The sequence below is a fragment of the Thermobia domestica genome, chromosome 4, assembly GCF_964235325.1.
Source record: "Thermobia domestica chromosome 4, izTheDome1.hap1.1, whole genome shotgun sequence".
NCBI classification, from domain to species: Eukaryota; Metazoa; Arthropoda; class Insecta; order Zygentoma; family Lepismatidae; genus Thermobia; species Thermobia domestica.
Genome location: NC_137457.1, coordinates 234378756 through 234522934, shown reverse-complemented (window position 1 = coordinate 234522934; position 144179 = coordinate 234378756). Strand labels below are relative to the sequence as shown.

The 144179-nt window shown below is 36.7% G+C and overlaps 1 protein-coding gene across 1 annotated transcript; it reads left to right on the top strand.

Moving 5' to 3' along the window:
* The first annotated feature begins 43067 nt into the window (after window positions 1-43067).
* Window positions 43068-118313, top strand: Adi1 (acireductone dioxygenase 1). Its single transcript, XM_081755588.1, has 5 exons — window positions 43068-43280; window positions 55731-55892; window positions 82186-82305; window positions 104878-105057; window positions 116092-118313. The coding sequence occupies exons 2-5, from the start codon at window positions 55770-55772 to the stop codon at window positions 116212-116214; spliced, it is 546 nt and encodes a 181-aa protein (XP_081611714.1). The 5' UTR covers window positions 43068-43280; window positions 55731-55769; the 3' UTR covers window positions 116215-118313.
* Window positions 118314-144179: the final 25866 nt, after the last annotated feature.

Here is a 144179-nt window from a genome sequence, read left to right as displayed (position 1 = left end):
TGACAAATGTATTCCCTTCGTCTTTCAAATAAATTTTATGAAGTGTGGAAACCTCCAGGACAAACAAGGATTTTTGCCCCTCCCGTCATAGAATTTTACGGTGTTTCAGGCTATTAATACCAGTGTTGCCAGATTGGGCTACAAGTACCGGATTGGGCGATGTTTTAAGTGCCCTCGCTACTAAAATTTCGAATTGGGCGACACGCTACTTTATGGGCTACTTGTAATTATCTGTGAGCTATAAATATTCAAAATACTCTACTTTTTTTCATGTATAAAATTAAGGTTGTTTCATCTTATCATTGATGAATAAACCGATTTTTTTTTTTATTTGTGAAACATTATGTTTGTGTATTAATGGTTGTAAGTCAATGGATAATCGAATAGAATCTCATTTCCTGGGATTAGTTCCTGACACAGTTACTACTACAGACTGCATGATGCTGTTTAACTTATTTTGTCTGGCATTGATACGAGTATAAATATTCAACAATGCTTTGGTATTGAAACTGATGTATCTAATCTGAGTGGTAATAATAATTATCTTTACCTACAAATGAAAAACTATAACCCAAACATAATATTTATAAAGTGCATCTGCCATTCTCTTCATTTATCTTGTTCACACGCGTCACAGGAATTATCTGGAAATTTAGATTATTTGCTCAGAGAAACATATAACTGGTTTCACAGATCTGCTCTGCATAGTGATTTAGGGGCGGATTCAGGGGGAGCGATCGCCCTCCTAGAAGAGGAAACTTTCTTATTTTATATATATAAATAAAGGGATACGGACAAAATCTCGCGGCCGAAACATCGCCACCCAAACTCTCACCGGCCAAAACCTCGCATGGCGAAAACCTCGCCGCCCAAAATCTCGCGTGGCCAAAACCTCGCCACCCAAAACATCGCGTGGCCAAAACCTCGCCGCCAAAACCTCGTGGGTCCTGATATCAAGCCAACGCTCAAGAATTATCCAAACTTCAACACTCCCTTACGAGGAGCATTTTGCAACATACCTTCTTATGGTACAAGGAGAAGATTTGTACCAAAACCTAAACGTTCTATGCTTAGTAGTTTTATAGATCTGGAGAACGGCAAAATTCATTCAAGGCCTTCCATTCCATTCCTCCTTAGGGCATGCATTTCGCAAAATATTGTCTTATCTGTAGCTTGTGTCCTTGTTCAGCAAGAAGATTTATACAAAATGTCAAGTTTCAAAACCTAATAAGTTGTGTAAATCTGGCGATAGAACATTCTACATTGAAGAAATCGTCGTGAAGAGGTTTTATTCTCACCACATTTCTTCCCAGGCGACACTACGTCTCGCTTAATTTAGACCAGGCGAGATTCTGTGTCGCGAGATCATTACAATGAGGCGAGATTTTGGGTATGGCGATATTTTGGGGCGCGAGGTTTTGGAAGACGAGGTTTTGGCAAGGCGAGGTTTTGGCCCGGCGAGATTTTGGCCCGCGAGGTTTTGGGTGGCGAGGTTTTGGCCCGCGACGTTTTGGGCGGCGAGGTTTTGGCCAGACGGGGTTTTGGCCTGGCGAGATTTTGTCCCGCGAGGTTATGGGCAGCGAGGTTTTTGGCCAGGCGAGGTTTCGGCCCGGCGAGATTTTGGGCCGCGAGGTTTTGGGAGGCGAGGTTTTGGCCAGGCGAGGTTTTGGTCCGCGAGGTTGTCGCCACGAGGTTCTGGCCGCGAGGTTTTGTACCCAAACCATAAATAAAACCCATCCCAAAGTTTGGAGTTCTTAAAAGTAACAGTATGACAACCCACCGCCCCCCCTTCCCCCCTAGAAGTCGGTTATGGATCCGCCTCTGTAGCGATTCCCATATGGAGTTGACAAATGATGGCAAGGAACAAGGATGGCAAGTATTCTCCAATATACGGAGATTTTACTGAAGATTCGTAACATTTCTCCTAAAATCTGTTTGTCTCACGCACGATCACCTTTTTTTCCGCTCTACCATTAGAATTATTATTAAAGAGATCTCAGTAGATGGAAATTCAGTAGCGTTGTCTGTTGACGATGGACTGGGGATGTTTCTTTTTCCTAATGACACACTGACAAATGGAGCAGATTTCTGATGCAAACCAATAACCACCCAGACAGCACAATGCACGTACAGTATCCGTATAGTACATGTACAATTGCACGAATGCAACTTGTGGATCATCTGTATAAATGTACGCCTGTACATGTGATGCACATATACATGGCAGGTTCTATTCAACATCTTCACGTGCACAGAACATGTGCAATGCACACGTACACGTCCTGCACAAGGGATTTACACCTACCGCGCAAGTGATTTACAAGTAGCACGTATTCGATTTACATGTAGTTCACAGGTGATTTACATGAAGGACAGCGGTGATTTACACGTAGCACACAGGTGATTTACATGTAGCACACAGGTGATTTACACGCAGTAACCAGGTGATTTACATGTAGGACAGAGATGATTTACACGTTAACACACAGGTGATTTACACGCAGTACCCAGGTGATTTACATGTAGGACAGAGATGATTTACACGTAACATACAGGTGATTTACATGCAGTACCCAGATGATTTACACGTAACACACAGGTGATTTACATGTAGGACAGAGGGGATTTACACGCAGTACCCAGATGATTTACATGTAGTACAGAGGTGATGTAAAAGCAAATTCGAGATGCAACGAAAAAAGGAGTTTATATAAGGTAAACGCACTGGATTTCGACAGGTTAAGGACCTTTTTCAAAATCAATTGCCTATTGTGGCCATAATATTGGTCGGTGTTGGCCCATTTTTTTCCTTGGAATGTACAGTCTCTACTAATACTAAAAGTCACTTCAAGGCTCAAATGCTAATGTTAAATTTTTTTATGAAACTGGAACTCGCCAATGGAACCCGAATTCGACACACTTCACCTGGTTTCGACAGTTGCGGTACCTGAATTCGACACCTTCAATTATATCCATGTAAAACATAAGTCTGCATTATTAGTAATAGTAATCTCTTCTCAGCTTCAAATATTGATTTATTATTATGCAGAAATTATCAGACGGGCAAAAGAACACAACTTAAATTTTCTGAACTGAGTAGTTACTTCGATGATCCTCAATTCGACATGCTGGAACCTGATTTCGACATTCCATGTCGAACTGATGTTACAACTATCGGAGAATTATGCAACGAATAGCTTTATGAAAGACTTTGAACATAATTGTACGTTTAGATATTCAGTTAAAATTATATTTGCACTACTGAGCATGAATTCGACAACCTTGTCGAAATCCGGTTCACGTTACAAATAAAGGCTCGTGTTTTCGACAACCCCCCGTTCATGCTACATCACAATCTTTGTCCTCACAGAAGAAAACAAAACGCTCTGATTGAAACTCCTTTACAACATTAAAATACCACTATTTGCTTGAAGCAAACCTAACTTTAATAAAAGTCTTACGACAATAACCTGCCGTCTTATGATTTTCTTAAGATTATGTTTTTTTTCTCGAAGAGTGTATCACACACACAACAATGTCCTTCTTTTCTCCATACATATGACTCATTTGCTGTAACCGTGCTTTTGACACGAGAAAAGACACTCCCATAATGTTGCCACTTCTATTCACGATCGCAGGGATGACATCTTACTCTTATTTCACAACATTTAAGCACAGGTATGTCGAATTCGGGTGCCTGCCGAATTCAGGCGCGTTTACCTTATTTGATGTCTTACGCAGTAACACCATCTATAACTGCAAAGTTTTTTTTTTTTTTTTTTTTTTTTTTTTTGCTAGCCGACTACGACTAGCACCCGTCCAAAGGGTACCGCCCTTTATATCGGGAAGTGGGTTACAGGGAATAACTAGGAGTGGAGAACGATGGGTGGGTTTCTAGAGTTTTATGCAACTTTATTAAACCTTATATTTTACATATCAAATTATAACTTGGTAGCAGTTATTTATTCATTCATCATAGGAGTGGGGAAATAATTACATTGGGGAGAGTTGTGGACATTATGGCCATTAACCATAATCATTATTGCGGTGGGATGATAAGGATGATGGTGAGGTGCACTAGACATCACAACATCGGGTTGTGTTAGTAAGACAGATGCAGGTTATCTTCTGATTCGGGGGCAGCTCCGAATCTGATGAAGACAGTTGGAAGCCCTGGTAGAACAGTAGGACTACTGTGCAAATGATGGAATGATGCATGGTGGGGCTGTATCGGTGATGAAATCATTGACGAGGATGAGATCAGGGCTATCGGGGGGGAGAGAGTAGCGGTAGAGTGTAAAAAGTAGTGAGAGGGGAGAGTGACGGAGTGGAGTTTGGGGTCTGATGAGAGCGCACTGATGCATTGTATCGAAAAGCAGAGGGTGGTGAGAGTGATATCGTTGTGAGATGTAGCGAAGACGTAATGTTTCTAGGTGGTAAAGGATGTGCGGAAAAGGTGTTTGATTGTAAAGGTCTCTGGTGGGACTGGGAAGGCGAATGCGAAAAGCAAGACGAAGAGCATGTCTTTCCAAGATTTGCAATCGAGCATAAAATGATGGGGCGGCCGATATCCAGGCAAGAAAACCATATGTGAGGACGGGGCGTAAGAACATTTTATATGTAGTAAGGAGTGTGTGGGCAGTGAGTCCCCAGGTGGTACCGGTTAGGCGGCGTAGGAGGTTAATTCGATTATAGGCTTTCTTACAGATGGTCTTCAGATGAGGTGACCATTTAAGATGCCGGTCGAAGGTGATGCCGAGATAGGTCACTGTATTCTGTGGTTGCAAGGGAACATGATCGACATGAACGTGAAAATTTGCTGGATTGCGGTACACTTTAGTTCGTTTGCCAGGCGGAAGGAAAATGATGGTTTGTGTTTTATCGGCATTGAGTTTGAGGCGCCAGTATCTGCACCAAGAAAGAAAACTATCGATAGCTGTTTGTAAAGTACGGTTAATCTGATGAATGGTTGGGGCAACAGCAAGAAACGCCGTATCGTCAGCATATTGATAGAGATTGATGTTGGGAGGAAGATTGGGAAAATCAGCCACATAAAGTAGATAAAGGAGTGGAGAGAGTGATGAACCTTGAGGGACGCCGGAGTGAAGAAAAATGGGATGCGATAAGTGGTTGTTGATGGAAACATAGCTAAGGCGACCAGTGAGAAAATGAAAAATAAAACGGATATAGCAGAGAGGAAGATCAAAGGAAAACAGTTTATAGAGAAGACCAAGATGCCAAACTTTGTCAAAGGCTTTTTCTAAATCAAATAGAACTAAACAGGACGGTTGATTGGAGTTAAACTGATTTGTAATGTGAGTGGTTAGGCGAAGGAGTTGGTCATTAATACTGAATTGGGGACGGAAGCCTGCTTGGTGAAGTGGGATGAGATTACGTACGGAAAGATGGAGGTGAAGACGGGAGACGAGGATACGTTCAAGTAGTTTACTGAAAACGAGTGTAAGCTGTATTGGGCGATAGGAAGAGACTGCATGAGGTGGTTTGTTAGGTTTCAAGAACATTAACGTGGTAGAGGTTTTCCAGGGTGTTGGTAGGAATCCAGTACGCAGTATAAACGTGTAGATAGTAGCCAGAAGGTAAAAGAGGACATAAGGTGCTTCTTTAATATGGCGATAGGATATGCGGTCGGAACCGGGTGCAGAGTTTCGCTTGCCACGGAGACTATGGTGAATATCTTCGACGGTAATAGGTGATGTAAGGGCAGAATCTGGAGGGAGAGTGTGGGTGGAATGGGGTTGGAGTGCAGGAGAAGAAAGCTGTAACATGTCTGTAGGATGACGACGCAAGGTAGGATCAGGAGGGAGAGGAGTAAAGATGTCTTGGAGATAAGAGGCGAAAGCGTTGGCTTTGCTAAGATCGTCTGGGAGTGGCTGATCGTGGTCAAGAAGTGGATAGGAAGTACAAGAGCTTTTGCCTGTTAGTCGGTGAAATCGCTTCCAGAATTTGGAAGGATGAGATGTGGTACTAAGTTGGTTACAGGATTTAATCCACTGACGGCGTTTATATGCTACAAGGTAGTTATGCACTATCCGTTGATATTGGCGATGAAGGCGGAGTGATTCGAGGTTGCCAGTACGAGTGAAATCTCGAAAATGTTGGCGAGAGCGATGAATGAGATGAAGATACTGTGGGGGAAGAGGTGGACGAAAGGAATGAAGAGTGCTCTGAGGAATATACTGTGCAGAAGCAGTATGAATGGCGCCAGTTATAGAATCAAGAGAGTGATACATTTCGTCTTCTGTTGTAGGAGGGGCGATACAATCTAACTGTGTTTGTAGAGAAGTGCGATAGGCAGACCAGTTAGCTTTGTCAAAGCGAGGTACACTGCGAATGAATGGTGCTGGAGTAGGAGTGCGTTGCGGAGTAGGTGTCAGAGTGAGAAGAATTGGGACGTGGTCACTGCCTAGGGGATCTAACACTGCAAGTGTATGCCGGGTTAGTAAATTGGAGGACGTTATGACGATATCGGGTGTTGTGCCACTTTCAGGGCGTGTGGGTTGTGGTAGATCGTGAAAGAAACCTGTAGTATGGGTAGTGAGGTAAGTTCGAAAATGTTCCTGTTGACGGGCAGTACGACTGTGAAAATTAATATCAGCTAAAATGACATAAGTATGAAAATGATCAGAGATATATTGAAAGAAAGGATATGGTATGGGGTGACCAGGTCGAACATAAATTGTAGCAACGGTGATGTTAAGAGTTTTGAAATACAACGTAGTGATGAGATGTTCGGGAAGAGGAGCCAGAGAAGTAGAATGCTGACGATATGGAATTGATGGTGAAAAGCCGATGGCAACACCTCCGCATGCTCGACGAGCGGGTGCGGTATTATCGTGGCGAAGAAGAGTGAAACGTGAGATGTGCGGGTGTAAGCGAGGCGTAAGATGGGTTTCATTTAGTAAAAAACAATGAATATTTTCCTCTATCAGAAGTTGCTGGAATAGGATTTTATGTTGCATGAGTGATCGAATGTTGAGAAACAGGAAATGAAGTGCCATGACGAGAAGAGAGAAAAGGAAGATAGAGAAAGTTAGACTTCCGTCTGGAGTTTGTCCGAGTGAAAGTAAACTGTTTGTCCTGAGTATGTGGCGTTGAAATTAATGTGGAGAATATCCTTAGCAGCCTGTTGAACTTGGTGCAATATATGATGGCGGAGAAGTGGATGGATGTTCTGCAAAGTAACAGTGATAAATGATAAGAACTGCGTAATCGTGATAGGCTGACAAGCGTCTGTAGGTGGTGGGAGAGTTTGGGTAGCGTGTGGGCGTAATGGAACAGTTAATTCAGGTTTGAAACTGCAAAGACATCACCTTTAAAGTATATAACAAGTAACTAATAATTGTCAGTGAGAATTTAGGTTTGGAGTTTATTATTTGCAACGAGCAAAGCTTTAGGTAGTATCTTTGACATGTTTGCCAAGTAACAAATAACGCAACATATTCTGCTGTAATCGGTCACGACAATAATTTTGTAAACCTATGAACTGCCTGACTGTAGTTACATCAGTACAATGCTGCCACCTGTTTATCTTGTATCCTAGCTCAGTGGAAGTTATGGAGTTTCTACAATCATTCAGCTGTTATTCGTCGAAAAGTCTCTATAACATCGCCTGGAGGAAAAACGACACCTACTAAAAATGGAGGTTACTTTCTATTGATAAGAATGAGAGTAAAAGAATGAAAGTAAAAGTATACCCGTGCACGGTATTATGGACGTCTCATACACACGTGCAGTAGCCGTGCAAATACCCATGTGCACACAACGGCTTAAGCACCGGTAATTTAAATGTGCTTCATCCACGCAAATGCACATGTGCACATGCACGGCTCAAGCATGGGTTATGTACATGCGCTTCATCCACGCAAAAGCACATGTATACATAACGGCTACCGCACGGGTTATATAAATGTGTGCTTCATCCATGCAAATGCACATGTGCACATAACGGCTTAAGCACGGGTTACGTACGTGCGCTGCATCCATGCAAATGCACATGCGTATATAACGGCTTAAGCACGGGTTATATAAATGTGTGCTTCATCCATGCAAATGCACATGTGCACATAACGGCTTAAGCACGGGTTACGTACGTGCGCTACATCCATGCAAATGCACATGCGTATATAACGGCTACCGCACGGGTTATATAAATATGTGCTGCATCCATGCAAATGCATATGTGCACATAACGGCTTAAGCACGGGTTACGTACGTGCGCTGTATCCATGCAAATGCACATGTGTACATAACGGCTTAAGCACGGGTTATATAAATGTGTGCTTCATCCATGCAAATGCACATGTGCACATAACGGCTTAAGTACGGGTTCTGCACGTGCGCTGTATCCACGCAAATGCACATGTGTACATAACGGCTTAAGCACGGGTTACATACGTGCGCTGCATCCACACAAATGCAGATGTGTATATAACGACTACAGCACGGGTTATATAAATGTGTACTTCATCCATGCAAATGCACATGTGCACATAGCGGCTTTAAGCACGGGTTCTGTACTTGTGCTTCATCCACGCAAATGCACATGTGTATGTAACGGCTTAGGCACGGGTTAGGTAAATGTGTACTTTATCCATACAAATGCACATGTTCACATGCACGACTTAGTCACTGGTTATGTACGTGTGCATAACACACGGGTTATGTATGTGTGCTTCATCCACGCAAATTCACGTGTACGGCTTATGCACGGGTTATGTATGTGTTCATCATCCACACAAATGCACATGTTCAAATGTACGGCTTATGCATGGATAGTGCACATGTGTCGTACACGTACGTGTTGTCTGGGCATTAAGAACTCTGCTGGTGGTTTCGTTGTGAAACAATTGCCTCAATTTGCACTGATTATGTACAGCTTGCCAATTAGCAATGCAGCAGCTGAAAGAGTGTTTTCGAGAGTAACTGTAACGAAAACAAAACTCCGAGACAGAATGGGGCTATAACTTCTTTCTTCGATTCTACTAGTTAAAATGATGTGTGAAGATTGAAATATATATATATATGTGCTGTTATAACTTCACACCATCACAAAAATACTCAGATTTAATTCGTCAATCTATTACAAAGAACCAGCCAAAAACGAAGATGAGGAGACTACATTGTTTTCTTCTAGACAATTTTAAGTAGATAGTAAGTGATAAAAAATGTGTACTTATTATATTATTAATTAGTCTTACGTTATATACAATATTGTTGGGTTAGACAAAAAATGAATATAAATTAAGCTTATTACTTAGCACTCATCAGTATGTGATTTTTATTCCGAGTGACCTGATTGTGTATTCAATAAATTTATATTTTTTACTTATTGATCAAGAAATGTTCAATGCAAATATGACTGTAATGTAGTGAAAAATAGATATCGGTGATAATTAACATTAAATTTTATGCTTACTCTACATAAATTATACATATCTTATCCCAACCTAACCTAACCATAAAGTCAACCTACCCTATGTTGTCTAACCAGACGTAATCATACAAAATGTGATCTAACCTAACCTAAATAAAAGTAAAATGTATATAAATTTACGTTAATTAACTTTATAATTGAAAGCAAAAGCTGAGGTCGCTACATCCCTAAGTTCAAAACTAATGAGTCGCTCCTTTAAAAAAAAATCCCTCGTTTCGACAAGAGAGAGAAAACACCGTATGCCCTCCCCCCCCCATGTATATAAAATTAGTAAAAGTACAAAGCTGCAATGTAATTTATTTTTATGTTCGGGCTACAAGTATCTAGTTCAAATTCGCTACTTTTGAAGCGCAACTACGCTTCTTTTCAGTCTTCCCATTCGTTTCAGTCTTTGGCAACACTGATAATCACTACCGATTTACAATACATCAGGAAGTTCGACAGTGGTCGTTACGGCGAGTGCCTCGTGTGTTGTGGTACTCTATAAGAAAGAGAGTGGAGTTGAATTTCCTATAGACCTACACTACACTTAGAGTGGGATGGGGGACACTGAACAATCTCATGGTAATTTACCTAGTAAGCAAACGGTTCGTAACAAATGGAAGAGACATTACATGGAATCGAAAACCCAATATGTTGTTCAACACTCGGTGCAAACACTGCGTAATATCCGGTACAGAATGGGTGCTATATGATACTGCACTGTTTGCTAGCCATCTGAATCACCGGTATGCAGAAGTCTATTTGCAGTGACACATACACATGTTGGAAAACTGGACACGGAATTGGCGCATCAAGATAAATCCCAACAGGACCACCCTGGTGGACTTTACAAAAGACAGGAAGCAGAGACCCATCCACCTCTCCCTACAAGGAACCAACCTCCCGCTCAGTCCCCAAGGAAAGTACCTCGGAGTCATCCTCGACAAGAAACTTTCCTTCATCCCCCACGTCTCCACGACAGCGAAGAAGGCGACACGAACGCTTCCGAGCCCTCCTTACGCTCTTCCTGAGCCCCGAAATCACCCATGAAACCAAGCTTCACGTCTACAAGATGTGCGTCAGATCGGTACTGCTGTACGTCCACCAAGTCTGGGACCACGTACCACACACACATCTCCGCTAGCTGCATGTGGTTCAGAACAAAACTGCGAGAGCAATCACATGACACTCATGGGACACCAGGGTGGCTCAACTTCATGAAGATCTCAACTTGGCGACGCTGAATGAGGTCAGACAACAACAATCAGGTTTCTTCTGGCGCCAGGTCAGAAGTTCTGCATACCCACACATTGAGACAATCGCCACCAAAGAACCAAAAAGACATTTGTACAGGATGCCTCGCCCCTGAACACCACAGATGACCAGCACGGAGCCAGCGACAGTTGCGGCCCCGAAGAACAGTTAGGCCACTCAAAACAAGCCACGCCGCAACAAACATGGAAGGCAAGGACTCAAGCCCGTCACTTCACCATTCAACAACAGCCACGACAATGACTGACTGATAGAAATAAACATGTGTGTTCTGTTCAAAGTCACCCACGACCGAGAGGTGACTCTGAACAACGGAGGGGTGACACTGAACATTAAAAAAACACTAAATATATGCAGAAATACTAAATGTATATATTTTAGGAAATAATAATATGCATGTTTGATTTCTACAATAAGAGCAAAGGAAGAGATTTACTACCCTGAAAACAAAATCAATGATATATCTACTGTATGTTAATAGCTCCTTGGGAAACGTATACCCTGTAGAGCTAAGCAGTGCTGGCATATGCTCATGCACTGGTTCTGCATCGTCCACAGAAAAAAGTACATTGTCACCAGCGCCGACACAGACTACGTGGTACCAACGCCTGCACCTTGAACATTGGATCCAATCACCCATTGCAGATGAGCCCGGAGCGTAGTAATTTCGTCTACAAAAATCACAGTCTTCTGAGGAGTTTTGTTGTGGAGGCCTCGGTGGAGACATCTGTGCTGTCCGTCGAACCAACATCTTCCTCCCTTTGCCTCGAACATTTGCTGCAGAACTACTTCGCTTGTTTTGGCGTTGTTTGCTTAGTAACTCGTTGATGTGTGACGGTGATGTTAACAGTGTAGCCCGTTGCGCCCTTGAGATGTTCTTCTCTGGCGTCATTGTTTGTGGTACGGAAACAATTTTTTGGAAAGACATGGGACTTGACGTCAGTTTCGTTTGTGCAGTGTCTTCGCAGGAAGGGGTTGCCTCCCAAATTGGACGGGCGCTACCTTCTTGTGTAGAATCGGTGGCATCTGTTCTATTCAAGTTGTCCGTTGTGGAAGGGGAGCACGATGTTGCTATGTATGGCGAAGAAGGTTCACACAAATGATCAGGAATTATATCGGGATTAAGGGGAACAATGCCACAGACCTGAAATCCCTTAACGGCGTTGTCAACCGTAGCAGCTTTTCCCCATGCCTCTTGGAAAACACGTCCAAAGCTGAGTCTGGTTAGTTTCCTTCCAACGTGACAACGCATCCATTTGTTGGTACCGGATATGTAATAAGCCTTTTAAAGCTTTAAAACCGCACCGGTCCAAGGGTTGTAAGCGATGGGTGCAGTGGGCAGGCAGACAGAGGAGTTCAATATCATGTGCTTCGCAAAACATTAGAACATCTATACTTTTCGTATGGCTATAGTGGCCATCCAAAAGCAACAAACATTTTCCAGGGACTCTGTAGCGCTGAATGTGATGCAGCCAACGTAAGAATACATCTTCTTTCACATATCCACTGTCGCTCATATCAACAACAGAAGCTCGAGGAAGATCGTTGTTCAGATCATTACGCTGCATTTTACCATAGAGCAGCAAGTACGGAGGAATGAAAGCGCCTGCAGCATTACAACACGAAATTAACGAAACATTTTTTCCTTTCTCGGCGGATGTCACACACACTGCATTTGAACTATCTTTTTCTGCCACAACACGCTGTGGTTTATTGTTGAGAGGAAAGCCAGTCTCGTCTACGTTGTAGATGTGATCCGGAGAGTTGACCAAGCATTGTCTTCTACGACTTGACGCAGGAGATTAAAATATTCTGTGACAGCTTCCTTGTTGAAACCTTTTGCTCTTGCCATAGATAGCTGTTGCGAGGTTCGTAACGATAAATCAGGGTGTCGTTTGAGAAATAATCGAAGCCAATCTTTCCCCGCCGATCGCGTCTCCCTGTTGAAAGGATGTTTCAGTGCTTTCTCTTCAGCGTAATCAAATGCGGCTTTTCTTACATTTTGCGGTGTTAAGGGGAAACCTTTTCATGCCACCTTGGGCAACAAGTTTGCCATTTCGTCTTCTTCTCCTTGTGATCTCCTACTGACAGATTTCAACCGCAAGTGTAACTTTCCGTTGGGTATCCCATATATCACGGCAGCCTGGCAGAGGAACAGTTTTTTTTCTTTTTAATTTCTTCTAAGGCTTGCCCCATTGTTTGCTCATTCCATCGTTTGTATTTTTTGCTATTCTCTACTCTCTTGTAGTCTCATGGGCATCTGTAATGAAACATGAAACCCTGATAAGGCACTGTATTCAAATTGTGCAGTAAGAACAACACAACAGCAATACAAATGTGTTCAGTGTCACCCCTTCAAATCTGTTCAGAATCGCCCCACAACGCAAGTTGTCAGTTAAGTGTTCGTAATTTTGCACAGATGAAAGCACCAGTCAGCATGGAGCAGTCAGGCATGACTAAATCCCGCCAAACTTTCATGGATCAACAACGTAGTTCTGTGTTGTCTCTGGTAAAAATTTCACACTATATACACAAGGTCTCAAACTACAGTATGGCTATTTTATTACTTGGTACTTATATTTATGTTTGTCTCTTTCCCTTTCCTCTCCAAAAGAAACGTAAGTTCCTCGCGTCGTACGAATAATTAGCTCACCACACAAACGTCTTCCACCACTTTCTACAAATCTCAAGGTGGCGTTCTACGAGAACAAATTACAAACGTTAATGTGTTCAGAGTCGCCATCCGTTCAGAGTCCCCCCACCCCACTATACATTTTCTTTTACATTTACACGTACAGCCAGCCACAAAAGTAATTCCCCCTCTAAACGCTCTAAGTCCATTATTTGGGTTGCGGTTGTGAGAACGCCTAGACAGATGCAACCCAACTTACACGTAACTTTTCTCGGCACTGACAGCAGTTGATAGCACTGAGTCAAGTCTTTATGCAAGTAAAATTGTGAGTAGGTGACGCACGAAATATTTCTCCATTCTTAGATCAATCTCTCTGGTTCAGAGCGTCTTGTCCATTGAACATCATATGTTAATATCACTATTGTTGTGTATGTAATGTATTTTTTCATTATATACTGTATAATCAAAGAAATAAAAACACTAATCACATATACACAAACTGGTATATGTGATCATGGCATATGAATCAGAAAATGCTTGAAAGTAGCTAAAAATATCAAACCTAGAACAACTACTAGAAATAACTTTGTGAATGATTGCCTCCATTGAGAGACCTTCTCCAATTCTCCTCATTCCAACACCTTCTTTCTGGAGGAGAGAAGATCTTGCTTATCACATTGAGTAGCTATGCATTGAAATTGAAATTGAAACAAGAAAACTTGAAAAAACTTCTGCCTGGCAGGGACTGGAACCCGGGTCCACCAAATAGAATGTCAATGCCCTAACCACTCACCTACCACGCCATTCAATCTTCCACCCAAACTAATACCTACTTAAATCGTTTCATGGTAAAATATAAACAAGATACTCAAATATGACAAAAACAAACAAATATAAACAAAATTTAAATAAAAACATAAATAAGGAAATGTAAGCAACTTGTGTGAGTGTCCTAATGACTTACTCGAGATTTCCTTGTTTAACTCAAAAACAAGTTATATAGACGTTTCTCAATGAGGGAAATATCACGAAACGTTCTTCAAGTTGAGGCTACGCCATTGGCAGAGCTATAACTTGTGGGGACAGGGGGCAACTGCCCCCAGAGAAGCTCCCCGCCGTTCAAGGGGGCCCATTATGAGACAAAATTTTCTTACTCTATATACGATAAAAACATGAAATTAGAAATGAAGCATCAAATAGGGTCGCTACATTACATAAACAAAACAACACACAAAAGGTAAATAGAACAAAAATGAGTCTTGGAACCATTTCAGTAAAACATGTATACTATTAGGGGCTCTAGAAATAATATTTATTGGTATGACTTTGAGATTTATCAATATTGCCCCTTAATAATTTTGTCATGTATGGAAAAATGAAATGAAATCAAATCTTTGAGTTTTACGTCCCACGGTTATGCCGGTAAGTCTAAAGGAGACGGTGATGATGAGTAATGAATAAAATGGTGGAATGAAGAAAGTGGGAGGAAACGGGAGAACCTCTAGGAAACACACGCACACGGTGTTTGTCCACCGCAAAGTTCACTTGGCAGGACTGGGATTGAACCCGGGACCCCAAGCACCAGAGGTGAACTTCTACCACTGAGCCACCGCGGCCCTTATTTGTCATGTATGGAATTGGCCCAGGGAGTAACTAACGGAACCGCAGACCTTGCCTTGAGGGAGGGCCCACAGGCTCCGGGAGGCCCATACAGATTAAGAGAAAGTTGAAAAGAGGGACCTTAGAATCAGAAGAACAACTTTTTCTAGGGGGCCCAAATAAGCTTATTAATGCTTGCACCCCCTGAGAAAAAATCTAAGTTACGGCGCTGGTCATTGGTTGCCAGGATTGACCCGATTTACATTACATTTCGTCTTTTACATAACTTCTAATTTCCAAAGAAGAAAAGACGACAGAAATTATTTTCACATTCTTTAAATCCCATCAACATGTGTAGAAATAGACAGTTCTATGTTTATGTTCCATAACTACTTGTTTATTTTCTTATGTTCATATCAGAAATTTGTGGCAAATTGAGGCCACATGATCATGAGGCTGCTGATCATGATGCACAACCCACTAGGAGTTCGAATTCCTCTGAAGAGCAAGGTCGGAATTTTAACTGTCCTCAGTATTTCTGTGTTCGTCTTCCTGTAGTGTTTGGAATACGTCGAAAGCACATGGGGTGTCACTGGCGAACAATACTCCGGTTGGGGTGATTTGTTTAACCGTGCGTTACCCGCGCCAGAAAAATTACACTAATGCCCGCAGACGGACTTAGAGACCGTGTTTTCTTTTTATTGCTGAAATTAGGTTATAGTGAAAAACAAACGTTGAAAGGACCCCGCACTTTTCTTATGGAAAGTGGCTTTCGGCTAATGTTGTTGAAACTTCGCTGGTTGATAGTTCTTAACATGTGGATCAAAAGTCTCAATGGGCACAAAGACCGAAATCCATTCCTTCCCCCCGAAAAACCGCCTCCAAGTAGCTGGGGGGATTGAACTGATTTCAGCATGTAAACTAATTTGTTGTTTTAATCAACTCAACAAGGACCCCAAACAACCACATGTTAGACTATCAAACTACCCCACTTGACACCGCCCTTTTTCCCCCACATATCCCCCCCGCGAATTACCTTACGGATGTTCCATATTACTGTAGTTTATAGTTGCGCGTATCTGTTGAAATACCTACAGTTTTGGTCTCACCGACGATATAATGGGTTTCACGTATCGCTGATTACGAATCTGAGGTGAGAGTTCTAGAATTCAAGATGGAGGATCAATATTGCGGATCAAAAACACGAAACTCCTGAATGTAGCCACAAATAGCTGTTTACTAGGGTATTTTGGGTCGTTGGTTACGAATCTGAGGTCAAAATTCTTGAATTCAAGATTACAGATCCAATATGGTGGATAAAAACGTCGAAGCCACAAATCGTAGTAGACTAGAGTGTTTTTAGATCGCTGTTTAAGTACGCAACATTCCATGATACTTCAGCCACCATGTAGAATTATTCTGCACCCTTGTCCTTTACCAAAACCCTCCACAGATATCTTAATGCTGAACGGTGTTAAAATAATTCATCAATTATCTGTTCATTATTTTCATCATTTCGGTTTGCAGCATCTAATGTGGTACTTAGCAATGAGTCATCGGGATATCTAATATTCTGTAAATGTCGTGCATGGCCTAAATACCACAAGACACTTGCAACGTGCGCACATGTACCTAATGTACGAGCACCGCTTTGACATATACAGTAGTAACCTTGAATAACATTTTGATCATAATCCTGGTCATCGTCATCATTGGCTACATATGCTATGAAAACTTGATGCTTAGTTGCATTGCGGAACCTTGAGTAGAGACGTATGTTCAGGAATCCCGGTTCAGTTACGTTTTCGTCAAGCTGGAATTGCTCATCCTTATCTCGTATTAGTTTATCTTGGACGTAAGAGGATGAGAGATCTACTTGATATGTGCCTACAGTCAAATCTCGTAAGTAGTTTAAGTTAAGTACAGAGAAATCAATTAGGCTTTGATCATTCAGCGGTACCCATTGACCGTTACTTCTAATAAGATTATCTACCTCCACTCTTGCTTTAACAACGTTCGGCATGATTGACCTATTTCCCATTTCTCTAGCTAATTCAATGGTTGCATCTTGCATGAATTTAACGGGATGGTATCTGTTCAAAATAGCTCCAGCTATGCGATAGAAACTATTCAGTTTCTTTGCATGTTGCAGATTCAATCTTTGTTCTAGAAACTTAAAAACAGATCTTAGATGCCCGTTTCTTGCCTCGACTATCCATCGACTTTTAGTAACTAGTCGAGAAGTATTCGCAACTTCTGTTGATAGTTGTCTTTCACGTGGTAGTAGGAGTGCGGGCATTCTATGATCAATTCCTAAATATTCCAGTAAAGGAATTGCATCGCGGTATCCTCTGTCTACTAACACAATGACCAGGATTATGATCAAAATGTTATTGAAGGTTACTACTGTACATGTCAAAGCGGTGCTCGTACATTATTCGGTTTTTCACGAAGCTTTGCAGCCCTTGTAAACAATGCAGACGACAGTGTGTAAATTGTTGCCAACTAACAGACTAAAAAGTTTATAGAAAACCTCGAGCTAACAAGTTAAGAAACAAACCGAAGAGCGGGAGATTGAAAATGAAATGGCATGGACTTCTGATATATTACCAGGATGCATTTTCTTTTTCCTGAATCTTTGAAGTAGCATATAAATATAGACACAGAACACTAGGAAGCATGGCTACCCGCAGTGGGGAAGGGGAGAAGGGGATGTTGCCTCCCTTTGTTTTAAAAGGTTTTTGGAAGTGCATGTCAAGACATACTAATTTGCTTACTTAAATGTTATAACACTTAATATATTCATATTAAATACTATAGTATCTGGTATTATAGATTATTTACTTTAGTTAAAAAGCATACGCGCGTAAATAACTGTTGTTTTACTTGATGTATTATGTGCCCTCGTGTATCAAAATATTGTGTATTCGCGACTGAGTTTGTGTGTCGGTCTTTTGTCCTCCCCTGGAATCGGTATTTTACCCCCTTGAAAAAGTCCTGCGGATGTCCATGCCTGGAAGCCGGGTTGAACAACCTCTTAAATTTTCCCTGTAACTGCAAATCATGGCTAATCGTGGTTGACGATAAATCCTCGTCCTTTGATATCAGGGAGTTCGCATTAATGGTTCAAAGTATTCAATTTATCACTACTAAATTTTATTTAGCCTGCCCATAGCGTCAAGGGATAACATGGAAAATTAGAATCAGAGCTATTGGATCTTACTATGTTCTCTAGTCTCTGTTGTCTTGCTATGTTTATTAGCTTGACTAGCAGATCTACTAAAACATATGCTCTTTACTCCTGTCCATTTCAAGACTGTTTCGGATCACTACGTAACTCTCAAGTAGAGGCAAGAGAACATGTGGATCAAATAATTGTTCATTTAAAAAAAAGCGAAAGAGTTTATTTATTGAATATATTACAATTTTAGTATCCCTTGAAGATTTTTTCAGATATTTTGTTACTCCTGAGAACGGACAATCATTCTTGCGACTCTTAAATGTTCATTTAAACCTTACCGTACCAAGCCTAACTCGTCAACGTTGTTTACAAAGCTGGGGTCTTCTGGCGACCCCAAGTATTATTTTAATTTCTCAACATACTATTGCAACTCAAATTATTATTATTATTTTTATGTCTAAAAGCTTACCTAATTTAAATGAGCATTGTTGACATCAAATATTATGTTTACTTTAACAATATTCAGTTTTTCGTACAATTTTATACTTGTGTGTTCGTAACTCTGAAATACAAGTTTAACAATGGAGCTTTTACATTTTCAAGTATGTTTTTATTTTTTGTATTTATTTAACGAGCGCATCGTTGATCTAATTATGTAATAGATAGTATATCCCAAACGGATGCAGGACACACATAAAAATCGAGAATAAATTGATTCTTATAGTTGCAGTAGTATCACCAAATATCACTCTCTGGGGTCCCTAGAGGGTATGTTAAGGGTTAAACCCGATCGTTTCTTTTAATCGATATGCGAATTATAACCAGGGGTAAAAGTGTGGGGGAACGCGGAAGAACGCCATCCCCGACCTCGGAAAAATATGTACGGCGTCCCCCAGTTCCTAAAAAATTAAAATGGGCAAGGATAGGCGGGGGGACGGCGTGACGTCATGCCGCTTGCTACCGTCCCCCTACCTTTTCAGATCCACTTTTACCCCTAATTATAACATACAGAATTAACATCAGACGTTACGCTACTTCGAATCGGTGAAATAGCTTTTATCTTTCTTTCTTACTTATCTTTAAAATAATAGGCCTACAACTTTTTATATCCAATTATCCGAAGTATAATGCATTTAATATATTAAATAGACATTTAGTACAAGGGCTCAATTTTTCTTTTGGGTAACATAATGGACATTTGCAGCCCAGTTAACTGAAACTGACTAAACAGTCTGACTACGATTAAAAAAAAAAAAAAAAAAAAAAACGAAATATAATCAGAAGTGAGCAACACTGACAATGAGCCAAATGGCCATTATTCTTCCATAAGAAAATAGTCCCCAAGAAATTCCACTTGTTCGACCTAGGTAGCAATTATTGTATTTTTAAATCACATTAAGAACATTTTAGTTTCATAACATAAGAACATAAAAGCACATCCCTACATGTGGATTGATATCTTACACAAAAATATTAAATTTAACAAGAAAACAGCCGCAACCACTGACAAATACGCAGAGCGCGCGCTATAGTTGATGATGGTCATGCAGGCAGGAAGGTTACCAGTGAAGGATTACATGCACGTGCAGAAGCAGAAATATTGCGGGAAACAGACGAAGCATTTTCTCCTGCACCAATCACTGAATACTCGTGCGCGGAGTGATACAAATTGAGTTACGCGGTTTGTTTTTGAAAGGTGCAAAGGTACGTGAAAAAGCGAGTAGGTACATGTGCGCACGCTGCAAGTGTCTTGTGGTATTTAGGCCATGCACGACATTTACAGAATATTAGATATCCCGATGACTCATTGCTAAGTACCACATTAGATGCTGCAAACCGAAATGATGAAAATAATGAACAGATAATTGATGAATTATTTTAACACCGTTCAGCATTAAGATATCTGTGGAGGGTTTTGGTAAAGGACAAGGGTGCAGAATAATTCTACATGGTGGCTGAAGTATCAAGGAATGTTGCGTACTTAAACAGCGATCTAAAAACACTCTAATCTACTACGATTTGTGGCTTCGACGTTTTTATCCACCATATTGGATCTGCAATCTTGAATTCAAGAATTTTGATCGCAGATTCGTAACCAACGACCCAAAATACCCTAGTAAACAGCTATTTGTGGCTACATTCAGGAGTTTCGTGTTTTTGTTCCGCCATATTGATCCTCCATCTTGAATTCTAGAACTCTCACCTCAGATTCGTAATCAGCGATACGTGAAACCCATTATATCGTCGGTGAGACCAAAACTGTAGGTATTTCAACAGATACGCGCAACTATAAACTACAGTAATATGGAACATCCGTAAGGTAATTCGCGGGGGGGATATGTGGGGGAAAAAGGGCGGTGTCAAGTGGGGTAGTTTGATAGTCTAACATGTGGTTGTTTGGGGTCCTTGTTGAGTTGATTAAAACAACAAATTAGTTTACATGCTGAAATCAGTTCAATCCCCCCAGCTACTTGGAGGCGGTTTTTGGGGGGGAAGGAGTGGATTTCGGTCTTTGTGCCCATTGAGACTTTTGATCCACATGTTAAGAACTATCAACCAGCGAAGTTTCAACAACATTAGCCGAAAGCCACTTTCCATAAGAAAAGTGCGGGGTCCTTTATGGCAAACTTTAATATTACATACAATAGCAAGTATGCTAGAGATAATTATATGTTTTACATAATTATATGCCTGCAATAATAGGTGTACTTAATAATATCTACTAAAAACTTGTAAGTAAATATCTAACTTAATTTTTTTTTTTTCTACTGGAAATAACTTATCCAAAAACATTGCTTTTGGTTCCGTACGCTCTCCACAAATGTATTTCTTGTTTCTGACACTTGTAAATCTATTTTTTCTGCTCTGATTCCACGAACAAAACGAATATTTTCCAACATTACCTTCGACAGTTGCAGGTTGCTGATGACAGTGGCGGCTAATGTTAGTGTTGCAGCGTTGTGCAACGACCAAAGTATTTCAAGAAAAATATTATCAATAGTAGTAAAGAACAGAAAAAAATACTTTTTAATACTTGCATATATACACTTTAAATAACATATTTTTTTACTTCTGTAACTGTCCGTTCCGTTAATCCGTTTTAAAAAGCGAAAAATAATCCGTCACAGAGTCTCTAATTTACATTGTGTTGCAGCGAGCATGCAACGACCAGATTCCTTCAGCGCGGCAATTGGAGCAAATGTTAAGTCTCCTTTCCCCTATCTCAGAAGTTAAAGGGACTGGTCGTTGCAGTGCTTCTGCAACACAGCACGGTTTCCAGTGAACGAGAAGGGTTTTCACGCTAAATAAGATTTCTGAATTTTCTTTCACTAGCAATTAACAAATGGAATTTGTTTTTATGCATTCATATTCTTAAATTACGGAACGATACTGAAGCAAATCAATATAATGATAATTAAAAAAAAGTGGTTGCAAAATTACAAAATAAGAAAGAAAATATCTAGTAGAGGAGAAAACAAATGAAAATAAACCCGCATTTACAAGTTAATTCTTACAAGGAACCCTAGGTATCTATCAGAGCCCGATTTTCACGAAACTTTGTATATACATGGAGTACATCGGAAAACTCTCACAGCCAAAAGTGTAGCTGCAGAGTCCAAGACGTTGGGACACTAGGGCCCGAGAAAGATTAAAAGTGGGAGCTCAGTACATTAAGGACATGGTGAGAAAATGCAGTTTTTCTTTAAAACTAACTATTGTAGCGACACGAAATGAGCATACATGGATACGAGATGGTCAATATGATATGTTAAAAGTTATAAAAAGAATATCCGCCATCTTGAAAGAGGTCATGTTGAAACTGGTGTGATTGGTGTAAATGAGAAGAGGGTCATCTGATGCATTAATTTTAACGTAAATAGCCAAAAAAAAAATGTTGGTGAAGTCTGTTGTTGGATTACAATATTCTTGTGCTTCTGGCCTGTTGGTTAAGTCTGTTGTGGTATTACATTATTCCTGTGCTTTAGGTACAAGATGAGCAAAGTGTATCTTATGACACTCAAGCAGATGCAGATTATGGAGCGCTATAAGTGGGATCAGTGGAACTAGAAAACCGATAGAAATATAATTTTAGCACTACATCATTTATGTCACAGTCACCATGTAATTGGTGTGGATGTGGTGATATGACGGGTTCAATCTTCATAATAATGTCATGATTGACATTAACTTGTAACTTTTTATTAGACTTGACTTAATTCGAACAGAAATCAGAACGTCATATCAGTCCACCTAAAGCGCTCCACACCCTGCATCTGCTCGAGTGTCATGAGATACACTTTGCTTATCTTGTACCTATACCAGAAGCACAGGAATAATGTAATATCACAACAGACTTCACCAACAGGTTTTTGTGACTATTTACGTTAAAATTAATGCATTGGATGACCCTCTTCTCATTTACACCAATCACACCAGTTTCAACATGGCCTCTTTCAAGATGGCGGATATTCTTTTTATAACTTTTAACAGATCATATTGACCATCTTGTATCCATGTATGCTCATTTCGTGTCGCTATAATGATTAGTTTTAAAGAAAAACGTGCATTTTCTCACCATGTCATTAATGTACTGACGTTCCACTTTTGATCTTTCTCGGGCCTTAGTGTCCCAACATATTGGACTCTGCAGCTACAATTTTGGCTGTGCGAGTTTCCCGAGGTACTCTCTCTATATACAAAGTTTCGTGAAAATCGGGCTCTGATAGATACCTAGGGTTCCTTGTTAGCTTATATTTATAATGAAGGCTTCTTCTACAGTAATTTGTGAATCAAATATTAATAAGTCTGTATGTAAAATCGCTCTCCTCCCCCCTGTGGATAGTATTTTAGTATAAACATATTTCTTTTATAAAATAAGTATATTTTATACTCTTGATAATTTCCACATAAAACTGTATGATGGGGAACGCCACATTGAATTTGGGACTAGTAGGCAATGCTCAGGGGCGTAGCCACGAGGGGGGTCCACCGGGTCCGGACCTCCCAAAAATTTCGAAACTTGACCAACATTTGTAGACTTTCTTAAGAACTATACTTGTTTAACAGAGAAACGATTGATGTATGCTAAATATTTTATTTTACGCCTCATCATGTAGGTCTACTCTTCTTTTCTTATAAAAATAACCGTTCTATCATTTTTTCTAAAAATATATGTGACAGTAAGTAAGAATTACTTATCGTCTTTTCGGGTGCAGTATAAGACAGGTTCCATATTATGTAGACGTATTGTACCTCCCTCAAATACTTTGGACCCCTCCCAGTTAACATTTCTGGGTGTAGAACTGGCAGTGCTGTTTGTTTTGATGTTCTTTGATTTTTTTGGCTTCTGCTACATGCTGATCCTTCATCTGGCGGGTTTCGAGGTTTCCTTTCCAGAACATATGACATTGATAAGCATTGTTTCACCTCATGTGGAAGTATATTGTGTTCATCGTGCATTGCGTAACAAGCAAGACGGATGATTTGGAATGTAGTTTTTTCTTTTACGCACATGTGTGTGTGTATTGATGTATGAATATGTGACATTCGGAATTCATATACCAGTACCTATTTTGTATCAGCTGGTTTGGTTTTTAATTATTAGGTTTAATTTTATTGTGTGTGCTTTAATTCTGTAAATAAACTACAAATTCTGAATGAATTGTATACCATGACTTCTGTAAATAACTTACAAAAAAACATTGACCAGCTTTCAACTGAGGAAAAATTTGCAATTAAGGCTTAGACAAAACAAGCAAAGGGCAATTCAGGAGAGTTTTCGAAAAAAAAAATCAAGTTTAAATTTACAGGATATCTTATGCAGTAGTGTTGTTTGCACCAGATACATTTCCTCAATTTATTTTAAATTTTCCTGGATAAACTGTGAATAAAGTGTGTTCAATGTAGATTTTTTATAACACTAATCTCTGCTACAAACTCTCTTCAGTCAACGCTGAAGAGGAATTCGGATCACTGTCAAGGACTGAGTTTGCTAGAATGAATCGTTCGCAATAATCTAGAAAAAATATTTAGTAAATCTACAAAGCTTTGAAATTAATATTAACAGTACCTATGGCGTCAGCAAAAGGCGAAAAGTTTTTTTCCACATGAGAAAGAATTGACACTTTCAAGGAATTGAATGTCCCAAGAAAGGTTATCACCATTGGTTATGCTTTCCATTGAAAAAGACCTGACACTAAGAATACCAGAGTTCAACCAGCATGCATTAGACAGATTTGCTCCAATCAAAAAGAGAAGAATGAATTTACTAATTAATAAAGGTGATTAATCGGATAAAATGTTCTGCACTTTTTATTTTTTAAAAACAGAATTTTATTTAATTTAACATGTCACATAGCATTTGCATCTAAAGTTATGCTGATTAGTCAATGAGTCAACTTTATATCTTCTGTCTCTTATCGTTCGTACTGCAACACCCGAAACCACAATCCACCCCGCCGCCACTGGCTGATGATCTGGAACTCCAGCGGTTCTTCGAATCCTCATTTGCAGTTCACGAGGAGGGTTGTTTTCGCTGTTCTGGGATGGGACAACACTACTGGCTGGGAGGTAGAAACGGAGGCTATATGGACTGATCGCACGTGTTACCAACTTATAGCGGTGTAATAAAAAGCTACGCCGGGAACGTGAGACCATGCCCGAGTAACACAGGGTTAAAAGAAATTGTGAAAGCAGAAAAATTCCCATTGCAGCTACCTGGGTTCAAATCCCGTCGTAGCAATTATTAATTTTTCTGAATGGGAAGATAATGTTTATGTAATTGGTGTTGTAATTATGTTATTCCTTGATTATTACTATTATTATTATTATTATTATTATTATTATTATTATTATTATTATTATTATTATTATTATTATTATTATTATTAACACAGAAGGAAAGAAAAGTATCATATACGAAGGTATTCATAGGAACAGAAAAGGTATAGAGTATGTCAGATATTTCTTAGGTTTACACATGAACAAAATAATATTATTACGTTTACGGATTTACAGATAGAATTATCATTTTATGACAAGAAATGGAATATAAAGATTTATTAGCTGATAACAGTAATGAATTTTGTTTCGCCATTCTTCTAAGTAGAAAGGTAATGTGAGATCTTAAATAGGATCATTCTCGTGACTAGCGATCCATATTGTTAAGCTCGATTATTATTAGCAATTTGTGCACAGCTACGAACAATTTCCTTGGAACTCATTTTTAGCCCATACTGCAGCAGTAAGGACGTGTTTAGCCCTTATGTATTCATCAATTCTTGTCCAAACACGTTATTTGCCAAACAGTTACGAAGGTTGATACAGATGACGTAATTTTGTGTTATTGGCGTTTCACCTGTAAAGGAAGTTGTCTCAACTCTTAGACCCAGAGAAATTGAATATTTTTCATTTAGTATACATCAGAAGTATCACTTTTGTAGATTGTAAAAATTTACTAAATTGCCACACCTGGAATCGAACTCGCAGCCCTAACATTACGAAACTAACGCTTAAGCCACTATTCTAAGACATCACTGTTCTGGGAGGAGGAAAAAATGGAGCTATAGTGAATTTAGTAATTACATACTTTTACGATTCCAGTGTAATAATGCTAAAACTTCCTGATTTCAGTCATGATAAAATAGTAAAGTATTATGCAGAAAGAATAGTCCAGAGAATTTTAAATTGACAACTCATATGTACGGAGGCACTACCATATGCTCTCGCCTCGGGCCCTGATTTTTCACGGCACGGCATTGGGCACATTCTTATATTGAATGGAATCTGGTGTTTCAGGGCACTGGATTATTTTTTTAAGTTAATTAATTTAACGAACCTTCCTCAGTACTTTGTTTGCTACTTTTACGCATTTTACTCACTTTTACAGTTTTTCCACTAACTTTTTAAGAAGAGGGACAAAAAACAGAAACATTGAGGAAACTAAAAATCACAAACACTATTCACGCGTTCTTCCCTTGCCTGAAATAAAGCAATAAAATATGGAGAATATGCAATTTTTGGTCTTCCATTTTCTGTGATGTCAAATCTGTAAAACCAAACCAAACAAAGAGCAATACAACTTCACATCGGTCAACATCTTAGCTATTCATGGCATAACTATCGCATGATTCGAATAACTCCAGTATATCCACGAATCATCATTTGTCATATTTTATCGAAATACGTCATGACTTTTCTGACAACCTGATACTTTAAATGTTGTTAATACGCAAAGTTCATTGATCTCAGCACTTATTCACTTACTCTTTTATAGTGATCACAACCTTTAGGGTACTTCCCGTAGATATAGAAAGGTGAAATGCAATATCTAGGCTTAGTGTAGCGTGCAAGTAAACAAATAAAATGCAGCAGGATGACATTTTCCTCCGCCAAGTCCCCTTCAATGATTATTATTATTATCATTATTATTGCTTTTACTATGGATCCGTATAGTAAAACTGCAAGCTTATTTTAATGTAAAAAGTGTAATGAAAATTTTAAAAATCCTTGGGCAAAGTTTAAACTCACGCCAAAAAATAATTCTCATTACTATAACATCGTCCTAGAACACTCGGCCACAAGAGCCGACAGCAGTTGGCCTTAATTTCCGTTATATGTAGGTCATGACTCTTGATGTCCTATTGTATCGGCCAATAAGATCAGAGGATATCTGAAATTCTTGGAATCTCCCGCACACCAAGGTCTGCGGGGTCGTTAGTTACTCCTCTGGGCCCGTTCCATACACGACAAATTAATTAAGGGTACCATATTGACTAACCTGACAATAATATATGAATATATATTATTTCTAGTGCCCCTAATAGTAGACATTTATTTACTTAAATGGGACCATGACTTATTATTGTTTTATTTACCTTTAGTGTGCTGTTCGGTTTATGTAATGTAGGGACCCTGTTTGATGCTTCACTTATAATTTCATTTTCGTATCGTATATGGAGTAAGACAATTTTGTCTTAAAATGGGAACCCCTTGAACGGCGGGGAGCTTCCCTACGGGTGGGGGGCAGTGGCCCCCTGCCTCAACAAGTTACGGATCGTCGTAGCGGCAATCATTTTTTCTTAATTGGAGCGTATTGTTTACGCAATTGATTTTGTAATTCTGTTATTTATTATTATTATTATTATTATTATTATTATTATTATTATTATTATTATTATTATTATTATTATTATTATTATTATTATTATTATTATTGAAAAGTAGAGACTTGGCTACATAATTTATATTTTATGAATTTTCTGATTGGATTTCAAGTCTTTTTGTTGAATACAGAATCAACACACTCCATTGAAGGGGACTTGGCGGAGGGAAATGTCATCCTGCTGCATTTTATTTGTTTACTTGCACGCTACACTAAGCCTGGATACTGCATTTCACCTTTCTATATCTACGGGAAGTACTCTAAAGGTTGTGATGATCATAAGAGAGTAAGTGAATAAGTGCTGAGATCAATGAACTTTGCGCATTAACAACATTTAAAGTATCAGGTTGTCGGAAAAGTCATGAGTATTTCGATAAAATATGACAAATGATGATTTGTGGATAAACTAGAGTTATTCGGATCATGCAATAGTTTGTCATGAATAGTTAAAATGTTGAGCGATTTGTGTAGTATTATTGCTCTTTGTTTGGCTTCGTTTTGCAGATTTGATCAGAGATGACGTGGATCAATGAAAACAACCCAACACCCACAGCGACCCACTCTGATTCATGATCCACCACCCACCACGACCCACTCCAACAATGGATTTAACCACATAGAAAGACCAAAAATTGCATGTTCACCACATTTTTATTGTTTTACTTCAGACAAGGGAAGAACGCGCGAATAATGTTTGTGATTTTTACTGTCCTCAGTGTTCCTGTGCTTTTGTCCCTCTTCTTAAAGAGTCAGTGGAAAAACTGTAAAAGTGAGTAAATCGCGTAAGAATAGGGAACAAAGTACTGAGGAGGGTTCGTTAAATTAATTAACTTAAAAGATAATCCAGTGCCCTGAATCACCAGATTCCATTCAATATAAGTATCTGCCAAATGCCGTGCCGTGAAAAATCAGGGCCCGAGGCGAGAGCATATGGTAGTGCCTCCGTACATATGAGTTGTCAATTTAAAATTCTCTGGACTATTCTTTCTGCATAATACTTTACTATTTTATCATGACTGAAATCAGAAAGTTTTAGCATTATTACACTGGAATCGTAAAAATGTGTAATTACTGAATTCACTACAGCTCGATTTTTTCCTTCTCCCAGAAAAGTGATGTCTTAGAATAGTGGCTTAAGCGTTAGTTTCGTAATGTTGGGGCTGCGAGTTCGATTCTGGGTGTGGCAATTCAGTAAATTTTTACAATCTACAAAACCGATATTTCTGATGTATACTAACGTGAAAAATATTCAATTTCTCTGGGTCTAAGAGTTGAGACAACCTCCTTTACAGGTGAAACGCCAATAACACAAAATTACGTCATCTGTATCAACCTTCGTAACTGTCTGGCAAGTAACGTGTTTGGACAAGAATTGATGAATACATAAGGGCTAAACACGTCCTTACTGCTGCAGTATGGGCTAAAAATGAGTTCCAAGGAAATTGTTCGTAGCTGTGCACAAATTGCTAATAATAATCGAGCATAACAATATGGATCGCTAGTCACGAGAATGATCCTATTTAAGATCTCACATCACCTTTCTACTTAGAAGAATGGCGAAACAAAATTCATTACTGTTATCAGCTAATAAATCTTTATATTCCATTTCTTGTCATAAAATGATAATTTTATCTTTAAATCCGTAAACGTAATAATATTATTTTGTTCGTGTGTAAACCTAAGAAATATCTGACATACTCTATACCTTTTCTGTTCCTATGAATACCTTCGTATATGATACTTTTCTTTCCTTCTGTGTTAATATTAATAATAATAATAATAATAATAATAATAATAATAATAATAATAATAATAATAATAATAATAATAGTAATAATCAAGGAATAACATAATTACAACACCAATTACATAAACATATCTTCCATTCAGAAAAATTACTAATTACCACGACAGGATTTGAACCCAAGTAGCTGTAATGAGAGTTTCCTGCTTTCACAATTTTTTTTCAAGAAATCACCCCAACCGGAGTATTGTTCGCCACTGGCACCTCATGTGCTTTCGACGTATTCCAAACACTACAGGAACAAGAACACAGAAATACTGAGGACAATTAAAATTCCGACCTTGCTCTTCAGAGGAATTCCGAACCCTAGTGGATTACGCCTCATGATCAGCAGCCTCGTGATCATGTGGTCTCAATTTGCCACAAACTCCTCATATGAATATAAGAAAATAAAGGAACATAAACATAGAACTGTTTATTTCTACACGTGTTGATACAACTTAGAGAAAATGAAAATAATTTCCGTCGTCTTTTCTTCTTTGGAAATTAGAAGTTATATTGAAGACTAAATGTAATGTAAATCGGGACCATCCATGTAACTGATGACCAGCGCCGCAACTTAGATTTTTTTTCTGGGGCGCCTTTGGGGTGGGAGACCCAGGTTCAATTCCCGGCGGGAGCTCATGTGGTTAGGCTTCCACGTTAATCAGTAGGTCCACGTCTCATATAGCCTGGCTGCTGAACTGGATGTTAAACTTAAAATCAACTTAATTCTTTTCTGGGGGGCAAGCATTAATAACCTTATTTGGGCTCCTAGAAAAAATTGATTTCTAATTATTGGGCTCCTCTCTCCAACTTTCTCTTAATTTAATGGGCCCACCGCAGCCTGTGGGCCCTCCCGCATGGCAAGGTCTGCGGTTCCATTAGTTACTCCCTGGGCCCATTCCATACATGGAAAAATTATTAAGGGGACAATATTGATAAATCTCAAAGCCATACGAATAAAAATTACTCAAATGGGTCGACGACTCATTTTTGTTCTATTTACCTATTGTGTGCTGTTTTGTTTATTTAATGTATCGACCCTATTTATGCTTCATTTGTAATTCCATGTTCCTATCGTATATGGAGTAAGAAAATTTTGTCTCATAATGGGCCCCCTCGAACGGCGGGGAGCTTCTCTGGGGGCAGTTGCCCCTCCCCCACAATTTACGGCTCTGCTAATGGCGTAGGCTTAACTTGAAGAACATTTCGTAGTTCTTTCTTCATTGAGCAACGTGTATATAACTTGTTCTTGAGTTAAACAAGGAAATCTCGAGTAAGTCACTAAGACACTCACACAAGTTGCTTATATTTTCTTATTTATATTTTTATTTAAATGTTGTTTATTTTTGTTTGTTTTTGTAATTTGAGTATTTTGTTTATATTTTTCCATGAAACGATTTTAACTAGTTATTAGTTTTGGTGTAAGGTTAAGCGTGAGGTAGGTGAGGTATTGAACATCTGTTCGGTAGACCCGGGTTCGAGTCCCGGCGAGGCTGAAACTTTTTCAAGTGGTCCTGTTTCAATTTCAATTTCAATGCATAATCAGTGTGATAAGCAAGATCTTCTCTTCCCTAGAAAGAAAAAGATGCTGAAATGAGGAGAATTGGAGAAGGTCTCTCAATGGAGGCAATCATTTACAAAGTTATTTCCAGTAGTTGTTCTAAATTTGATATTTTCAGCTAATTTGGAGCATTTTCTGATTCATATGTGATCAGTGTTTTTAGTTTTTGAATATACAGTATATAATGAAAAAAATACATTACATGCACAGCAATATTGAGATTAACATATGATGTTCATTGAACAACACGCTCTGAACCAGAGAGATTGATCTGAGAATGGAGAAATGTTTCGTGCACCACCTACTCACAATTTTACTTGCATAAAGACTTGACTCAGTGCTACCAACTGCTGTCAGTGCCGAGAAAAGTTACGTGTAAGTATGTTGGAGGGACGCAGACAAGGTTGGACAACGACAAGCCTGGACACTTAATTTTGGTCGCTTCCGACAAGGTTGGACAACGACAAGGTTGGACGACGACAAGCTTGGACAACGACAAGCTTGGACACTTCTCAATTTATCCTCTTGCGCCAGACTCGAACGAATTCCTGAGGTGTCCAAGCTTGTCGTGGTCGATCCCGACAAGCCTGGACACATCTAATTTTGGGTCGCTGGCGACAAGGTTGGCCAACGACAAGCCTGGACACATTCCTGAGGTGTCCAGGCTTGTCGGGATCGATTTTGGATCGCTGACGACAAAGTTGGCCAACGACAAGCCTGGACACATTCCAATGGGCCGATTTGGTGCATTCAAAGCACGTAGCAATAAGTTTGCTTAGCGCTGATAGAGCAGCATTGCGTGAATTTCCACCAGAAAAGTTTCGTTCCGTTTCCAGGTTCGGGAGGTGATAAATACCCCGGAAAGTAGCACCGCAGGCTCCATAAAGTTGCTTTGTTCTTTTTTACCAAAAATATTTCAATCCAAATATAAATTTTGTGAAAGTGAATATATTTGTGTGTGTGTATAAAAAGGTACAAGTTCGCGGGTATTGAGCTATTGATGTTTTCTTAATGTTTGTTAAAAGTAATAACCATATAGAATGCGGTTTGAATACAATTTCAGCATTAAAAATTACTTTCATAAAGTTAAAAAAAGGTATACACTTTTTATATATTTTTTTTTTTTTGCATAGTAATTTATTTTATTTGAATGCTAAAAATCCTTATGTACATACATTGTAAAATGTTTTGAGTATTTTTAAATAGGAAACTAAAACTGATGCAATAAACACAGAACATAGAACAGTATTATAATTTACAATCGTGAAAACGACAATTAATCTTATATCCATATATTATAAATTGTTAATCACAAATAAAGCGATTTTTGCCTAGTTATTTTACATTTAAAATTTAACAATCAAATATACTCATTATTTGATGAGGAATGTAGCCTTTTCTGTAACAGAAAATATTCTGTCCAAAATTGCTAACTTTCGAAGTGAATGCCACAAGGAGTTTGGTGAGAGGAGATTGATTACAAAAGGAAAATTTCGTCCAAAGCTTTTCCCGGAGGGAGAGTTCCTAGTATCGCGGCTACGTTCCCTCTTTGCACAGCCATACTTATTCTTTGAATAAGATAGGATGAGGCTCGGGTGTCTTCTGTGTTAATAGTTATGCGGTGTCCAACTTCCTTAATGAAGTTTAGACCTTCCTGACCCCAGGACCCACAAGTTTCAATGGCTATGGTGACGAAGTGATATTTGTCCAAGAGGTTGTTATATTTTCGTCTCTTTTCATATTCTCTGCGAGTTGCAATCGTCCCAGCTTTTGTGGAAGATGAAGGAAGATTAGAGGGGGCTAGGGTATCAGTACAAGTGAAATCCCATATTAAAGCCTTCCCTCGTTTCCAAGGCACCAAAGACATTCCGTCAGGTCTCTTGCCATCAGAGCGACTACACCCTATTGGCTCTCTCACGGAAGGCGTTCCAGAGGAGATGAGGGCTCTCATAATGAGATCGTTAACAGTGGAGTGTCGAGAGTATCTGCCAGCACTGTGAACACATGATAGGCCATGTATACCTTTCTTATCCACTAAACTTCCGCAAGCAGGGCACTGGTGTTGTTCACAGACATCTGCTCCCAAACGTAACGCACAAGCGACTCGAAAACTTTCGTCGGGAAGATGCAGCCCTAGGGATGAAGATGGGATAGCTTGTTACCAGGCACCTGCTTCAGGGGAAGAAGTAGCAAGAAGACGTGCCTTATCTTCAGGATTGGTGGAGGAGTGAAGAATAGAAGATAATCTGGAGTCTATAAGAGGAGCGTCCCATGAAGTTTGAAAACTTCTCTTATCAAAATCAGGTAGATCGAGTCCGCCGCACGATATCCACTGGGAGATACAATCATTTATCTCAGCTTCTGAATCCTGATGAATATCCTGGCGAAGAAGAGAAGTGATCAAAGGCATAGAGCTATACATGGATGAAAGGAAAGATGGAGTAGCCAAGTCAAGGGCTCGACGAATTCCTAGACCTCCGTGATCCACAGGGAGAGATGCTTGTAGCCATGAGTTATCTGTGAGAGAGCAGTTTAGAAGAGATTCTAGGCCATGTCGGATGGATTCATCATATTGTTCCAAAAGATCTGTCTCATGCCAGGATGGAGAACTACGAAGGAAATATAACAATCTAGGAATGGCTAATGAGGCCCGTAGGAGATAAAAAGCTGAGTGGGTAGATATCTTAGATAGGCGAGTGAAGAAGAGATCTAATTTAGATATCTTGTCCAATAACAAAATGCGTCGAGTATCAGTGTGTAGCGCAGCACCTAAAAGGGAGGCTCTGTCGGATGATATAAGTTGAATTCCAGGTGCAACTTCGTTGAAAAGGTAGTAAAGGGTGTTAGCCTGTTGGTTTGAGACTCCTAGGAAACCGACTTCACATTTGCAGAAATTGAGCTGTAATCCAATGTCACGAGATTGAGTACGAATCTTTGACAAAGCTTCGAGGACATCTTCTTTGTCTCCAGCTATAGTCCCATCGTCGAGGTACCAAATGTTTAACTCCGTATTGATATTTCTGACAATAGAGGGTTTTTTATATACAGGGTTTTTATGTACATTTAATTTGACAAATCAAAATATCTTTGGAACATTGTGAGTTGCGTGGAAAGTTTTGTTTCGATTTGTCAGTTTTCATTTTTTGATCACCCCCTTTTCATTTTCTGGCTACACCGTATCCGATTTCATGCATCTCCGGAAACAAAGATCGTAATCCCCAATATATTTTTTGTTCATTTGCTGTGACAGTTTCGTTTTGATTCGTCAGTGTTCAATTTTAGATCACCCCCGTTTTTGTATTCTTGCGATTTTATTTCTTATCCGATTTTACCCCGCTCCCTTCGAAACAATAGGCCGTAATCCCCAAATATGTTTGCTCATTTCCTGTGAAATGTTTGTTTTGATTCGTCAGTTTTAACTTTTTTAGATCCCCCTTTTCCATTTTCTGCCTACATCCTTGTCCTACCCCCCCCCCCCCCACATATTTACACCTGCGAAGTAACAGGTTGTAATATCCGAAATATGATTGGTCATTTCCTGTGGAAATTTCGTTTTGATTCGTCCGTTTTCATTTTTAAATAACCCTCTTTTCTACTTTCTGGCTACACTCTTATCCGATTTTACCCCCTCCCCTTCCTCCGAATCAATAGCTCATAATTGCTTATTTATTAAGCTCTTGTAACAGAGAGGAGTTCATCAAATTCGTTTTTAATTGTGGTTTTCTTCGTTTTTCTATATTTTCGCACTATTAAGAGGGAATTTCACCCCCTTCCCCAGGTCCGATTTTGTTTTCCAACGAACTCGACCTGTCATTTGAACCAATAAATACACTGTGAAACGAACAGTAGACCTCGTGATAAACCTGCGAAAGTTTCATTCGTATTCGTCAATTCTCACTATTAGATAACCCCCTTTTCTAATTTTCTAGCTACACCCTTGTCCGATTTACCCCCCCCCCTTCTGAAGAAATAGCTCCAGATCCCCGAAGTATATTTGCTGATTTATAAAGCTCTTGCAACAGAAAATAGACCATTAAATTCGTTTTTTTTTATTTTTTTTTATTTTCTGTGTTTTTCTACATTTTTGCACTTTTAAGGGGGTTCCACTCCCTCCCCTTGGTTCGATTTTGTTCCCCAACGAATAATCTGTAACTTGAACCAATAAACAATCTGTGAAAGTTTCATTTGAATCGGTTCACGCGTTCGACTTTTATCGTGCGTCATACACACAGACAGACAGACAACACAAATGCCAAACTTTCGACTAGAAGACCTTCGCAAGCTCGGTCAAAAATTGTCAACAGTAATATGTCTAAAAATAGTTGCAGGAGAATTGTGACAGTGAGTGTTAGCAGTTTCAGGGTTAGTGTGAAAATTGTTAAGGCAACCGTGAGTATTTGGAAGATAAACATGAACCAGTATGTCGGCAACTATGAACCCTAGGTCCGCAATTATGAACGAAAAGTTGGCAACTATGAGCGTTTTGACGGCAACTGTGAGCCCTGTGTCGGCAATTATGAGCGCTTTGACGGCACGTGTGAGCCCTATGTTAGCAATTATGAACGAATAGTCGGCAACTATGAGCGCTTTAACGGCATGTGTAACCATTCTGACGGCTTGTGTGAGGATTCTGACGGCAACTGCGAGCCTTTTGACAGCAACCAATAAGTCTTCCACTATGAACCGTATGTCCGCAATTATGAACAAAAAGTCGGCAACTATGAGCATCGTGACAGCGAGTGTGAACACTTTGAAAGCACGTGTGAACATTCTGAAGGCAACTGTAAGTACTTTGAAGATATACATTAGTTATTATGTTTTCAACTATGAGCGTTTTGACGGCAAGTGTGAGCCCTATGTCCGCAATTTTGAATGTATAGTCGGCAACTATGAGCACTTTAGCGGTAAGTGTAAGCATTCTGACGGCTTGTGTGAGGAATGTGATGGCAACTGTGAGCCTTTTGACAGCAACCATGAACCATTTTGTCTTACACTATCAGTAGCGTTGCCCTTGTACATTGGTAACTCCATCTACTCTTTGTACATTTGATAAAAACCCACCTCTGGGTTTAAACCCGGGTAAAACCCAAAAGGTAAAAACCCGAATTTTTTCCCATCACTAGTCACAACCAGTGGTGAAAAAAAAAACATTTTATTTTTTTGGCTTCAAATCCAAAGTCTTAAACCGGGTTTAAACTCAGAGGTGGGATTTTATTAAATGTACACTCGTCAAATAAATAAATAAATAAATAAATTTATATATAGTTGTGTTCGTCATATCCTTCAATACTGGACAACGAACCATCACTTGTAGTTATTTGGTGGGTGAATACGAAAGGTTTCGAAGAACCTTGGCATTAATCCACTAAGCAACCAGATGTTCGTTTTCTAAATTAAATGATCTGACAACTACAACTGTTTATTCACTTGTACGGGTGTACAAGGGCAGTTAGTGTTTCCAGTGTTATTTTTATACCACCGTGACATTCATAAAAATCGTAAGAAGTACCACAGACATGATTATTCAATTACAATATCATATATCAATACTGAAAAATAAAAACCCGGTTTAAAATTTAAAAAAAAAAACTAGGATTAAAACCCAAAAATACCTAGGGTTCAAACCTATTCAAGCCATCAGGCTTTGGGGCCGCTACGTTTCGACGACACCGTTTCGGCGCCAGCTCAGTTCGGCGAAAATTTTATGTACAAGTGCACACATCCCATTTGATTAACATCAGCGCCGAGCTGAAACGGTGGCGCCGAACTGAGCGGGTCTGTCAGGCTTTAACGCAGCACCTAATCACAATTAACCACACATGCATTTAATACAAAAGAGAACGCTAAGACTGCGGCTATTCGCCGTGAAAAGAAATCGCAGAAACTTTAAACGTGTTCACCTCTAATGTTTGTGATTGTCTTACGTGTTGAACTTTTTGGAGTTCCAATTCAAAATAGAATCAATTTCCAACTAACGTATTCATTGATATTTCGCGTCTGAAATGTAGAATGGCGATGGTTTTCTACATGCTTTCAATTTATGCTTTAAATCATGTTCACTTTCACACGCGATCACCTAAGAAAATGCAATGTTACGCATTTGATTTGCAAGATATCTTGATCAAAAGTTGTTAGTACATTCTCCTATCCTTCGACAATAAGGATATAAAACTAAACTAAGATCACTTTGGCGGTTTTTTATACAATTTTTGTCCGTGCGCATCTCAGAACATTTAGTTCCTAGACCTGGGCTTAGTAGGCCTATTGGGAAATCTGGGCCTGCAGGAACAGATAATGAAATCTAATTGGAAACTTTCGAAATGTGGGCATAGAGAGAAAGGTAAATTATCAGACAAAATATATAATGAAGGAGAGCAGAAGAAATTAAGTGCTGTAACAGCAATATTAAAAAGATGGAATTAAAGAGAAGTAGAATGGGTGAGACTACGCACTAACTGGAGAATGCGATAGGCCAGAGGGAGCGAGAAAGAAGCTTAGTATTAATGCAGATTCTTCAGATCAAATCTGTAACACTTGTACGAAAAGCAAGTATCAGCATTTAGCTGGCCGTCTGTCTCATTTTCCTTGGATTAGAGTCATAAAACTATCCACTCTTTCATACACTGATGTCAAGCAAGAGAGTTCCACAGAATTTTCTCTACCATTCAAGACTACATCTGTATAGCTCAAACGATTGATTCAATTCTAACATTGCAGTTTGGAAACCCACACTTTCTTGTAACATTGTTCTCCATCGAGATAGCGTCCATAGAAAAACACACTGTGCGATATTGGAATATTCTTTGTTTATATTTCAAAATTGCTCATGTTCTCATAGTCCGAAAATAACATCCAGATTAGCACAAATACTTGTTGTCCCAGCCTAATGCTGCTATGACACTGTTAGTTTCCTTTATTGTAGTTACTGGTTTAAATAAAATATAGTGATGCACCTCTGAAAATATCCTAAATATGGTCTATACCCTCCTCAAAATATTCTAAATATGGCCTATACCCTCCTCAAACAAATCCTGGGTACGGCCCTCTTTAAGACGAACCCTATTCTCAGCTTTTGAACATCCTACTAAGAGGCACGCAAACAAAAATGCTCTACATGGTCATAAATCATGATTTTTTAGATATTCTTGTTCTATCAGATAGTCTTCCAGAAACCAGATATACTTAATTTGCTTACGATTGCTCACCAAATGATCTCCCCAAATAACTCACTTTCATAATTGTTCATCAAAAAAGTCCAAATTTTTTGCGAAGTGTAGGCCTACTCACGCTAATAATTGATTCAAAGCGTTTTCACGAAAAGAATTTCGTAACACTAGGCATTTAACCTGTTCAAAGAAAGCATTTAACCTGATCGATGTTTAAGAACGCACCCTAGAGTCAGCGGTGCATGAAAACGTGGCTTTCACGGCAGACTCGCACGGTCCGTACTTACCATGAATTTTTGGTGGAAATATTGCAATGATTGCTAGATACTGTTTGTAATTTTTTAAGAAAAACGAAAATTTTGTAAATAATAATAATCTCTTTTAATAAAGGATAAATAAATTTAAAATAATTCGAAAATCCTCTAGTAGAGGGCAGTAGCTGACTGGCGAGAATAAGCCAATAGCGATATAGATGCGAGCCATGCAACTCTATATTGAAGGGCATGTATGTATGAACTGGAAACGTCCTAACTGGTAGAATTTGTTGGAACAGACATTTCAAATTGGGTCGTTGACGACAAGCCTGGAGACATTACTCAAGTGTCCAGGTTTGTCGCGGTCGATCCCGACAAGCCTGGACACATCTCCTTTTGAGTCGCTGACGACAAGGTTGGCCAACGACAAGCCTGGACACATTCCTGAAGGTGTCCAGGCTTGTTGGGATCGACCCCGAGATGCTTTGACATATCTCATTTTGGGTCACTGACGACAAGGTTGGCCAACGACAAGCTTGGACACAAAAAGTGTCCAGGCTTGTCGTCGTCCAACCTCGTCGTCGTCCAACCTTGGCGCGGTCCCATGTTGGATCTGTCTAGGCGTTCTCACAACTGCAGTGACCCCAAGTAATAAAATTAGAGCGTTTTGGGGGGAATTACTTTTGTGCCTGGCTGTACATACATCCCCCTCTTTTTTATACTCTTTCTTCTTTTTTCAATTTACACTTCGCACTTTTCTCTAACTTTTTCCCCTATTCAAGTTGGCTTTCACCCTCTTTCACTGTCTGAACTTCTTTCCCGATTTTGACCTCTTCCTGACTTTGACCTTTTTTCCGTTTGTGTCCTTTCTTCCCCATTGTGTCCTGTATTTTCTTCAATTTTGTTCCAAAATCACAAATTCTCCGTGTGAGGTACACATAAGGCAATTTTTAATTGTAGCACACATGACTTTAATGATGGTACACCTACCTATTTGACCGATAATCGTCTGAAGACACGACAAAACAATACATCACCTGTTCAGAACAGAGAGTTCGACAGTGGCTGTGCCAGTGATGCCAGTTGGCGGGAAATTTCCCGTAAAACGGGAAATTCTGAGCTCTGCCGGGAATGCGGGAATTTTTCTTTAAAATAAGCTGAAAACGGGAAATTCTGACATCCTCAACTTTTCTGGTATGTTTTATCATTAATTCATTTTTCTTCTTTTGCTCTTCTCTCTCTCACACATGAACAATTCCTTCACTGACTTATCTCAATGTTGACCAACTAACCAGGTATATAGCCAGCACAAACGACTAGTAAAGACAAAATGAAACAAAAAGGGTCTGGTACTATGGACTCCTGCTGCGAACTGACCGTGAGTAAATACCTGATCTTTTCGCCGTGCTACCCTTCCCCTCGCACACGTGAGATTGGTTTATTGTTTCCAAAACAAATGGGGTACAGTTGTCTGGTGTGTGTTTCTGTGTTTTGGCACGCACACAGGCGTCACTGCTATGTTTGGATAATGAAAGGAAATACCAAACCCATCTGATACATATGATCGGAAAATGCGAACAGAGGGAGACAAAAATTGTAGCAGACTAAGTTTCCCGCGTGGGGCCATTGTAAAGGGTAAATCTTTTGATAATGTCATGTAGATACTCTTAGACCATTCCAACCTGTCCTTATCACTTTTCAGCAGGAGCATATGTAGGATGTCTCAAATGATGAGTAAACTCCTTAAGAACATCAACTGATATCAATAAACAAGAAAGAAAACAATACTTCACACTGTTATTATTTGTTGTAAGCCTACATCTTTGTGAAGTTGTTTTCCATAGAAGCATAGCCCTATTTTCGAAATAGTTCCTTCGTGTCACAGAAGAGTCTAATTTAATCTTGTTTCGTGCTAGGAGAAGAGAGATAAATGGGGAATTTGTTTCGCGGTAATTTTTTATTTTTTAAAGATGAGCGAGAGTAAGAAGCGAGATAAAACTAAGAGATCTAACAAGGAGTGGCTTTCGGATCCACAATTTAACAGGGATTACAGTATGTGTCGTGAATCGATACCATAGCTAGGTATAAGACCTGTAACGTCGAGCTCTTTTGTAGTAAAAGTGAGCTTCAGTATAGAGACCTGCACGGGGCGAATTTTTCGGCCCGAGCCCAATCCAGCCCGAACGTACCTAGGCCCGGCCCAGCCCGGGCCCGGAAAGTTTTGGAGATTTTCGGCCCGAGCCCGGCCCGGCCCGATAAGTTTTTAAAATTCTTGGCCCAAGCCCGGCCCGGGACCGATAAATTTTAAAAGTTTTTGGCCCGACCCCGGCCCGATAATTTTTTTTAAAAATTAGCTCGAACCCCAATCTTTCTCAAAATTTAGTACTAAATTTGACCTAACCCTCAGAAACATTTTCTAAACTCTGGTTCACAACCTGACGCTTGCCTCCCGAATGGTACCATTGCCTCCTAGAACTTTGCCTGTTATCGAGAGAACAAAAACTCCATTCCCTGTAACAAAAATCTAACTTAATTGATTTTTAGCATAAAGTGAAGATGGCAATATTGTTTAGCGACAGGCAAAACCTTCCCACCCCTTCTTGTTGTATTTTGAGTTTAGTGAAGGTCAAGGTCAGAGCTTAATTTACCGCATAATGCCTGCAATCCTCTATAGTGAAAGTGGAGCCGCTAAGCAACACAAACTGTAAATAGCTATTGCATTCTTTGTAACATTTTTCACGGACACACTTCTTCAACGTTTGGCATTATTCCAATTATCATTTAACGAAAGTCTATAGTTATTAAAGAATTGCAATTGATCGGCCCCAGCCCGGCCCGACCTGAAGAGAAATCAGTGTCGGCCAGCCCAAGCCCGGCCCGGCCCAAAGAAATAACAGGGTCGACCCGCCCAAGCCCGGCCCGGCCCAAAGAAATAGCAGAGTCGGCCCGCGGGCCGGGCCGGGCTTCGGGCGTCGGGCTGGGCCCGGCCCGTGCAAGTCTCTACTTCAGTATCACACAAAAAACTTTAACTATCTAGTTAATGCAATGCAATAGCAAAATATCTTGTCTATTGCTACAGTTTTTTTTTTTCTTAGCAAGGAACAAGTAATGTGCAGCAACACAAAAACCTTGTTAAGACCAAAAAAGTGTATTGTGTTTCTTTGCCGAACACAACATTCCTTTCCAAACCATAAAGAAAAACACGATGTTCGTTAAAAAAAAAAAGTTCACAGTGTTCTTGATTTAAAAAAATATATATATATATATATTGTGCCAGCATCTTTGTGATATTATCATGCATAACCGTAAATAGTGGCTTCTACGTTACGAGAATGAGTTCAACTGTACGTTATAGGCCCTCTAAAGTGATAATTTTCCAAATTATTTATCACTAGGTATTATAAATTGTATCTATTTTAGTTGGCGGGAAATTTTGCGTCTAATCGGGAAATTTCAAGGCTTCGGACGGGAAATTCGCTGTTACAAAACTGGCATCACTGGGCTGTGCTAGTGAGTGCCTCGTGGCTGATCATGCTCCGTGAGGAAGGAGATTAAGTGGGCCCTGTGATACACCTATACTACACTTACACTTTCTGTTCCATTTACACGTAGCCAAGGGGTGGGTCCGGACCCCCCCTTCGAGACCATATAAGAAAAAGATTAAGAAAGGATGAAACAAAAAGAAACGAGAAAAAGAAGAATCAGATTAAAAGTATAAAACTACAGCAAACGTTTGGTTACTCTTTCTGATGTGGAACTTTGTGTGTAGGAAACGGAAGGGGTTCAATCTAAAAATTGATATTATTTGAACTGACCGTTCCGAATTCCATTTAGCCCCATGCTAATTCTATGAACTACAAATGACAATCGATAAACCTGTTCTATCAGGTAGATTCTCAGGTAGAACTTAAGAAATGCCAACAATCACCAGAACCTGGCAACATAAATTCCAGTTACACTTTAAAGTAATTTTCAATTTCGCGGCAACACTAATCCATTTTATAGGATGTGTTTACCGCCGAAAGAGATCTCGTTGCTATCTTTGACGACATTAATCGAAGATAAGAAAAAGAAGAAGGAAGAAGACAACAAGAACCGAGTTACCTAGGAAGACTGTATTTTTCAATATTATTTTACTTCAGATTTCTTTATAGTTTGTTATTAAAAGATTAATATATCCTCATTTTATTGTCCTAACAAAGTAATATGTGTGTGTTTCCAGTAAAATAGTTTAGATTGATTGAGCCCCTGGTGTGTAAGCACAGTGTTTCAAGTAACGACCCCCCTCCCCTCATTACGAAATCCTGGCTAAACAAACCAATATATGTTGCCAGTAAAATAGTTTAGAATTATCGAACCCCTGGTGTGATAACCACAGTATTTCATGTCACGGACCCCCCTATTACGAAATCCTGTCTACGTGCCTGCACGTACATACATTCCCTTCTTTTTTACACTTTTTCTATTTTCATTATATACTTCCCACTTTCCTCTACTTTTTTGCCCTGTTCACCTTCGTTTTTCGCCCTCTTTCCCTGTCTGAACTCCCTTCCCGATCTTGACTTTTTTCTGATTTTGACTCTTTTCCCGACTTGTGTCTTTTTCCCAATTGTTTCCTGTATTTTATTCTATTTTGCTTTTGAATCATAAGTCCTCTGTTTTGGGGCGTTTACACTTGGTCGATTTAGTCGCACGACTAAATCGACTCGCTGCATTTGCCACTAAATCGAAGCAACTAGGCCGAATCAGATCGATGGATGTGTTCAATTATTTCAACCACAGAAAATAGAACGTCTTTCAGTTCAGTTGCCAGTCGATTAGTCGCCTTCGATCAACAAGCGATTAAGTTGAAGTCCGGATTACACGGTCGATTAAGTTGAAAGTGACGTCAATTCAACTGAATCGAACGCAAATCGACTAAGTGTAAACGCCCCATTTGAGATACACATTTGACCATTTTGCCTTAGTAGCACATATGACTAGCGAGCCGGTGCACCTACCTATTTGACCGATAATGGTCTACGACAAGACAAGATCAGCTGTTCAGCACATGAACACTGAAATTATAACCAATGAAAAACTAATTCTCAAAAACACTGTAGCATAGTTGATAAGTGATAATGTAGTTGCTATCAAACAGACTGAAGTGCAAAGAATTCTAATAGTTAGAATCTAGTGCAGCTTACCAAGGGAGCAAAAAATAAATAAATACGAGAGTATATAAAGGGTAAGGAAATTTATTGGTGGCAGTTTTTAAACACGTCTTTCATAGTGTAGAATTACAAGTACAGTAAATTTATTGTTTTTAGGGTATGAATACATTCTGTAAGATGTGATCGAAGCAAAACCTCTGTTTCCGATGGTGATCAACCATATGGCAGCATTTTATATTCGTTCAAAGAGAACTTTCTGGAAGCATGTTGATTTAATCGTCATCACAGAAGTATTTGCGGTTAATGAAAGGTCACTTGACGGGAATTAGTAGCCTTACGATTTTCTCATATATTTGAAACTTACATCTCATACAATGACCAAAATATGAAATTCAATTGGGATAGTTTTGGAACTGGTGTGCCAAAATCAAGTAAAAATCACCATGTTTAATGAAGAAATGAGTTGATGTTACGAAGGGGGCAGTTACCAAGTACTAGCCTAACCTAACCTACCGTAGCCAATAGAAAATATAGGAAGAAAGTACGAATTTTAAGCAAAGAATTCTGGTCCCCCAAATCCAAATATCCTAACCTGACCTAAACCATCCAAAGATACAGAATATGGCAAGAACACGAAATTTAATCAAAATATTCTCGTCCCCCAAATCTAAAAATATGCCAATTCAATGGAAGCGCGTATAAATTTCCGTCTTTGATTAGAAACTTTGTTGTCATTTTCATGAGGTGCCAGCACAAAGACAATTGTACAAAGATAAAGTAATGTATTTCTGTTGACGCATTTGCATTTGTGGGGCCTATATTCCGGGTGTAGGACATAAGCTCACCGGCAGTCTTATATAACAGGGGCGGACAAAAGCTCACCGATAGCAAAATTAAGCTCCCTTGAGGACTTGTAATAATAGTCAAAGGCAGTGACAATAAGTAATTGTTTTATTCTTAATAAATAAAATAATAAAGAAATGAATTTTTGATGAGTATTGGTCTGCAAGTACAATGACAGCCTTAAGACTTGAACTCTGCAACATTCACAATATTTTATTCTGATGTCTGATAACTCATATATGACATTAGTTACATAGGCAGTGACAATAAGCAATGAATCTGAACCGGTTCCCGCAATTATAATTAGTTCCCAAGAACGAAAGACATAAAACAACGTGCCCTGCGGGGCTCTAACCCGCCTTCACTCGCTGACGCTCGCTTGGCAATAATATGTATTGACAGTATACTGCCTTGCCCAAAGTAAAGAGTTATTTTCACGGAATATTGAAATTTAGGCTTTGGCTACTTCGTAAGCGGAAAATGGAACTACTACCTTAAATGACTTATCAGGTATTAAAAAACAATAATAATAATAATAAGGACATTGGAAAGTTGCGTTGTATTAAAGGTGGGCAGACCTTGAGGAACTTGTAACAAAATACCCTGGACATTAAAATCTATCCTTTGACTACAATTACAAATAGGCATAATAACTCAGTAGAAAGTAGAGCTACTAATGTTGTATAGCAGTTATCAGATATTAGAATAAAATAGGAATGTTGGAAGTTTAATGTGTTAAGCATGGGCAATAGTAGGCCGAATTTTCGTCCTGGAAATTCATCAGCGCATTAAAATAATTTCATGATTAGGCATGAATACTTACATAATAGAATTTGCTTACTAACAGGATTCGTGATTCTGGTTTGTGACTTTTTTAAAAAAAATATATATATATATTATTACGAATTCATCATTAGGCCTTGCTTCTCACAAGTAAACCTTACGTTTGGGTGAATCGAGTTGCTGACTGAGACACATATGAGAAAGTAGTACTAAATGTGGTCAGTATTTCAGTGAAGTTTTAGGTGCGAAGCTCCAGGGGTTTAGGAGATACAGCTACCAGAACATCACATGGAAGTACAGAATAGTCTTCATACAGTTGGAGGTAAAAGCTCTGTAAGGCCCCTTGTAACGACAAAAGATGAATAACAAATATATGGGTACATATTAGGACTAGGAGGAAGTCATATAGTAAGGGTATACCTAACGGCGGCCATCTTGAAATCCGCCATTTTGAATTAAGGTTAAGTTTTTAAAATAGGAATAGGGTTATGTGATACATGATTTAAGGCGCAAATTTAATCAGAAGAACAATGGTGACGTTAATTTTGATTTACGCGCAATTGGTAAAAAGTTACAGGGAAATTAAATATTGTTGCTTCATATGTATTAGTCCTTTACCGCACCTTGTAAATTTTGTGTTAATGATAATAATTAAATAAAAAGCAGATGGATAAATATTAGGTCTATGGTAAGAGTTACCTTGATGACGGCCATGTTCAAATCCGCCATTTTGAATCAGACAAAAATTTTAAACAAAATGCATAACCTTATTAATAGCAAATTTTACCATAACTCCAACGGTATAACCATTGTTGCTTTATCATTAACCAGCACAAAATTAAATGGATCGCTCCTTACGACTACTGCTTTGACGGAATTGTTAACGACAAATGTGTCAAGTGTAACTCGATTGCCTTTGTCAGGTGTGCTCACTGTGAGCAGAGCATTTGTGCAAGTCATGCACTCTTTTCTGAACTACATATTGATTGTACTAATTGAGGACTTTTCTGGAAGAAAGACCCAAGTTCAATTATGACTCAATTCCACTTTGGTCGTTTTTCCTTAAATTAGCAAATTGTTTATGCGATAACAAGTCCTGGTTAATGATAAAGCAAAAATGGTTATACCGTTGGATTTATGGTAAAATTTGCTATTAATAAGGTGTCACTGTTATGCGTTTTGTTTAAAACTTTTGTCTGATTCAAAATGGCGGATTTGAACATGGCCGTCATCAAGGCAACTCTTACCATAGACCTAATATTTATCCACCTGCTTTTTATTTAATTATTATCATTAACACAAAATTTACAAGGTACGGTAAAGGACTAATACATATGAAGCAACAATATTTAATTTCCCTGTAACTTTTTACCAATTGCGCGTAAATCAAAATTAACGTCACCATTGTTCTTCTGATTAAATTTGCGCCTTAAATCATGTATCACATAACCCTATTCCTATTTTAAAAACTTAACCTTAATTCAAAATGGCGAATTTCAAGATGGCCGCCGTTAGGTATACCCTTACTATATGACTTCCTCCTAGTCCTAATATGTACCCATATATTTGTTATTCATCTTTTGTCGTTACAAGGGGCCTTACAGAGCTTTTACCTCCAACTGTATGAAGACTATTCTGTACTTCCATGTGATGTTCTGGTAGCTGTATCTCCTAAACCCCTGGAGCTTCGCACTTAAAACTTCACTGAAATACTGACCACATTTAGTACTACTTTCTCATATGTGTCTCAGTCAGCAACTCGATTCACCCAAACGTAAGGTTTACTTGTCAGTGCTGTCGTCGTGTTTGCAGACCAACACTGAGAGAAATATCTTTCTTATTTACTAAGGCTTTTTGGGTTCATAAGTAATTGTTTTGTTCTTAATAAATAAAATAATAAAGAAATGAATTTGTGATGAGTATTGGTCTGCAAGTACAATGACAGCCTTAAGACTTGAACTCTGCAACATTCACAATATTTTATTCTGATGTCTGATAACTCATATATGACATTAGTTACTTTCTATTGACATTAGTTACTTTCTCTTACTTTCTATTAGTTACATAGCCTACTTTCTATTGAGAAGGTAGGCCTACTAGTAGTCAAAGCACGGTTTTAAATATCTGGAGCATTTTGATCTAGATTTTAATACCTCTTCATACCTATCATACGTTTTTCTAAAGGAAAACGAAATATATCTGAGTTACTTTCAGCCATAGTGAAAAAAGAACATAACAAGGAGATACCCTTTCACCAAAATTTCGTTTACCGATATATCTGTGATGCAAGATTTCCAGCACTGAAAGTTTCAGCAAAGGGGAGGGGGTTGGATTGTTTTCTTCAGTAAAGAAAGTAGTATTTTTTGTTTGTCCAAATGTTTTCAATTTATATTTTAATATTCAAAATTTACTTCATATTAATATTCAAAGTCTGGTTTTCATTTTTGTCATATTTTCCATTGCTTTTTTTATTTTATTTAGGTTTATTTTCCTTTGCAATTAAATTAGTTAACGTATAAATGTATTAAGTTATCATTATTGTATTCTTTATTGCATTAATTATCTTATAATACAATTATATTATTAGCGGTGAGCTTATGTCCGGGGGGCTTTTGTCGGCTTTTGCATTAATAAAGGTGAGCTCATGTCCGGTGAGTTTATGTCCGCGACTCATATTCCGCAGACGGTCCCGGGTTCGATCCCAGCCCCCGCCAAGTGAACTTTGTGGTGGACAAACACCGTGCTCGTGGGTTTTCTCGGGGTTCTCCCGTTTCCTCCCACTTTCTTCATTCCACCATTTCACTCATCTCTCATCATCACCGTCTCCTTTAGCCTAACCGGCATAACCGTGGGACGTAAAACTTAAGGATTTCATTTCATATTCCGCAGACGTGAGCCAGGTTGTTTGACTTAACAAATTGCTTCATAATATAAATTCGTAACTTTCGGTACTCCTATATACTTACGTTATATTATGTCCTGACTACAGATAAACTTCGTGAAAACTTAGTGCTATCCCATTTTATAGGAGCATAAATGTTTAAAATCTATGAAAAAAATACATATTACTTGATTTCACAATAGGGTTGTAAAAGTATTTTAATATGGATAAACTTTACAATACACGCTCCAGCTGCGCATCGGTATACCTATGGCCGCTTTAACAAGGTATAGTGGAGTAGGGTAGGATAGAGTAGAGTAAGAAAGAGATAAGTAGAATAGGGGTAGGAACGGGTTTGCTTAAGGTTGGGGGAGTTTCATCCACTTTCATAAAATTTATAGTGTATTTTCTCGTTTCTGAATAAGTATACCAGCTGGAGCGGGCATTGTAAAATTAACCCCAGAATAGTCGGGATTTTACCTCTCATATAATAAGGTAGAAAGACGACATCCAAAATGTGCTCTTTAGCACATAGTACTCCACAAGGAAGACTTAATGATGTGAAGACAGTGTAGAAAGTGGTCGTGGAAGTGCCTCAAAACTGTGCCACAGTCAAATTTTTTCCACAATCCTACCCACCGTCGCTAACGCGCCACCTCGCGGGACCCCCTACTGTACCCCTGATCTGACTCGATTAGCTAGCATTCATGCTTTTTAGAGGCTGCTGAGCACAGTTTGTTGTTTGTTTCGTATTTTATACACTGTAGTTTATGTGAGATTTGTTCATACACTGTTTACACTATCCTCCTAAGACAAGCTCCACCCATTAATGCAACTGTTCTCTTAGTTAATGATTTCTAAAGCAGCAAGAGTATATTTCCTGCTAAGAGAAGTTCATATTTCAATAATGTAAGTGTGGCCCCATAAGATTGGATAACACGAAGAGCTTAACCTAAACGTAAAAGGTATAAATACAGCGTACGAATATATATACCGTAAAATTGGGCACAGTGGGCAACTAACCTGTGGCATGTTGTCACTAAAATGGACGAATTACATCTGAATCAACACAGGGATGTAGTAGGTGGGCCCATGCTGGATTGCATCCGTAGGAAGCAGGCGTGTCATCAACGGTGATTATGCGCGTAAACGAGAATGTTGCAAAAGACTAATATTAAAATTAAACGGTCCACGGTAAATAACACTAGAAGTATACCATTTCACTACACTGCTCTGTATCTCCTGTAAATTTTGCAGGACTTCTGGTTCACATCTGCAGAATAAAACCCCTCCCTGATGCACAGTTTTTACAATACGGCTGTATAATAATAATAATAATAATAATGACTACAAAATCAAATATCGTAATGCATACCAGGGTCTTACAGTTCATTTCACTTACGGTTTTACGTTCATAATACAAAAACTATCACCGTAAGAGTTGAAATGAAATGTTACCGGGCCAAATATAGCACGGTGTAGATATGAATCATTCCACGTCAGATCATCCAGCAAAATGTCTTTTTATAACCCACCATCTCCGATTATCATGAAACTTCTGTCACTTGTTAGTAGTACAAGGGTCATAACCAATATGAAGTTTTCCTCCTTAGACTAAATAGCTTTGGAGTTAGAGGCAATCAAAGTTTAGAAAAATACCACATGTACACAGCTTCCGAGATTCTGGTTTGAGACTGTACTCTAGGTTGAACATGTTATAGCTCAAGAGCTAACAAACATAGCTACGTGAATTTTTTTCAGAGAAGTACCAAAGTTTGTAGATTTCAGAAAAAAAATATTTCATCAAGATAACGAACTCCTATTATTGTTTTAAAATAAATGAGTGTTATAACTTACATTTTCATGGAGCGAAACGAATTATCACTAAACAAAAGTTATGATGAAAGGTACAGGTGTTTTGGTCGTAATTTGTCTTCAGCTAAACGTAAAGCTCTGCTCTAAAGAATTATGAAAGAAAAACATTAGGATTTTGGGTACATGTTAATATTATTAATAAATGTTATAAATTTATGAATTGTTCAATTATATATAATGCTTGAACTGTGGTACAGTGGGCAAAGTATCACAAAGATTACTCTCAAACTAGGATAGGAGATGCCCAAGTATACAACATACAACATAACCGGGCACTTACTTCTTATAAAAATAAATAAATGCAAGGAGTCACTGAACTCACTACTTCCTTATTTTGAAAAGCAAGTTTTACATGTTCAACGCAAATTAATATGGCTGCTAAAGTAGATAGATATGTGAGGTGCTTAGTAATACATATGCACATATAGGCAACGTGGTGAACACTGTTACCACCTTAAGGGTATATTTGCATTAATTCAGACATCCTACGACACCTACTACTTTTAGACGTTTGGGAAATTTGGTACTTGATACATTGTATTTCTACACTTTACTGATCATGAAGACAAGTTATTACAAACAGAAGGAACCAATTTCTTATTAACCCTGTCGTGCGTGATTTTCTGTAAAATTAATTTTGTTATGAAAATTTTTCTGGAGGTAGCTTTTGGTGTATTGAAGGTATTCCGTTGTGAAGAAAGATTTTCTTTCCATTATTGTTACATATATCTAATATATATTTTCTGTCCCGTGTAGTGAACATGATGCACATACAATGATTATAGTCTATAGAGATACACGTGTCAGATTGCGTTTCGTTTGGGCCACCATCGCTTTCTTCATCTACGTTTCAACTGGAACTAGAAGAATGTTCTGAAATCTCGTCTTGATCTGGTTCCCATGTTCCATCATCAATATCGCTATCGTCTGAACCATTTGGAAACTCATCAATGATTGCGTGGTTCTCTCTCCGATTATCCGGATTGGTCTGTAAATACACAAAGGCGAAAGAACTATGTTAAGCAATAAAATAGAAACTGTAATGGCAAGTAATGTATAACACATGTGATAACTGCATAAATTCTTAATGAAATGTAATAAAGTAGAACAGATAAAAAAGGACCAAGGATAGAAGGATATAAGTACGAGGTTAACGGCCAGATCGTAGGTTGAATGTACCATCCCAGTATTTGCCTGAATTAAACCTTGGAAAACCTTAGTTAGGATTGTCAAGGTCGTGGATTCAATTCCAGCTACCCAGAATCTTGATTGACGTTTTTTCCAGTTTTCCTGTCATACTAGTCAAATGTAAGAATGGTACATTCAAGTTAGTCCCTTTCCAACACCTTCCCCCATCCTTTCCTCTTTCCTATCCCGGCCTGAGCCTTTTAATTGTGTATTTTGGGTATCCCATAAGTCACTGGTAAAGATGGGTTATCATTGGAAGTCTCTTATCACCGGTACTCGGTAACATCGTGTTAAACCATTTCAAAACTAAGAGTTTAGAAAATTTTGAACTAAAATTTATTAATTATTTCAGTTTTGCAGATGACAAAATGATGGTGGTGTACAAAAACGAAGATCAGCTGAATCATCTTCTAGGCATATAGGGAATATTAGCAATAGAATAAAATTTATGATTGAAAAAGAAAGGATTCTATGATTTTTTTGGATGTTACTTTTTGCAGAAAATTTAATAAATTCCAATCTAAAATATACAGGAAACCTTTAATAAACATATATTCGTAAAAAGCAGTTCAGAGCACTCATGTCAGACAAGAGCTAAGATATGGATTAACATGTTCGTGTGGGCTTTTAGGTTGGTAATACTTTAAGAACATTTTGGAAGAAAAACTGAATAGAATATTAAATCTAGGATCTATTAATGGGTACAGTTCTCTTATGATGGAAACATGGAAATGAAGAGCCTAATGCATTTTTAAGATGAGCGGAAAATGGATCAGAAGAGATTCATAAACGATGTACCCCGTGAGTCTTATTTCCTTTGTATCCGGGAATATCGAACAAACTGAAGAAAAATGGAAAAAAAGACAGTCTTAAAGTTAGTTTCAAGTCCCGCAGAAGCTTAGAAAAATCTTTTAGCCAACACAGAAATTATTTTGTGGACACAATTAGCCTAAGCAGTATATATCAAGCTTATTGCGCTTGTGACGCCTCCTATATTGGAATGGCGTAAAGAAATATTATCACTAGATTAAAGGGACACGCTAGAGATATAGTGTCTTTCGAGAACAAAGAAGCTGTTTCGGGCCTATCTAAACATCTATAAACTGCAAGACACCCAGTACAAAAGATGGATTCGTTACATCTTGTAATGGGGAAGGGCCGTAGAGTGAAAAATAAACTAATTATTATGCAGATTAAATTAAAATGTAAATAAATTTGAATATGCTAATCTTGAAATGCTAATGTTCTGAGAAATATGTAAATAACTAGCTAAGTCGGTAGAGCTTTTAAGTTAAATTTTGGTAGAGCAAAATATGTAATATGGAAAGATAAAGTGATTTAATGAACAAAATGGAAGTAATTTAGGATAGCATTTCAAATCAAAAGAGAGACTCTAAATTACAGGTCTACGTGTTTCCCCAGGTGGTTAGAGGCAATACTAATTCTCACTCACACAACAACACTTGGTTGTGGGAGACCGTATTTTACCAGACACTGACAACTCCAGGGCAGCTGAAAAGAAAGATGATAAAATCACACTGATCACATACCTCGTAAGACTTCCTGTGGAGAATGATGTGCACACGAAATTCATTGGATAAGCTTTTAATGAGGTGTAATAACACACGCAACAACACTTTACACTGTGACTAAAAAAAAAAAAAAAAAAAATCAATTTTGAACTTTTCACAATTGTTTCGCCGAAATGTTTAATTTCAAACTAAGATCTTATTTGTTTATATTAAATGTTCGTACACGATTCAGCGCATCTTCAGTGTTTCTCCTCTTCTCCTGGATGTCCTCCTGGTCGTCTTCTTGATCCTTGCCGTTCGCTCTACTATCTTCCCATTAGCAGAACGTAGGTCCCACGGAGGTCATGTTTTCTTCCACATTAAACATGACAATACTCTGCTTCCCTCCTGGTTCGCCTCCGGTTGAATATTCAGAGAACAATTCTCTGGATCTTGTGCCTGCAGTGGAACGGGATCTCGGCACAGGTTGTTTCGCCTAACCTAACGCGATCCAGTCTGTTAGGTGGCTATTGCACGACTATCTAACTTCATCACCGTAATAGTAAAAGGAAGATGACACTATAGGGTTCGCTTAACAGATTATTATATCCTGCTCATATTTTATAAATGTTTGCACACCACTGTCCTGTACTTAACGCACACAGTTGCGAAGTTCGTTGCGCAGGATTAAGAACGAGAGATAATATATATACACATTTTACGATGAATATCTGAACTAGGATAAATATTCAATATATATATGGTTTTAGTGTAAGTATTTACAAAATGTTTGCGTACATAGCTCATATCATGAGCTTAAATGTTCGTAGCTAACACTGTCTGTTAGTATAACAGAGTCACAAATTCCTCTGTACGTCAAGAGCCGAATTTCTCTATACGAGCGTACGAAGAGTGATACCTCTCTTCCGATCACAAGACACGAATTGCCTTTCTTTCCCTTGCCTCCTTGGTTTTGTCAAAACCACCTTCCACGCAAAAAGCTGGGCTCGCTTCACAGTTTTTGCGAGTCTTATGACGGGGTGAAGTGGGGAAGGAAAGGGGTTGCTTACAGAGTTCATTGTCCCCTCTGACCTGAATTTGCACTTTCACTGTTTCTGATCTTCATCATTTAAAATTGTTAATAGATACTCGCAAACTGATGTATCCACAGTATAGCTGAAATGTCCAGCTTTAGAATGATGCATAGCACTACACTAATCATGTTCTTATTAACCATGTATTTTACGTTTTTCTCACTAAAATTGTTTAATTTTCAGCTGAGAGCACACGCTGCTCTCATGCAGACCTGACGGTCCTGACATCTAGCGGGATTTCTCCGCGACCACTCACCTGTGTGAGGGGTTGCTATGTGAAGTTGTCATATTTTTATTGTTTTTGTTAAATTAAAATGTTCGTCAACATACCACACACGAAAATTAACACCTATATACAATAAAACAGCTTATTTGCAAGTGTGACATGCTGTCATATCTTTAAAACATAGAAATTTTACATTTTCTCACATGTTGGTGCAGTTTTTCTCCTCAGGACGTCGCCTGCCATGATACACGGTGTTTACGCTCTTACATCTATCATGCATTCCTTCCATGGAGTACTGCCGGACTTACCGTCCTGTACTCAAATAAGCCTTTTTTGATACGACACAAAAATAACACCATACAGCGACTAACCTAAGTTATATTCTACCCTAACGAAATACCAAGAAAATCTTTACAATATTAAAAGAATTACTTGTGGAAGTAAAATTATCTACAGGGGTGAAGGATTCTACATGGAATGCTCCGTTCCTCGGTTTTGCTCAGGTGAGGTGAGGGGAGCTGCGAAATCCTAGGTCTGGTTCTGGCTGGTCGAATTTCTGTTGGAAGTGACGCTAGCTGCTCAAAAAGTGTTACTTCTGGCCAACTTCTAAAATTATCACACCTCTTTGTAATCGAAGTTTCGCATGTATTTACGAACTCCAGCAAGCAAACTTAAACAATGGCTGCACCCGACTTGGAGTCTACATGTCACATCGTCTCTGACCATAGTAATTTTCCCATATGTATCTATCGCAGGCTTATGCACCCTGAAGATTCATCCATATTCTCTTCTTTCTGAAAATTATAGTTAGCAACCCTGGACCAGCTGCACTTAACTCTTGGGTGTTCTTTTCCTTGAGACAAAGAATCTCCCAACTTTTCTTCTTCTTCTTTTTTTCTTCTTGTGTGCTGGGTTTATGCGATGTACCGTCCAGCTTCCTAAGATTTCCAAAGCATTGCTTTCTGCACATATTATTCTCAATCGAGGTGTTTAATTCAACTTCTGTCTTGATTTAATCCTTCCCATGACATTTATATTACACACATAATAATAATAATAATAATAATAATAATAATAAACACAAAAATGAAATAAACTATACACAATTACTCCCACAACTAATCCTTTACTTATTCTATCCTAAAATGCAAATTAATATACGGAAAATATCTGTAAAATATGTAAATTTGAAGCAAAAATAATTATATGCATAGCACGATTTTAATATATTTACATAGGCTAATGTATGTACGTTACAATCTGACTACCAATAACATTTAAAGAACTTAAGCTAATTATATTTGTACTAGAAAGCTACTTTTGAACACCTAAAAAGAAAATTTTGGGATACGATTATTAAAAATTACATAAGTAAAAGCAAAAATTTAGACTGCAAATACTGTTAATTTGTTTTAAAAAACATACAGGAGCACCAATTGGGGATTACATTTGTACATAAATTGGCAGCAGTGTTGAATATGGTAGCATTTTACATACAGGATTTAAAATTACGGAGTGTTCGAAGATACACGCAATGTAGATCACAGGACTAGATATTAATAAAAGCACACCGAATAGGTAGCATTTTGGGTTACTGCACTAACTATTATAATATTAAAAATTTGTCTTCTTTTACACCATTGTTTCTTATATCATAAACATGTAAATAACAACATAGACGATATTCTTAGCCCCGAAATAGAGTACCACTGGGACATACTGGAAATATTAGCTAGAAATTCATTAAAAAAAGAAAAAGAACATTACTCAGATTAGTTTTTGATATATATTATGTGTTCTGTGCGCTCAATTACCAACTCTGGCCATAGATACCGAAAGACCAGAAATTTAATTGCTAATTATAGTCCTTAAATATATAAAGAAAAAAATAACACTTATTAATATCCCAATGATCTTAATCTTGGGAGCAAGCCGTTGAAAATGTGGAAACAAGCACTCTTTTAACCAATTACAGGCTGAATACATATCTTAGGGAAGTCTGATGAATTAAAAAAGCGCAACTGAAACTTAAACTTGCTGTAACAATTACAGTACGTGCATTCTTGACCGACAGTTTAGATTAACAGATTCATTATAAATAATTTTGTATTGCTTTGTTTCAGATCAAATTGAAAGAAGCACGTCCTATTCTTGGAGCAAAAATGGTGCAAGCTTGGTATATGGATGATTCCAACGAAGACCAGAGATTGGAACATCACCGCAACCCTCCAGAGTATGTGTCACTAGAGGACTTGTTTAAGTTAACAGGAGTTGAATATTTTAAGGTATATGTTTTCAATGCTTAATGTATTTCTGTTAATAGTGTACAATATTACCAGTTGCGCCCTGGGATTGTGTGCTCGCCGAGGGACGTCATCCCTCAAAACTTGAAGAGCTAAATGGCCTTAGATGCCGAAAGCCCAGAAATCTAAATCCTAACCTAACCTCAAAATGTATGTATAGGTCTTGCACCCCCCCCCCCCCCTCATATTCCACTTCAGTACAGCGGCATCTGTCACCCCCCATATTCTACTTCAGTCCACCACTTCAGTACAGCGGCATCTGCACCAACAGTAAGTAAATGAATAAAATGTTTGGTCGTAGTTGCTCACACCTTTTATACAGTACATTTCAATTTTTCTCCTTAAGCTGAACTTGTTTGAATTTCACACATGTTAAAGATTTCGGTTAGTTTTTCAATATTACTTTCGTATTTCCTGTAAAATCTGCATTTACATCTATATAAGGCTTGGATAAGAAATAACTTTACTGGCAACCCTCTCAGTAGTATACTTGGAGCAAAGGAGAGTGCATGCGCGGAGAACAACCTTGATCCTTCGAGAAGAGAATGATATATATATATATATATATATATATGAATTGCCGCTTTCAGTTGGGAGTAGTCTATGAGCAGCAATTGAAGAGAGATATGCCGAAAGAATGGCAAATGTAAAAATTGAGCAGCACATTAACTTAAAATTCCTTGTGAAACAAAGAAATCACCGGGTGAGTGAATGTGTGTAATTGTTGCAGGATGTGTATGGTGATAGTACGATATGATGTGATATTTTTTTTAAAACTTTTCTCGAAGTTTCTGTTTCCGTGGCCCTGTCTGATTCGATATAATAGAATTTGAAATAGAGATGAATTAAGGAACAAAAGAAAACAAGAAAACCCTTTTGTTAAACATTTACAATTATATATATATATATATATATATATATACACAGACGATTGCCCCCCACAGACGAGGAACCTTTTTATTTTATATATATAAATAAAACGTGGCGTGTTGTTTGCCACAATATTTGCATTCCGATCTTTCACATCTCATTATCGTGAAAATTCACACACACCTGGAGTAAAAGGAAGGATTGCCAGGCACCTCTGTTTTTTATCCTCTGGAACAAGTGGTAAATGTTCTCGCCTTTATAACGAGAGATGTCTCATTAGACTCGTTGTTGAAAGATAACATTAAGCCCCAAACAGATCATCATGAATATCGCAATAGCTTAGTAAATTGATAGCCCTAGAATTGCATTTGCTTTCTTAATGGAGTTTTAATATAATCTCCTGTTATATAATGTTGTGTTTTTCGTTATCATGCCACGCGAGTAAGAAATTGGGTTTTATATACTTAAGAAAAATGAAATGAAATATTCAATTTTACGTCACACGATTATGTTATGTAAGCTAAAGAATATGGTAATGATGAGAATAAATGAAAAATTGTGTAATAAAGAAAGTGGGAGGAAACAGAAGAAAACTCACGCACACGGTATTTGTCCACCACAAAACCCACTTCGCGCGAGGAAATTCTGAGTGCCTTGTAAAGTTCAGGAAACACAAATGATTTCAATTTATAAATTTCATTGTGAAAATCCGAGAAAGTAGCTGCACACAGACTGACTTATACACTTACTACTCTTTAACAAAATTATAACTAAAGTAATCAGAATAGATTGTAATTAATTTCATGATTGCGTCACCGTCATCCAAAGTGCTTACTCTGAGACTTACTTAAAAAGTTAAGCAAATATTTCTCATTCCTGCATACTGAGAATCCACCTGAGATACAATCTTGTGTACGATTACATAAAAAAGCCAATATTTTAAATTGTTTTTTGACTCTTCTGGTAGTGGTTCAGTATCAAATGAGTTATCTTTCGATTCCGGGATTCAACTTCTTACATTTATATAGTCTAAATTTTACCTTCAAACGTCCGAGAGAATTAATGGTTGTAACTTAGATAAATGTAATCTGCCCGTTTACTTCTGCCATAGGTTTTATTGTCTCAAATCGTACACAGAGCTCCCTTGTGGCTATGTGAATAGCGTACACGCCTTTGGCGTGGGAGACCCGGGTTCGATTACACTGTTCAACAACGAAAATGTAAATTGAACAAAACCAGCTAATTCTTATTGATTTTGTGGTGCTGATCACGAATTTGAAAGTTATGTTCGAATATTAGCTCAACTTTTCGTTTTACAGGCATGTCTAATAATAACGCTTTAAAAATAAATATATTCGCTTCGTTTGGGGTAAAATGTTACACTGATCCGGCAACACTGGAGAAACTATATGAACGCTTGGTTTCATTGTGTTCCTTATCTCAGTAGTGTTCTGCTATTGTTAGAAAAGGCAGGTTTAGTGCAATTATCAGCGTTTTGGGTGTGACGTTTGTGTAGCGCAGGACATAAAAATACAACTACGAGTACGCAAAAATACTGGTATTTCGAATGTATATTTTTAAATAGTTGTCGAAACTATTTCAAGTGACATTTTGAGGATTTCAATAAACAAAAATGCCGCGAAATTGTGTAAACAGTGCGGATAGCTTCTGCTACGTGTGTGGGGAAGTGACATTTTCTTCACAAAAGCAGACTATAGCACCACTAATAAGAAAAGCCTATCAATATTACTTTGGTTGTAAAATTGGAGACCAAGATAAATCTTGGGCACCCCACATTGTGTGTAACACTTGTGCCAGCAATCTAAGAAATTGGATTAATGGGAAGGGGCGCTCAATGCCTTTTGCAGTGCCCATGATTTGGAGGGAGCCAAGCGACCACATCAGAGACTGTTATTTTTGTATGGTTCCTTCCGTCAACAAGGGAATTTCCACGAAGAAGAAGCGGGCCTTGATCTATCCTAACATTCCTTCTGCAATGCGCCCTGTTCCACATGGAGAAGGACTACCTGTTCCTGACCCACCTAAAGAATACGATCTTTTTTCTGATGATGATCAAGAAGTTGAAGCTCCTGAATCAAGTACTTCGAAGGACCCTACGTTTGTTGTAGAAGAACCTCCATGTGAACCACATAGACTTACTCAAGAGGATCTAAGTGATCTAATCAGAGACTTGGACCTCTCGAAAAGCAAAGCCAAAATTTTAGCGTCACGCTTAAAGCAATGGAATTTATTGCAGGAAAAATTAAATATTTCAATGTATCGGAATAGGGAGATGTTCACTTCATTTTTTACTATGGAAGACACACTTGTGGCATGTACAGATGTAAATGGCCTCATGAGGGCACTTAAAATTAATTACGAACCTACGGAGTGGAGGCTCTTTATAGATTCGTCCAAGGTGAGTTTAAAGGCAGTGCTTTTACATATTGGAAATGAACTTCCTTCAATTCCTGTAGGTTACGCAGTTCATATGAAGGAATCTTATGAAAACTTGAAACGTTTACTTCAAGCCATTAAATATTACGATTTTCAGTGGCTCATTTGTGGTGACCTTAAAGTAATAGCACTGTTGCTAGGTATGCAGTTAGGGTATACAAAATATTGTTGCTTTATATGTGAATGGGACAGTAGAGATCATGGATCTCATTACCGCAAAAGTGATTGGAGTACCAGAGAAACTCTTCAGCCGGGAGTGAAAAATGTGCAGCATGAACCACTGGTAGATCGTAATCGAATTTTGCTTCCCCCTCTACATATTAAATTAGGTCTTATGAAAAGTTTTGTTAAGAGCATGAACCAAGAGGATGAGGCCTATAAGTACATAAGAGGACAATTCCCTCGATTAAGTGATGCCAAAGTTAAAGAGGGTGTTTTCATAGGGCCACAGATTAGGCAACTCTTCAAAGATCACAAGTTCGACGAAATTCTCCAAGGTGAGGAGAAAGCTGCGTGGGAAAGCTTGAAGAGTGTTTGTTTACAGTTCTTGGGAAGACACCGAGTAACAAATTACAAACAACTGGTAGCAAAGTTGTTATTGTGCTACGAAATCTTGGTTGCAATATGTCTCTGAAACTCCACTTTCTTCATTCACATCTAGACTTCTTTCCCGAAGATTGTGGAGCAGTAAGTGACGAACATGGTGAGCGTTTCCATCAAGATATTGCAGCCATGGAGAAGAGATATGAGGGAAAGTGGAGTTCTAACATATTGGCCGACTACTGTTGGAGTATTGCAAGGGATGCTCCAGATGTAACCTACAAAAGGCAAGCCAAGCGAAGACGCTCAAAATAAAATAAACATAATCCTGTACAAGGGATCACTTGAAACTTTTGTTTACATTGCAGTGTAGTTCTTGCACAAAAATGTATTTGTACATATTTTTCATGTTTTGATGTTAATACTGATTTTTATTACGGAATTGTTAATGTTTAACTTGACCACGGTTACTTTATTTTCTGTATCGCTGTGAAACTGGTATTTGCGCAATTTTGAAAAAAGAAGTACAAGGGTATAGAAAGCTATAGGTTAGGGTACTTCTTAACTCCCCAGCTTATCACATCACAGTGAAATAGATAAAAAAAAGTGAAATGTAGGTTTTTACAAGGGTTTTGCTTAAATGTTCTATAAATGTTAATACATTTGTATATATACAGCTACTGTTGTACAAGGGCGTTTTTTTTTTTACAATCTGAGCTAAGAAAATTCTTCTATTATCATTTCCTTTCATATTATGCTTAAATGAATGTAAAAATCGCAATTTCAAAGAATTTACATACTTTCGATCAAATTTGTTGAACAGTGTTACCGGTGGAAACTCATATGGATCGGAAACAATGTTAAACTGTAAGCCCAGGCCTCAAAATCTGCTGCTGAATGGAATGCTTAACTCAAATTCACTCCAGAGCTCCTACGTACCTAAGCGGTTAGAGAACGCGCCTCTGCCGTGATAGATCCGGGTTCGATTTCCGGCGGGGAATCATGTGGTTTTGATTCCACGTTAACCAATAGATTCACGTCTCATATAGCCTCGCTGCTGAACGGGACGTTAAACTCAAAATCACCTCACCTGAAATTCACTCCAATTCGTGCACATTCCATCTTGTTTCAGAAAGGCTATGGAAGACTTGCCGACCCCTGTATTTTAATAATCTTTGTGGGATTGATTTGATTTGCAATTTTAGCGTCTCGTTCAGCATCGAGGGTATATGAGACGTGGACTTAAAAAGTTTAACGTAGAGTCCGAACCACATGAGCTCTTTTCGAGAATCGAAACCGGGTCTCCCACGCGAAAGGAACCACTAGGAAGCTCTTTGTGTGGACTTGAAAATAACCAAGTAACAATACAAGAGTCACTAAATTTTTGTATTACCAATAGACTAAATTTCCCTTCCCTCACCAAAGGTGTTTAAAAGATCCGTAAATCGATGTTTTTAAATGTAATTTTGTTTAATTTGTTCTCTACAAAGGTTATGAATTAATCTTTGAATGTATCGCGTCTTCTCCATAAGGTTCGGGTCCCCATTTGCTACCCCCCTTATGGGTAGTCCTGATGATATGACTAGATTTAATGTTGGGTGTACAGTCGAACGCAAACAAATTGTACGTCATATCAATTTTGAAAATGCATTTGGAGAGTTTCTAAGCAAACAAACTATTATATCGAGTGCTTGAACTCGCCTTAAATAAATTTTACTGTGGCGTTAACAGCCAATAGCACAGTAACCCAATAACGTGCTTGCGACAGTTTGTATTGTATGTATTCTGTTTATAAATATAATAGATTTGATTGTTAGAATATGATCATCTGGCAACCCATAGCTTATGAGTAGATTTTGTATAAATCTTCACGATTGTGATATAAGATAAACCAGAGAGAGCAATACCGGTAAACAACACCAAAATCCAGTTGTGGCAAACAACAGGTAATCAAATAAAACCCTTCCAGAGTTTGAAACTGTTAAAAGTAGTTCTAAGTAGCAGTACGACAATTCACCGTCCCCCCAGAAGTCGGTCCTGGATCCTGTACCGTGAATTTTCGTTAGAAAAAAAAATATATTTCGTTTAATATATTTTCTATGTAGCGTAATTGACTCGCATACATAGGCACCTCGGTTCGTTTCATTAAGACTCCATGAAATACATGCTAGTAAACTTTTATTTTTAACTTTTTTTTTTTTCCAAAACTTCAAATTTTCAACAACAATAATAAATATGAATATCTTTGAATATAACGAATAATGTAAAGCCAAACAACTAACAAATAACATAAAACGATTTAAGCTTAATATTTCTGACTCTAAAGGAGCAAACTTTGACAGCTCTATATATAACTGGTTTTTTAAAGGAGCAAGAATCTTTATGCAAAATAACACACAAGGAAATTGAATATTGCAGAAAGTGCACGTATTGATTAAATGATTTTTTGTACGTACCAAATGGAATCTAATTAGCAAACATGAAGACAAATAAATAGACACTGCAAAATATAATGAAATACCGAACATCATCCACTACTACGTGTTAGAAATTTCTAGCCAAGCAGCCGAAAAATATATCATTTCTAAGTTTAATTCCCAAAAAATATTACTAATATCCACTGATCTAAGGAGAAAAAGAACAGGTTTAAATTTAGAATACATTAGCCTAAAAGATAGCCTCCAAAGACAGTGAATATAGCAAATTTAAATCTTACTCATACTATTCTTTTTCAATTTAACTCATTCTACATGTAATCTAATGGATCGAAAGGAATATGTGTATTCCTTTTCCCTCACCTGTCCAAGAACTGACGAAAACACGTTCAGTTGAGCAGGTTTACGATTCGGCCACTAGATGTCAGGTCAAACGGTGACATCGCAGTCAAGGCTTAGACTCAGCTCACCCTAGCGTTAAAAACGCGAATCACTTAATCAAAGCGAGCATTTACCGTCACATAGATGGATTACAATATCTTTCCAAAACATTTACATTTTTTTTTCTAACGAAAATTCACGGTACAATCCGCCCCTATTTATATATATATATATATATATATATATATATATCTTTTCTTGCAATTTGTAAATTTTGTATTGCATTTTATATACTATAATGAGTAAGTATAGATTCATAAAAGAAGTCCAATAAATACGAAAGTACTTCACAATTCCATTCATTGTGAATGAAATTGTGAATTATTTTCGTATTTATTGGATTTCTTTTATGAACCTATATAATAATAATAATAATAGTGAAATATGTTTATTTGAAACAGACAGCAATACAGCCACAGGTGCCCCTTAGAAAAAAAATGTTTTTACATAGAGCGCATGCAAATAGAATAACAGCATACAACTGGTTATACAAAAATGGATAAAATATTTGTTCAAAAAATAACAAAAACATGCAGTATCTGTTACAAACTGGAAAATACAAAAATAACAATAGTGGGAAAAAAAGAAGCATAGTTAACATGCATATAAAAAAGGTATACCATATAGGATAAGTATACAAAGTAAAATTCAAAAATAGATTAGTATTAATCATGTAGTTGTAACAGTTTACAAAATATTAAAAGAAAAAAAAATCAAAAATACACTATGTAGCTGTTAATACAATATGAAAATAAATATTTCTAAGTTAAACACTTCGGTGAAATACACAGATTCATAAGGCTAATAATAATGACCAAAAAAATAAGCATAAAAAATCTTAAGACGCAAATAAAAAATCCATGACCAAGTTTTTTTAAAAAAATAAAAAAATGCAATACGTAGTAAAAAGGAATTAAGCATAGAAGAAAAGAAAAGATGATAGGAAAATGAAGACGAGAGAACAATAAAAAAAACCTAACAAAACATAAAAGAATCTTTCAAATAGCACCTTACAAACTTTACTAGATGACCTCCAGAAATATAATAAAAACAAGAAACAAACATGTGTATCTGTTCAAAATTAAAAGGTTCTTACCTTTTGATTTCAAAAAACAATATATATATATATATATATATATATATAACAAATCCATACAATATTTAGAAGAATACAAAACAAAATTAAGAGAATCAGTTGCAAGCCTAAAAATATTAAAACATTTCATAATTTATTTAAAAAAATAATTGATTCACGCACCTTCTTGAAATTCTTATGAAACAAATCAAGAACTGGATAAAAGTTATTAGCTGTTTCTATACTTTTGTATATAGAAGACCTAGTTAGATATTTACTAATAAACGGAACAAATTCCTAATGTTTCTGTGAGGAATTTTTAAAGGGAAAAAGTTCTCCAGAACAAAATCCCCATGCAGAATTACATGAAAAAATTTCAAGTCAAAGAGCCGACGCCTGTCAGACAGAGGAGTAAGATTAAGATCCACCCTTATGTTTGACAAGCTCACCTCTCCTATTTCTTTAAACTTCCATTTTAACCAGGCTAGGAATGAATTTGGAACTGATTCAATCGAAGAACTAAAATATTCTGCTTCACTATTCCAAATTACCGTACAATATTCAAGATGAGACCTAACATTGCACATATAGAGAATTTTGCAGGTGTTAATATTTGTAAAATTTCGACATAAACATTTAATCATTGTTAAATTCCTCCTAGCTTTGGAGATAACAACCTGCAGATTTTTCTGAAAAAGCAATTTTTCATCTAACATTACTCATAAATCTCTAACATGCTTAACGAATTGGATATGTTGATTTCCTTTCCTGTATTTGTAGATGAAAGGGTTAACTTTCCTCGAAAAAGTTATTCCTTGCGTTTTGTTAAAGTTCAGGGGTAAGGAATTCTCGTCGGACCATTTAACTATGATATCTATATCTTTTTGCAAACTATCTTGATCTTGTTTGGACTTAATTTGACTGAAAATTTTAATATCATCTGCATATAACAGATATTTACAAGTTAAATCAACACAAATGTCATTAATATTCAGCAAAAACATTAGAGTACCAAGATTAGAATCCTGGGGTACCCCGAGATATTCCTATGAATAGCAGACAGTTTCCCTTTATATTTTACCACAAATTTCCTTCCATTTAAATACGAAGTCAACCAATCAATAACACAGTTAGGCAAGTTATATCTTTTCAGTTTATTTATCAATAAATGGTGTGCTAATTTATGAAATGCCTTAGCAAAGTCCAAGTAAATAGCGTCAACTTGACCCCCAGCCCAAATAACTGGAAGCGTATAATGTATAATAGTTGCTAAATTAGTTATTGCAGATTTACCAGCCATAAATCCATGTTGGTTTATATTAACCTCATTCTTTACTTTATTATAAACATATTTATAGATTATTTTTTCAAAGATTTTCGGAATTACCTTCATTACAGAGATTGGTCGAAAATCATTAATAGACTTTCCATTAGTTTTAGGTATGGGTGTTATAGAAACCAATTTCCATACATCAGGATAATTACAAGTGAATAAACTCCAGTTAAACAAAGAAGACAATATTGGTGCGATTATTTCACCTATTCCTTGAACAATAAAAGCTATAATTCCATCTATCCCACTTGACGATTTAATCTTTAAAGTTCTGATAGCTTCTAATACATGTTGAGTAGTAATTTCTGGGGGTTTATCTTGACCAAATTCTTCAAATGAACATTGATTTTTTAGTGACACTAACCGAGAAAGTCTGAAAGACAGATGAAAAATAATTGGCAAACTTTTCAGCCAACATACTATCATCAGTCAACAAAACATCATTGTCAATAATACCAGATATTATCTTATTTTTAGAACCATTTACATATTTCCAAAAAGATTCAGGGGCAATTGTAAGATCATTTTCAATTTTACTAAAATGAATTTGTCTGTCCAGATTTAATTGAGTTTTGAAAGCTCTTCTACAATTAGAAAAGACTACATAATCATTTTCACATTGAGAAGTTTTGTATTTTTTATGAGCCTGATTTTTTATTTTCAATAAAGAAATCAATTTTTTTGAATACCATAAGAGAAATTTAGATTGTTTAGGCCTAGATTTAGGAATATTACATTCCATCGCAGATTTAATAACTTCCTCTAGTTTGCAAGCTGCTAAATTGAGATCATTACTTAACGATATATTACACCAATCAGCATTAGCAATTTGAAGATACAAGGATAAATAGTCACCTTTAGCATATAAAAATCTTTCAGTGGACTCATATACTTTACAAACACTGGATAAAAATACTTAAGTTACAATTGAATAATGGTGTACATGAGGAGCCACCATATACTCATCGTGTCTTTCCGACACTATAGATGCGTTGGTTAAAACTAAATCTAAATCCGATACTGCTGGTTCAACACTTAGATTCGTATTATCCAAAAAAGTTGACAATAACTGAAACCTGACTTTAGAGTAATAGTGTATTCCTGGTAAAAGCTCTTTATTTAACCAATCTATTTTGGATATATTAAAATCTCCAAAAATTAATACATCATTTTTTAACAGGTTAAGTTTACTGGAGATACAATTTAGATAGTTCTCAAATACTTCAAGAGGAAATGTTGGATGAAAATATACACAAGAGATTAGAAGATTTTTAGTTGACTTACACCTAAGTTCAATCCAGACACATTTATTTACACTTTCCAAATCATACCTTCGAAACACCTGAAAATTATTTCTGACAGCAATTAAAGGACCACCTCCTCCATCACCACCTTCTTCACCATAACACCTGTCCGGTTTGAAACAAGTATAAGTATCTGGAAAATAATCCCGATCATCATGAATTTCAGATAACCAAGTTTCGGTTATGGCCAAAATATCATAGTCAGAACTAGAAACAGAGGAGAAGAACTCATTACTTTTAGTACGCAGTCCACGAACATTCTGGTACCAAATTTTAAGACTCTCCATGCTTAGCATGAGAGTCAGTATTCCTAGGAAGTTCATCCTGATTCCGTAATTTCCTAAAGAAAGGACCAATTAAAAGACCTCTAGGCCACACCTCAGGATCACTTATAATAGAAAAGTCTTGTTCGTTTACCTCAACATGGAAGGAAGAGTAAGAATCTTACTTTGTTTTCAACTTGGTACAAGTCACTTCAGTTACATTAAGTTGTTTTACAATATTCTCAACTTCTTCTACCTCAACTGAGGGATTGATGAACCTAGTCACAAATATTGCTTTTTTTTCTTAGATTAGTAACCAAATTGGAATTATTTGATTTATCTTGTACAGTTTTAGTTGATTCACTTTTTATACGTTTTTTATTTCTTGCAATTACCTGAGTCCAAGTTTGAGAGGACTGAGGGAGATCTTCATCCTTGTTACCTTCATTACTTGTTGCTAATGCAGGAAATTGATTTTTATCGTTTACGTCACTCAATTGATTTTTATCGTTACTTGACGATCATGAACGATGGTTAACGACGTCTTTTTCATGGTGGTAGATTGAAGTTGTTTACAGAGAGCACGTGAATAACCTTGCAGTATGCAAACCTGCTTAACTTGAGAATTGTTTGAAATATGGTATCTTTAAAACATAAATAATACCTTTATCGAGTTCATACTGCTGCATGAGGAAATTCTGCTTGTGACTTACATATTTATCATACCTAAGAAGGAAACCAGTAACTTTTTCATCCCTCTAGGGTGTATCCTTTGTTTTCATTATAAGAAAAATGCCAACCAGGATCAATAATGGCAATAATATATATACAATTTAAATATAATATTTTATGAATGGTAATTATGTGTTACAATTTCTTGAAATAATTTCACTTTCATTTTTCTCCATTTAGAAACGGCAGTTATAACTGTTAAACATTAGTTTAGCATGTTGCTATTGACAGTATTTGCGTACTTCAATAAATCTCTGCTCTGATGAGTTAAAGTATACTGGAAGTTGTGCGTAGTTTAGGTACTTTATTCTGTTCATTTTCTTGTGTTTTTCTGATAAGTAAAAATTACTTCCAAAATATGAAATTAAGTTTCCAGCGTGCACGCTACATGAGATTTGAACTACACTGTAATATCAGATAATTAGAACATCCTAATCAGATACAAAAGGAATAGATCTGCTTTTCGTTATACTTTACACAATAGATTTCTTGAGACAACACGACCCACTTTTTAGCGAACTTGTTTGGCTTCTTACAGGTATATACTTGTGCTAGAAGGCATGGTGTATGTACAGCTCCAATGAAATTTTGACTGCTATGGACGTTTATGACGATAGACAGACAACCAATCAAGATTAGTCGCGTTTTGTGGTGAAGTTCGTGAAATTCAAGCCTATGCAAATGCATCAAGCATAGAGATAAGGAGGAGTTTCTTACAATCCTAAAACCGACGAAGAAAAAGTCGTTTCTTATTGTAACCGTCGGGTAGGACAAAAACGAAGATTTCAACTTGGCAGTGCCAATTATATGCATTAATCTGTGTCTTGCGAAAGTTTCGCTATTTCTTGTGAAACAGAAAATTTGTTTGTAGATGCAAAATATCTTACGTCGTAGAATACTCACGCCGACAGTGTAGGGAAATTCACACGATATAAGATATTATTTGCCGATTATAACTTCGAGATTAGTCACATCAAAAGCTTATGTCACCTGGCAGATATCTTATTTCTTCTTGAATACAAGGAAGATACCAAGGAGTAAGAAAAGAACGAAATTATTAACTTCCATGACACAGAGAATACTGAAGTTTTCTAATTCTTTAGAGGATACTACCCTCCAAATAGAAGAATCTACGCCACTACATAATTTGGTGGAAGAACAAAGACAGAATGCGTCATTTGCAGATATTATTTCTGTCTTAGAAGGCAAAGAACCGAATAAAATGTCCACCTTACGTTCATCGAAATATTTCCATCTTAAAAATGGAGTATTTTATAGTACTCATCGCCACCCGTAATTGGGAATCTTCTTTGCATTCCGAAAACATTACTGAGTCAATGATTCGAGTCAACACGAACATCCTACAGCTCCGCATTTTGGATTACCAAAACTTATCTGTCAGCGTAGCGAAAGTATTACCTTCCAAACATAAAAGCATACTTGGCTCATAAAACTAAAGCCTGCATTGAATGCCAGAAGCTAAGAAATCTACAGGACCAATGGGAGAATTGCTACATTACCCAGCTCCACCTATAGCGAGCGCCTAGCAGTTTGACACTTCAGGGTCATTCAAGTTGGAAACAGCCACACAAAATATATTTTTATTGCATTAGAGATATTAACACGTTACTGTGTCACTATGGTCACCGACGGCATTACTGCCGAAGCTATCGAGAAATTCGTTCTCGAAGATATGCTACAGCGCCTTCTCTTATCTATGTCTTGATGGACATCTTGTTAATAATACAAAGAGACTCCAAAATTTGGCCGAACTTCGGATTCAAATTTTGTCCAGCATATAACCACAATGATTTAAGGAGAGTAGAGACATTTATCAAAATTATACAAAATTCCCTTAAACTCTTTGTACAAGAATTGGTAAACTATGTGGCCTAGTTTAATACTGCATATAACTTTTACAGTTAATACAGTGAAACCTGTCTATGTTGGCCACCATCGGTTCCGTTGAAAAGTGGCCAACTTGGACAGGTGGCCAACTTACAGAAAAAGTGTGATTATTGTATTTTTAGAATAAGATTTCTAGTAATACTTGATTGTAATATTTTAATTAGCAATGACACAACGGCTACTTTTAAATAATGTATATAGAGTAATCATAACAATATACAATACTTGAAAAAATTACTACAGTATGTTTCATATATGTACTAGTCTGGTACACTGAAGTATTCGTATTGCAAACACATTAATATATACAACCATAAAATAGAAACTGTACGCAGTTTATTGAAATTGATATTGTAGCACACTGAGTTATTTAGATTGAAAATAAGAAAAGCAAAATTATAAATTGAACAATTTATATACAGTTTATATGACTTTTTTTGACAGTGACAAATGTTTTCTGTAGATATCTTTCGAAAAAATTGCAAATCATTTATTATACAAATTTACTCATGGTGGTTCATTCTAAGCGTATTTCTTTTATTCTTTTTGGCACATGTGCACATCCTCCTAATTTTGTAGTTAACTGCCTGTTGGTAATGAGTTACAAGTGTTTCCCTCGGAGCAAAAGATGTTTTGAGAAGGATGTTAAGGAAATTCATATCTCAAAACCTCCACTACCTTTCGACAAGCCGTCAGATGCCAATAGTTGACAATTGACATGGTTAGCTTTACCTTGAGAATTTTCCGGAATTACTAAAGCTCCCCACTGATGAAAGAACCCGATATAGCTAATGGTTTTACCAAAACAGACAGGGTAAACAAATACGTACAACCATTTCCTGAATTCCTGTACGTGCTTTTCTTATTCATATCTTCCTTCACCACCCCTTTTCAGGATAAAATAGCGGTATTGAGGAGGGGAACGTGCATAGGGTTAAATGGGACAATTCCTGTCGGTGGTTCTGGCCATTGACCTCCAAAAACAAATGGTAGGGATCCATGCTTCTTGTCTCCAGTCACAAATACAGAACATCTGCTTCTCATATGGGAATACGAAAGAGTTAATAAAAATAACACAACAGTATTTTGCGTGGCTAAGATACGCAGGTAAATTTATTATTATCATCATAGGGTAAACATTGCTTTAATGCGGCCAACTTCCAAGAATAGGCAGGTGGCCAACTTACAGAGTAATAAGTAACGAATATCGTATGGGAAAATGCAGGTTCAAGACAAACCAGGCCAAGATAAGCAGGTGGCCAAGTTCACAGGTTTTACTGTACCTACATTCAAGCCGGTACTACATTTTCTAATTCCTTCATGGATTTGAACCAAGAACCATTACCGATTCTCACTTAAGTCAGTACCTCATCTCCACGTAGATAGACATCATTTAAACAGAATATGCCAAATAGTGAAAGAAAACCTGTCTAAAATGCGTGAGTGCCAGAATAATGTTACGATACAAAACGTACAAAAATTTACTTTTCTCCAGGTAATGCAGTACTAGTTTTCTATTCTTCTCGTAAGACTAATCGGACAGAATCATAAACCTCTAAGTACGAAGGCACTGCATTTATTATCGAAAAATTAAATCCTAATTTACATAAAGTTCGTCTTCCGAATACCTTTAGAACACCAATTCAGAATATCTCAGCTGACAGACTCAAACCATATTATGAAGAATAAGCACGCACGAACTGCCTACTGGGAGTAACATACATTTCACTCACATAAACACATGCGCCAGGTCGATAACATCTGGAAGAAAGTAGAAAAGACAATCAGAGAACGAAGAGCAGGTGCGATATTGACCTCTGCTACTACATATATAAACAACCTATCTTTTAAATATCAACAGATTACCCTTCTCTTAAAACCACAACAGCAATGGGAAATAACAATATAAGCGCATGTATCTATAAAATAAATAATAATGAAAAGAACTCACTTTTCTCTACGTTACTGTCACTTAACCCTTTCTTTGCCCTAACCTTAATACCACTTTACTACTAGTGATGGGCACAAAAGCAGGTTTTTTGGTTTCCAGTTTTTAGGAAAACCGTTCCAATATTTGAATTTTTCAAAAACTCGGTTCGGTTTTCTTTAAAACCTGTTCTGGTTTTCTCAAAAACTGGTTCGTTTTTTGCCGGTTTCGGTTTTCTCGAAAACTGGTTCAGTTTTTCATCGAAACCGGTTTCAGTTTTTCTAAAACTGGTTCTATTTCTGACCAGAATAATGTTTGGTTCTCCGGAAACCGATTCCGTTTCCACAGAAATAATTTTGTGTGTTCGGTAGAAACCGAAAGCGGTTTCGGCGAAAATCCGAACCGGTTTTTGGAGAAAACCGAAACTTGTTTCGGTATAAAAAAAAACAGGTTTTGGAGAAAACCGAAATGTCGGTTTTTCGGATTCCTGTTTTTTGGAACCGGTTTTTACAAAAAAGTTTTGCCCATCCCTATTTACTTCAGGGACGGTCCTACTTCATTTTTTGTAAGAATCAATACCTCTTTATAATTTTGCGCCTTCTCCCCCTATTACGTTAATTTCCTTCAACAAAGGACAGTTTATAACCCTTGTTACCATATTGCTGTACGTAGAATGACACTACTTCTTAGATGCTGTAATGAAGTAACTTACAACTTAGCATTTTTCTTCTTTTCTTTTATAGGAAATACAATACTTATTGGAAAAATGATGACCACCACATTTATTCAACTTTCACTTGGGGTTATACTTCCTACTTGCACAAACGTGAATAAACTTACCTTCAAACAATATGGTTTGAAAGTTCCTAATTTAAGTCGATAATTCATTATGAAAATATATAATTCTTGGCTTACATGTTACATCTAGATATCTCAGCTGTCAAATGACTCAAAATGACTCCTGTTCGGGATATGATCACTTAAAAACATTGTGGCATGTTAAAGAAATCAATTTATAAATAAAGTCAAGGAAATTATACCATGTAATTTCCAAACAGGATGTTCCAAAAGGCTTAAACGAATGATTTTTAATCTTTTATTAGGACCATCCAACTTTGGTTTAAACGGATACAGTTTATACAAAATTTACAAATTCAGATACAAGTGCAGAACTCTTAATTAAAAAATCAGATACAGGAAATCCAAAAGAGCAATTTCTAACTCGCCTATCTGGTAATGAACTTTTCTGTAGCTGTGAAAAAATTAATCACTGAAATTCACCATAAAATTCTATAACTTGTTTGCACCATAACCACAAATGAACGCTTTTTAATAGCTCCTTAATTTTCAAATCGTAGAGCAATATTTTGACTTATTATTCAAAGCTTACTTCAAGATGAAATTAATGACGTTTTAATAAAATGATCTCTTGCCAAAGATATGATACAGAAAAAAACAAATTTACGATGGTCGCTCATAGAAACAGACCTTGGATTATTTTATCAGTGTTCTAATCTTTCTTAGTCTCTTTCGATCCTTCATCAGCTAATTTGGATATTATAATTAAGGCACCAATTATACACACTAATGATTATCACATCCTTTTTAAGATTTTTAATTAGGGTTTCCTTACAAATACGGCTCACATACACCTTCGACCTCCTTCGTGGCGTGGGAGACGTGGGTTCGATTCCCGGCGGGAGCTCATGTGATTCGGATTCTACGTTAATCAGTAGGTCCACGTCTCATATACCATCGCTGCTGAAAGAGATGTAAACTCAAAATCACATACGCCTTCAGATACCTGAATACCTATCTGGACTAATGAGGAAATTTACGAATTGGATCTACTAGTATGTCAATCCCATAATATATTATCCATGTGTAAACTACAAGCTCAGTCACGCTCTCAAGAGACAGATTGTTTATACAATTTAGTGTTTTTCGAAATGTAACTACTGGATGCCACTTAAAACCTTCTCTCCCGAATCGAGGATTTTTACTTATATTCTCCTTCAGGATTTCATCTTACTGGTCGAAGATAAGTGAAAATCGCTCTGCAAAGAAATCACATGTTAGCAACCGATGAAGTTAACCATTGCATGACCTACTTCAGATACGAACACTTCCAACGGATAATCAACACTTTGAACCTACCAACTAGAGTTTCTTCGAACTTTTCTCTCGTATTTCGGCAATTACCCTAAAATCAAATGTAATATTTTCCATAAGTAGAAGCTTTGCTTTGTATATACTGAAACACAAACAAACTATTTGCTGAGCAAAACAATATATTCACATAAAAAACTACATGCGTGTTACAGTTTCGCCAACTAACATTTTGGCTTCATCAGACACTATCTAGTTTGTTTGTGTTTCACTAAAATCAAAATTTTACTTTTAATTTGCAAAATTTACAACGAACTATTACGTCTATGCACTCATTGCTCCAATACGGAAAAAGTTTTCTACTGGATACTATGTCTGAATTTCATCCGTCCAGTGCATTTTCACAAACCATTATTGCAATTGTTACCCTAATTATTATATTATTAATTGATACTGGAATATTTTTATATTTTACTTATAAACGTGTTATTCGTACCAATACTTAGTGAACATTCGTATATAGGTTGTCCAGAAAGTCAACATGTTCATAACAACTTTTTTCTTCCAGTATGGACACCCCACTCATAGCGGTGACTCTGACAGCATTTATAGTGCTTATACTTTTATTTATTCTATGTATACTATCGTCTTCGCGCGCTTCCACCAGCTGCGAACCAACCAAGATTGACATCTCTTTCACTATGTACTCTTAATAACAACACCGCTACTGATGTGCAAACTATTCAAATAACTACTTCATATGTTTATCATCAGTGTACTTTTTTTACGCCAAAGCTTAAAACAGCCTTTCCGTGGGGAAAGTGAAGTGCGAACCATGGATCCTGCTTACCTCCAGTGTGAATTTTAGTGCTTCGTGCATTCATATATATATATATTATAGTGTGTTCCATAGCTGAATATATCCCAGTGCTTATCTCCAAGAAAAAATAACCCTTTGGCTTATTATTTAAACAGGCCTTGGCATGTAAAATCCCGCACACAACTCTGTATTCTAACAACCATGTGCTCGTATTTATAACATCAACCACATACGTCCTACTACGAATTACTACAATGGTAGATGACAGGAACATGAACAACACCACTGCACAGTGGTCCAGATACTATTGAAACCTGGCCAAAACCTCAAAATTCGAAATTATCACCATTATGAAAGACCTTACACATTTAATAAGGAAAGATGTGAGGTTTGCAGAAATAGATAGGTTTTGGTGCAGCTCCTAAGGGTTGGGCCTACAGTTAGTACTAATGTAAAAGATTAAAGTAGGTAGAAGAAGGTCATGTATCTACCCCGGTAGCAGACGCCAAGTACATGATGTGAAAACAAACGAATGTTTCGTCGTTAGGCGTGAACAATGATTGTGCAGAACATGGTTATACACTCATCGTTCACAGCACATACATAGAACTCTAATATACAGAGGTTGTTCAGTCTACATTTGGCCAATTTCGACTTAAAAATTTAGAAGAATCCATGGCGCTAGGTCCGTAAGTGCTCGATCTGTTTCCCTTTGTTCCTAACAATAGCCCGACAGCATAATTTCCACTGTAATATGCTTCTCTGAAGAACTGGGAGGGGAATCTTGTCCCATTCCCTTTGCACAGCTTTCCAAAGTCCTTCCACAGTTGTCACACGCCGTTTTCTCAAAGCCCGCTTCAGCAATCCAAATCCACGATAGTTCATAGGACTTGCATCTGGAGATTTAACAGGTACCTCATTGAAAGGTATCACCTGTATACCACTTGCCTCCTCCATCTCCCTGTAGAATGCGAGGAATGATCGTGAGGTATGTGATGAGGCCTTGTCCATGTGAATGCGCACCAGATTGGCGTCATTTCCGTACTTTGTTGGAATCTCATGCTCGTAGATCGGCGACATGATCTGCTCCTGAAAATACTGCGAATTTATTTTGCAGTTCTTCGCCACTCTACGAATCTTCAGTTTACCTCGGTGACAGTAGCCAGTAACGACCATGAACTTTTTTGGGAAGGATTCTTTACAGACACGGACCCACCTTCTGAAGTTCTTGGCGCCTTTCTTCCGGTACATGATGGCTCTCGGTTTGCAGCAGTCGGAAAGGTAAATCTATGTTTCATCGAGCGTTACGACATACATCCACCTTTGTTTTGCCAGATGCCGTTCGTACAGCTTCCGGGCGTTACACTTTCGTTTCTTTTGGTGGGCATCCGTGAGAAGATGGCCGCGAGCTTTCATGAATTTTTCCAGCTTGAGTTGATGGTGTAACGTCCGGCTCACAGTCCCCAAAGACACGTCAAGACGAATAGCCATACACCTTTGTATTGGCGGATTTTCTTGCGTTGCCATTTTGCGAAGTTTCCTCTGCATGGTGGAGGTGGCCTTGGTGCATTCCCGCTTCCTAGGCAACTTCGTTGGTGATCCAAATGGTGGAGCTTCTTTGCCCTTGTACTTTTTAATCACATTTTTATTCCACTTAAAGTGATGTTGCAACCATTCTTCTTGCACTGTTTTCTAAGGACAGAAACACTAAAGTGGGCGTCACAAAGATCTGCAACATAGCTTCCAAAAACTGGCTTAGTTTGGGCGGCATTTTGGTCACAGAGCGGAAACCCACACACTTGGAAACAAATTTAACACAACACCCACAACAATGGTTCTGTTTTGTGCGAGGTCATCCACGCGGAAAAAAACTCCGTTCCTAGGAAGCCACTGCACAACACTGCGGGACGCCACGAGCCAGATCGGGTGAGTCCATTCTGCCCGGGAAGGGGAAGGAACGAAATCGGCCAAACGTAGGCGGAACAACCTCTGTACTTTCAGGTACCAGTCAATATGTGGATAAATTAGATCGGAAACCAAAATTGGTATACTTGATATTGAATTTCATATAGAATTTTATTTTGAGTCCAACCGAGTCCAATTCTAGTGTGTGCTGGATGTGATAGTAGGGGATGTTATCTGTTGGAGAAAAAGACCGATTGTTGCCCTTTTTTTGTCCGATCTGGTTTGAAAGGCATATTTGTATATGAGTAGGGAAATATTTTCGCGAGTAGTATTTAGGTTAATGATTGCTTTTCCTTGTCATTCTCGAAATGTCATACAAAACCATGAATGAGTTTTCTACAAGTTTTGCGGAATGTAGAAGGAAACAAAGACACCAAAAGGCAACATCGGATTGGTGTCCTTGAGAAAGAAACGTCCACCGAATTGACTAGTACAATACATTAGAGGTACATGAAAATATATTAGACTTCTATGTATCTGTCGTGAACGATGAATATATGAGTGTTCTGCATAATCATTGTTCACGCCTAACGACGAAACATTAGTTTGTTTTCACATCATGAACTTGGCGCCTGCTACCGGGGTAGATACATATCCTTCTTCCACCAATTTTAATCTTTCACATTGGTACTACCTGTAGGCCCAACCCTTAGGAGCTGCACCAAAACCTATCTATTTCTGCAAACCTTACATCTTTCCTTATTAAGTGTGTAAGGTCTTTCATATTTGTGATGATTTCGAATTTTGAGGTTTTGGTCAGGTTTCAAGGGTGTCCACTGTGCACTGGTCATGTGACGACGAAGGGCCACTAGCGCCATCGCTACACGAGCAGCTATAAAACCAGGAAGATCGCAGTAACTACTATCAGTCTTTGTGTAGTCACCTCCCTCCTTTAGCTTGCTCGGACTTCTAGGCCTCTTGTCCTGCCCATTTTGTTTGCTCAGAACTCATTGGGAGTCTTAACCTCAGCCACCCTGCGGGGCTGTGTGGCTTTCAAGCCCCCTCTGCTTGTGACCTGGGGATCCTAAATCCGCTCCACCTAGCTTGCTCGGAGCTCTGTGGAGATCCTTCCCTAAGCTGCTTGGTCTTTGGAATACTTCCCTTTACCCAGTATTAGTGAATTATTTACATTAGAGTGATTTTTGTATTACACCATTTATAATAAGGAAATTTTAAAATAAAATTCGGTAGTGGGAGAAAACGTTCCCTTGTGTAATTTTACTCTACTCATGCTGTATCTTACACCTGCATAAGCAGAACTTTACAATATATTACGAAATATTATATACAAAAAAATAAATAAATAAAATAAAAAATAAACATTGAACTTCTGCAATTTCTATCATGTTGGAAAAATTGGAACATTTTGTTAAAAAAAAGAAAAAAACTGTTATTATTTTTAGGTATGCTGAGGACAAGATTTAGGTTATTTAGAAATATTCATTTTGATCAAACTTGCCACTTCTGAAAATTTTATTCTTAATAACCGACTTCTTCGCTAGCCAAATGAATAACTGTCGGCCGAAATTAAAAGCTATATTCAGTTAAAAGTGATATACTTCAGTGTTCAAGATAATAATGGAAATAAAAACATTTTGTAAAATCTAATTGGGTGTATAATAGTATATTCATATATACTAAATCAATATATTTCCTGAGTGTTTTAGAATTATATATTGTGCTCTTGTCATGATACTGCCAGATGTACGAGGTGCTGCCCAAAATATTCGAATTTTTTGTTAACGGACAAACCAATAGCAGCACGACATTCCACTGCCCGATGTCTCGAGGTACATGTATTAAATTCTGCACCGCAAAGTTGCGTCATCTTTGGCGCATTCAATTGTGAGTTGTAGTTCTGCGTGTTTCAGTGCTACTGTGATTTGTCAAATGGCCGACGTTAAGGTTCAACGGATTTGCATCAAGTTCTATGTCAAGTTGAAGAAAACTACAGCCGAAACCCATCGCATGCGAAAAGAGGCATTTGATGAGAGTGCGCCGACTCAAACAAGAACATTTGAGAGGTTCAAGCATTTTAAAGAAGGCCGCGAATCTGTGGAAAATGACAAACATTCTATTCGACCGTCAACATGTACAACACCGAAGATGATCATGAAAATGCGTGATACGATTCGCGAAGACAGAAGACAGACAATTCGCAATGTTTGTAACAGACTTTGTACGGTACATGTCAACGAATTCTATCCAATGAACTGAACATAAGACGAATTGCAGCGAAGTTTGTTCGTCACCTTAGCATCGACTAAAAAGCCTCAGGATTCAGACGTGCACTGAGCTGCTACAAAGAGTTGGAGAGTGTTCAAACTTCTTGTCCATTGTCATTACAGGTGATATATCTTGGGTTTATGGTTATGACCCGGAAACGAAGCAGCAATCATCACAATGGAAGACGCCATCCTCTCCAAGGCCGGAAAAAGCTCGAAAGTTCGCAGCAACATCAGGTCGATGCTGATCATTTTTTTCGACATTCTAGGAATTGTGCATAAGGAGTTTGTTCCACCTGGTCAGAATGTTAACGGGAAGTTTTAGTGCAAGGTTTCGAAGATACTGAGGGAAGATATTCGGCACAAACGGACACAGCTGTGGCAAACGAAAGACTAGTTTCTGCGCAATGATAACGCACCCGCGTACATCCCGCTCGTTGTGAGCGAATTCCTGGCCAAAAATAACATGGCAATGGTCCCCCCACCCCTCTACTCCCCTGACCTACCCCGTGTGACTTTTATGTGTTCTCGAAGATTAAACTTGCGTTAGAAGGGCACGTTTTTACTCCATTGAAGACATCCAAGTGGAATCGCAACTGGTCCTGAACACCTTCCACCCTGCGAACTTCCAGGAGTGCTTCCAAAAGTAGGAACAGCACTGGTATTGTTGTTTACATGCCGGAGGGAACTACTTTGAAGCTAGCAGAGGCCAGTAGGATGTAAACATAGTTTTCTGATTTTTACAATGACATTCTCTGATATTTTGGGTAGCACCTTGTAACACTGATTAACTTAGCTTGTAAATTATTCATTGTAGCTTTGGAAAATGCAAGATTGCTAATAAAACTCCAACTGACCAAAGCAATATATGTACGGGACATGAGATAGATTGGGAAGGAATAAAAGGATTAGAAAGGGAGAAAAGGAGTGTGATAAGAAAGTGGAAAGAAGCCCACTGGATTAAGAAATATGGGAAGGAGAAGTTGATGAATTGGTCTAGTGGACTTGTAATACATGAATTATGGGAAAAGATAATAAGCAAAATAGAAAGAAAAAATTAAAAGGATCAACACGAGCTGTTGGAGCAGGTGTACTATGGAGAACAGCATATGGGAAATAGCAAATAGAAAGTGTAAGGGTCACATGCATAGTCGACCACGTAGGAGTCTTCTAGATGAACCGTACCTGTGGGATAGCTCAACCTTCCCCTTGACTTTGTAATGCATAAAGCTTCCAAACTGATCCCTCAGGTACGGTTAACACTGAGGGCTGATTGGTCTAGCTACGCCTCGAGCGAGGCTAAAATTTTGTCAACAAAAGTTGAAGGTAAAACTTCGAAGCTCAGTTCTACTATGATAAAGCATTAATATCGTAAGCAGCAACCTTTGCAGATAAAAAAATGAAATAAATGTTCTGAACTTTGTTCTTGCAAAGGCGGAAAAATAATGGAGTAGATTAGGAATACAGTTATTTTTTAATTTTAAGATAAAGTCTGTTAACTCGCAAAAAGATATGAGGAGGATATAGAAAAGCGGAAAATTTACGGTGTAGATTAGGAATACAATTCTTTTTAATTTTCAGGTAAAGTCTGTTAACTCGCAAAAAGAAATAAGGAGGATACGTAGCTAAGAAAACGTGTGAGGCTGTAGCTTTACAATAGAGATCCCACTAGAAATAAATTACATATATACTGTACCTTTTTTTGACAAAATCAGTCCATAGCGTTTTCGAGAATATATTTTCTAGACAATTTTCCAGAAAAGGTTAACCGTAGGAGGGCATAAAAGTTATGTCTATAAATACAGTATTTTTTGGGGGGGGGGGGGAAATTCCATGCAAATAGCGTAAAACTTATTATCTCTTATTCCAATTGCGTACAATTGTATATGACACATACATACTTAGCTAGTACATATGATGAAAGCCGCACGTCTCAAAACCACGCACCGAACTTTGCAAGCTGCTCATTACAAGCAATTTTTTGCATCTATTACGGTTTATGCTGGAGGGCTATAGTCGAGGTGCGTCCGTAGGAACGGGCGAATGTGCGATGGTGGTTATACGTGTAAGCGAATTAGGGGTTCACTCAAGCAGATAGTTTTACGAAATAGAAAAGTATTGGGTAAAATACGATGTGAAGCCCTACATTTTTCGTGAAGGAATGAGAATGTGAATATAAGTAATTATCATCAATGACAGCATATTGAAATGAATCTCAAGTCATAGTGAAAGTATTGTATGTGTAAGTGTGCTCTTCCACTATCCTCGTATATACGTATACCCCCATCGCTGACGCACCTGCTCCCTATGGACGCGCTCGCATGCTATCACTCGGTACCCCTAATGCGCTCCTACCCTAACTCAGTTAGATAGCATTCGTGCTTTTGACATAGCACAAGTTAATTCGTGTCTTATATACTCAAGTTTTTATACCATACATCCACACTGTATTTATACTGAGCCCTCCTGAAATCAATCTGCAAGTAGTAGTGCTCTTCATTTAGTGCATGCTCTGCTAATAAAAATACAAAGCTCTAACCTAACCTGAAAATGTAAGAAATGTGTCAAAATTTGGTAGAACTGTCTGCTCGAATAATACTCAAATTAGTACAAAAAAGATGCATCAATCTGTAGTAGGTGGTCACTAGAACCTAGTTTTGCATTATAATTGCATAATTATAAACTATACTTCTTAACACTGTTCCCATAATCACAGGTACATGAGAACAGATGCGTACTTTGAGCAATTACAGCGCAAAACGGGAGGTTGATGATTTCCACACTTGTCTTTCCTTATGCACACATCACCATCGCTAATGTGCCTGTTTCCGCGGACATAATCACGGTGATTCCTCAAATTGTGCCCAGCTTGGAATGGGAATAAATACAAACTTAGCTTGTGTTGGGCACTTAGCACACATTCGTGCATGGTTTACTCACTTATTTATTTATAACATATAAGTTTGCAAGATATTATAAATGTGTACGCAGCTGGTGGACAGGTAAGAAACCAAGAATGCAGAAGACCATAAGATCATAACTGGAAAAAATGGATGGTAGCGCTCCTCAACTTTACCTATGCTAACTGGGAAATATAGGCAAACACCAACAGGAAAAAGAATATAAAAGACATTAGAATAACATTTTCATGTTGAAATATGTATAACTGTTCAATCAATTTTCCCCATCAGTGATGATTCCAGTTTTTTTCTGCTGGTGACGAATTTCAATATACTGGGGATGAAATGTATTATTAACGAAAATAACTGGGAATCCACATTGGGCACGATAGGTTATGTGGGCCCGAGTGAATGTCATGGTTCTCGGGGAGAAATTACCCCGGCAGATTTCTGAAATCACCAGGTAGAAGTTGTTAGCCCACTCTTTGATCTTGTATTCAATATTTGTACTAGCGGAAGCATAATATCCTGCAATCTTCTTTCAGAAATTGATATATATTTTTAAATTGGTTGGCATCAAAATATGTCATTTATCATCGCTTAATCAGGCCAACGAATTCGGTAAACTCATTAAATTTACGTTTTAGAGCCAATTAAAAGTTCACGTTTTGTAAAGGAAAAGTGGGCGTGTCTTGCATTCAGATTGTATATAAGCTGTCAAAATTGGATATTTCTCTCAGAACGTGTCTGAGGAAGGCTATGTTACATAGTCGAAACTGTAACACAAATATATAACCTTAAAATATATACACACTGCTTTGGTCAGTTGGAGTTTTATTAGCAATCTTGATTAACTTAGATAGTATACAAAGGATTTTTTTTCATAAATTAATACTTTAAGCAAATGATATCTATTAGAACAAAGAAATTTGTTGTTAAGCCTTAATCTTGTATTTCTTTCCTATGTACAGATCAATCCAAATACTTTCAAAGATGATGGGGAATTGGATGCGTTACGAAAGAAGAGAGGATATAATTACGAAGATGAACTTACATGCTCCAAAGAATGTCTTCCAAATTATGAAGAGAAGGTAAGCTATAAAGTTTAAAAATTTTTAAATTTACTTAGTGTTATCCTAATATCGTTGAAGTTTGACATTCTTGCGTTAATTCTGTATCCTTTCTTGCGTAGTTTTTTCATATTATCTGAATAGTCGATTCGAGAAATTAAAAGTGTTTAGATTTACTCAGTTCTTTTCGTGTTTTTCTAATGTCCGTTTTATGATAACTGGTTGCCGTTCACAAATACAATCAACGCCGGAAGAAAATATCGTATTGCATATACAAATTTTATATACAAAATGTTATTTTTTTTCGTCAGAAACTGTACAAGAGATACAATTGATTTTTAGATTTTGGTGGAATTCATATGCATATGATCCATGTCAGATATGTAATATCACTTTTCTCGTTTTACAAAATAAAAAAATAAAATAAAATAAAATAAATTAAAATAAAATGTAGTGTGTGAATACTTGTGTAGGATGTTCACTTTCCTTAGGACTATGGATTGTGTAAATGTCTCACCGACTGGTGGCCGCGAACCTACTGGGCCCCGTGTAGGCATGCTACCAACAATCACTGATCCATTCACCAAACCAATTGTCCCCGGAAAATGGAACTCAAATTTGCCCAAAGAAGATAATTCCAGAGCCTCTTCTGTCACAACTCACAGCCCAGCATCCAGGCCTGCAGTCCATCATCCGCAGCCCTTCTTGAAAAAGGTTGCGAACCAAAAACTACCGACATAGGATGTCGACCTCAGAGTTATGCTGGCAATGAGGACTACGGAAAAAGCTGATGTTAAGTCTGTAATAGCCCTAACAGAAAAAAAAATCCATAATAACTTCCAAACAAACTTTAGCGCAACGGAAAATTGAAAAAAAAAAAAAAAAAAGTCCAAACTGAAAATGTTGATAGAACTGAAAGAATGAATTTCACCTCAGCATACGGTTGTTCCCATTCCTGATCACACTTAAAAAAGGTTTTTGGTATCCTTCACAGCTGTGATCATCATTTTTGCAAGTGAGAACATTTTCATGGACTGCTTTAAACCTCATCAATATATAGTACACACTGTAAACATTAAACTATATTCTTAATGACTTTAAACTAAAGTGGTATTTTCAGATTTTCTGTTTTGAAAGAAAACATTCAACTCACGGCTTGTACATTTTATTTACATAACTTTAATCCTAACATACTTTGCTGAAGAAATTAAAAAAAAAAAAAAATGAAAATTTTGATCCAATGTCAAGAATTTTTGTGTAAAGATTTCTCTAGCTCGACCAATCTTATTTTAACATATTTACTGTTTATCTCTTCCAAAATTAAGAAGAAAAAAATGTTACTTGACACTCTGTATTTTACATATTCTCAATAACTATTTAGTTTTCAAGGTAAAAATAATAATTCTGACAAAACTCAAAAGACGGGTTTTACAAAACATTCTAATAATCGGTTTACATTAATTTTCTTTTTTCGTTTCCTTTCGGTTGTGGTAAGCTATATTCATTTTCATTTACCGTTCTTGTCTTTTCTGCTGTGCTTCAATGTCAGTTCGACCTGGTGATGACCGGCTGGAGGGTTTACGCATTCTTAGCGACCTCACACATGTAGCACGGTACTTTCATTCTACCAGGGCCACGCTACTGACATTCTTTTTTTGTTTCTGACACAGCCACAACATACAAGTAAAGTCATACGAATTATTCTTAACCTAAAATACCCAACCTACACTAACCTAGCTAACTAAACTAACTTATCCCAAAGACACAATACATATATTGACATTTTTCATTTTAAAATAAAATAATCTCGTCCTAGCTACCACATCTTTTCCAAGAACGCTTCGCAATCAGACCCGCTGTCTTATTACCATTAAAGAATTCAGATTTAAATATTCCAAATTGTTCCATTAATACTATGAATGACGATGAAGCATTAGAATATAGTAGTCGAGGTACGAGCTGTAGACGAAAATTTCACCTTACCGGTAATTAAAATTTTGCACCCTTATACCTTACTTAAGCCGTGGTGTAGAAATTAATCCAACGGGATTTCACTTAAATATGTTCTAATTGTTTTCCAAAACATGTCTTCTATTTTTTTTTTATTTTTTTTTTTTTTTTATTTTTTTTATTTTTTTTAAGAATGTAAGCAAAGAAAAGAGATGAAAATTAAATAATGAGCAGTACTTTGGGTCTCCCAAAACAACAATTTCTATAAATACATGGTCTAAAAACAAAGTTCAAATTTTGGGGTAAACATATGTACGTCTAGTACATACATTCGTAATTACCTCGACAACCGAAATTTCTAACCTGTTCCCCCCCTCCCCCCATTGAGTAGTTCTTACACTTCACATTATGAATGTATATATGTGCAATCTCTGGGGAAAACTTTGAAATCTTTAGCACTGCATCTCGAAGCTATATGGTATATAATATATTCCACTATTATAACCAAATGTAAATCTAATTTCGAGGTTTTTAGTTGCCAATAAAGTCGCTTCACTTCCTAACTTGAGTCATAGCACTGGGTCATATTCAAAACAGGTTTACATACTTGAAAATTTGAAGAGGATTTTTGTTTCGCTTTTCCCAATTAGTTGTATATAAGTTGTGCAGGAACCTTGAAAAGATTCCATCACTGCATTCTCAAAATACCATTGTCTACGGCTGGTGTCCACATCCGAAGATGGCTGAAAGCCCAGTCCACAACTATTAGATGACAATTTCAGCATTCAACTTTTTCTGCCCGCTGAACAGCACATTACATGAATCAACTTCCTCATTCATAGAAAGGAGTGACCATTTCTCACTAATTTTCAGTTTAGTTGACTGGAATATTAAACTGGTTTCTACACTTTTCCAAAATTGTATACCACTAGATTTTTCTGTGTCTGGTCCACTATGCTAATTTCTGGTAAAAGACAAAAGATAATGGGAAGAAGATCCCTAATTGACTATTATTGATGATGTAACTATAGGACGAGATTTTCTCTACTGAACATCAAAGACGCCGCAAATCTCAAACGCAGCTGTGATTGCTGATGATCCAATAAGAGACAATTTTTACCGAAAGAAAGAGATGCATCAAGAAGACATTATGGCTGAATTTCTAAAGTTAAGAGTTTTGAAGAAATTATGAAATAAAATTTTGAGGTTTTCTTAAGAAGACTTCCTACATCGAAATTCCATTGGAAATAAACTAGAACCCACTGAAAACTACGAAATATACTCTTATTTCCTAAAATAATTCAGTAATTTTCACTAAATAAGCAAAATTCCGAAAATAATATTATTACATATATTTATCAAAGAATCTATACTTGAATATTATCATTTTGACGAAATTATGAAAATTTTGCGACTTACTCCTACGGTATCACAATAAATTTCTACATATTTCTAAAATCTCTACTAAACAAAAAAAATCGTAAATATATACAGGATGTTCAGAAATCTCGGATCATGTTACATTATACCCAATGTATCAGGTAACACTCGTTTTGAAATACAATGAATATTCTTTCAACGTACCCATTTAACCAAGAAAAGATCTGAATGGTTATAATTTGGTTTACTATATAATAATGGTTTATATATCGAAAACCATCTGATCAATATAAAAGTAAGTGGTGTTTGTCTATGTGTGCCACAAAGGCTCCGAAACCAAGAGCCGTAGCCCCATAGGAGTTATATGGTATTGTAGCCCTGTATCTCCCATCCATGAAGGTTTCGGCTTGAACCAGCAGGGGTCCTAGAGGGAAAAAACGCCCTAGGAACGGTGTTACCGTGCTAAAAAAAAATTGGTTAAATTTTAGAATTATCAACAATCTTAGAAAATGTCACAGACTGTAATAGAAGTTTCCCAAAAGTTCGAGAAAGTTTTAGAAGTTTCAGAATGCTCTAGAAACTTCTAGAATGATCCAGGATATTCTAGAATGTTCCAGAATGTTCGAAATCGTTGTAGAATGTGCCAGCATATTATATTATTTCCCTATATGTTCGGAAATGTTCTAGAATGTGCACCAGTAGGAAGGTACACATTAAGAATACGGGGTCATTTTTATTAAAGTTTACAAGTATCATTATCATTATGCTCAGGTTCTTCTCAACCTATTTAATGTTCTGAAAGGAAAATGGTGGGGTTATGTCTAGATGATGGGAGCCAGACAACAGAACCTACCTTAACCTAACTTAACCGAATCCGAGCTACTACTACTATTTGTACTACTACTAGTACTACTTACTACTACTATCAACTACCACTACTACTGTTTATACTACTACTACTATTTTTACTTTTACTACTACTACTACTTCTACTTCTACTAAAGGCTGCCTCCCATGTCTAAACACAATTATATCTGTGGCGCCCCTGAAGTTTTTCCTGTTCCAGGTTGAATATCGCCATGCGCCAACACAAGAGGAGTCTATATAGGGTAGCGTCTCTATTTCCACAAAGAAACTTGTTTCAGAGTTACGGGAAGAATTACTTATTCAGAAGCATAATTAACTAAAACTATAGATTACTGGGAAACAACTTTTCTGGGAGGTACATTGACAGAAAGTTTTATCTACAAATTACTTAATGCTCTTTGACACAAGTATGCTCAAATAGCGCCAAAGAAAGTTAGCAGGCAACGATGGATCGGAGTCTGAGCCATTACATTTATTTACAAGTTTGTTTAAAAGAATAAAATATAGTGTCTACAGACATCGTTGAAAATACAATGATGGTTTCAGAATTATCACAAAGTACCTAAAATGCCCGTTCGCACAAGGAAAATACGTTTATAGGAAATGAATTACTCTTATAAATAGGAAATAAAATATATGCGAGGGAAACTTTTAAAATATAGGATCGGATCAAGGAAAAGTGAAGTTGCCAGACAGTTAATTGTATACCAGTGATATGTTTAAAATGTAACAAGTGAAAGTAAATTGCTAAAGGTAAAACTTAGTCTAATATAAATAAAATGAAGAGTTTGTTTGTATGTCTGTTTGTCTGTCTGTGTGCGGCCTGACGACCAGACGAGTAGACCGAGAGTTACCAAATTTTGGTCACGGGCACCTTGGTCCAGGTCCCAGACCAAGACGAAGCGTTTTTTAAATTTCGAACCAGGAGGTCTCAGGGGAATGTTTACCGGGACATGTAAAACAAGTAGAAAATGACCGATATTAGTGTCAAATTAATAGTTTTCGCGGTCGCTGAGATCAATAGTAAACTCTGAATGCATTAACTTCCAAATTCATCCCTTCGTCTGCGGGCCGGGGATCACCGGGGGCGGGGGATACCGAGAAATGTAAAAATTATCCAAAATGACCGATATTAGTGTCAAATCCATAGTTTTCGCCGTCGCTGAGATCAATGATGACACTTTCATTAGCGATGACTTTCAAATTTAGTTATCATTGTATGCGGGCCGGGGGCACCTGCTGGGGGGGGGGGTTACCGAGGCATGTAAAACTAATCGAAAATGACCGATATTAGTGTCAAATCCATAGTTTTCGGTGTCGCTGAGCTCAATGGTGAAACTCAAGGAAGTGTTTACTTTTAAATTTAGCCCCCATGAGCTAAGGAACGAGTCCCATACGAGAGAGGGTGCAGAGACATGTAAAAATAATGTAAAATGACCGATATGTGTGTGAAATCCATAGTTTTGTCTACATTCACGTTGTTTTTTCTGTTTAGTAGTGGATGGTTTTGTTTTGGTTAAAAACAGGTTAGTTAAAGGTTGTATTAAGTATAAACCGTGTTTACTAGTAGTCATCCCAATGGAAACACATCTACTTTATCGGATATGCATTCACACAAAATACCTGTAGATCAAATTTTAGAAATGTTTAATTTTTCTTTCGTTGTTCAGTTTGTTTACATAGATATTTTATGTGACCCGTGCGAAGAACGGGCATAACAGCTAGTATAAATAAATTAGAGTTCGTTTGTGTGTCTGTCTGTATGCGGCCTGGGGACTAGATGAGTGGACCGAAAGTTACCAAAATTTGGTCACGGGTGCCTTGGTCCAGGCCCCAGATCAAGACGAAACTTTTTTTTTTTTTTTTTCAAATTTCGAACCAGGGGTGGGGCTCAGAATGGACGTTTACTGGGACCGGCCTGAGAACCAGACAAGTTGACCGAGAGTTACCAAATTTTGGTCATGGATACCTTGGTCTCCAGGCCCCAGACCAAGGTGAAGTGTTTTCGTCAAAATTCGAACCAGGGGGTGTTTACCGGGACATGTAAAAGTAGTAGAAAATGACCGATATTAGTGTCGAATTCATAGTTTTCGCGGTCGCTGAGCTCAATGATGAAACTCCGATCGCATTAACTTCCAAATTCACTCTATTTGGCTGCGGGCCAGGGGTCATCGGATGGGGGATACCGAAACATGTAAAAGTAATCCAAAATGACCGATATTAGTGTCAAATCCATAGTTTTCGCGTCACTGAGATCAATGGTGACATTACCATTAGCGATTACTTTCAAATTCAGCCACTATTGTATGCGGGCCGGGGGTCACCAGAGGGGGGGGGGGGGAATTCCGAGACATCCGATATTCGATTTTCGATTCCGAATAATCGAAAGTCACCGATATTAATGTGAAATCCATAGTTTTCGGGGTTGCTGAACTCAATGGTGAAACTCAAGATCGCGTTTACTTTCACATTTAGCCCCCATCAGTTAAGGAACGAGAGTGATAATAAAGGGGGTCACGAGACATGTAAAAATAATCAAAAATGACCGATATTAGTGTCAAATCTATAGTTTTCGCTGTCGCTGAGATGAATGGTGATATTCCCATAGGCGTTGGCTTCCAAATACAGCCCCCCATCGGCTGGGGGCCAGAGCCATTGATTTTCAAAATTGGAACCAGAGGATCATAGGGACGTTTACCGGGATATGTAGAAGTATTAGAAAATGACAGGTGTTAGTTTCACATTCATAGTTTTCGCGGTATCGGCTAGGAGCCAGAGGTGATTTTTTCACAATTCGAACCAGGAGAGTCTCAGGGGGCGTTTACCGGGACATGTAAAAGTAGTAGAAAATGACCAATATTTGTGTCGAATCCATATTTATCGGGGTCGCTCAGATGTATAGTGACACTCCAGGTAGTGTTTACGTTCAAATTCAGCCCTCATCGGCCTTCCCAATGAAAACGCGTGTACGTTGTTAGATATATATTCACACAAAATATATCCAATTTTAGAAATTTTTCTTAATTGTTCTTTCGTTGTTCAGTTTGTCTACATTGATATTTTATATGAACCGTGCGAAAAACGGGCATAACAGCTAGTTTTAAATATAACAGAGATATATATAATATGGCGCAGTGGAGATAATGTCTGTCATCACGGATCCGTTTGAGCTTCGGCCTCCAGAAGTTGCTTTCCAGGTTATAAGATTGCCATATCTAAAACTATTGTGTCCGTGTGTGTGTATGTGTGTCGATGTTAATTCAACGGCATAGGTAGGAAGTAATTCCTTCGTTTCATTAAAATTGAAATCCTGTCTTGATGAATTTGCGTAGAGAAATAGAGTAATTGAAGGTTTGTTTTCGTTCTTCCTTCATTCCACTCAACGGAGTATCCCTTTTCTGGTTGGAAGTCCCCATACTCAAGAATCAGCACTGATTGCTGTTCCAGAATTACAAGGCCTTCTAGTGGTGTGGCCTTGAAAACGCTAAAAGTTGGATTAGTTGATTGTTGATTAGTTAATTCGTTGGCTCCAGTTAATTGTTTGTTGACAGAACAGCTTCCTTCATTTGATCACCCTTCCTCTCCATGTTCTTTGTTGCCTCTCAGTTGCGAATACTGCTGCAGGACTTGCAGATTTTTGTTTTTTGTGAGAGTGCTACGTGAGGATAATCAGTGAGCATCTTCCTCTGTCTGAGGTGGATGCGCATCATCCCAACTTGCTTTCCGTGAGTCTAGTGTTTTGTCATCATTATTATTATTAACTGGTTTCTCATTCATTCTTCTCTCTGGTTACGGAGCCGTGTATTTCAGTCGACTGGAGTAGAGATCTGGTACTCTCGTTCTTTTCGACCATATGGGTTTCAACTTTGATTCTTCAGTGAGAACGTGTCTACAGGATTACTACGGGAGTAGTGTTAATTCTCCCTGTGAATGCTCGGTATAGTACTGTGGTAATTACATGATTTTCGGTTTTATTACGTTACAAAAGCCTCAGTTCACGAGTAAATCTTCTTTAAACTCTCGGAGGCAAACTGAGAAGATACTTAAATTAAAATGTGTTCAATCACTTTGCGTCAGAGTAGAAATCCACCATCTATTGAATGTTAGCCGCAGAGTAATTTTGTGTTGGGATCTCTTAAATGCCACTGATGAGTAGATTAAACTTGATTGCTAATAAAACTCCAGCTGACCAAAGCAGTATATATACTCTTAAAATATATATACTGCTTTGGTCAGTTGGAGTTTTATGAGCAATCTTATTTTTTTCCAAAGCTATAATGAATAGTTTACAAATTCAACTTGAACAAGGAGACCAATATATTGTTATTGTAGAAATAGCTGCTTCCAACGCAGCCGCTGATCCTTTCAGTTTGTCTACGCTTCCGAAATATAAATACTAAGTATTATCGACCGAAAGTTCGACCCTGCTAGGTAAACCCTATCTTGTTGGAATTTCTTTCTTGACTTCCTGTGATGTACAGGGGTTCATTCTCGGTTTTAATTAGACATCACATGAACATTCCACTTCCCTTGATATCTCTTTCCCATTACCTTAATTTTTTGTTAAAAACGTTCCTCACGGTCTTCCATAAATTTGCTTGGATTTGTTAGAAACTAATCGAGATGTATGTGAACAAAATGCACTTCAACGCTCATATTACAATCGGTAACTTCTTAACAGTTCTACCATAATAACAACTACCATAATTTTCGGCCTTTCAGTTCCCTAAAAAATACATAATACTCTTTGGAATATATTTCAAGCCCCTTTTCGATTTCATTCATGGTAATTTTGATGGCCGGTGTATCACTAATTTTTGTATTTGAGGTCCTGTAAAAATGCCAGCTTTAATTTTCTGATATGTGATGTTGGGAAACAAATATTACGATATTTAAAACAATCAGTGACTCTGTTTAAGGCTATTATAAATTGCATACTTTTATGTGTAACGGAAGCAGAATCTTTTTAACGGAATCGGTCAATTAAACCGAAAAAATCTCATCAAGCTTCAATTATATTCTACATGGCAAGCTTACCTTGTCTAATGATCTGACCTTGGCCTCGAGTGCCATTAACCCAGAAAGCAAGGATACTTTATGTAACATGACTGTTGGCTCAGTAATAAGCACAGTAGCTTAAATTTCCCATACACTAACCATTACAGAAAGTTGGTCCACATTTATGGAAATAATTTTGTGTCCCCTACGCTAGGACGTAAAGCCGTATTTCCACCAGCGATTGTGCTCGATATGACGACCCTGACTATCAACTATAGCCCGACAAGAAAGTTTCCATTGAAGTAGGCTTCTGTTCAGAGAAATCTGATCAAATTTGGACCGCTCCTCCGTGCAAACTTTCCACAAGCCTGTCAATGTGCATGTGCGACGTAAGGAAATCGCTCGCTTCAAACACCCGAAAGCACATTGGTACAGCGTCGGGAGACTTGACAGGGATGTCTGATGGGATAGCATGGATTCCAGTTTCACGCGCTTTGCGGGCCATGTATGCCACAGTTGTTCGAGCCGTGTGGCTGGCTGCTTTGTCTTGATGAATGTAGACTTTCGACACCTTAACACCATACAACGACGGAATATGCTGCCAATATAATGGCTCCAGAACGCGTTGTTGATAGTATGCTGCGTTAATTTTCACATTTCGTGCAACTCTATGCAGGGGAAGTTTCCCTTTATAGCAAAAACCTGCAACCACCATAAAGCCACGGGGAAAACTTTCGCGGCACGTGCCGACCCAATTGGCATGGTCCTTGGCATCTTTAGGATGATAGTAAATAGCTCGAACCCACTTGGAGTTTAACAAATAAATCCAGGCCTCGTCTAACGTGACCACATATTTCCATTTGTTACCCGCTAAATACCGTTCATAGAACCGTTTGCAATGGACTCTGCGTTCCCGGTGTTTGGTTGTGAGTGTGTGAACACGTGGCTTATGCTTCACTTGCAGGCGTAAATCCTGGTTTATTACTCTCTGCACAGTTGATTTGGATCTTCTAACAGTCCTGGCAATGTCCCTTTGTGGCAGCGGATTCTCCTGAGTCACCAACTTGTGCAATTGTCGAACCACATCCATTGTACATTTGGGACGGGGGTGTTGTTTTCGTGCCAGTGTGTGCACACCTGCTTCCTCTGGCTGTGCATTTTTGTTGCGTTAGGTACAATGGCAATACCCTTCTTGGGAATGGTGAAACCCTTGGAGGAACACTGTTTCACAATTGCACTGTAGCTGTATCTGATGTCGGAAAGAGCGGTGATGCACCCCTCCCAGAATGGGGTGACTTTTGAAGGCATTTTACACTTGGAGCACTTCACTTCCTGCTACCGAATTCTCCACACAATTAGTTTCTGATTGCTCTGCTGTGCTTACTGTCTGCGATTCTAGCGCTCCTGCCGGACGTTCCACTTCGTTTTCATAAATGTGGACCGACCTTCTGTAATGTTTCTTGTACCGCACTTTGGCGACGAAAATTTTAAACAAAAGTTTCTTTCAAAATCACCGAATGTTCGTGATGTGCAATATAAAGGATTTGATGGAATCTATGAACAACTGCGAATGTTTAAATTGTAAGGATTGTAGAATTTCGGTAGCAGTAATGTCGTGGAAATAGATTAACCTTTCTTCCTGTTCGAAATATGGAACCAATTTGTCTTTCTGGTGCGCACATTACGAGATGTTGCATTTGTATACAAATTCTTTACTTTCAGTCTAGATCCTAGTAACTCTGCGGCATCTTTTGGTAATTTCAGATCGCGCACGAGATTATTAATTTCGTGTTAGTTAAACGACATTGGTGTTCCTTCTTGAACATTGTCATATTCGCTTACTTTTCATAGTATGTCCTACAAATTCCACTGTCCAAACGTAACAACCATCTCTTTGATTTATTGGCTCGCGATCGATCCTTCTATGAGGTACGATATTTGAGACATTCGATTTTCATGACAACGTATTAGCACAAAACAAATTTTCGTGCTTAGCGTTTCCGATTCCTTCAGACTCGTCTACTATTTTTAAAACAACATCACCTTCTATATTGGTGTAATTTATCTCTATTTCTTCTTCACTCTCCCACGCTTTAACAGACTCACTCCTCACTAAATTCCCATTGCTTTCAGCGCGGCAATTCTATTACATGTCCTTGCGTTCCTACACTGTGAATAATAGAGTGATCCAGAAGTCAGTTGCAATTCGTGATTTGAATTACATTTAAGCATTGAGACTTCTTTACTTGTCCAGAATTATGCGCAGTTTCTCATTAAACTTATACTAGTCAAATGACAGTGTAAAGCCTAAAACCACAGACTTTAAAGACCAAGTACTTGCCTTCAATGAAATTGTAGAATTTGCAAATCTTAACTCTAGAATTGATGTTTAATCTAATGGAATTGAAAAGCATAAACATTCGTTAACATTTTATTATTGTTTTAATTTTTAACATTTTATTATTGTTTTAATTTCTCACTTCACGACAAACACCTTATCGAAAATTATGCTATTCGCGAACCTGGGTAAGAATTTGACAGGAAATCTTTCATCTGTTAAGTGTTTACATTTTTGTAATTTTTTCACTTTTCCTTTCACTAGAGGTATTTGATATTTCACCACTGACTGCATTAGAAGTTGTTTTATTTGTATTTATTTATTTATTTGTTAATACCAAATTTCTCTCTATCCCAGACAGAACTTTTGTAATACAGATTTAAGTTTTTGACAACTGTTGACAATTTTGCAAGTCGAAACTGTAGAGGTAAATCTCATTCAGGCTAACAGACGTGTACTTAGTATTGTTAGTCTCCTATCTGATTTTAGTGTGATTTAAAATCTTATCAAAAAGGGATAGTAAAACTTATCTCAACAAGCACCACTTTCTTTATGGAATCGCTGTGGAATCTGGTATTTTGAATCATCTTCAACGACTACATCCCATGCGATCACTCGGCGGTGCAGGTATACACCATCCCCTTCCCCCTTCTCTTCAGTAATCATTTCTTGCTGTTTCGCGTTATCAATAGTAACTGTCCTTAAGTGCTGGTAACAATTATTATATGGAAAGGATATTAAGATCTACACTGATCATAATTCTCTGCATTACTTACATAAATTTAAACAATGGAATTCCAAATTAGCACGTTCAAGACCGAAAATTCAGGGATTTAATTTAGAAATTATTTATATGATAGCAAATAACCAGGCTGAATAAGTTAGAAAAAAATTATGAAAAGTTTCAACTGGTATTGATTGCGTTTTCATGTTTGTTCGTGACCATGCCATGTTTTCTCACTGGTGTATTTGCGATGGGCTACAGCAGCCGGCTATTTAATCTTACGCCGCCCTCGGTTGAGATATATCACCTGATGATTAAGGTAATTTAATTGTGCAAATGTTATTAAGGTATAATTTGTACATGCTACAGGGTGCCCACCCAACCGTGAAAAAAACATGAATTTCGTACATCGTGAAAAACCTAGAATGAGCCATTATTATTATTATTATTATTTTATCAAATCTTGGAAATCTAGAAAATTTTCGAATTAATACAAAAAATACGTCACAAGAAAATGAATGAGTCGTAGAACTGTGCTTTGGAACTATTTTCAAATTTAAAAGCTGAAAGGGATAGATTGGCGGAGTGCGACTTAGGTTTCGCACCGGGCGGTTCTAATTGTCGTTGTGCGGTCACTTTTTTTTAAATTAACTTTCTGACCGTTAAATTGAAACATTTTGGACCGTTATGAAAATAGTCCGTTAAAAAGTTTCGAATTCGATTGTTTAGTTTCAGTGGGTACGTTGTGCTAGTTTTTGAGTGTTACTGGATACACAGCTAACATGCACATGGGAAGAAGAATGACAACTCCTTCATGTTTTATTTTTCAGCCTCTGGGGATCATCTTTTTTTAAATTAATTTTTTAAAATTATTTTTCGTTTTATATCCTCCTTACCAATATGTATTGTTGCCGTTCGTTAGGGGTGGGATTTTATGAGAAATTTGGAGCAGACTTAGACTAAATTTCATAAGACAGGTACTTAGGTACGATGGTGTGGCAAGTCATATTCTGTTTGGACCATCGCAAAAGGGATGTTCGTAAAATTCAACATTGCATCGATTGAAATGCAATCTTGATATTTCATTTTCTTTGTAATATGCCATATTGTGTGCAATTATTTTGTCATTCATTAATTGAGCTATTTTACTGTATTATCCACATTATCGTGAGCTTTTGATCAGGTGTCAAAAGTTTTGACACCCATCTCGCGGGAACCTTGTTCATTCTCAGATGCTGGGTGATAATTCAGTCAACACTTGCAGTAAATAAGTCCACTATCTCAGCAATATGCCTGATGGTCATTAACCGAACGTTCATGATGATTTCATGCACTTTGTCAATGTTCTTCTGAAATAGTGCTTCCACGAGGCTTCCTGATCGAGTGTCATCTTCAATGGAGGCTCTCCCTCTTTTAAATTCGGCTGCCTATTTCTTCATTGTCGTATATAAATGGGCACTATCACCTAAAGTAGTAACCATGTCGACATGTCATTTTAAACCTTTCTTGTGGAATATTCAATAACATCACTCGCCTTCAGTTTCTCTATTTGGTCACACTTTGCTCATTCTTCTGTCTTTCAGGCCTATAACAACAGAATAAAAATCGATATTAGTACCAAATTTGGTGTGACATCATATGAAGGTTCAATAAATATAGCCTTAAAGTATTACGTGTTAGTTGTAATATTTCTTGGTTAGGCGTGAATTTATGTAACAATCATATAGACTTATCGGAAAGTATTACGTAAATAATAATTAATACTTTTCTGACCAGAGCATATACTTATTTATTAAAATTAAAATAAATCGCTACAGTTTCAATAACGTTATCTTCATCAGACGTTAACTGACAGAAATATCTTCATCAGACGTAAACTGATTTTTCTGCCAGTTAATATCTGATGAAGATAATATATGTTAACGTGCAATTTTGTGAATTAAAACTTTATTATTGTAAGTAAAGTTGAAGTAAAATGTGTGATTACTAAAATCTAAAGTAAAAACGACTTGGTTTACTATTTGCCACTATTTCTGTTTCGGCATTGATAAGAAATTCCTTCGTTTCCGTTTTGTTCGCGAGGAAGGATTAAATTTCATCTGATGAATACGTTGATGAAAGTGCTGATTGGACTATCGGAATTCCGTTATTGGATTCACAAGAATTATGTGCTATGGAGTCGCAGTACTTTGTAGGTATTTACGGATATTAATCACTGCGTCAATTTAAGCCAAATATAATGTGTAATTTCGACGACAATTTAAATCATATTCTGTGGACTTGAAAAGATCAAAGATAGAGTGTTGTATTTTGATAACGTATATTTAATTATTACTCCTGGATTCTTGGACGCCTCATGTGCATTCCAGTCCCCTGTTCGCCAATATGACTGATCTACTTTTGCTTTTAAAAAACCATTTAAAATAGTGAAATAAAGAATATGTAATTTTCTTTTATACGAGGTGCACACCAAAACTACATACAGTTTTATGTCCACACCTTTTACCATTTCAGGAAAGCAACTGCGACATCAGAGACCTCCATCCTTCGTCTCTAAGAAGTGCAAATTTTGTTTATTAGGTGGCAGCATTTCAGTTACAGTGCCTGAATGAGTAAGACGTATTTCTGATACTGCTGTGGACATTGAATTTTCGGTTGAAAAGCAAGGGTAATTGTGATATTCCTCATCGCAGCTGGACATTGTTCATCCTCCCTCATTGCCGGTAGGGGTGTGTGTTTGGTGGTAGTGTTCTTGCAGAAAACATGTTAGAAAGTGAGTGCGTGGGTTCAAAGCAGGGCGAACGAATGCAAAAGATAAGCAGAGATGTGGACGTCCATAAACAGCACCAACTGACGCTAACATTGTCATGATGACAATTTAATCATGGAAGATAGGCGTGTCACCATGCAGGGGATTTGTGATACAATGCATTTAACAATGACAATAGTAGAATGAGTAATTACAAACGAACTAGGCCTAAGGAAAGTTTCTTCTCGCTGTGTTGCACGAATGCTTAATGACAATCAAAGAGAGGCAACGATTCGATCAAGTGTTGCAAATTTGACATGCTTCAGAAGAGAGGGACACAATTTCTTGGAAAGTGTTGACAGTAGATGAATCGTAGATTCCATTTTCAACTTAGAATCAAAAACAGACTGGATTCAGTGGAAACAAAGATTCACCACCCTCTAAAAAATATTGTCAGGTGGATTCCAATGAGGAGGTGCTATACGTTATCTTCTGGAGTTCTCGGGAATTGATATTGCCCCACCCTGTTCCGAAAGATCACACAATTACGGGCGAGTATTTTTGTACACTTCTGGATATAGAATTTTTGTCAGAATTAACTGAAAAATGACCACAAATGGCAATTTCGTCTTCCACGTGGACAATAGAAAGCCACACCGTGCTAATGTGACCTCAAACGGTGACCACGGTATTGAACTTCTGCCACACCCACCCTCCTCATCAGATTTAGCCCCAAGTAACTTCTGGTTGTTGCCAAACTTCAAGAATTATCTTCGTGAACAACATTTTGTCAGTAGATCATCTCTGGAATGTGTTATTTTTCAGTATCTGAAACAGCCTCAAAGATAACTATGCCACAGCTATACAAAATGGACGAAGCGATAGCAACTGTATATCAATAAAAAAGGAGAGTTTGTTGAGAAATAGGCACAGGCTAGTTCTCTGTATTTCGTTGTTCTTGGAAATAAGAACGAAGTGGCACGTACTTTTGGTGTGCACCTCGTATCTTTCGATACAACAATGAGGGATTACTTGCTTCGATATGACTGCCATCTGGTGTGAATAACCGAAAGAATAAAAGCAGAGGAAAAGCAAATCTAAAACTGCGGTATGTGTGTGTGTCCAGAATCGTAAGAAAAGAAACATGCGTTGGCGAATCTAAAATTGCAAGTAATTGCTTATGTTTTAAAGTGTGTGAGAGTAATACTGTTAACGGCGTATCCAGTTCTTTTTCGATGGTGTTTGAAAGCAATCTATGAGTAATTAAAAATTGATAGAAGTCCAATTCAATTAATGTCATCAAAGATAATTGATAGTAATACTCTAGCAGTCAATAATCTCGTTTAAGTGATGAGATTAAAAACAGTATGGAATGTTCCAGAAGAAAGATAACATTAGACCTTCCATAAGATTTATGCGGTAAGTGCGTGGTTTTGTCTAATATCTCTAAAAGGAATAGAGCGTTGTACGATTTAGCTTCAGTAATATCCAATTTACGTGCCAGCTAAACATTGCAATCATAAAGAAATTTAATCTCATTTTACTGTAACTTAAGTGAAAATGCTAGTATTGGTCTTGTAAACTGTGAAAATAATATTTACGCAAAAATTGTAACTTTTCCGCATCGCGAGCGCGAAACTTAGTCACAGGAAGTGATCAAGGGGCAAGCACTCAATATGTAATAGGAAAAAATAATCGTATTGTAAAAAGCATTGTATGAGGTATGTAAATGAATAAACATTTGAATACGATGTAACCTTTCACACAGGTAATGTAATTGATAAGTAGACATAAGAGAATGATGGAAAATGATGTGAAGTGGTTTCATATACTACATTTCCGTAAATTATAGTTCATTTGTGAGTTACACGAACCTAAGAGTCCGGGGTTATGGTTATTGTTGCTACGTCCTTTCTGTGTCCACGGAAGTGTGTATTTGGTAATTACGTATTTTTGTGTAAATAACTACTCCCGATGCTATATACGGAAGTTTGTATAGTATGACGGGACGGAGCGAAGCGTTTACTCGAATATCTTAGTGAAAAGAAAAACGAGTTTTGGAGCAGGCGGGTTTAGGTAAGATACTAAAAACTCTAGTATCTGGCTTTACACATTTTGAAGAACTATCCAACACTAACAACATCCAGTACTCTTTAATTTGAGTAGCTGTACTTTCAATGTACGTCTATCTATTTTTCCGGAATGTATTTAAATAGTTCAATTTATAGGTTACTTGTCGGGCTGCACTGACGAAACTGAAAAACAGAAAGCCGCGTAGCATGGCTTAGCGGTATAAGGCAGTAATTAGGCTGATTTGTAGCTCTATATGTTGAGGTTCGATTCCACTGAGGGCATAGGTATTATTTGTTGTCTCTAGTCTAAAAAGGACGTAAAACTCAACAGTACAAGTACAATACAAGAGAATCATTAAATTTAACGTCAAGATTTTTAACATAAATAATATTTGTCCTTAGAATGTATATCTTCTTGATACACACCGCAGAACCGTATATTCCAGAACCCAATCGAATAGAAGTGGAAGCCGCTATAAAGAAATTAAAGAAACACAAATCTCCGGGTGTAGATGAAATTCCGGCTGAGTTAATTTTAGCTGGAGGCGAAAAATTGTGGAACAAGATACACAAACTCATTCTCCTTATCTGGAACAAGGAAGAATTGCCACAAGAGTGGAAAGAGTCAATCATTGTTCCAATTCACAAGAAAGGCGACAAAACTGACTGTAATAATTATCGAGGCATTTCTCTTCTGTCAACATCCTATAAAATCCTTTCAAATATTCTATTAGCAAGACTGACCCCATACGCAGATGAAATTATTGGAGATTATCAGTGCGGATTTAGACGAAATCGATCAACTATCGACCAAATATTTACCATTCGCCAAATACTCGAAAAGAAGTGGGAATACAATACCCCGGTACATCAACTATTTATTGATTTCAGAAAGGCTTACGACTCGGTTAGGAGAGAAACATTATACAACGTTCTTACAGAGCTTGGAATACCGAGAAAGCTAATTAGATTAATTAAGATATGTTTAAGTGAATCCCAAAGTAAAGTCCGGGTAGGAAAATTTTTGTCCGCGAGCTTCCACGTCGAAAATGGCCTGAAACAAGGAGATGCGTTGTCGCCTTTATTATTTAACTTTGTGCTGGAATACGCCATAAGAAAAATCAAAGATAGCAACCAGGGCCTAGAGTTGAACGGCATTCACCAGGTTATGGCATATGCTGATGATGTAAATTTAATAGGGGATGATAGGAGAACAGTAGAAATAAATGCAGAGATATTATTAAACGCTTGCAGGGACATGGGTTTAGAAGTAAATGCAGAGAAAACTAAATACATGGAAGTGCGTCGGGACCGTAATACGGCAAATTGTGGAGGCGTTAAAATATTAAATAATACTTTTGAAAAAGTGGATACTTTCAAATATTTAGGATCAATGTTAACAGACGAAAATCATATTCACGAAGAAATTAAATGTCGACTAAAAGCAAGGAATTCGTGTTACTATTCGGTTCAAAATCTCTTGTCGTCGCGAGTTCTGTCGAGGAATTTGAAGCTTAAAATATATAAAACGATAATCATGCCTGTTGTTCTGTATGGTTGCGAAACATGGTCGCTTACTCTGAGGGAAGAACATAGACTGAAAGTATTTGAGAACAGGATCCTGAGAAGAATATTCGGACCCAAGAGGAACGAGAATGGGGAATGGCGGAAGCTTCATAACGAGGAACTACATATTTTATACGGTTTACCCAACATTGTTAGGGTCGTCAAGTCTAGGAGGCTTAGGTGGGCAGGTCATGTAGCTAGAATGGAAGAAAGTAGAAACGCTTTCAAAGTCTTGACTGGTAGACCCATAGGAAAACGACCATTAGGAAGACCTAGGCGCAGATGGGAGGATAATATTAAGATGGATCTCGCAGAAATAGGAATACAAAGTAGAAACTGGATCCAATTAGCTAAGGATAGAAGTCAGTGGAGAGCTTTTGTGAACGCGGCACTGAACCTACGGGTTCCATAGGCCATAGAGTTAGTTAGTTAGTTATGTATATCTTCTTGAAAAACGGCTTACTGATGATAGACAAAGATAAGAACATAAAAAACAAAATACCCATTTTTATATTCAAATTACGTTGAAACTTGGCACAATGTTCTTAATTCGCGAAGATATTTTTAGCTTATTCTATCATTAAATATTTACTTGATAATATGAAATATCTAAGTGAGTCAAAAGTGAAGTACGATAGGAATTTATAGTATATCAATATACACCTTCAATATCAGTGCATGTGTGTGAGCGAGGTTTTCATTTCTCCAGAATTTTTGGCAAAACTTGCGGCATAATCATATGTACACATTGTACAGTGCGTTCCTTCAGATGCTGAACATTCTAAAGCTTAACTAAGTAGACCGCCACTATTAAATGGCTTCAAAAGTGTCGGGTCTCGAGATCAGGGTAACCACTCAGCAGGACCACGGCGACCGATCTATGCGTCACGAAACTGGACATGCAGTCATTCATGGATAATTAAACCATAGTAAGGAGAGGCATTAGTGTTGAAATATTCCTGGAGATGCTTCAGCTTTATTTAACATGTTTTTGAATACGTCGTCTTGAAGGAACTCCTAACCTTCCGCCTTGAGAGTACTTTCCATTAAAAAGTGCTTGATTACTTTTGTCCCCAAAATCCAAACCACATCAAGATATCACACCCTTACTGCATTTTCGAAAAATCTATCCAATAAGGATTTGGTTAGTCCAGTATAGTAAGTACAACAAGATAACTCCAGTATTTTTTTTCTGTTTGTTAAGTTCTAGTGGACGTAAAACGACATCTCATCACTAAACAAAGTAGTTGATGTAAAGTCAGAGTTCTCATTGATGTGGTCGCATGCTTTTCACATAATTGTACATTTAGATCTTCTGTGTATGCCGGTTTACCTTATGCAAAATACGACACACGCTCGATTGACTGACGCCATGTTTCATCAAAAAATGTTGGGTGGTGTTCAATGGGCTCTTGCACAACTCCTAAGGCACTGAGTTATTATGCCTAATGGTGTAAAATTTCCGGAAATTTTGAACCTGTTGGTAAAAACAGTTTTTTTTCTGGTTTCTTTTCAGAAAAGCTGAAAAAATTGGGGAAACAACAAAAATCTTTGTATTAGGTTAATTTTACTAACAACAGGACTTTCTTTATCGAACACGTGAACAATGTAACTTTTGCAATTCAATATTGCAAATATTTAACAAAAATAGCACTCGAAAATAAAACTTTTGCAATTATTCTTGAAAATTAATAGTCTGCACATATTTCCTTTGTGTGCTTTTTAGTCGTCTATTTGTGGATGTGCATTAATTACAGAATTTTTACAGTTAGATACAAGTCTACCATTATAAAGCTTTTATGTTGCAACAAATAGTACTCTTGAATGAAACAGTGTTCTTAATATGCTCTTTGATCTGGTGAAGTTTTGTTAATTTTAACCAAATTACTTCTTACAAGAAAGAGCAGTAGGTAAATTTCACTAATTCTCTTTCACCAAACCATATAATAACTATTATTTAATATTCTAATATAGACTTTTATATAAACTTTATGTACAAAATCTTGTGTGTAGACAAATACCTGTTTTCTAATGCGACAAATTACCTATACATGTAAAGATGAAAATATATTATGTTTGTTACTTAATAACTCTAGAACCACCCGATCGATCTCGATAAAATTTTGACCGTAGATAAGCTTCGTTCCTGGGATTGTTTTTATCATTTCACTTTGAAGATGCAACTTGGGAAAGAGGAAAAGAAGATATATAGAAAATGACTGACATTAGTGTTGAATCCATAGTTTTCGGGATCGCTGAGATGAACAGTGACACTTCCGATGCCGTGTAAATCCAAATTCAGTCCCGCAACTTAAGGGAGGAGGAAGGGGAAGACATATAAAAATGACAGAAAATGGCCAATATTAGTGTCCAATTCATAGTTTTCTGTGTTATTGAGATGAACAGTGACACCTCCGATGCCTGCCGTTTAAATCCAAATTCAGCCCCTATTAGTACTCCTAAGGGGGATGGTGACATGTAAAAATAATTGAAAATGACTGATATTAGTATCAAATTCATAGTTTCTGGGATCCCTAAGTAGATTGGTGACCTTGGAGACCTTTGTGTCCAAAATGAAATGTGTTCTTCCCGTGCGAAGAAAGGGTATTCTGTAAGTCTGTAATAATAACGAACGGAATTTTTACATATGCAACTTTTTAATATATTTCTCGCTGCTCAAATTTATTTACTTGTGCGGTGTATGTGTAAATAAGATCATATCTCTTTTGAGTTGTTCGAAAAATATAATAGAGGAATTTTACAAGGAGTCAGAAAACTAAAAAGTAAAATTAAGACCTTTTACTTTTAAGTGTTTTTTTTCCTGTTAGCGAAATCTTACATTGTATATATGCTGCAAACAGGTTATACCAAGTAACATTATCATCAGGCGAAGAAATAGTTTTTAAATTATATTTTCCAATTTTTGCCAATATTTCCGAACAATTTTTTTTTTCTAATGGGTTCAAAATTACTGAAATTTTACACAGCACAAGAAAGATATCTCCATAAAATATATATATATGATTTTAACATATTAACTAAAATGATTCTGGCCCCGTTATTTTAACACTTCCCTGTCATCAAGTTGGAACTTTGTAAGATTGCGTAAGATAATTTAAATGCTTCTATATTAATTAATCCAACTAGGATTATATTTAATTTCTTTTGTAGCCATAACTCCATTCCATCATGGTGCTAACTTTAAAGAGTTTGGATGAGTGGTGCACATATTTGTTGCCACAAAATTTCCCTATTCTAATACAAGAAATATAAATACTCAATGATCTTAACTGTACAGTAGTAAATATAAAATAGTTTTCATTTTCTTGCGTAATATAGTAATATTCGAAAATTTCAGTTTTCACAAACCTTTTTTTCCCAGTAGTTTTCATTTTAAAAGCTAATGTAGTAAAATGTTCTAAAATTTCAGTTTTCCCCAAACTTTCCGTTTTCCCCAAGCTCGAGGAAAAAAACATAAAAAACTGGTTTTTTACGCAATCTTTTTCTTCAGGCCTTCACAACACTAGTTTTGCTACAAATCTGTTACGGTCTTCAACTCTCTCAGTAGGTGTTTTATTCGTCACATTACCGTCTTCTTAGATCACTGTACCACTCTTGTCACAGCGTTATGCGTGGTCGGCGCCCTATCTTTGTGTAAATTTGTCTTCCACATCTCTGTAATTGCAACTGCAATCCAGGGAAATCATCACCCATTCGTCTTACATCACCATTTTCCATCATTCATTCTGATCTGTATCGGAAAAAGGAATGTTTCCTGTAAAACTTGACTTTTGACTCACGCTGTATATAACCTGCTACAATCATATAACTATAACCTGAACATTTGTCTGGTGGTCGAACGTTCCAGGTATTAATGTGGAAATAAGATTCAGTATATTTAAATTCTGTGCTTTTAAGAACAAACAAAATTTTGTAATTTTGTTTTCAGTTGAAAAATTTCTACACTGAGCACCTCCATACGGATGAAGAAATTAGATTTATCATTGGTGGGTCTGGTTATTTTGATGTAAGAGATGCTAAAGACGATTGGATCAGAATCAAAGTTGAGCCAGGGGACCTAGTAATAATTCCCTCTGGGATTTATCATAGATTTACACTTGATACCCAGGTGAGTGTTACTTTTATTTATTTATTTTCTCACAATTCAGTTCCCTAGCATTAGAGCAAATAATCAAAGAGCAACAAAATATAGATCAATAAATATATCCGTGATTTGTAAATGATATAAAAACTTCGTGTGTGCAAATGCAATTTTATTGTACTAAACTGTTGTAACAATCTTCGGCAGTAGCTCTGAAAAACTCATATTTCCACGTCTTAGAATTTCATTTTCACCTCATTCGTGTACCCAGTTGAAAAATGGTGAGGTTTAAGCTGTTGTAAATGTAAATCCCATGTACTCAAAACAATTCTTCTAGCGAACAATCTACTACTGCGAATATTTTGCTCTAGAACTTCTTTTGTGATTACATATGTATTGTAAAATTGTGTTCACTATTAAAATACATGTATACACTTACTCTTGTAATTGTATATTTATAAGAGGGATCAGTTGTGCAAAAAATAAAACATTGAAAATAGCTGCTTACAATTCAGTAATTAGGCACAAGAACGAAGTGATGAAGGTAAATATCGAACAGAGTCAAATCGTGTATAATATTCGAATAATCGAGAATCATATCTGATTGTTGTTTGTAAGGAATGTGTTATTCGAAAGAATGCAGTTGTTTTCATGATTATCTAATAAATAAAATAATTTTCAGCATTTTATCACCTTAGTCAGTATTCGGAAGTTCTACAGTATTTTACATGCAACATCCAAAGAAAGCAGATATTGGTTACTTTCGAATGAGTAGATATATTACTAAATATGTATTTTAATTTAAAGCATTTTGATAGTCCATCATAAGATATCAATAATTGCGATTTCACATGATCATGAGGTATTTTTGCAAGCTGCTAGTTGATAATTATGTCTTTGATAGTATAACACAATTTTCACAATCTAAAACAATCTTTCTATTTGCACGCATTTCTTTAGATTTGCAATCTTTCTATTTGGACCATATTTAAAACGCAAAATAACGTGCCGATTTGTGTCTTTGTGCACTTACCCAGTTCTCTTTAATTTATCCGAGTTCATATTAGCCACAATAATCCGCATGTATTTCTTACAATGACATTCTTTCCATCTATCTTCGTGGAGCTTGTCCTGACCTGGACGAAGTTCATTTTTTGTCATTTTTTAAATTTCTAGGAAGCGATAGAAAACTTAATTGAATGCGAAATAACTACATGTATATGTAGTTATTTCACTGAAACCCTCATTTTAAAGAAAATACATGGAATAGGGAACGTTAGTCATTCAAGTTATAGTATAGGCAATATAGGGCGAAATAGGGAGAATAAAACATACAACCCCCAAACGAACTTCAGCGTGTTCACTTTTATCATATCTTTACCATTAAGAAATAGACATTTTATGAATGGGTACTTATAAGAGTACAAGAGTACACTCATTTTCAACTTACCACTCGCTTGAAATTCCTATTAAGCCAGGAGTGTCCTAACTACGGCTCTGGGGCCAACACGGCCCGCGAGTACCATTAATCCGGCCCGCCACAGTTTATTTGTATTAAATTATATGAATCTTTAAAATATACTTAGTAAATGATACAAAATAATAATGAGATGTTTTTGTACGACCAATTAAGAAACACGATAACTACAAACATATTGAAATTAAACATTTTAACTGGAATCTCTTTCTCTCTCTGCAACTAAGGGGAGGGGGAGATATATAAAAATGATCGAAAATGACCAATATTAGTACCGAATCCATACTTCTCGGGGTCGCTGAGATGAACAGTGACACTTTCGATTTCGTTTAAATCCAAATCCAGCTGACAATAGTAATATTTAATTTTTATTTATATAGATTACTTATTATTTTCTGATTTTTCATTAAATTTTCTTTGTTTCTATCGATTTGAGAACGCTTCAGAAATAGAAATAGTGAGTGACTAACGGAACGTATTACTAATTTTTCTTATTTTAACTCAGTGAAGCAGGTAATTGACGCTAGCTAAAGATATGAGATTTATCCTAAAAACTTACAATAAATGACACACATAAGTAACTTACATAATGAAATTAAACATTATGATTAATAAGAAATCATTAGCACGAGTGGAAATTACTAGCAGCGACTGTAAATGCTCATTAGTTAACTTGAGTCTGTAAATATTTTTGTATATCTCATTTTGGAGAATATATTTTTAACACAGATAAGTAGTACCGAAAGTGGAAAGAACGCCACGAGCAAATTTACGCAACTGATCAAATTGAATGAGTGGAAGACTCTTATAAAATTCCAGCAATGATTTTTTTTTTTTTTTTTAATGCCGTTACACTGCAAATCAATCATTTCCATTTGAAGTTCTGAGGTAAGGGCTTCTATGTCGGCGTTAAATGGACTTAGAAAAATCTTGATGTCGTTTGCAGTTGCACCAAAATCTGAGAAACGAGATTCAATCATTATTTTTAAAGCAAAGCAAAGCAAGCTTCAGTTGCAAAATCGACCGAAAATGGAGCCTCAGTTTGCTGACTAATTTTTTGGCGTGTATTAAAATGCTTGATTTTTTTTTTTTTTTTTTTTAATTGGGATTGAAACAAAACCAATTTTTGTTGAAATTACTTAATGTGAGTATATAAATCAGGCAGAAGCTAAGTTCCTCCTTGTAATTTTGAATTAAGGTCATTCATATGTTTAGTTGAATTTGTATAAAATGCTAGTTTTCATAACTGCTCATGGTTGTATAACAGCCAAAGGACGATTCTTTTCATTCAAGAAAATTTGGATTTTGTTCGGAGCTCAAAAAATTGCGTTAGAATTTTTCCGAAGCTAAACCAGCGTACTGCAGTATAGTATGGTTAATCATTTTCTCCAATCTCTTCAACAAACTTACGGAATTGAAGATAATTGATCGCATGTGATCTAATGTAATGACATGACTAGCTGTAAAACTTCTGACATATCCAAGCATTTTCCGCATCAAGACTGTTGATGAATGATACAACGTACGATTAATGGTTTGAACTACCGTCATTTTCTACGGCCTTTGATACAAGAACAGTGATACCTTTTTGTATTCCACACATGTGTTTACCATCAGTAGTGATACACGTATTGTTTCCATTGAAGATTATTTTTTTCTGAACAGCATTTTCAGTTTCCTTTAAAATATCTTCTCCAGTGGTTATGCAGTGAATACAATGAATGTTAAAAAGCTCTTCATACACTCATAATTTTTATCTATTCCTCGAATAAAAAGTAACACCTAAGCAGTATCTGGAACATCTGTTGACTCATCCAAGGTCAAAGAGAACTACTCTAACTGTCAATTTCTGTAAGACAATTGAGTTAATGTATTATCTGCAAGATCATCTACTCTTAAAACGAAATTTTTGCTGACAAACTGATGTTTTTAAATAAGTTAGCTTTTTCATTAAACATTTCCTTTGCTGCTACAACCATGCAATCCCTGATTATCACCGTCAGTAAATGGTTTCCCATGTTTCACTATTGAATGAGCCACGCGGAAGCTAGCATGACTTGCTGCTTGTTCTGCATTTACTTTCTTAAACAATTGCTGAGATTTCAACCCGCTTTTCAAAGAATCGTATTTTTTCTAACCGTAGGTTTGCTTTAAATTTTAAGTAATTTCGATAATGTTTACCCTCATAACGACGTTTGATATTGTATTCTTTGAGGATTGGTATTGTTTCATCTCAAATTACATACATTGCCCTATTCTTATAACTTAACTCAATCACGAGATATTGACATCCCCAATGTTCTTTAAATATTCTGTACTCACTGTCTATCTTTCGTTTCTTTTCCACTATCTATCTTTCGTTTCTTTCGTTTATAAATATTCACTCAAAAGGCACGTAACTTCAAATAAGGAATAAATAAAATGCACTGGTTTTATCTACTCACAGTTAAACACACTGTATTTTTACTAAGAAACTGTAGTCACAATACACACTAGTTGCACTATATTTCGCTTTTCAGAACACACTTATCGCTCCGAGCCCAAAATTTGGAACTGTCCAACTCTCGATTATCTCCCATATTTATACCACGCGTTCTCGGTGCGTAAAATATATTGAAATGATGTTATAGGTAGAGACAAATAACGGTCCGGGCGTGTCTTTTCCCTTGATCAATTTTATTATAAATTTCCTAAGTACAATGTCTTTGATTTACAAAGAGTAATTAATAGTGTCTTTTCTCCTAATTGACCAGATGAAGGAGATTAGTGTTTTGCAGGGTGCTCCTTCCGCTCATGGCAGCATCCACAACACTTGCAAGATTATAGGTGAGATTCGTGGATAAACCCCTCAGCTCACAGCAGCCTCGCGAGGTTTTGGTTGTAGTTAGGATCCCTAGTCCACTCTATGGCGTAACTACGTTTTATGGACCCCCTGCAAGAGAATACCCAGGGCCCCCCGCCTTAACAACATTTTTGTGGAATGATAAGATAACAATAAATAACCATGTTTCCCTGTATCTATGAATAATGAGTTAAATGCATGCAACCACTAGGCCTAAATATTCATAAATGGAAACCACTTTGTTATACGTATAATTTATTCACTAAGCTTCAGAATGGAAGATGGACGATGGAAGATGCACTCCTTGTAATCAGTGACGTTAGTCTTCATGAAAAGTAGCAGGAATTAACTGAATGGTTTCCTTCTTGCTTTCCTGTCAGCAAAATCCTTTACTAACTCATGTGCATCCATTTCCTATACATAAGTTCTGAAAGGCCAATGACTTATATTTCACAAATAAGAGACTTGTTAGGTTAAACACAGGATTCTGAACATTTATTTTAAATTTCAACCGTTTCACAAAGCAAATTACTTCAATCTGAAACGAAGAACTAATATCACAACTGTAAGTTGTTTCAAGTATCTGTGCCCTTCTTAGAATTTCATCATCAGTGACATGAATTATATTGGCAGGAAACAAAAAGGAAAATGTGGATAGTATATCACGCATAGATGTAAAACTATTAATTTAATATGTCAAATAGTTTAATATTAGATGCTTATTCTAAAGTTTGATTCGCCGTCACTGAGATTACTATCTTCACACAACTCATCTAAATGATGTTTGAACATTCCACTTTTCACACAGTTTAATTGCTTCTTCCTTTAGATATAGGAAAAGGGGAGGGTGGCAGAACATTGCCGACTAATAGAAAACTGAAAAGCATATTGATTCGACTTATAAGGAGGCTAAGGCGAAGGCCCCCCTTGAAAGTGTCGGCCTCCCCGCACTGCGGGATTTCGCGCCATAGTAGTTACGTCCCTGAGTCCAGTTCGACATAGGGCTTAGGAAAGGTGTACTCCTAGTCCAGTGCGACCTCGGAGCAAGTACTGATTAGTCGATCAGTGGTCAGACTGATACCAGGTCCTTCTGTGGTCCCTCTTTTTATTTGTCCTTTTTGGGTAGCTCGTCCTCCTTCGGATTCTTTCGTGTGGTCCGTCTCCTTTCGGATACCTTCGATTCTTTCTCCTTGGTGTATGGTCTGCTTTTGTAAATAATGGCACGTGTTGTTATACATGTGCTTTTGTGTGATGTAGGGATTCTTACAATATTCAGAAACCCTCGAATCTTCCAGACAAGCGATCATGGATCAGAATTTTTCCAAAACATGCTCTACTTCTGCTGCTCGATACAAATGGCATTGTATACTTCGACGGACTAAGCATACTTGACATTTTACGTAATTTCGCCACTCCCCACAAGATGGCACTCGCGCTACAGTATATTAATATTATGAAGTCTTTAGCTCTTGAAATTTAGTGGAGAAGTCAGTGTGGCCGTAGGCTAAAAAGTTTGGAGACCCTGCATTAAGCAATAGCTACATATCGGTATGTATTTTCTTAATGTCTTAACAGGGCACAGTGGCTCAGTGGTAGAGAGTTCACCGCTGGTGCGTGGGGTCCCTGGTTCGATTCCAGCTCGCACCAAGCGGGCTTTGTGGAGAACAAACACAGTATTCTTGAGTTTTCTCGGTGTTCTTTCGTTTCCTACTACTTTATTCATTCCACCATTGCATTAATTTCTCATCATCACCGCATCCTTTCGCTTAGCCGGCATAACTGTGGGACGTAAAACTAAAAGATTTCATTTCATTCAAAGATTTTTCTTTGTGTTTTTACTGTTAAGCCATTAATCTTCTATAACTTCATTCGTAGCGTATTAACCACTATTGAAATTTAAAATTAACATTTGTTCAAGTAACTAATCGTGTTACTTTTTTGCTACCAGATCTCAATGGTTTGTAGAATATTTAGTTATTAACCAGATTTTGACAGTTTTTAATGTTTTTTGAGATATTTTACAGTATAACCCCGAGACATGTTATATGTTCCAACATTTATTAATAGTAAAAAAGAAAAGAAAAAAACAAACAAAAAACATTATTAGTTAATATAAAGGTAACAAGAAAGCTCTATCGCTTTTCCACTCCACCTTTGAACATCGATATGTCACCTAAGACGTACCTTGAAGATCAAAAATAGTCCCCATCAGCATCGACGACCTTCTGCCAACGTTCTGGAAGGCCATGGATTCAATCTCGGTAGAATTTGGTGGGCCGTGAAACAAAGAAGGTATCAAGTGCATTTTGCACCTCTACCAGATATTTAAACTGGCGTCCTCTAAGGTGATCGTCCAAGGAATGAAACAGGTGATAATCGGACGGCGCAATGTCCGGGGAGTCTGGCGGATGAAATAATGTTTCCCATCCAAGGTGGGAATGGTGTCCCGCGTCATCCCAGCCACGTGGGGGTTAGCGTAGTCCTCTAACAGCAGGACCTCTTTGTGATTCAGAAGTGGTGGCTCCAGAGTTTTGAGTTTTTCTTGAACACGGCTCAACTGCTGACAGTACACAGTTGCATTGATGCTCCGACCAGCTGGTAGCAGTTCCCGATGCACAATGCCGCGAGCAGTCCACCAAACACACAGGAGAACCTTCTTTTGGTGCAGTGCTGGTATCGGCTGTTTTGAAACCGGTTCATGGGATGCTAACCAATGATGACGGCACCGTGGAGCTTCGTACAGGACCCACTTCTCATCACATGTCAACACCCTCTCCAGAAATGGCTCCTTCCTCAGACGAGACAGCAAAGAAACACAGGTGTCTGTTCGCTTTGCTTTCTGGCTGGAGTCAAATCATGTGGAATTCAACGACCCAACTTGTAGTGCTTCCCAAGTTGATGGAGGTGCTGCCGAATGGTTTCTCACTCACACTAAATTGTAGTCCCAGTTCCTCACATATCTGGCCTCTGTTCGCCTCAATTGCTGTCTGAAGATCTTCATTTTGTAGATGTGTTGGTCTTCTAGCACGTGGTGCGTCTTCGAGTGTTTTGTCACCGTCCTTAAATTTGTTAAACCACCGCTGCACTGTCCGTGTAGTCACTACACCCTCACCAAATGCCTGGCATATCTTCCGGCCCGCTGCAGCCGCGTTTGACATGAACGTTTAAACATAATGTAACCTTTGACATTAAACTTCAAATACTGTTAACAGAGTAAAATAAATTTGAGTATTTGAAGAAATTACTATGTAAGATTCCGGTCCATCCGGTCTGTCAGAGTTTAGATTAATAGTTGAACTTCACTTCCACTTGTCTTTAAAATTTCATAATAATATGTGTAAGATCTTGAGAAAGAAATTCCAGTAAATAACGAATCACTCTTCTATAGTGATGCACTTTCATTGTAGCACTGTATGTGCGAATGGCAGAAATATAAGGAGGCCGTAATATATTCCACAAGATTTAAAGCAATAATTGCTTTAAATACGCATACATGTGAAAAAACAAGGTGAAGTCTGGCGGAACATACAAGTCATTACAGCAGTTATAATGGTTAATTACTGGCATTTCTTTTTTTAACTAGTCTAAAATTAAATGCTAAAATAAAAGTAAAGATAACAATCATTGTTCATACGATCAATAGTGTGAGATTTCCGAATACACCATTTCAAGAGAGAAATATTTGTTACAGCTGATAGAGGTTCTAAAATCAGAATAAGTGAAAAGTCCAAAGAATTGCAGAAAACAATTACTGATAATACACAAATTTTTCGAATCAATCGAAAGCAAAGTCAGTGTCAAGTTCTTTCGAGCTGTAACAGAGACAAAACTGCAGAAACATAGAGTACTCGTTAAAAAAAAAAAAAAAAAAAAAAAAAGTTTGTGATGAATGCTCAGTGAAAGTAATTAAAACCATCACATGTAATGCGTGCTTTACAACAGATCAATAATGAGTGAACTGTTTGCGAGGCGTGAGCATGTTTGTGTAATTAACAAACGCAATATCTTCTTCGCAATGTATTTTACTGTCCTCAAAAATATAATTCATTAGACAAAATATTACACTTACTGAAAAATGTATTTCGGAAGTTCACCAACTTTGATCCAAAGCCAAAAGTTTTTTTTTTTTTTTTTTGGGGGGGGGAGCACATACAAATGCGAAATAAATTATGTGACAAAAAAGTCTATCATTACATCTTTCAAGTCTACTTGTTAAAGTAAAACTTACAATACAACATTTATTCTCCAGTGCTAGAAGCTAAGAACACTAGAGTATCACAAACATGAATAAACGTCCAATTTTTGGAGACTTCTATAACAATAATAACGCAATTCTATGGCCATGATGTGATGTATTTGTGGCAATTTGTTAGAAATACGTCTTATTACGGTCATAGTATTCGACACCAAGGTACTTTCAATATGCATTGACACGTGCGTGTCACTTGCTTTATTACTGTTGTAGCGGCCTACAAACTTTAAATGTTAGAGCTACTTTAATAACCTAAATTTGTAACACTGAGTAATAAATGTGATATTGTAAGGCTTCTCGTAACTTCTAAGTTTGAAATATGTAATGACTTGACGTAGTGCCATTTGAAAAAAGTGTAACTTTATGTTGGTTGGCAACATTGTTTAATGAGTGGTATTCAGAGTGTGTCAATGTCGTCCTGTTGATATTTGTATGTTGCAAAATTTCATCGATTTTTATCGATTGGTTTAAAAGTTAGAATGTCATTTCAAGATAAATGGTGCACTCTGTATGTACTGTATATATATATATATATATATATATATATATATATATATATTTATATGCGCCACACACAACATATTTTTATATTAGTGCAACTGGGATTAGAAGTACATATACTTTAATCCAAAATTGAGTCATCGAATTATCGCCTCTCACATCGAAGGCGAGATCGCTGACGATATTTAAAAATAAGAAAGAGAAAAAGTTCGATAATATTTGTAATCCAAATTCCGTCTTCAAACATACCCCAGTTACTGACTACGTTTAAGTTGATACTTACAGAGGATACGTGTTGTTTACGTATCAAAATTACAAAGATGTGGTTCAAAATGATAATACTGAAGTTCTAGATCATTACAGCCCGGATTTATATGCAAAATACATATTTATAACAACATGCAGAAACGTATGGAAAGTATTCTTTTCGTTTTCGACGGACTTGTAAGGATTCGTTTGAGACGCATATATTAGTGCATAGAAGTGCATATTCTGAGTGAATTTCGATGTGCATGCTTATTTCGGAAACTTTTCAGGATACTACATATTTCCGCATTTTATTGTTGCATACTAGCATATTACAGAGTATATCACAAGAAAGTATCTTATATTTAAAGTGAACTGAATCACTTTATAAACGTAGATGTAGATTTCTTTTTTGGGGGGTAGGGGGGGGGGGTAAATAGCGTTGAGTTTGTTGCTCAAAATCTTAGGTAAATTCACTTTCGATTGCTTTCGCATTCGGTGTTTTTCACATGCACCAGTGACTTCCGCTGATGTAGGAATGAACTTTTCTATCTACAAAACGTTTCTCACTGATAAACGAAGAGAATTTACAGAAGAAAATCTAAGGAAGACGTTCATAGTTTATTGCAACAGAGATCATGAAGATCTTGAAACAAATTGAAAGTTTCTTTTCTTAGTATATATTTCAGTGCATATGTTAAAATTTTAATGCATAATTTGGTGCATATTTTTGATATTTTTCGTGCATATTTGCATGCATATCTCGGGGTTGGTTTGTGCAGGGAAATCTATAGATCACCAAAACAAAATACAGGGTTATTCAAAAAGAAAGAACAGATTTCAAACATTTATTTCTTCCAAACTACAAAAAATAGAAACATGATTCGAACGTTACTTGATTAAGAAAAGTTTACAATTTAAACAGCCCTGATAGAAGTTCCAATCACGGCCGCATTGGCGCTGTTGTTTGTTTGTAGTGAAATAATGGCGTCACCACAGGATAAGTCTTTTTGTGTGCTGCAATTGGCAAAACTTGAGTCCATTGTTGCAGTTCAGCGAGCATTTCGCCGTCAATTTAATAAACAACTGCCGCATCATTAGCAAATTTACGAGTGGCATCGAAAGTTCGTAGAAGATGGTTGCATCTGCAAAGGAAAAAGCATGGGACGTCCACGCACATCGAACGAGAATGTCGAGCGTATTCGTACACTTTACGAAAGGAGCCCAAGGAAATCCACATCACGAGCAAGCAAAGAACTTAACATTCCTCAACCAACGGTATGGCGAGTTTTAAAACATCGTCTGCACATGAAGCCATACAAACTGTGAATTCGATAACTAGAGACAGCTGATTCGTGTGTGGCAAGAAATGAGCCACCGTTTTGACATTTGTCGTGTAACACACGGTGCTAATATTGAATGCACACCATAATTACTAACAATAAATTGTAAACTTTTCTTAATCAAGTAACGTTCGAATCATGTTTCTATCTTCTGTAGTTTGGAAGAAATAAATGTTTGAAATCTGTTCTTTCTTTTTGAATAACCCTGTATAAGTAACGTGTTCCTCTAATTAAGAAGTACACTTTTGATTGTAGTAGTTTCTGGGGTGTATCTCATTACCCATTGTACATGTCGAAATGAATTGCGTAATACTCGGTTCTGGAATAAAATACTGATACGTACGTTATAAATGCTCGGTAGAAGTTCGGTGTAACTAATATATTTTCTGAATTGTTTCAGAACTTCATCAAAGTGAAAAGGCTATTTGCTGGTGAGCCAGTATGGACTCCCCACAACAGACCAGCTGACGAAATGTCTTGCCGCAAAATTTATTTGGAGAAACTTCAGGAAGGATTTTCATAAATAGATTCAATGAGAACTAAAGAGTAACAAATATATTTTTATACTTCTTTTCTTGGGTATACAAATCTGTGACAGAAGAAAAGTTATATTTTGTATTATAAATTGTATGATTCATGTTTGTATATAGGTTCAAATTAGCCCAAGTTAAATTTTCTAGCTGAGCGTTCCATTAGGCAGGACCTAACCAAATTTATATATATATATATATATATATATATATATATATATATATATATATATATATATATCGTATACCGTATATTTCTGAAACCAAGAAGAAAATTTCTGCCGCAATTTGGTCCCCAAAAATATGAAGTAGTCTTGCTTTCGTGACATACGGAGTTTTTCTTGACTGAACAAAATCACGAGCTTCCATCTCACCTTCCGCTTTAGCTTTGAAAGTTCGCATAATCAGTGGACCCTTCCTGGATTCAGAAATAGATTGTATATACAACTATCCATAGAACTTCTAAGTTTAATACGAAACCTTTTTTATTATTATTATTATTATTATTATTATTATTATTATTATTATTATTATTGCTCTAAAGATGTAATTTCGAAGTTAGCTGTGTTCAGAGAAGGATGACACATACTAGTATTAGGTATAGAGATTTAGCTTAGCTTAGTGATATAAGCAACAATAAAAGTTCTTCCCTTCTACGTACATACGAATTGTTATCAAGAAATCAAAACTTCTTTTGTGAGTACTGCTAAGGTAAATCAGGTTTTATTAAGACAGCTTATACGGATTTTAGCAGGACCGTAGGAAAAAACCTGCTCTACTTGTCGCAATACAGCTTTTGCACTTAGTACCTTTAAGGGACATTCAGAGATAATCATTGAAATGCTTGACTAGAGTTATTAAGAATGTGTATAGTAAGTAAAATATTTGTAAACTCATCTAGTTTTAAGTTACAATAATACATAGAGGAGAAACTACAGTAATTTGTGTAATTGTGTAAATGTATTTTACTTTAGTTGAACAGGTAGAGTTGCCAGATTGTACACTTTACCGTATTCTTACTTTCTTATTCAAATCCTATAGTATGTCTTCCATTTTTAAAATCTTACATTTAAGTTTTGAATTATGTACGTAAGAGCACAATACCATGATTATACTTTCTATTATTTGAATATCTTTTCCCTTTCCAGAGTTATAGTACTGTTACCTTATGCTACAAAGTACCTTTCTTCTTTGTTGTTAGTACTCTTCATAGATGTGTCTAATTTTGGGAAACGCGTATGTATATATATTACAAGGATAAATTCAATTTCCACTGTCTATTTACATAGTCATTGGTGAATATTCGTGCTGCGTTATGTCAATTCTTGTCTTCCGCCGTTGTTATGATGGATTATGATTACGATATAAGTTAAATTAAATGCTTAAAATTATTTTTATATATAGTAGATTATTTCTTCAGATCATCTCTTTTTTTTCTTCCTAAATTCTTCTATATGTGTGAATAAATCGTAAAAATAAATCTGGCAACCTTACTTTTAGTTTTACTGTATATTTGTTTAAGAATAGCTGTAGACTGCTAACTTTTACTAAAAAATGTTTTCCGGGAATTAAGTGATTTGTAGTTTTTCATATGCTATGGAATTATATAATGATTTCAAGAGCTAAAGAATTCATTTTAAGTTTTTCATTCTACTGGTGAAGGAAAGTGGGGAATTTTAAGCAGAACTTATGTTTGCTTAAAACGATTATAATATATTATCAAAACGATTATATTCTTCTTTCCCAAAAATATGATAACGTAGTGTTTTCCTCAGTATCACAATATTCCGGTATGAAAAGTCGTTTAAATATCTGTTGAAAATATCAATTTCACTGACAGATACCAAATGTTACTAGTTCTGTCAACATTATTTTAGAATATTATGTAATTTGTACTTCTGTAATTTGTACTTTTGTAATTTGTAATATACTAAAATAAACTATGCGGAAATTAAAGTGATTACATTTACGTAGTTTTAGGAACTTGCAGTTGAGGTTAGTCTTAATACTCACATTTCTACAAAGATTATTTTATGATTGTAAAAGTTTGGTTCAGTTATGGAAAAAATAAATTTCAGTGGGATTTCATGCATACTGTTGTCTTTAATTGTTTATAGAAGAAACGTAAGAGTTAGAATATTACTCATTCTTTTCATAGATTGTTATTTAAAAAAGAAAAAAAAATGATTCGTTTAATTTCAAAAAGTAATGTTTAATTAAGGAAATTCATTTGATTAAATCGTATAACTAACAATACAACAAAATCTTTAAATAAATAATGAAAAACGAAGTACTGTATGTAAAAGAAAGTGCAATACCAAGGAATAGAACATCAGAAACTTCAAATATTTATGAACATAATCGTGGAATGTAATATTTATAAAGACTGAGAATACATGTGTGCCATCGATTGATTTCATCCATAAATACTAATACTAACAATTTTATTTTGAGTGCTGTGAACAGCTCCTACAAAAATACAGCACTTTTAAAAGTATTAGATAATAATATCTGACACAACAAGTTACAAGTAAACCAGTAATAATAATAAATTATAAGTCATTTGTAAACTTAACAGGTTAGGACCCTTGTCAGAAAGTGAAAATACGCAAATTCTTTAATTATTTTTTTAAAATCCTGATCTAGTAAAAAAAAAAATATATGGTCAATGTACTAAAATAGTACTTTCTAAATAATGTAATTGTAATTTATTTAAAATTAGGTAGTATTACTTTCCAAATTTTCATGCACATCAAGTTAAAATACATCTTTTGTTGCCATCCTCATAGCAGAACATGTTGCGATCTGCGATGTGATCGCAGAAAATTTGTCGCGCCTGTACAGAAAAATTGCCAGACGAAAAAATATACCCAACAGAAAAGTGTAAAAATATGCCTGCTATGTGTAGATGTCTTAAATACACGGACGAGTCGTATAAATATAGTTTGACCTGTTTTTTCCGTCGCGAAATGCGTATTTTTAACAATCATAAGTGTTTCTTCTGCAGAAAATTTTTTAAGAATACCAGCAGAAAATTTTTGACTTACAAAAGCTCATCGCAAAAACACAAAGAAAGTTCTGCCATCGGGGTTGCCATATTGGTTAGAATATACTGAGATAAATATAACTTTAAAAAATTGACATAATTCGTTATCATCAATTTAATATGTTCATTAATCTATGTGATAGATACCCTGTATGATCTTTAAAAATATAATTATGGTCAGTTGAAATTATAACATTTCGAATTTAACACGACCATCATCGATTGAGTTTTTATTCTATAATATATTACTCTTATACATACTTAAATTTTCTAGATAATTTTTGCTACAGGGTTTGAAAAAACCCGGGTTTTTTTGAAAAAGCCTAACCCACCTGGGCCCATATGGGTTTTTTCGGGTATAATTGGGTTTTTTCGGGTTTAATCGGGTTTTTTCGAAATATTTCAATGTCTTTGGGGTAAAAGTGTTAAAATGTGATTTATATTTCATGATTGTCATTGTCACAACTTGCAACAATTTTCTACTCACTGCTGTTTTGAAAAAATGGCCGCTATTTTGAAATTTTACATTCGATCGCCGAGAAAATCTATACAGCAGATTTAGCATATCTCGTGCTTCAACCGTCAAAATTTCAACATAAAAGACTGAAAATTACGCTTCGTAGCGTAGATACTCACTGTTTAAAAAAAAAATGGCTGCCATTTTGATATTTTACGTTGGTATGCCGCAAAAATCTATACAGGAAATTTTGAGTGTCTCGTGCTTGTACTCTGAAAATTTTAACTTAAAAGGCCGAAAGTGTGGCCCTGTAGTGTGTGTGGTAGAGGCAGACAAACGAGTTGAGTTGATTTTGTGTTTAACGTCCCTTTCAGCAGCGAGGCTATATGAGACGGGATCTACTGATTAAAGTGGAATCCGAACCACATGAGCTCCCTCCGGGAAGCAAACCCGGGTCACCCACGCCGAAGACGCGTACACTAACCGCTTAGCCATGAAGGAGCTCGGCAAACAAACGAACAAATGTAGATAAAGTCATCCAGAAGCCTGACTGATGTTCGCCAAATATGAATACCAAATTAAATCTATTAATTTAAAACAAAGATACAATTCATGTTGTATGAAATAAATAAATGTTTCAAAATGTCTTATATGAAATTAACATAATCTAGCGTAAATAAACCTGCCATATTTTCTCCATGAGAATACGGGACACCTCAGACCCCCCCCCCCCCATCAAATTTCCAACACAATGAATTGAACTATAGTCTGGTTATGAACAAAAGTATAATTGGCCGCGGTGGCTCAGTGGTAGAAAGTTCACCTCTGGTGCATGGGGTCCCTAGTTCGATCCCAGCTCGCGCCAAGTGAGTTTTGTGGTGGACAAACATCTTGTGCGTGGGTTTTCTCGGGATTCTCACGTTTCCTCCCACTTTCTTCATTCCGTTATTTCATTCATTTCTCATCATCACCGTCACCTTGAGCATAGCAGGCATAACCGTGAGACTAAAAGTAAAATATTTCATTTATTTAATTTTAATTTTTTTTTTCAAGAATATAATAGGCGAAAGTTCACTGAGCAACAGCTGCTTTTCTCTGTTCGTATCCTGCAATTAATCTGTTCATATCCTGCAATTAATTGTACAGACTGAAGATGCCTAAAAACTTAAGATGTGCTATAAAAATGCTTTACAGGAAAACAATATGCAAATTATTTAAATCAGTGGTACAATCTACCTTCAATATTCTTCGCGCGTTTAGCAATATTTATTTACATGGCTGTATTTGCCAAAATTACGTTTGTCAGTTTAATCTGATGGAAAGCTGATTTTTCTCCCTGTGACGTGTGTAACTGTCAGGACCAGATTTACATTTTTCTAAGACCTGGACCAAAGTACAATTCTGAACCCCTAGCCTCTGAAAAACAATATAATTCTTGTTAACTTATCTAATGTGTTGGAGAAAAGGTCAGCCATTTTCCCCGTGTTTGTAAATGTAGAAACCCTCAAGGACCATCTTATCTTTTTTTTTTCTTTCTTTCTTTCTTTCTTAATGTTCCGGAGAGTATCGGAGTTTCCATCAAGTTCAATGGAAAAAGTAGCATTGCAAATTTCGCTCGCTATCAAGTCGAACAGGGTGGTGTAATAACTTCCTCGAAACTCTTAACATGCAACAGCGTACTGCTCATTCACTTATTACAGGATTCCCTGCCAATGTCAGAATTTTTTGCTTTCACTTTTCGAATAAGCTGATATTGATAGCAGAAATGGAACGGAATTAAAAAACGGGACATTCCCTGTCCCGACTAAATTTACGGGGACGCGGGACACTCGGGCCCAAAAACGGGACTGTTCCGATTTTTACGGGACGTATGGCAGGTTTAAGCGTAAAATAAATAGTTTTGTTGTTGAAGTATTCATTTCCGATCCTTCTGCGTTTAATTCGGGAATTTCCCGAGCACTTCTTTTACGGCGTGTACTATTACGGAAATTTGAACTCAGTACCTGAAACTGTAAGCGTTACATAGTCTTCGGAACCCCGAGCATTAAGCTCCTTAAATTTGACAAGAATTTTTACGCTATTGCTGGTGTTGATTCTCCAGAATGTTTATTTGAAGAGTAGCAACAAATGACTGAACTAAACTGTTATTGTTCAGCCAAATTTTAGTTGAAAAAACTTGTGTTTTACATCAAAGGTAAGAAATAATACTAAGTTTTACCAATGTATTTACATATGTACTATTAGTACCGGCATCTATGACCTTAAACCCGTCAAACGGGATAACGTCCCTCGGTGACGCCGAGTCGACGAGCACACTATTCACGGAAAATATTTTCTAAAGTACAAAATTGCTTATTTTACTTCAAAAGACTATGAGCATAATCCATACATTAATTTGTTCTATAACTATCTCAAGCTAAGGTAAGTTTTTTTTTTTAAATTCATTTAGTACATTCAGAGCTTTATAAAGGTCTTATGTTGAATGTTGTTGTATACCTTAACGTGAAAGCCTCTAATTCGTCTAAGGAAAGCCTAAAATCTGATAAAAATCACTTACAATGTGATCACCGTAGTTGTACCAATAATATACTAACAAATAGGTCAAAAACCCAGGTGGGTTTTAAAGTGGGTTTTTTCAGGTGGGTCCAACCCGAAAAAACCCACCGGGTTTTTTCGGGCTGGGCCCACTTGGGCAAACCCTGATTTGCTACAGTACTTATTTTCTAATATCACTTGAATAAATGATTTATCAGTGAATTTACTTACAGACTTTAGAGTCCCCAATATTCATTTTTTCATTTTGTAGCAAATAAATAAATAATAATAAATTGTCAAAATCATAACCTACATGTAGAAAACTCGAGTTTTAAAGATTGTCAAATGATTAAATGCAGATACATCTCAAGAGGCGCAGCATTGCCAGATTTCCTTTACGAGTAAATGTGGAGAAGTGAGACTGTTACATTAAGCAAGATCTTACTATTTTCGATAGAAAAATGAATATCAAACTAAACATACTTATTTCTCTGGAAATTCACAAACTAACTATAAGTAAATTAATTTTTAACAAAATGGTGGTAAATACTCTGAAAGAACTATTTGCAGCTTCACTTCGAATCTCATTAACAGTTCTGTCGAAGCATCATGTTCTTTAGTGAAATAATGAAATCCGTTCAGAATATCCACGTTTCTTTTAACTTCTTAAAATTTCCCTTTACGCATTTTTCTCGGTTGCTTGTCGCTTTTTTTTTGGTCTGTCTGTCAAAATCCACAATCTGTAAAATGAAAGTTAACCAATAATTAAAAAAAAGGAAAAGAAATTAATATTGAAAATGACGCAGTTGTGCATTGGAAGAATTCGTGGAGTTGTCCCAAATGATTTAGTTCCGAATCGCACGAATGAACATCTCATGCACTGCCCAGAATGAAATCTAAATATAGAAGTGAGTAATTCATGTAATGCCAGTAGTCTGAATAAATTGGCTTGACCCTTACGAGCCCACGCGGAGTCAAATTTGACTCCATCCTTCTTATTTTCAATATAAGTTTCATTTGACTTACCTTCAAACAAAATTCAGCGATTTTGTTACGCCAAATGTCGTTAAACTTAGCTTATTAATATACTGGTAGGGATAATAGTACTTTATTTTTGGTTTACTCTCTCAGGGTTCGTTCGCTATTGATAGTGACAGTATTATTGTAACTAGTATCTCCTATTGTAATGACATCATAACAACCCTTTATATTTGTGTTTTAAATTTAGCTTTTATGTTTTGGCAACGCAACATTAAAACAAAACGAAAAAAAAGATTAACATAAAATAGGTAATAATTTTAACAGTTTTAGTGATTAGGTTATTATGGCCTCACATTGCATTGTGTGTGTCAGTTTTAGGGGTTTCTCTCTGAGGAAAACAATTTTATGAAGCCAGCTCGCACAGGCAGTTCAGTAATATGCAACTATATAGTGCAACTATGACCATTCTCAAATGAAACTGGTCATTGTCAGGTGAAAGTGTCCAATTTTATTTAAAGAAAAGAATAACATTATGGAAATAATATTCGTACTTTTGTACAGTGATTATTAAAAAGACATGGAGAAAGAAGGCAAATCAATAGTATTGGAGCGGGCTTGTTTTCATTTTAAAAGTATTGTTCATTTCGAGGAGCCCGCATGTAACAGTGAAGAATTCTTAAAAGATGGACGGTAGAAGGGGAAGAAGCGAAAGAAAGAAATGTAACACAAGATATTAATTTGTTTGTGTTTTTCAGCTGCAGTGTCAGATATGAAATGTACCTCTTTTCATACTATAGTCAAATGATATCTGATAAGTAACTATGTCTGTCTTTCAGCTATTGGAGATATGCCAGTAGTGCCTTTCTTCTTTTTTTATTATTATCATAGATTTGTCCATATTAAAACAGCACCTTTTGTCCTTTTTAGTAGATCCATATTAAAACAAACCAAATCGCTACAGGAATGTATTAATTTGTGAATCGCTGATCCATATGATTGGATTATTTGATAGCGTTTACCTCTTTCCATTGTATATCCGTTATAACAGAAAAAAGATCACAACAAAAGTATTAAACGTGGTTTTATGTAGCGAAAGTGATAAAAGAGAACACACAGCAATAACATTTTAAAGAAATTAGGAAATTTATATATTTTTTTCCAATATTAGTAAATAAATAAATAAGTTGCATTAATGTCTTAAAATTTGAAGAGCGATGTGAGATAATATTAAGAACTATCATTATACAAAATGCACCTTTAACATCATAAGTGTAAGCGCTAATTACCTTCTGTCCAGAGTGTATACAGATATATATATATATTACCAAACTTCATACACACTCTTCTGTCTTGTTTCATAATCTGATACATCAAATGTCAAAATGTACTTCGTACCGTACTTTCTCCCTAGGATATGAATTTCTTTGCAACTAAATAGTTAAGAGTTCCCGATTCGGTTCGATTCCAGGACAAATTCACAAGATTCAAATCCCACGTGATATGTCTTGTGCACTCTTCATATGTTCTCAGTTGTGTAAAGATTGCTAAACTTCAAGGAAATATCAAACTATGAAAGGAACAAAGTTTAAAAAAAATATATAAATTATGTCAGCATCACTGTATTGACAATGAATGAAGTACTTTGCTTGCAAGCAAGAAGTAAACCTGACAGATTTGAATATCTTAACATTTTGTGGGTTTGGTCGATAGAGGTTGACGATACACGGAATTTTGGATTTTCTCCCAAAACTGTTTTATTACAAAACTTATCATACAAACTGTTTCATTACAAAACTGATCATACTTATCATAAAAAGTTGGTCCGAAAACGTAATGGTGTCTCTCAGTACAGTGTTGTTACAGGAGATTCTCAGGCCTCAGTGCAGCCGAGAGAAAAGTTAAGTGAGTCTCAGGGCCCAGAGCAGCGAAGAAAGCGGTAGGAAATTCTCAAGACCCACCGCAGTCAAGAGAATGGATGGGTGAATCTCAGACCTCAATGCAGCCAAAAATGGGGTAGGAAATTCTTAGGGCCCAGAGCAACCAAGAGAATGATTGAATCAATCTTAGCGCCCAGAGCAGGTAAAAGATTGATTTGAGTATCTCTCAAGGTCCAGTGGAGCCAGGAGATTTAAAGGAGGTTCTCAGGGCCCAGAGCAGCCAAGAGATAGGTAGTTTTCATGGCCCAATACAGCCAAGAGAGGAGAGGGTTGCTCGATCTATACAAACATACTGTCTAGTGTGCTGCGGCTGCTTTTATATCCAAGTATATGGAAACCATGCTCTTAAGTAAAATATTCAGTTCCAGCAACATTGATTTTCTTATCGGAAAACTACGTTTCGTGAGACGATTGCTGATTATAATTTCCCAAACATGTTAAATGTTGCTAACTCACTACATAAAAATATCCAAAAAGAACACTGAACATATATATATATATATATATATACAGGGTGCGGCACGTAAAACCGGCCCGTCGTAATATTCTGGTATATTGTGTTTTTGGCAACACTTAAATAATCTACCTTCCTACCAAGAGATGGCGTGTCGAGGTCGGGTCGACTTACGTGACCTGCAGCAGTCACGTGCAGCCGCAGCCAGTGAAACTTGTCGAAACCAGTTGAGAAAAAGGCCTCGTTGTGTTAAGCCGGGTGAGTGTCAGTGTGTGATAATGCCGTACTCGATACCCGAGCGTGTTGCCATTGTTGAAGGGTTCATTCTCACTGGATCTTTTGTGAAAACAAAGAATTTGTTTCGGGAGAAATTTCCAGGACATTCTGTGCCAGCAAAAAGCACCATTCAGGAATTGATTGAAAAATGGCGGCGTACAGGATCGGTTCAAAATGCTCCCAGGAACAGATGACCATCTGTCTGCACACCTGAATTAAAGATGCAGGTGGAGGAGATAATGACAAGAAGTCCTCGAAAGTGAACCAGGAGATTGAGTCAACAGGTTCATGCGAGTGAGAGAAGTTGCAGACGTGTTTTAAGGGGACTGAAGTTAAAACCGTACCGGATAAGTGTTGTGCAAGAACTGAAGGAGCCTGACCTGCAGAAGAGGGTGCATTTTTGTTCATGGCTGTTGAGCAATGTTGCCAGTGGTTTCTTGGATCCACTAATGCTCATCATGAGTGACGAGGCTTGGTTCCACCTGTCTGGGTACGTAAATTCCCAAAACAACCGGTATTGGTGGACAGAAAATCCACACGTAATCCACCAGGTACCCTTGCATGATGAGAAGATTGGTGTTTGGTGTGCCATTTCCGCCACACTCGTTATTGGGCCTATATTCTTTGAGACGACAGTGAACAGTGACGTGTATATGGGAATCCTGGAGGAGTTTTATACACACTTGACCGAAGAGGAGCGTCAGTTATGTTACTTTCAGCAGGACGGTGCAACATGCCACACATCAGCTGCATCATTGTCCCTTGTGCATGAGATGTTTACACGAGAGAGGACAATCAGCAAAGGCTTGTGGCCTCCTCGGTCACCAGACTTGTCCACGTGTGACTTTTACTTATGGGGACTGTTAAATGGAAGAGTATACGAAACAAATCCACACACAACTGAAGAACTCAAGACCAGGATCCACGATGTCACCAATAGCATTACAACACAAGAACTGACAAGGGTATATATGAATCTCCTCAATCGTGCTCACATGTGTGTTGAAGTGGGCGGAGACACTTTCAGCACCTGCTGTGAAGGTGAGTAGTCATATTCAATACATTACATTTCATTTTATGTGTTCACTTTACGGGCCGGTTTTACGTGCCGCACCCTGTATATATATATATATATATATATATATATATATATATATATATATATATATATATATATATATATATAACGTGCATATAAGAATGTACTTCAAATAAATTTCGAGTAGCAATATTGTAGATTGGTCCCTGTCCGTTTTAGCTACACCTGATGCGATAACAGTAGAATTGTAATGAGAAGATGCTATGTTCTGTTGGCTATGACGACTAAAGAAATTCGTTTCTCATCAATGTTGATCAACATACAGAAGAAGCTTTTTTTTTTTTTTTTAGCACAAAAATATATTAAAATGCGTTTTTTCCTTAAGTTGCCTTTGAATAGTCGGGAACAAAATATATGTAATTGGGAAGCAATTATATATGGATTCCCAACATGGCAAAAGAATACTAAGTAAGAGGAACCCTGATCGTAATACATTTCAAAGTTTTCAAAAGTAAAATTTGAAAATATTTTTGTTGTGGTTTCAAAATTTGGTATAACTGTCAGCACTGTTCGTTAATATTACGAATTGAGAGTGGCAACACTGTTTTGTTGAAACTTATAACTGTTACAATTTGAAGTAACACACTTACCAGAAAGAAAAAAAATCACTTTAAATTTCTTCACACTAATACTTCATCAGATGGAATAGGGTCACTGATAAACGTTTCACTGAAGAGGGTAAGTATATAGAAAGTGTGGAAATTGAATACTTGTTTTTCACTGTAGTATAAAATATTAGCACATTTTATAGTTGATCTTGCTGTTTGGAAGTCCATTCGTTGAAGTTTTTGGAGTCTTGAGGTCCATTTGAATTCTATGTAAGGTCTGTTCTCTTCAGAAATTCTATTTCCTGGGCAGAAGTTCTATATTTGCGAAATGATTCTGGTATCCTGTTGAAATGAGGGAAAGGGATATACATACATATGTATGGAATATGTGCATTGTCGAAATTTTGTTCTCTTTTTCACAAACATATTTGACTGTAGAAAACAGAATAAAATACATAAGAAAAACTAAATAATTGAAACCTTAAAGCGATATATAATATTGGAAGAATTGAAATGTTTATGTACGCTAATGCACATCAGGTTCATAATATGACTTTGGTGAATAATCTTACAAACTAATTCTGGAGAAATGCTATGTGTAAACCTTAACTAGCAAATATGCTTAAATAATAATAAAAAGATCTCATTTCCAAAGTATTGAATGACGGGAAATTACTAACAATTCCTCATTTACAAGGTTCAGATTATTATAGTTTTTTCAATATATGAGTGATAGACTGTCCCACAGTTCAAATTGTTACATGTGGTGAATTATGCGTAAGCATACATTATCTCAATTTTCCTGGGTTTTCCTCATTCACACAAAGCAAATTCCGGGGTGGTACCTAACTTCTAGGTCTCAGGCCGCTTCCTTCCTTCTCTTTACCCGGATAGTGTGCTCGCCGAGCGACGTCATCCTTCATACGTGACGGACTAAATGACCATGGCTGCCGAAAGCCCAAAAATCTAAATGCTAAACCCTCGTACATAGCCTCTTATTAATAAAAGTATATTGTACAGGAATGCGTGGAAATTGGAAAATGTGATCGAAAAAATATGTCAGTAGTAAACAAACATCTTAATAAAATGTCAGGTAACCCAATTATTCTGAAAGTGAATATTATTCATTTACTGTATTCAGGATCTTTGTCTCTCCAATAATTATTTAAAATATACAATAATCGATGAAATATTTATAGGAAACGCACTATTATTTTTTTTTTTTAATCTTATGGTCTGCAAAGTAAATTCAAACCGTTGACGTCAGAAAAAGATTAATGAACTTACATAAACAGTATTTAGAAGATATAGTCGCGGTATACATGTTCATAAGCTGCTTTCAATGGAATTCAATTACCATACCAGTCGTACTAAAATATTTGGTCTAGGAATTAATTCGTGCGGGTGGACAAGAGATGGCGCAACGAACGGAGCGTCCCACAGTTCCGTGTATCCACACATGTGTTGCAAACCCCTGTCATCGCGTATCGTTCGTAGTATAGGGCAGTGGATTAAAGCGTCAACAACACCAATTTGTAGTTAAGTGAACATGGCGCAATTTGTGCCTGATAAAGTGTTTTTGCGGGGTGTCCTGCTGCATTACTTTAACATGCGAAAAGTGCGACTGAAAGTCATCGTATTTTGGTGGAAGTGTATGGTGACCATGCTCTAGCTGAGCGAACGTGTCACAAGTGGTTTGCACGGTTTAGAAGTGGTGATTTCGGCTTGGCAGACCAAGAGCGAGCTGGACAGCCAAAAAAATTTCAAGACGAAGAATTGACAGCATTGCTCGAGCAGGATTCGTGTCAAACGCAGAAACAACTTGCAGCAGCATTAGGCGTTGATCAAACAACAGTCTCCAAACGCTTGAAAGCCATGGGAATGATTCAAAAGATGTCACATTGGGTTCCACATGAATTGAAAGACAGAGACGTTGAAAGACGAAAAACCATTTGCGAATTGCTGCTTCAACGACAGAGCAGAAAGGGGTTTCTGCATCGAATTATTACGGGTGATGAGAAGTGGATCCATTACGAGAACCCTAAACGAAAAAAGGCCTGGGTGAAACCAGGTGAACCAGGTCCATCACAACCAAAACGAGATATTCACTGTGCAAAGGTTATGCTGTGCATATGGTGGGATATGAAAGGTGTGGTGTACTATGAGCTGCTGCAACCGGGTGAAACTATGAATGGAGAACGTTATCGACGACAATTAATGCGTTTGAAGCAAGCTCTGGCCAGAACACGACCAGAATGGGAGAACAGACATGATAAACTTATTGTTCAACATGATAACGCTCGCCCACATGTCGCAAAACCGGTCAAAACCTATTTAGAAAATGTCGGACGGGAAGTTTTACCCCACCCGCCTTATTCACCAGACGTTGCTCCTTCGGACTACTACTTGTTCGATTGCATGAACAACGATTTGATTGGACAGCGGTTTACTTCTTCAGAAGATATCGAAACATGGGTCTCTGACTGGATCGCTTCCAAGGATGAGGACTTCTTTCGCCACGGAATCCGTACATTGCCTGACAGATGGGCGAAAGTGGTGGCTAGCGATGGACAATATTTTTCTTAAGGTATTTATGTATTTTGTGTTTGTACTACAGCTTCAATGTGTGCGTACCAACCGCACGAATTAATTCCTAGACCAAATACAAATTCTCATTAATTGTTATATCTTTATACGTATATCCGGCAATACATAGTAATAAATATATGACAAATTGCAAAATACATGTCTCCATGACTAAATAATATAATCTCTAGAACACATAAGTGCATGTTTTATCGAGCATCACAATATTCATTTCTACAGAGTATATTCTTCCATATTCATAAATTCAAAATATGCCTACAGGAAAATGCATTAATAACACTCATTATATTTCACTCCGCAACTAGCAGAGCTTCGTAAGGTTGTCATTGCTTGGTACAATAGGGCTAAATCGGGCTGTCCTGTGGGAAAAGAAAAATACATCAGAGCTAAAAGACACTACAGAAAGGAAATAAGTGCGGCAAAAATTAAGGCAAACGACAATTTTATTGTAAACCATACAAATAAATGTAAAGCAGGGTGGACAATTATAAACAGGGAAATAGGGGTACGAAAAGAAAATGATTTAATATCAATATCCCCTGACACTTTTAATGAATTCTTTGTAAGTAGTGCTAAGTATGTAAATGGTAATACAAGCAATATCCCTAAGTCCACAGAAAACGGTGTTATAGACTTTAAATGTATTCTAAGTTCATGTAGAAATCATACTAGTAACTTGACATTTAAATGGACAAACGTAACACCTGAAGCAATTTTGTCAGTGGTTCGTAAGTTTAAGACATCTGGTAGCGAGGATTATTATGGGTTTACTAATAGTACAATTAAAAACATTATAGACGTAATAGTGGAACCCCTTACACACTTAATTAATTGGATACTAGTAGAAGGAGTGTTCCCAGATTGTCTTAAGATTGCGGTTACTATTCCCATACATAAAAAAGGGGACAAAAACTGTCCCAGCAACTATAGACCAATATCTCTCGTACCAATTGTATCAAAAATTATTGAACATTGCATGAAAGAACAACTAACTCTGTACTTTGAAAATAACAAACTCATTAACTGTGCACAATATGGGTTTCGGAAAGGTATGTCCACAATTAAAGCTGTTGAAAAAGTTGTATCTGAGATAATTGATGCCTTTGAAAACAGTTCATTCGCTTGCGCAACATTATTAGATTTAAGTAAGGCTTTTGATACTGTTTCACATGAAATATTGATTCAGAAATTACAGTATTATGGGATCAGAGGAACTGAGCTCCTATTGATCAGGTCTTATCTTGAAAGTAGAAAACAAGTTGTGTGTGTACAAAATAAACAGTCAAACGTACTTGATATATTAACAGGAGTGCCACAGGGAAGTGTCATTGGACCTTTTCTATTTCTGGTATATATTAACGATTTACCTGACTACGTATTAGAAACCACTGTTATGTATGCCGATGACACTACATTTATAACGAAAGAAAATAATATCAACGCAATACACACAAAAAATAATAAAGCAATAGATAAATCTACTGTTTGGCTGTTCCACAATAAATTACATTTGAATCATAATAAAACAGAGAAGTTATACTTTCATCTCAGCAGCTCCACAACTGATACAAAAGAATGCTCCTCAGTCAATCTATTAGGGATATACTTAGATACAAAATTAAATTGGAATGTGCATACTATGCAACTTTGTAAAAAATTATCAAGGGCAGTATATGTGTTACGTAAATTAAAAATATCTGTAAGTAAAAGTCTATTAATCACTGCATATTATGCTTTCTTTCACTCTCATCTTTCGTATGGCATACTATTATGGGGTAATTCTTCCGGGGCACAAACAGTATTTAAGTGGCAAAAAAGAGCGATAAGAACGATAACAGGAATTCCAGAGAGAGAATCTTGCAGACATTTTTTTAAAGATTTTGGAATAATGACCATCCCATCCTTGTACATATTATCGTGCCTTATGTATATCAAAGAAAACTGTACAAATTATGTTACTCGAAGTAGTGTTCACTCACACAATACAAGGCGCAAAAATGAAATAAATATTCCCCATGTGCGGCTGTGCAAAACTCAAAATAGTTATAAATATATAGGGATGAAATTGTATAATCTGTTGCCACTCAGAGTGAGAGAAATGGAGATTAAAAATTTTAAATGTTTTTGTAAAAAGTGGCTCTTAGAAAAGTGTATATATAGTATTTCAGAATTTCAGGAAGAAATTTCAGGATTAGAATAGAAAAGTAGTACTAGGTAAAATATAAAATATTGTATTGATTAATTAAAATTGTAAATATTGCATGTACGCAAACTTAAATTTTGACGTTGTCTATTACAACATCATGTTGTTTAACGACAATAAATTATTCTTATTCTTATTCTTATTCTATTTTTCGTAAAATACAACATGACAGTGACTACAAGACTTCAAAACAAATAATATAAACCTACACAAGTAAAATATCTCTCCAAGTACTGAATGTTTCCGTTCTCTTACATATATGACGTTATTGCTGAAATAAAATGTGTAACTTAATCTTTGAAAAAGTTGTGCAACTACAACTACAGCCCATAGTAACAATTACAAAATGTTGACGAATGTTTCAACTTTTGGATTTTGTTGTTGACTGAAATAAGATAATTATAATCTTAAGCAAAAAGTTTTTCTTGCAGGAATAACATACATATAATGGCTGTTTGGAAGTATTCATTCCAAACTTTGTATTGTTACTCGGAGTAAACTGTAATAAAATAATTAAAGTTTATATGCCTGAAAGTTTTTTAAATTATTATTAATTTTTCTTTTCTCTCTCTCGTTTCTTTCACTAAACAACTCCTAAACTTATCTTTTCTATTATAATACGTCATAAATATTTGAATTACATAAAAAGTCTAAATTGTTATACATGAAATTGAAGTAATTACAAAATACGTGGTAAGACCTAATAATTTGAAATTACTCTTGACATAACATGAGTCATTACACATATAAATCAAAGTTTTCTTAACACTAAATATACATATTACTATATTGTAAATATTGTAAATATTATAAATATTATTACAAATATTATTACAATATATTTAAATATATTGGTATTCTATAATACATAGAAGATGCATAAAAACATTTCCACTGTGGAAGTAAAAATTCTTAAAATTACGTAACATGCATAGTTATATCATGGCATTCAAATATTATAGATGTGGATTAAAGGTTGCTAAAAATTGCAAATGAGATTGATGGACATGGGAAAGAAATTCACAACACACAACTGTTACAAATTATTGGCATATAAGTTCTCTAGCCTACTGTTTGACATAGTCATTCAAATTGGTTTTCTGTAATCAAATATATTTAAATTAGAAAATGAAAGAATTATAAAAGCGTATTTTCTAGGAATATTTCCTGTTTTCTGCATTCGTAACCGATTATAGAATACAAGCAGGACTGCAAAAAATATTCAAGGATCATTAAAAGAATAAGGGCCAGTTAAAATTTATAGCAATCTAGCTATGCAAATCTTGCTAAGATCTTAAACCGTTGCTTCACAAAGTGGCTAGACGTGAAATCCAATATCTTCCCGTGCTGGAATAGTAAGTTTTTTGTTTAGGAACCATATTAATAAAATATAAGAAAAGGACTCTTAAAAAATTTACCTATAGAAATTTTGTGTGAGACACACAAAAAGGTGGAGAAAAATTACTCCAGGTAAAAAGAATCTGTTTATTTGGCATGTAAAAGTAATAAATTTTCTCCAATATTCTCATCTACTTCAATGCGCATGTGCTTGAAAGGTCTGCGTGCATCTATAATCGTAAAGATTAGTTCTAAAATTGAAACACTGGCAATAAGGAAAATGCAAGAGATATCCTTTTTAGTCCATAGGTACACATATGTGTACCTCTGGTTTTTATTTTTTAATTTTCTTTTTTGCTTCTATTATGAGGCTTGCATCGTAGTAGAAACTGCTTTGTAACGTTTGTGTACTTCCCCACCTGTGTTTATTACTAATCTTGTTCATTAGATTGCATCAACAATCATTATATTTCAAGCGATAGATACAAAAACAAAATGTGTACCGTTTAGTGCCAGGACTCTAGATGATATACATGTCGTCTTGACAAGTCTTGATATCGTCATATCCGATAGGTTTCTTTCTAAAATAGATAAATTATATTAAGATCTTTCGTAGAAACTGGTGTCATAAATTTCTTGAAATTGCTAAAGTGAAACGATAAGGTTAACATTTTAGAATGGAGAGATTACTGCTAATATTAGGCAAGGGCGCTGATCCTGCCCCCTCCCCCCCAAAAGCTCATGTGAGCCCCCTATTGTATTTATGAATATACAATATTTGGTGTAATTTGAGTGCAATTTGTCTTAAAATCTTTATATTTATGCCTTCTGCATCTGAATGCCCACCCACCCAAATTTACAGAGAAATCGACGCTCTTGATGATAGGAGTTGAATTCTCTCTTCATGGCTCAGAATCCCAATGATTGCCAATTGGTTCATTACTTTTCGCACTGGAAAGCCTGTAGGGTAAAAGTTTATTTTAAAGATTATTAGCTTTTATCATGCTAGGTTAGAAACACTGAGATTACATAGTCATGTGAGGAACAAATACAAAGTAACAATGAATGAAAATATCTTTGATATCCCATAACGGTAAATACCTGTTCAGTTGGTTTCCCTACGTTTGTACCTCACGGGGTTGTGCCTGAAAAAGAATAGTTAAAACGTCGTAATATGCTGAGTATCTGGTAAATAGTTGATATACGCAGAATCATTCTGTGCGCAGGAATGCTTTTCTTTTCATTGGATTTACAAAAAATGCATACAACATAACTAATATTCATAGATCTCAATAGGAAATACAAATAAGAATAATTTTCATCCTGTTAACTTCCTGAAAAGGAAAGTAGGAAGTTTTTTTTTTTTTTTTTTTTTTTTTAATACAGGCTACATAACAGTAGGCCACCTGTTAGGTACAATTAATTTAATACAATCCAGTCTCCAAAAAGATGAATTAAAATAGTGTTTTAAAACAATTTTCTAAATAAAATGACAATAAATGGGTAGATACAAAGACATTCGTTTGAATCTGATTACTTAGAATTGAGAGTTTGTGATCTTTTCGTCATCTTCTAATACTGAATCATGTTTAGATAAATGAAATTTTCTACTAGGTAAGAATGGTTTCTGGGATTCGTTGAGTTGATTTTGAGTTTAACGTCCCGTTCAGCAGCGAGGCTATATGGGACGTGGACATACTGATTAACGTGGAATTCGAACCACATGAGCTCCCGCCGGGAATCGAACCCGGGTCTCCCACGCCAAAGGCGCGTACGCTAACCGCTGGGATTCATTGAGTGAATCTAAAGAGCTTAGATTTAAATCTTGCAAAAGGTCTTCTGGGAGTTGTTGAGGTAAAGTTATCCAAATTTCACGAATTATGAGTGTAGGTCTCCAGATTTCTGATCGATTCATCAAATGCAATCCCACATAATACTTGTAACAGAATCCACAAGTTCAACAACCGGTCGTCAAAGTAAAGGATCTCTCTAAATGTCAAATTTGGCTACTTCACCCCGTAATAAATTACTTACATTTGTTTTCCTTAAAAAGACAAAATCACCTTCAACTACCAAACGACGATGTTAGGTTTGATTCCAGCGTATAGTTTGCTTTTCAATAATGGCTTTTCTTTTAATATCAGCCGTGAGCAGTTTATTTGACCAATCTATACCATTTTCCTAATCGAAGTTTTTGGAGATTTGTAAACCAGAATATTTGAAACTTGGGCGAGAGAAATGGATGTTGAAACGAAAACTAGTCCAAATCTCTGTAATGGAATAATTATGGACTAAAACTGCTTGCGTCAAATTTCTGCTTATTTATCGTGTGGTTGACATCATAATAGTCTAACGGCTGAAACAAGAACTTTGATCTTTTCGAATTGTTAGATTGCGGATGCTACGGAGTAATGTGGTGACCTTTAATATTATAATTATGCACAGCAGACAAATATTTCTTACTGTGGAAAGCAGGAGCATTATCGGTAACTACCGCTTCGAATATCCCAAGATGAACCATGTAAACTTCAATTACACATTTAACGTCTATAGAAGCATTAGAAAATCGCAATAGATATGCAGTACAATGTTTAGTAAACACGTCAACAGTGACAAGTGCAAAACGTGTTTAATTTTTGCTAAGTTTATACAGTCCAATAAAGTCTAAAGGCTACATCCATAATGGTCTGTATATTTATAACGTCACGAAAAACATAATTCTTAATATCTCGATTACTGTATTCACATGGAGTTTTCACTGTTCAACACAGCTGAGTGCACTTCTTAAGCTGCTTGATAGAAATTTGAAATTGAAGTTTTTTTTTTTTTTTTTTTTTTTCCTAGAAACTATACTGGCGTTTTCACAGAACCCATAAAGATACCGTCACATTAAACTGCAGAAAGACCATTAGACTGTCTATCGAGATACATATATTAGTTTTGTGAAATTTCTTCTCGTTATAGGAGAGACCCAAAACTCCATATCCATAAGGGTCTTTATATTTAGGACATCATCAAAAATATAACCCCCATATCTCAGTTACTATAACAGATATTAATATGAAGTTTCCGCTTTTCAATATAGCTGAGTGTTTAAGCTGATAGAAATTCAAAACTGAAATAATCTTTTGGTAGAAACTGTACGGGGATTCTGGTCAGTTAACTCATAGGAATACTATTACACTTAACTGCATAATGCCCATTAGACTGTCTATCAAGATACGTATATTAGTTTTCTGACATTCCCGTCATTATAGCAGACCCAAAATCCACATCCATAAGGGTCTCTCTATTTACGACGTCATCAAAAATATAATTTCTCATATTTCGGTTACTATATTAGATATTAACATGGAGTTTTCACTAGTCAACACAGGTGGGTGTACTCTGTAAGCTGCCTGAGAGAAATTGAAAATATTATTCTTTTTGTAGAGACTATATTGAGGTTCTGACCTAATCCAGATGGATAATATTATACTTAACTGCATAACAACTATCAAACTATCTATCAAGATACACATATTAGTTGAGCTCCTTTGTGGCTATGTAAGCGGTTAGCATACTCGCCTTTGGCGTGTAAGACACGGGTTTGATACCCGGCGGGAGCTCATGTGGTTCGGATTCTACGTTAATCAGCAGGGGCGGATAGGGCTACCGGGCAGAGCCCGGTGCTCCCCTTTTCCCAAGCGCCCCCTAGATGCAACATATAAAATTAAATTTTGAACTTAACGGAACAAACTTTAAATCGTGAAAATCGGTACAGTAGAAACAAAGAAACACATTTTGTTTCAAGTGGGACTCATACATAAAAAAAAAAGTTGAATTTCCTGTCTTCTGAATGTTTAACCTCATCCCGACCGTAAACACAAACATTTCGGACGTCTTTATGTAAACAGCTTGTTATATATTATTTTGCATTTGAAATACACATAACTGTTTTCTTATAATGCTGCTTGATAATATTGAACGTTTCCTTCATTTTTTGATTTTCCACGCATATATATATATATATATATATATATATATATATATATATATATATATATATATATATATATATATATATATATATATATATATATATATATATATATGGTGTCCGCAGTTTTTTTTTTTAACGACGCGAACAAGCGTGTTTAGATTCACTACAATCAGGGTGCGAATTGGCGGGGGGGATGCCAGGGATTTCCCCCCCTGACAAAAATCTTTCCCACCCTGGAGAAGAAAAATTTTATCCCTGGCAGGGATAACTTTTCCCCCTCTGGAGTATTTTTAAATGGACATAAAGATAAGATAGAAAAAGGGAACAATTCTTACTTTGTGTAGCTAACCTAAATACTACTTGAGTGAAAATTTATGAAAGATCTCACATCTCAACTGTTTTGTACTTCTTAGTATATATATATATATATATATATATATGTGTGTGTGTGTGTGTGTGTGTGTGTGTGTGTGTGTAAGTGTGTGTGTGTGTGTGTGAGGACTGGGTGAGCATATGGGTGAAATTCATCCCCCCCTGGGAAAATTTTTCAATTCGCACACTGACTACAATAGACTTGGCAGCATCAAGCTTTATGCAACAGAGAACGGAGCAACAAAATATTTTACGTCCACAAGAGAATTATATCAAATGTTTTATTATTATTATTATTATTCCCATAACCAAAGGAAAACATCCTTTTATCCTGAGTTTGCTTATAAACGAGAAAGAAGATGCCACCAACAGCGTTTGACTCCTATATTGTCCTCAAAATACGTTTGTTTGCAGCGTATGTATAACTTATTTTGTAAATCGAACGAACACATTTGTTAAAGGTTCTGTATGTGACACTAAACACGCTTATCAGCGAATAAGAGAACATAAGTTCTCTAAAATAAATCAGGCTTGTGTGGATGCCTACATACAAGGTAACCGAAAACGTTCTTGCCCTTCTAGAGCAGTGCCCTTCTAGAATAAAGGGCAATCCAGTGGATGGTATGCACCTTTAGATTTCGAAGTAATCCCCATCAGCATCCAACATCATTTGCCAACATTCCTGCAGATTCACAATACCCTGGTGATAAAACTCGAATACCGTCGATACAAGGAAGTCCGCAGTCTCCATAATTTTGCGAAGGATCTCCCACGGAGGGAATAAAACAGGTGACATTCTGTTGGCGCAAGGTCCAGTGAATATGGTCCATGACTGTCTCCCAGTTAAGTTGCTGAAGGGTCTCCCGCGTCCTTCTACTACTTGTGATTTGGCGTTGTCGTGCAGGAATAGCACACCCTTGCAATTTACCAATGCGGTTCCTTCTGCTGCAATGCACGGAGCACCTCTTGCAGCTGCTGAAAGTAGAAGTCACTAGTGATGGTCTGATCAGGTGAGAGGAGCTCGTAATGAACCATTTGCAGAGAATTCTACCATATAGAAAACATAATCTTTCGAGGGTGCAGAGCTGTCTTGAGGTGTGAGGAACAGGATCACATGGCGACAACCAATATCTAGTACGCTGGGGAGTATCATCGAGGACCCACTTTTTGTCACCAGTAAGAAAGCGATCAAAGACAGGTGTGTTCAGGTGCCGATTGAGCAAGGACAAACAGGCTGTCACTCCTTGTTCCTTGATGGCTACCGACAATGGCTGGACCACAATGACATCCATTGTGTGTTGCAAATGTTACGTAATCACGGAATTTCCCAGGAGGACAATGCACAGTGCAACCGAGCTAGGACTGTACTTGCTTGGCTTGAGGTACTCCCATGCGCAAAAAAAATTGCGCGTATACTGTAACTCAAGATTTTTCGCATTTATTCCATTTTCCTTACGTTTATGGGTAAAATTCAGTTATTAGTATGTGGAGATAATAGAAAGCAATTCATCTAAGGAGATATTTCCAAAAAATATAATAAAATAATAAAAATATAAGCAAAAAACAAAATTATGCTCGGTTTTGTGTATACTGGCAACGATGATTTCTAGGGATTTTTTCAGTAGCAGATCACAATTGCGGAGGGAATTCAGTAGGGGGATCGAGAAGTTGGATCAAGAAATGGATAGTGGACTAAAATGTTGCATTTATTGGTTAAAACCTAGTGTGTAGATTGCCTGCCAAATATAAATTAGCTTCTGTAACTAAGATGTCGTACGAAAATATAGAATTAAACAGAAAAAACTCTTAAGGTTCGAAGCGATAATTCACCATGGTTATGAAGATAATTTCTTTAAAAAAAGAGCCAACAGAACGTAGCCTCCGTGGTTAGGTGGATAGAGTGGCAGAGTCGTAGTTATTTTATTATTTTTGACACCACATCAAATCCCATCCCATCCTTTTTTTTTTTTTTTTTTTTTTTTACAAAACATTATAGGAAGTGTTTAATTTTGATGTTAATAAGAACCGAAACAATATAATAAGGAAATAATTTATTGGTAGTATCCTTTAATCGACGTATTTATTCAGTATTAGAATACGTGTACTATTGGAAACAGTTATTGTTTTCAGTTTATAGTCTTGCATGTTACTTCCCGTTCTTGAACAGCAGACAACTCACTTCGGGTTTGTGTGCCAGGAAGAACATACGCGACCTTGACAGTCTGCCGTCTTACCCCTTGTTACATCGACCTGATGTTAAATGATCGTTTATGTGTGTGTGTGTGTGTGCTTGTTTTTTGCTTTTTAGAGTATTGACTTTCTCTCTCTCTTTTTTTTTTTTCATATCCACAAGTGCAAGAATGCTTTCGTTGAACGTAACTAAATTATACAGATCTATGTATACGGAGCACGAATATTTCCAAATATAGAATGAATATGAACGATAATCATACCATATTTCTACATTATATAGTAGCGTGAAAAACTGATATTAAAATGATATAACAAACAGGCATAAGCTTTTTTTTCTAGCATGGCAACACATTAAACGTAACTCATTAAATTTTGGGAATTACAAATTATCACCTTACGTGTCGTTGTATTCCTATTCTTTTTCACGTTCAAGCGACGAAAGAAGAAATTGTAGTAATAGTGATAAAAATCGAATTCGAGATTTCAATGAATTCAAGTTTCACGCCTCCACTCACATATCGAAAAAGTTATTTTGATGTCTGTCCATCTGTTCGTTTGTTGGTTCGTCACGCTTTTACATGCATTCAAATAGAGGCCATACTGTTCGACGTATCTGGACCTAAGTCTAGACATGAAGTTTTTATAACACTTTATCGTTTCGAATTCTATATTCTCCGACACATAAAAATAAGGGTAGTTTCCTGAAGGATGAAAATTTAAAATAATTAAATTGTTTCAAAAATAGCTGTAAAGATTTTGCTTATTTTTTTTTACAAATATAGTTTGAATCATTGCTCTGAAAAAATACGTAAGGTGTAATTTACTGTATGGGATGCGTTTTTTCGAACAATTTTCTCAATCACATTTTATAAATAAAGGTATCATTAATAACCTAACAATATGACACAACTCGTTCGTCCTGTAAACATTCAGAAGGGTAGTTTGGCCTACTCTTCGACGATTTTCCCATTAGCGCCTGACCCAATTTTGTTCATATTTCATAAATAAATGTCACATAAATAACCTAACGATATGGCATAATTCCATCATCCTAAAAAGCTAGAAGTGGTATAATACTTTTCGGAGTAAGATTTACCCTACGATTTTGTGGAGAACGACTCAGACAATTTTGTTCGTATTTCATAAATAGCATAACTCGTTTGTCCTGAAAAGATACACAAGGGATATTTTATTCTTGGGGATGACTTTTTTGACGATTTCTCAGAAAGTACTCAGACGCTTTTGCTCATAGTTCACATGCAATTATTTCCTTAATAATTCTAATATATGGCATAAGTTATTTCTAACAGAAATATGACCAATGGGTACTTTACTTTTGGACATAAGTTGCTTCGAACAAAGTTTTCCAAAACACATTATTTTATTCGCATTTCCCAAATAAATGTTTCAGTAATAGCTGCAGCCTAACACGAGTCAGTTTAAGAAATTCGAGCGAGAAAATTCAGTGCGTTTCATCCGTACCCATTCTTAAATATATTTTTAAATGTTACACCTAATCACAATTTTCCTAACAAAATCGAAACTTCTATTTAAATGTGCCTTGTTGTTGCCAAATGGTTCAAGTCCATTGGTTCTGGATTTGATTCCTGGTGAGAGCTAGTGTATTTTTATCCAACGTTAAGGTATAGGTAATAAGTAGGTGCAACGAGAAAAGTGTTGAAACAAGCCTAACCAACCTAATAAATAATACAAAGAAATAATACAATATTACGAAATTATAGAAGAAACGTTGTTAATATTAGATATTTGCGTGTGAGATTGTCCAACCGATGACTGTCAACTCCAAAAGTAAGAAAGTGAAACATCCAATATTTTTTTCTACCAGGTTAATCAGTGGTCTCTAGGTAAACCTATCCTACTAGGAAGTGATTGAGATACCAAAAAATGTTGTAATCGCTGGGAGACATGTTAGGAGAATACATTGGGTGAGAGACTTTAATTCATGAATAGTCTGCACCTTCGTTGGTGTATTGAAGTGCGTAGGTGGTGTGTGTTTAGCACATCGGGTTCCTTTGTTGTTAGTCCCAGCTTTCTAGACCGGATGCAGTTATTCCCGGTAGAAAATACAAAAAATATATATATACATTTCTATTACTATTAAAGTAAATAATTACACTCATTCCCTCAATGTGATACTTGTTTGTTTAATTGTATACAGAGAGCTGATCCGTGGAAAAATCGTTCATAATAATAAATAAAATAAACTCGACAAATATTCTTGTAAATAATAGGTAAAAGTTTGCGTCACACTGTTCATTTTGCTGGGCACGTCAGTGTGCCACGTTATCCGGTTGTGGCACACTGGAATATAGGGTATGGCTTTCTAATTTTTCCCAACTATTTTAACGGCTTCAATTGAAATGGATTTATAATAATAAGAGAGTGAATTTAGTCTTCTTACCCTTCGATTTAGAAATAAGGTCCGCTAGAATTGTATATATAAAAAATAATAATACTTAGAATTTTATAGAGTGGTTTGTTTTATTCGAAATGACATACTTCCTGCAACTGTTTGGGTTGGAATTATTTGAAATCAAATCTTTAAGTTTTACGACCCACGGTTATACCGGCTAGGCTAAAGGACACGGTGATGATGAGAAATGAATGCAATGGTGGAATGAAAAAAGTGGGAGAAAACGGAAGAACCCCGAGAAAACCCATGCACATGGTGTTTCTCCACCACAAAATTCATTTGGTGCGAGCTGGGGTCGAACCAAGGATCCCATGCACCAAAGGTGAACGCTTTATCACTGAGCCACCGCGGCCCCTCTGAAATTATTTATAGGAGAGAGTGACTACTTTTATGAAAACTTGATATCGAACACATTTGTTTAAAAATACCAGCTTTTTGTGAAATATTGCTTAATATTCAGGAAAACCTAAGTCAATAAAATAATAATAATAATAATAATAATAATAATAATAATAATAATAATAATAATAATAATAATAATAGTTGTTATTATTATTATTATTATTATTATTATTATTATTATTATTATTATTATTATTATTATTATTATTATTATTATTATTATCTTAAATTAAAAACTCTCTGGACTTAGTGCATTGGCACAATTCCACGAATCAAAAAGAATGTGTTTACTTATCATATAAGTGTAGAAGGACTTAATCCCTGTTGCTTTCAATATAAAAAGAAAGTGTCCAACTGTCAAATGATATGCTACATAAAATGCCCTATGCAACATAATGTAGTATAGAGTCATCATTAGGTTGTCTAAAGAACACTTTCGTTTTAGCAAGAGAGGAAGAAAATAGAAAATACTGAGTTTTAACCTCGTAGAAAGTTTGCAGATTTAAGGGAAAATGCACAGAGTTGTTGGATATAAAATGTAGTTCGGATTAATGGAGTAAGACACCGTAAATATTTTATTGTTTGAAATATACTAGGAGTGACCAAGCCATTACATATGGAAATATCGAAAGAGATACGTTAATGGTGTTAGTTGCAAACTTTTTTAGAAATGAAAAAATTAAGGAAATCTCTAAAACTCTGATATCACAGATCCAAATTGACTGACTGTTAAGTAAAACTGCTAAATCTGAGTAAAGCAAAAAGAAAAAAAAAAAAAAAGTATTAGTGACCTGTGTTAGTTTCAGACGTATCATTCTCATATCAAAACTACGATAGAAGTAAATTATGAATAAAGGTGAATTCACAGTTCTGGAATACCAACAAATGATTTTGCTAGATGTAACTTTTCAGAAAACTTTTTTATAAGGCTTTAGATTTATTATTATTATTATTATTATTATTATTATTATTATTATTATTATTATTATTATTATTATTATTATTATTATTTTGTTTATTTATTAGCTTCCCCATGCCGTAAACGTCGCCAACTCCTAGTGGCTCACTTGCCGGTAAATGGCGATCGTCGATAT

What these genes read in the sequence shown, in the direction of transcription:
- Adi1 (XM_081755588.1), top strand. Translation starts at nt 55,770, where the DNA reads ATGGTGCAAGCTTGGTATATGGATGATTCCAACGAAGACCAGAGATTG. An exon ending in TTCCAAATTATGAAGAGAAG is followed by an intron (nt 82,306 to 104,877) that starts GTAAGCTATAAA and finishes TTTTGTTTTCAG; the next exon opens with TTGAAAAATTTCTACACTGA. An exon ending in GATTTACACTTGATACCCAG is followed by an intron (nt 105,058 to 116,091) that starts GTGAGTGTTACT and finishes GAATTGTTTCAG; the next exon opens with AACTTCATCAAAGTGAAAAG.